The following is a 144,179-nucleotide window of genomic DNA, read 5'->3' on the forward strand; positions in this document are numbered from 1 at the left end:
GATTAAGAATGGGATGTCGTTAAAGTTCATGTGCACGTAAAGGCAGGCATCCCAAAACTTTTGGCAATATAGTGTATGTGCAGGTTGCACATCAATGAAAACAACAATAACACTCATAATGTTTATTATTAAGGGAAAAGTGTTTTTTTTTTCTGAGCTATTTTGTTCTTCCTGGTTAAAAAAGCAAAGTTGTAGTCTTTTTAAAAAAAAGGCATCTGAAATAATAAACTAAGAGCAATGTTGTGAAAAATATCAATTTTCGATACATATCGATACTGAAATGTCTGAAATACTAATACTAATTTTCCACAGAACAGACACACGATACCAGCTGCACTTTCTCGCTCTCTCATCTCTTCGACAGCGAGTTGACACACAAACCTGCCTCCCCTCACTCTCTCGTTTCATTTGTTCCGGAAGAATATTGTTGGTGTTACAGGACTTGAATTTTGGCATGGGATTGTAAAATAATAAAAATATCTATATGGCAGTTTTCCCCCATGGTATTGATGTCAAAATTGTGCTTTGTGCTTGTAACTTTGGAAAACCACTAGCCACAGTGGCTGGTAAGCAAAAAAGTTAGTCAAGCCCTGCTACAGTGCATCTCTTCCTTGTGAATTGCAGTACATTTGCCAGTTCTTTCTGTGAGATGTTACTCCACTCTTATGCTGCTTTCCAGACAGCTCGGAATTTGGATTTTTTCCACCTTGTTTTTGGAAATAATGTCTGGAACGCCACTTAAAGTCGGACATTTGACCTGTGAACTCATGGTACATCGATCAACCCCAACCTCAGCGAGATGAGTCATTTGACGTCACTTCTAAGATGTCTGCAAGTCCTGCTTCCAATCACAGATATATAAAATACATAGACTCCTCGCTGGCCACAGATTGAAGCCTAAATTCAATCTCTTCATCATATAAAGCGATCGAGTCTCTTCAGAAAATTTGGACTAGAACACTCAATTCATATGGATTAGTTTTACAGTCTTTTTATGAACTTTTTGAAGCATCAAAGTTTCAATTGTGTAGCTGTTAATGGAGGGACAGAAATCTGTCAGATTTCATCAAATAAATCTTCCTTTGTGTTCCGAAGATGAATGAAAGTCTTAGGGGTTTGGAATGACATGAGGATGACTAATTAATGACAGTATTTTCATTTTTGGGTGAACTATCTCTTTAATAGCTAGAGATAATGCTTGTTAGCTATGAAAACTGAGACTTTATAAGAAATAATATAAAGTTTGATTTAAAAGAAATTATATAAAGACATGATTTTTCTGAAGTCTGAGCTTATATTGTAGTTTATATTAAAAACTAATCTAAATCACAAGCGAGTCTTCGTGCAATGCAGTGAGTCAGAGGACTGACAGGACAGCTCAGTCCGTCAGAATTACAGATAGAGCTAAACCGACTCATCTCCGCAGGTGTTTTGATTGCATGTCATCTAATGGCTCATTTATTATCATTTTTTATTCATAGATATATTACTACTATATTATAGTCATACTCAATTGTATTTTAGACTATTAATAATAATAAAGGCTAATTACACATTTGTAAATTACTTAAACTGTACACTTGTAAATAACATATCTGTACATTCATTAAAACATTTTTTTTCTCTAGTTTTCTACTACTGTATAATATTGCATCGTTTAAATTTTTGTTTTCTTATATTATTGTTATATTTCATCTCTACAGTGTAACTCCTATGTATGTCTGCACTATGCTTGTACTTTCTTCTGCACTGGAAGGCCCTGTCGCCAAGACAAATTTCTTGTGTGTATAAACATACTTGGCAATAAAACTCTTTCTAAGTCTGATAATAATAATAAGCTATAGAATAAAACTACCATACACTGTATATTTAACTATTACATCTGAACTTATATTACACTTATATTTCATACAATTTGTACTGTACTGTCATTGTACTATAAATGTTTTACCGCTGTAACTTTGTTCCAGTAATGTTTACTGGATCCATTAGGATGATCTTATAATTAGGGGTTGAAGTTGTGATATTAATGTTGCCCACTAGAGAGAGCCACAGGATAAGGATTCTTTTAAGCCCAATCCTTTTCTATCTGTTTGTATCCATTTAAATGGAAATAAATGCATTTAGTTCATTTGTATATCTGTGTAAATCTGTGAAATGCTTATAGATAATTAGATGTTTTTTAGACCCCTATAATTCAAGTTGCCAGACACAATGCTGTCCATTTAAAATGAAGAGACAATTTTATGTCTTTTTTTACTATAATATAACATTTCTATAAAGATATTTATTGTTGTGGTATGAGTAATAAAACAAACATTTATGTGTTAAAATGCAAGCATAAGGTAAAGAGGCAATACATATAGAAATAAATTATTAAAAAAAAAGGTGAAGATAAATGCTTCATAAAAATATGTTTTGAGCTGCAATTTATCTTCACATTCATTTGAAATTGTGAATCCTATGATGCGATTCAAGAGAAAAAGCTAAAATGATGGCACATCCCTCTGATCCTGATATAAATTATATTACTATAATTAAAAATCTTTTTGAAAACGAAACATTTTCTTACAAACTTATGTGATTTCTTTAAATATAATCACATGTGGGTAACAGAGAAATTATAGCTATAATTAGCTTCAAGCTACACAATTAATGAGATTAATACAACACTTTTACTTAAAAGTCACTATCAATCACCACTGAGTGTTTGTAATAACTTCTGGCTGTGATCCAATGTTGATTTTGGTGAAAATGATGAAATGATGAAATGTTGAAATGATGAGGCAGAAATATGTTGTTAGTAAAATTTTAGAAGAATTTTATGGGGAAGATACACAATTACAACTTCTGTGAGGCGTGAAAGAAAAGTAATATAACTAGTAGTGTAACTAATTACTGTTGCCAGAAAGTAATAAGTAATAATATTACTTTTGAAAGGAGTAACTAGTAACAAGTAATAAATTAAATTAAAAGATATTAAATTAGTAACGAGCCCAACACTGACTATAAGTGTAACAGTAGTAAACTTTAAGTGCACAACCTGTTCACAGATATGTTTCTCATTTGTACTGCATCTGTACTACAAGTGAACTCATAAGTATACTAGTAGTTTACTATTTTACAGTTTTTTTCAAATTGCTTTAAAGTGGTACTTAAGGCCCACTCAGTGAAACAATTCACTCACGTACCGAATTTTCAGACCAAGTCTGCAAAACTACAAGCACATTACGTGCTTTACACTTTACACTACAGTTTGCTGTTGTAAAACAAACTTTTTGCAAAACTTTAAACACAGTTCTCTACATTAGACATATCACTCAAAACTAACAGCTCTTGTGTTTCATTTGAGAAACACTGCCATTTAAATACCACACTCATTTCCTGATTAACTACACCCAGTGATCATGTGTGAAAACTCTGATACATAATTTGTTCTCTTAGAAATCAAAACTCAGTGTTTTGAGAAAGAAAGAAATTATTCTTAGCCCCTTGCATTTCTGTTTATAGTGTGTGTGTGTGTGTGTGTGTGTGTGTGTGTGTGTGTGTGTGTGTGTGTGTGTGTGTGTGTTTGAATCACACACACAGCACACATCGTCACCTGTAAATTCCATAATATGTTTGGAGGAAAATTTTGTCAGCAGGAATCACACATACATAGTGCAAACAGTTCAGGGGCTAGTTTCCTTCTACACAGAGACCAACATCTCAGAAGTCTCTGCTGTGCAAGATAACAAACGTGAGTGTCAAACGACTCTTATATTGTTGACATAAGGCCAGTGACTGTGAAAGACACGAATGTGGGACTCGCGGGTTTCTTATCAGTGTTTGAGCACAATCTCATGCCTAACAGAAGCAATGAAGATGAACTCCGATCAGTCTGTCCTCTCCAGATCCTAAACAGAAAAGACACAGAACTGTTCTGGGATCAGCACACAGGGCAGATGGCTGATAGTGTGCAGCGGGATGTGACTGAATGGGAAAACTGCTCTGAGATCAGTCCACAGTGTGAGCGAATGAGGTAAAGCTACACAGTGATGCAGCTACATTCCATGAGAGTTATGATGTGAAACAGCAAAGCGGAGGGAAACAATGATCACATTCATTACATTCATCCGTCATTTTCCTCTCCTTTTATCTCACGCTTTCTCCCTCCCTTTTCAAAAGATTTTACCTGCACCTCAACCAAAAAGTGGCCCTTTGAAGAGGCAGTGTGCTGACATCTGACCTCAGTTTGAGCTGCCAAACGTCCCAGCCTGTAATGTCATGTCGTCTAAACACTTACAGTGGCCCCCCAAAATATTTCGGACTCTTTAGTTGCACTTTAAAATATCTGAATGTCATTGTATTAGATAACAAAATATCTGTCATTTATTTTAAAGAAACATGATGTCAAACAAAAACATTTGACAAAAAGATACTGAGTTTTAAAACAATAGATAAGTGAAGTGAAGACAAAAACACTTTATGTATGTCAGATGTCACTGGAATAAGATCATAGTTAATGAGACAAACTACATTGGTGGTTATTCTGCTAGGACGTCTGTGTGAACATGAGGAGAACTGGCTTCTTACATCCACTAACCCTGTCACCTTGACATCTGGTCATTAAAATCATTGCAAATGCCTTGGAAAAGCAAAACTAGTTCTGATGAAAGCACTAGCAGCATTTGATTTATAAGACAACACTTGGTTTGATATTTTGATGTCATGTAACGTAGGCCTAAAGTACATGAAAATGAGAAGATGAAATCAATGTTGAATTCTGTCATATCATAAAGCAGTGTTCCACAGGTGAAGTATATGTTTCAGATCTTTTATAGAACTTGTTTTCAGATTTTTTATAGAACTTGCTAAAAATTACATTTTCAAAGTGTAACTAGTCATAAAAACAAAAACAAATCTGCATTGTCCTTTCCTGAAGCACAGCACCACCTGGTGGTATCTTAGCACATGTGCATGCAGTTTTGTGGAAGCTAGTTTTTCCCAATATTACACTAATTCTTCAGTCCCGGAACAAATCTGACGACAAAACTACAATCTGTCCAACATATTCACCTATATTTGGATGCAAACTTCCTGCTTGCAATATGCTGAGTGGAAAAAGCCCTTGCCTATCACTCATTATGTGACACCACAGATACGGTATTGATATAAATATGATAGAATATATATATAACATAAATATTGAAAAGTCCCACATGTACTAATATTCTTAGCCATTTTTTCTGAGACATGATCCAAATTTTTCCAAAAATCTCAAATAATTATATTGCTGCCATTTTTGGTTGGGACACAGTATGAGCACATAAGTTATGGGATTAAAGTTATGTTGTCCCACGTCTCAGGAATCAGAAAAGGATAAAAGTACTACAGTATCATAGGCATATAATTCAAGCCTCATCAAGTAGATCTTTGCTCTGTATAGCTGACTTCTTGAAATGGGAGACACTTCATGCATTTGCTTTAGGGAAAACACAAATGTTTCTGTGTATCCTGCAGAAGCTGTGATCTTTTTGGAAGGAGTACACAGGATATTGTCACCTAACCTGTAGGGGAAAGATGAAGAAAATAATAGTTAGAATGTGGTTTCTGTGGTATGCAGCATGAAAGATCTGCCTGTTGTGTCTTGCAAAAGTCAGTTTCTGAAATATGACAGTTTGTCTAATATATGTAATCCTGCCCAGCCTGTATGCGCAGGACTATAATAAAGACATTGCCACAACCTGGTGTCAATTTTTGATAGTAACGTATAGGGAAAATGGAACATTGAAAAGGACTTTAATTTATTAACTCTTCCTTCCTTCTCTTGAATGTTACTGACATCAACCGGAACTCAAACACAACTGCTCAGAGCTGCTGTTACCACAGACACACAGACACACACACATGCAAAATGTACTTATAATCTAAAGTTGTGTCTTGGTTGCTATGAAGGTATTTTAGCAAAGTAGCGTGCCAAGCACATCAGTAACAGATATTTGCTGTGTCCCAATACTATGCCATTAAAAGTGTAGGCCTACTTTTTTATGATTGAAAAGTACATTTGAGTGTGTCCACACTCCATATTTCATTTCATCCACACTATTCATCAATTCTTCCTATCATATTATTGCAGAGTAAAGAAGTAGCGCATGGTGTGTGGACCCTATTGGAATTGCTCCATTTATTATTATTCCTTTTATTCTTCTTCTTCTTCTCCCAAATGAATCGCATTTTTGAGGGCCTAAACGTGCTCGAAAACTCATGAAACTTTGCACACGCATCAGAAGTGGTGAAAATTTACGTCTGTTATGGGTCTCAGAATTAGGCGTGGCAAAATGGCTCGATAGCGCAACCTACAAAATTTCAACGAAGTGCCCCTTGCACCACGTTTCACGTACAGGTATGAAATTTGGTAGACACATGTAACAGCCCAATACCTACAAAAAAGTCTCCTGGTGCAAAATCTGATAACCAACAGGAAGTGAGATATCTTGGATTTTGTCTGCAAAATTTTTGCACTTTTTGCCATTTCCAGACATTGTACTTTAAAGAACTCCTCCTAGAGCTTTAATCAGATCAACGTCATATTTGGTCGGTCTAATCTGAAGGCCTTTGCAACATTAAATTGCGAAGATCTAGAGTTTTCACTGAAGGGCGTGTCCGTGGCGGCCTGACAAATTTTGATGTTTCGCCATGAAACAGGAAGTTGATGTAATTCAGGCATACAATGTCCGATCTGCCCAAAACTTCACATGATTTATTAGAGTTCTGGTCTGAAGACATCTACATGCAAATATTCAGTTACAATCATAGCGCCACCTGCGGGCAACAGGAAATGACATGTTTTACACTCTGATTAACTCCTCATAAAGATTTAACCAGAACATCATCATATATGGTCAGTCTAATCTTAAGGCCTTAGGGATGATAAATTCCAAAGATCTAGAGTTTTCGTTGAAGGGCGTGTCCGTGGCGGCCTGACAAAGTGTGATGTTTCGCCATGAAAGAGGAAGCTGTTGTAACTCAGGCATACAATGTCCGATCTGTCCGAAACTTCACATGTGTGATAAGAGTCCTGGCCTAAAGACATCTATATGCCAATATTCAGTTAGTCATAGCGCCACCTGCTGGCAACAGGAAATGCCATGCTTTACACTGTAATTCACTCACAGAAACACATTTCAGTATGCCACGAAGTGCTAAACATACTAGAAACATGTTAAAGCATGCAACACTTGGCTATTTGTTAATGTATGCGATTAACGCCATGAAACAGGAAGTTGTTGTAACTCAGGCATACAATGTCCGATCTGCTCCAAACTTCACATGTTTGATAATAGTCCTGGCCTGAAGACATCTACTTGGCAATATTCAGTAACAGTTAAAGCACCACCTGTTGGCAGCAGGAAATTAATTTGCCATAATTTTCCTGTATTTACTCGCTTACATGCATGTCGCCCACTGTTCACTGTTTTCCTAAGGCCACTGGGTGGCGGTGAGCCCAGATGCGAGGGCCCTTTCATCGCTGCTTGCAGCTTTAATTAATTATTGTAACTCTTATGTTTTTTATGTTACAACAAGAATTAAGTAGTTTTTCAGTTTTACAATATTCAAGCATTAAAAGTGTTTTGTTTTGTTTTTGTTTCTTGTTTGTTTGTTTGTTTTTTGTTTTTGTTTTTTTGTTCTTAGTTCTTCACAGTAGAACTGATGTGAATTATGGTGCTTTTCATTTGTCCTCTGAAGTGGAAAAATTTCTAGTTCCCAGTAGAACTTTTCACTGGAATGCCCCCTCAAGTTGGAGTTGTGACTAGGAAACTCTCAGGACCCCAACTTCAGAATCCAATATGGCTGCTCAGAGCTCAGCGCATCAGCCATAGTGAAACAGTAGGCTACATTGTAAAAAAGTTAAATTCTATATATTATTTATACTTTGTTTAATTTTTAATTGGTGTGCATGAATGTGAAAGCAACTTGGATTCACGTCCACAGTTATTCAGGAAGTAAAGTAAATAAAAGTAAACAGTTTCATGTGACGCACATGTCGTCCGCTCTGCTGTGCAAAAATTAATAAACAAAATAAATAAATATTGACCCACGTTCTCTTCTCTGTCATGCATGCTGTGTATGTTTGAGACGTAAGATGAACACAAATGCCCGGGTTCTGTAAAATCAAGAGTCTTAAACCAGACCAGTGTATCAGGGGGCACCGGAAGTAATTGCACTCCGATTCGGACCACAGCAAACGTGAAAGCCCCCTAATTCTAATCTCGGATACTATTTAGGGTGGATTGTTTGTGAATTGGGTCCAGTGTTGGGGAAAGTTACTTTTGAAAGTAATGTGTTACAATATTGCATTCCTCAAAGTAACTAATTACATTATTTAGTTTTTGTGGAAAATAATGCATTATGTTACTTTTGCCTCATTTCTGAAGGAAATGCAAATTTCCTTCAGAAATCTGTACAGTAGAGGGCGCAGCTCAAACAAACCTTTAGCTGTGCTGCCATGCTGGATAGCAGAAGAATAAGATGCAGGAGAAGAAAGTTAAACATTCTTTAATCAAAGAAGCTAATCTTAAGCAATTAGTGTGATACATGTGGTTAACAAATATGATAGAGATGTGGGTGTGCCTTCTTTTCACAAGCATCTATTTATTAATGCTTAGCAACATTCTACATTATCTAAAATGTAACAAGTGGATTGATCAGACACATGGTTGTAAAATTTAATCTTCACAACCCCTATACCATGCAGACTCTGTAATGTATGGCTTCCCCACTGAGAACTATCACCCTTCTGCTTTACTCATACACTTCAAAGACACTTAGCACATTGATTGTTCTCAATACAAGAATCAGACATTCAGCCCATAGAAATGGAATCCTTTCCTCTAATTCATTGACAAATTTGCTTAAATGAATGAACATGCATTTCCCCAGTACATTTTGTGTATTATTACTGTGTGTATACTGTTCTTTTGTATATTGTATAGTGTTATGCATGCCTGATGATAGAACTACTAGATAATGTAGCCCATCTAGGTGGTGTCTTATATCAAAATACTCATCATTTAATGACACTTTGGTGCAAAGTGTAGATAGAATGCATTGTATGTTTGTTATATTTATCAGAGTATAAATGGATACAAACTGCCAGCTTACTCCCCTCATGCAAATGAGTTCACTTTCAAACAAAGGAACTCTCCCGTTTGAGAACTGCACCTTTGTCACTGGTCAAGACAAAACTCAAAGTTGTGACCTCTGTGGAACTTAAAAGCCAACACAAAACTTCCCTCCAGGTGCAGCTGGGCGGGCATGCCTCATGCACTTCAAGCCATGTGCAGCTTCCTCGACCACAGAGTCAAATTAACAGCACAAGTTCGTCGTTATTTCTTCATTAAATGGAGAAGATATTGATTACAACTTCAACACCCTCGGACAGAACCATCAAGAATTTCTCCAGAAACTGCAATAGCTAAGGCATTTGCAAGTATCGTACATTTGAACACTAAACAGCGATTAAGTTGTGAACCTCTTTGTTAACAAAGGTGCTTTATAGTGAGAAACTGATGGTTCTTCCAGCTCGTTAAATGACTCTTTTCATAGCTCCACTCCTCTGTTATGCTACGGTTTCATTCACTTCCGCTTTCTCATTTCCTATTTATGCGTGATTTCTGTGTGTGTCTGTTAGTTTAGTTATGTGTTTGTGATTTAGTTCAATAAAACGAGTATAAGGAGATGATTAATTATTCATATTTCCCTTTTGAGCTAATTTGCTACAAAAATCTAGAAACCAGACAGAACACACTAACAACCAAAGATGATCTGATATTTGGTAAGCTTCCAGGGGGTCCTGCGCCAGCCGAGCAACTGCCATTCAATGCTAACGTATAGCTAAGACCTCCTTGGGTCATACAGTATTGCCTCTTTCACTTGTCTGTTCCCCAGGTCCATCTATAGTGTTAACACCATCTGGTGTCATGTTTAAACAGTTTTAGATTAATTACAATCCAAAGGTCAATGCACATATATATAAATTATATATAAATATAACAATGGTTGGACAGTAATGAAGGACATGTAAAAAGCTTTTTTTTTTTTGGTAATCATCAAGGTTTGTGTCTGAACAGAAAATGATTTGCAAAAATAAATATGGAGTACAGAAAGTTTGATAACAGTCTCCCATAATGTAAACTATATGGAAATCCTAACTTGGTTGGTATAAAAAATCTCAAATTATTTAGTATGTACTTTAGTTTAAAGTGTGCATGTGTCTCAATTCTTCATTCCCTGCATCAAGTTTCCTTCGAAAGAAGTTTAAATATACCAATGAAATGAGAACCAAATGATAATAAATCACACCTGGCCAGTAAATCCACATCAGACATCAGAAGCTCCACCTTCTCTGCATGCGTAGCAGGAAGCAACTGTCTTATGTTTCTCTTTTATGTCACACTTATTGCTTTCTCAAATCCTGGACAAAATCATAAGTAAATGAAGAGAAAAACTTTCAAGAAGTATTTGTAAGTGGTTTATTTCTGAAAGGACTCAGAATAGAGCAGACAGCACAGCTTTGGTGATTTTTTTTTAATTTTTTGAAACCAACATTCAGAAAGTGAAAGAAGAGTTTTGATTGTCTGAAGTCTTACAAACAGTCCAAATGGATTCACTATCTGTGGAAGATCTTTCCTGTCCCGTGTGCTTTGAAATCTTCAAGGTTCCTGTTCTTCTGTCGTGTAGTCACAGTGTCTGTAAAGAGTGTCTTCAACAATTCTGGAGAACCAGGAACACTCAGGAGTGTCCTGTCTGCAGGAGAAGATCTTCAAAACAGGAGCCGCCTCATAATCTTGCTTTAAAAAACTTATGTGAGTCATTCATGAAGGAGAGAAGTGAGAGTTCATCTGAGGAAGTCTGCTGTTCTCACAATGAGAAACTCAAACTTTTCTGTCTGAAGGATAAAGAGCCTGTGTGTTTAGTGTGCAGAGATTCACAGAAACATGCTAATCACACATTTCAACCCATCAGCGAACTTGTTCCATCTTACAAGGTAGGACAATTTTTTCTTCTTTCATATGCACAGGGCAACAAATAATATTTATGTATTCTTCTCTGCACTATTGTGCTCGCATGTGTAACATATATGAGCTCACTGATTTTCACATATTTTCAATTGTTAAATTCTATAGGAGGAACTTGAAACAGCACTGAAGTCCTTACGAGAGAAACTTAAACACAAAGAAGAAATGAATGGAGAGTGCAGTAAAACTGTTCAGCACATCAAGGTAAAGATAGTGAACATTTTAAACACACGCACATGCACACACACACACACACATCTTATGAAAAAAAGGTGCGTGGTCTCACTTTATATTAAGTGTCTAACTACTATGTACTAACATTTAAATTAATTTGATACAATGCACTTATTGTGTACAAACACTTAATGCATTATGTTACTTTTGCCTCATTTCTGAAGGAAATGCAAATACACGTTTGTACAGTAGAGGGCGCAGCTCAAACAAACCTTTAGCTGTGCTGCCATGCTGGCTAACACTTGTGTACTTATCCCCCTTAAACCACCCTTAAACGCACCCATAGCACCAAACCTTTTCTAACCTTACCACCTCAATAGCAGCACAAGTGTTTTGCAATACAACATCAAGACAATATATTGTGCTTAACAATTTTTTCATTTAAGTACTTAGTAAAGTAATATGAAGTGTGATCAAATACACTTTAGCATACTTTTATAAGGAGTACTTATTACAGTAATAACTTACTTCAATACTTAAGTGTGAAGTGATGTAATGTTTTGGGCACTTTTTTAAATTGCATATTATTTTTAAATAAAAACATATTGTAGTTTACATTTACATTAAATGCAGATAGCTGAATTTTAGAGTGCTTTTTTGACCCACTTAGGACTTAAGTACATCTTTATATGTCCTTTCATACAGTAATTACTTCTATTGTCTTAAATATGAAATATGGTAAAGCGTACTGGCGAATGTACTGACAAGTATTTATGGTAAACTAACCCTAGTGCAAAATAAATATACTAAAATCTATTTGAAATACATTTATTTTATGCTAAGTGTACTACAATTGCATTTACATTTGCATGTACTTAATATAAATACCCTGATAATTGTACTTTTAGTATACTAAATTTGTATACTTAAAGTCTGCTAAACTGGAACAAGTATTTTTGTGTTGAGGTCCAACTAAAGATATAATTCAGTATATTTGATTATGCTAAAGTGGAACTATTGCAAGTATACTTTAGTACAAGTATATATATATATATATATATCTTGCATTCAAATTATACAGTGATCATACTATCCTTACTAATAGTGATATTAAACACATTTTAGGCTTAATATTTAGAAATATGCATTGTGCCATAAAGAAGAACTGCAAATAAAGATTCATTAAAATACAGTCAGTATGTCTGTAAATAGTCAACATTTGAAGCAGATCAAAACCCTTCATCAAAGTTGTCCTAAAACCTTCTTCTAAACACAGCTTTTTTGACCCACTTCAAATGCTGACTACTGTATATTAATTGGTTTTTAGTTAGTGTGAAATGAATGTAGGCCTATTTTAAATACATTTTGGTAGGGGTTTTTTTCACTAGGGCAGACTCTGCATCCATTACCTCTGACATATTTCCTCACTGTCACGTACTTAACTCGGAAACTCTTAAGGAAATCCAGAGTTACCTAAACTCATATTTATGAGTTGTGCTGACATGACTTGAAAACACTGTAACTGCTGAAGCTAAACCTTGACCCTCATTGGCCTGATCCAACGTCCTACTATTGGTTGAACCACAATAATTGATATGTTTTGAACATGCCATAACTCACCAACAGTCGGTTTTGCTGTACTTTTGCTAAACAACCAGGCGCGCCGTTGGCACGGGGGACAGGGGGGTCAGGACCCCCGCAGTTTTTAAAAGACAGAAATCGACCCCCGCACTTTTGATAAGGGTTGCTTCAGTCAGCCACAAACAGCTACAAACTCTATATCATCTTTTAGCTTAGGATGTTGTCTTTCAAACGCGACCATTTTCACATTTTTGTAAGCTTTCGTTCGTAAATAATCAACTGTTTTGTCGCGGATGTGCAGAACAGGAAATGCTCTCTCGAACCTAGAACCACGCGATCTCCAAACCATCGATCGAAGCGTGCTGACGTTTTCTGAGGACATGTCGATGGTATATAAAATCATGCCCAGAACTCAGCGTTTGCGGGGACATATGTCAATCAAGCCATCCGTCCATTCAGAAACCGAGAAATTTGACACTTCAAGGTCAGGAGGCTGATCTCCCAGATTAGTTTCGGTTGACGTGTACGAGCTGCTTTGACTTAAGTTTTCGCGAGTTTTCGTATGGATTTATAGTTTATGGACTGTTTTGATTAAGATAATTACATCTAGAAAGGAAAAAAGCATCGATGGCATTGATAAAAGATATCTTTGAAATCGAAACTAAAGCGATGATTGCCTCGGCCAGCGGCGCAGTGGGGAGGACGCACGAGAGGAAAGGACCCTGCGTTTGGTACGTATATATACTGTATTAAAGCATTTACAATGCTTATACTAAATTTTGATCAACTTCTTATTTTGAAATGTGAAAGCACAGCAACTGATAAACTATTATTTGACAAAAAGTCAAAACTACATTTAGGATATGGCAAGGCTGCTTGCACACCAGTCTGCAAAAGTATGCAGACTTGAATAAAATTGTCATTTCAATAAATCTACATTTTGATATATGTGAAATGGATATTATTACAGTATTATTGCAGTGCAAAAACGGTGTGTATAAACAGTAGTTTCTTTGTTTCAGTTTCTGATGAAGATTAGTGAGCAGCAGCAGCAGCTGGCACAGCTGGCATCACATCTCCAGGAGGCAGCCAGGTGATGCTGGGGTGATGCTCAACACAGGTGACAAAAAATGATGCACATATAAGGAATTATACCAAACTGGAGGATATAGATCCTGTTCTAGATTGTAATAGTCTTGTCCTGAAAAAAATAAAACTGATCAAAATCACAAAACGGTTCTTTTTTGTTTGTTTGTTTGTTTATTATAGCACAGACTACATATACTATAATATATATCACTTTCAGCAGTGTGGTCCGATATCTGATCTTACTGTCTGGGCTTTTGCTTACAGTTTGGTCCCCCCCACTTTGAAAATGTCTCCTGCGCCCCTGTAAACAACCAAACTCGCTGGAGTGCACAGTATTGGGAATCTGTGTTGCAGATTTTGGTACATTTGTCAGAAGGAAACTTTTTTTTTTTTGAGTCTAGAAAGTCATTGTAGCCAAAGACACAAGTCTCACCATGTATTTCAAATCTGAGAATGATCAAATTATTTTTAGATGATGCTATATAATTTTTTAGATGAGACTTTCTTTTTGTGCAAACCACAGAAAACATGAGGTATGAACTGAAACATCTAGTTTGTTTCTGCTAATTGGCTGTAAGGGCAGAATTTTCGAACCCAACTTTTGCCTACAGCTACAGCAAAAATGATTTAATTTGTTAAATTTTTAAGTACTTCGGTAATTTATTTTTGTTGAATACTATATTGACCTGTTATGATTAAATGTCCAATTCAATGAACAGTATTTGAGTTCTACTTGTTTAGTATAAAAAATAGTATTGGCCTAGATGAAAGTTTACAGGAAATGTGTTTTGAGTTGCAAAAAATAATCATAAGTAAGTTTTATAATTATGACTTTTACCTTTTTTAATAATTTGCTCACACTTTGAATATCAGGTAGGCTATTGTTTAATTTAATTCAATAGCACTTTTCACAATTTTGCATGGTTGCAAACAGATATACATACAGTATACAGATATACAGTAGTTACATAAGTAAATATTTGTAATTATGACAAATAAAGAAAACAACATATAGTCAGTTTGAAATGGTGAAAGAAATTCATGTAGCCTACCTGATCAGAAGTTTTATTACATTTGAGCATTCCTAATGCACTTCAGTGCACCTACTGTAATACACTTTTCCCATTAATTCTACTTCAATGGCCCTTATTTGCACTTTGAAATATGGACTGCAGCCCTTCGGGCTGTCAAAATGTTATGAATTATTAAATTAATTATTAAACTAATCCTGAGCAAAAAAAAAAAAACGCAGAAAGTTAAAATGTCAAAAAAATCCAGAAACGTTTACTGCATGAAAAGTAAATCATTTTAATTTATGCATCACATATAAATCCGCAGCTTAATGCAAGACCGCCAAATCATTTAATTGCGTTTTTGTCAGGAGCAGTTGTGGTGCATTGAGAGTTGAAGCACGCAGAGACAATCAGCAGAGGAATGTTACGGATGATTATATTTCATCTGCACACACGGAAACACAAGCAGTTCTGCACGTTCACATTTTTCCTCCAATGAACGAAACTGTCTGTGTTTTAGTGCGTGCACAAGAATAAAACTAATGTGCCGGTTTATGCAATTGCTTCATGTTGCGTTAATGACAGATAATGTCAGGTAAAAGGGAAGCAAAACATTCTTGATATTTAATGTTGCGTCTAATGGTTTCTTCAACAGCTTAAAGTTTAATGCACATTAGTGTTGTATAGCTACAGGTCGTTTCACGTTTATTTTCACGCACCACTTACTGTGTCTATATTAATAATTTTGTCGGCGATTCACAGTCTTTTAATCCACATAATTTGTGCTGTCATTAATAGTTGACATTAATAATGTCTGCGCGCTTATAGCTGTACTTGTAACAGTATAGAGAGAACACAAAGTAACACCAGTTTAGCGTAATTTATATATGTGTCACGTTTCCGCCCACTGCTGTCTCCTTCCACTCCCCACCAGAGGTCTCTGTTCCTACATTAAGACTTTTTCAGTGCACACACACAGTCACTTCACTCTGGACTACATTTCACACAATCCCTCAGCTAGGAACCAATCATGCACTCACACCTGTTTCCCATCAGTGACCCTTTATAAGCTGCACTCACACACTGGAATAAATACTTTGAATGTTGCGATCCTGTCGGACTTATGATAGCTACCTGAATCGTAACAAAGCACTGTTGGCCAGAGGAGAACTGGCCCCCCGACCAAGCCTGGTTTCTCCCAAGATTTTTTTTCTCCATTTAAACACCTATTTGCCACTTGTCTGCCACCTGATGTCACCTGATGGAGTTTGGGTTCCTTGCCGCTGTCGCCTTTGGCTTGCTTAGTTGGGGACACTTGACATTTGACTTGACATTTGATATTCAACAGTGCTTTGATCTGCCTGCATTGACACTATTCTTTTAAGAGCTGCTGTGCAGCCAAATAATGTACCAGTTATCAATGTAAAGCTGCTTTGACACAATCTACATTGTAAAAAGCGCTATATAAATAAAGGTGACTTGACTTGACTTGACACACACACACTCATGGCTGAGTATTGTTTAGCCTTTGTTTGACCTTGTCTCCTTGTTCCTTGCCTTGCCTTGCCTGACCTCTGCCTTGACCTCTGCCTGTGTTTTTGACCCTGGACTGTTTCTTTGTTTGATGATCGTTTGCTACCAGCCTTGACCATAGCCTGTGTTTTGGATTACTCTATTGCCTTGCCCTCTTGGATCTGTTTGCTGGTGTTTGACCTCTGCCTGTACGATTACGCTCATTTTAATAAAGCCTGCACGTGGATCTCCCACTCCGTTGTCCCGTCCCCTCCGTTACAGAATACTCAGCCACACCAAGGATCCAGCAGCTTTTCTGAGGAACACTGGCCAGGTATGGATACAGCAAGAATTTTGTTAGCCCTTAAACAAGGCCCACGATCACTGGAGAACTATGTTCGCGAATTTTTAGCCATCGCAAACTTTGCTGATCTACCGGACTGTCTCTTGATAGACTTTTTTTGTGATGGCATTAACCAACCTCTACAGACCAAGCTTAGACGAGAGGGTCCGCGTTCATCATTGAGTTGTTTTTTGGATTTTGCCTTATTGACTGTTGGCTCTCTATTCACTGTGGGTGTCGCAGAGGAATGCGACACCTCGTCTACTGATATAATGGCTGCCGCGCTAGAAAACACTCTCAAAATGGCGGCCACAACAACACCAAGTCAAGTCACAGTTGATCTTCCTGAGACAAGTCAAGTCACAGTTGATCTTCGTGAGACAAGTCAAGTCACAGTTGATCTTCGTGAGCCAAATCAAGTCACAGTTGATCTTCCTGAGCCAAGTCAAGTCACAGTTGATTTTCCTGAGCCAAGTCAAGTCACAGCTGACCTCCCAGGGCCTCGTCACGTCTCAGCTGACCTCCCAGAGCCTCGCCACGTCTCAGCAGGCCTCCCAGAGCCTCGCCACGTCTCAGCAGACCTCCCAGAGCCTCGCCACGTCTCAGCAGACCTCCCAGAGCCTCGCCACGTCTCCGCTGATCGCCCAGAGCCTCGCCACGTCTCCGCTGATCGCCCAGAGTCAGGTCACGTCTCCGCTGATCGCCCAGAGTCAGGTCACGTCTCCGCTGATCGCCCAGAGTCACGTCTCCGCCGATCGCCCAGAGTCACGTCACGTCTCCGCTGATCGTCCAGAGTCACGTCACGTCTCCGCTGATCGTCTAGAGTCACGTCGCGTCTCCGCTAACATTCCAGAGTCTCATCCCGTCAGGGCCGCTCCGCCCGTGTCTACGGACAAGATGGCCGCTCAGCCAGTGTCTACGGACAAGATGGCCGCTCCGCCAGTGTCTACGGACAAGATGGTCGCTCCGCCAGTGTCTACGGACAAGATGGCCGCCCCGCCAGTGTCTACGGACAAGATGGCCGCTTCTCCTGAGCCTTCCGACAAGATGGTTGCCACGCCTGAGCCCTCAGCCGAGATGGCTGCCACTCCTGAGCCCTCAGCCGAGATGGCTGCCACGCCTGAGCCCTCAGCCGAGATGGCTGCCACGCCTGAGCATTCAGCCGAGATGGCTGCCACGCCTGAGCCTTCAGCCGAGATGGCTGCCACGCCTGAACCCTCAGCCGAGATGGCTGCCACGCCTGAGCCATCAGCCGAGATGGCTGCCACGCCTGAGCCCTCAGAGACTACAGCGCTGACCATTATGGCCACAGCCATTTGGTGTGTGTGGGCTGCGCACACATCGGCTCCAGCCCATGAATCAGCTCCAGAGCCCGCTTCAGCCCGCTTAGGAGTCCACTCCTAAGCTTAGTCCAATCCTAGAATCCAGCCTCGTGGTCATCCCTGAGTTTCCTGCCTGTCTTGACACAACCACGGAGGTCGTCCCAGAGTTTCCTGTCAGCCTTAACATGACCAAAAAGGACGTTCCAGTCAGCGCCCTGGAGGGCTTTACTAAGCCCCTGTCTCAGCAGATCTTCCAGAGCCTCTTCTCACTAGATCTTCCAGAGCCTCGCCTCGTCAGATCTTCCAGAGACACGTCTTGTCTCGTCAGATCTTCTAGAGTCTCGCCTCTTCAGATCTTCCAGAGCCTCGCCTCGTCTCATCAGATCTTCCTGAGCCTCGTCTCATCAGATCTTCCAGAACCTCGTCTCGTCAGATATCTCAGAACCTCGTCTCGTCTCATCAGATCTTCCAGAGCTTCGTTTCATCTCATCAGATCTTCCAGAGCCTCGTCTCATCTCATCAGATCTTCCAGAGCCTCGTCTCATCTCATCAGATCTTCCAGAGCCTCGTCTCATCTCATCAGATCTTCCAGAGCTTCATCTCGTCTCATCAGATCTCCCAGAGTCTCGTCTCGTCTCATCAGATCTCCCAGAGTCTCGTCTCATCTCATCAGATCTCCCAGAGTCTCGTCTCATCAGATCTTCCAGAGCCTCGCCTCATCTCGTCTCATTAGACCTTCTAGAACCCCTCCACGTCTTGTCTCCCATCCCTGCGTCACATCCTAGGGCAACTGGCATACCGCAACCCTCCTCTGTTCTATCAGGGGAACCCGCCATTAGTCATCAAGGGCTGGCATCCAGCATGGAGGTGGTCTCTGAGTTTCCTGTCTGCCTCAACATGACCGCAGAGGTTGTTCCTGAACTGTCTGCTCCACCGTAAGGGCCTTCAAGCCCATCTGACCTGCAGTGGTGGTCGTCTGCTCCGCCGTGGGGGTTTTCCAGCCTGTCGATCTGGCCGTCTGTCCAGCCTTCTTCGCCCTGGCCGTCTGCCCTGCCTCAGTCTCCAGGCTGCCTTCCTTTCCATGGACCTGGCCCTTCATCCCACCCCCTGTTCCGCCTCCGCTCCACCTCCCTCCAAGATTTAGGAGTGTCTGGAAGCCACTCCTTTTCTGTCACGTTTCCGCCCACTGCTGTCTCCTTCCACTCTCCACCAGAGGTCATTCATTCTTGACTACATTTCCCACAATCCCTCACCCAGGAACCAATCATGCACTCACACCTGTTTCCCATCAGTGACCCTTTATAAGCTGCATTCACACACACACTCATGGCTGAGTATTGTTTAGCCTTTGTTCGACCTTGTCTCCGTGTTCCTTGCCTTGATCTCTGCCTGTGTTTTTGACCCTGGACTGTTTCTTTGTTTGATGATCGTTTGCTACCGGCCTTGACCATAGCCTGTGTTTTGGATTACTCTATTGCCTTGCCCTCTTGGATCTGTTTGCTGGTGTTTGACCTCTGCCTGTATGACTACGCTCATTTTATTAAAGCCTGCACGTGGATCTCCCACTCCATTGTCCCGTCTCCTCCGTTACAATATGTGTGGTGGCGCAACAGGTAAGCCGGGTGCTCTTGTGCGATAGTGGCCCGCGTGACCCGGGTTCGATTCCAGCCCGTACTGGTTCCTGCATTCAATATACATATAAATCTGTTCCCATTGTCTCACTGATGTTCACTGGATAAGTAAGTTAATGGTATACTGGGCTGTCTGTAAAAGGCAGATTTTAAAGCTGTGACTTTATTCATAAAGATTACTTTATTGTAGCCTATTTGAAGCACACTATAATGATGCCATTAGCACACTACAAGTTAACTTGGAATGCCATTGCAGTGTGTTTTTAAAATCACTAAAAGTTTGTTATCAGTATAATATTAATGTATGTTCAACACTCTTACAATATAATTGAATTGCAATTCTTATGTCACCAAAATACATTTGAAGTTTATGCTGAGTGAATTCTGCATTTCAAAACTTAAACACAAGCGTATATTTAAATTGTACTTAAGTATACTTGGAATAGTTCCACTTTAGCACAAACAAGTATATTTAATACAACTTTAGTTGAACTTCAGCACTGCTTTTGGACAACTAAAATGCATTTAGTACAAAATTAGTTGTTCCAATTTAGCAGACTTGCCACAAGTACATTTAGTTATACTAAAGTACATGCTAATAAATTGTGCTTAAGTATACTATTTTTTTCACTAGGGAAAATATACTTCAATATAAGTTCTTTTAACATTAACAATTTGAGAATAAAGTATAACAATAATAATAATTTGAACAGTTTGTTGTGATATGAGCTAAGCGATCGTTAGATATAATCACCATTGCTAGTGCGATTTATTGTAATGCTTTTTTTCTCAGTTGATCAGAACAAAAGTGGCAAATTTGTTACTTACTTGTTCAGATGACATTTTCCGGTGTAAATTCTTATTTTGGTCATACTTCCAAGACTACAATCTGTGATTCTGAAGTACATAATCCACAAGTGCAGTGACTGACAGCCATACATTCTCCTCAAAACGTTAGATTAATCCGCGCTGAGGAGCCGTGCCGATGCACAAGCCACATAAAAATGATAATTACGCAAATAACTGCAATTGCAGGTTTCAAACAGAGATGACGACAAAGAGGCAAAACTTATGGACTGCAGCTTTAAATATACAAATAATTACACATTTGTAATGAAGTTGTAATTTAGTACATTTAAATGTATTAACTTTAAATGTAATATCAAACAACACACTACAGTTAAAATTATAATCAAGTACTTTACATGTGCTGGTCAACACATCAAATTAGGTGTACTTCTTTAAAACACAACAAGATAAATAATAAATTAGATAATTAATGTGGTTCAGATAACATAATATTTTGAGTTTCTGTTGATTAAACCAATTGCCTTCATTGTATTAACTCAAATTTTTAATTAAAATGAACTCAAAATTTTAAGGCAACCAGGTAACTTACTTTTTTAAGTTAAACCAAAAAATATTTTTTACAGTGCAGTAATATACAAAAAAAATATTTTTTTATGGTTTGCAGTACACTAAAATGTTCATTCAGTACAACTAAGCACACTTCTTTTTCAAAAGGGACAGTTAATCGTGGACTTGGATATCATGGAAATGCTGTCATCTGTGTGTGTTAATGCAAAGCAGTTTGAACTGAATGTGATGTGATTTCAGACTCAAGCTGATCAGACAGAACGTCACATTAAACATGAGTTTAAGAAGCTTCATCATTTCCTCAGAGATGAAGAAGAAGCCACAATTACTGCACTAAGAGAGGAAGTGGAGAAGAAGAATAAGATGATGAAAGACAGACTTGAGGAGATGAACAGACACATCTCAGCTCTTTCACACATAATCAAAGACATCGAGGAAAGAATGAAAGCCAGTGATGTCTCGTTTCTAAAGGTGACAGTCAAACGCTGTATTAGGGACTCCTTTGACATCATTCAGCCATACACTTATTGAGATAATAATGTCCACATTGTTTATTTTCTAGAACTTTAATGTCACAAAAGAAAGGTAAGTGAGCTGCTCCTGTCTCTCCTCTCTACACTGTACAAAAAAACAAAAGCACTATTTTAGTTCTGAAGAACCCTTTGGAGAACCTTTAGGAAGCTTTTTCAGGGTGCCTCAAATATATATATATATATATATAAGGCAGCTAGAAGTTCTCCAAAGGTTTCTGCAGTTCTGTGAGCCAGATCTGAACCTGTACTGATATCTGAATGTTATCCAGAGCCCAAAGCACTCAGCCCGATCCAGAGATGCATTGTGGAGCTTTGATTAATGTACCATATTACTTGGGCAATCTGACATTCAGAGTCTGGAAGAAGATGCAAGACATTGTCCAGAACAGTGAGTCACTAAAGTTTTTTTGTTTTTTTTTATCTCATCAGAATTTTTGAATAATATTAAATCAAAATGTAGGATTTGAATCAAAACATAACCAGCTAATACATTTTTTTTAGTTGGTCTTGCTCCAGTATAATTTTTTTTCACTGTAGTAAGTGAGGATCATCCTAATTCTGAAATATTTTATTTGAAATATATATTTAATAAATTAAAGAGATCTCAGTTGTGTAGTATTTCTTTTATGGTTCACTCTTGCTGGTTCTGTTCATATCAGAATAAGAGCAGCTGCTGATTGTTTCCTCTCATCAGCTCCAGTGATTCTGGACCCAAACACTGCAAGTCCACAACTCATCCTGTCTGATGATCTGACCAGCCTGACATTCAACAAGAGCAGGCAACCGTTTCCTGATAATGCAGAGAGATTTGATTTCTTTCGCTGTGTTTTGGGTTCAGAAGTGTTTAAATCAGGAACACACAGCTGGGATGTGGAGGTGGGAAACAATTCAGCTTGGACTGTCGGAATAATCACAGCATCCTACCAAAGAAAAGGAGACAGTTTCTTCAAAGCTGGTGTTTGGTACGTGCAGTACACGGGGAAAGAGTATGTGTCACAGTCTCCTGAGCAACCCGCCACTCGCTTTCCTGTCAAAGAAAAACTCCGGCGTATGAGAGTTCAGCTGGACTGGGACAATGGAACGGTGTCATTCTCTGACCCTGTAACTAAGACACAACTACGTACATTCAGGACTGTCTTTAGAGAGATGTTCTTTCCATTCTTTCAAAGTATTTGTGAATTGTCCCCTCTGAGGATCTTACCAGTTAAAATACAAATCAGTTCTATCTGATTCTGCTTCTAGATATAGGTATTCAAGTGAACTTTAAGGAGTAACTGATATATATTTTGTATTTAGATTTCTATAGGTTAAATATATACAGCATAAGTTAACCCTATGCAGCCTAGAAAATTCTCAGCTCATCAAAAAAGTAATTTAATGTAGCAGTTGATGTATGTGGTTTCACACAGTAAAATGTTCATAAAAGTTAATAAAATCTTGTTATTAACTTGATTTACATTTGATGTTGAGCTTTACTGTGATTGAACTAATTCACTACAATTCTAAGAAAGAAAGAAACACAAATACTACAATTCTGCTATGAATATATGCATATGTCATGTGGTTAGTTCATGTAGTCTGATATATTGAGTGGTGGTACAGGTTCCAGTTAAGTCTGTGTCATGCTGTCATATTGTTTACATGGAATTATCTGAAGAGGCATCAGTGAAATTAAGGTTTTCATTTACATTTATGCATTTGCATAAGAATAAAATAAGAACCTTTACAGACTCAGATAGAAAAGTGTGCAATATTCAATGAAAATTATAAAAATCGGATAAGGGTAAATATAAACGAATTTAAGTCAGTAAGGAAATCGATTTCAGTACATTTGTCCAGTGCCAGTAACTGCTAAGTCAGACTCCTTGCAAAAGCAATATTACCTGGTCTGGTCAACAAGCCCATTCAAGCCTATTCTGACACAACAGAATGGCCTGCTTGAACGTGTTGATATCAACAACAATATGCTAATTGCATAGCAGAAAACTCCAGATACATGTTTCAAATCATCTTTAGAGGTGCTGTATAAAACATGTTACTTCAGGAAATTCACTTAGGCTGCATTACCTAACAAAAATGACATAAAATCTATAATATATACCCAGCAAAAGGTACAGGATACACCCACACTTTGAACATGTATACGGCAAACAAATGTGATTACTATAATAAATTAAAGATTTAGATGTTGATGCTTTACACTCACAAAATAATCAAACCAAATGAAAATTAAGTGAGAGCAATTAAATGTTATTTTAAGTGCATATTGTAAGTATATTGTAATGAGTCAATTGTAAAATACCTGAGATGTTATGCAATGCCAAAAAAGATTGAAATGAAGCAGAAAAGTTTTGTCCCAGTTCTTTAACATTTCTTATTAGCTACTTAAACTGTTAGTACATTAAACAAAATATTATCTCATATCTCATAGTCATCTCAAGTCTCATGTTACCTCTAAATCTGCATTCTTTCATCTACGTCGCATTGCCCAACTCCGTCCCTTCATCAGTACCAAAGACGCTGAAACTGTCATCCATGCATTTGTCTCATCACGCCTTGATTACTGTAATGCCCTTTTCATTGGTCTACCTGTCAGCTCCATTTCCAGATTACAATACATTCAAAACTCTGCTGCTAGAATACTCACCCATACCAAGCGTTCTGCTCACATCACCCCAATTCTATATGATCTCCACTGGCTTCCAGTTGCCTACCGTATTAAATTCAAAATTCTCCTGCTCGCTTTTAAATCTTTGCATGGCTTGGCTCCCCCTTATCTTTGTAATATGCTCGTCCCCTACACCCCGACTCGCTCACTACGTTCCTCTGACGCTGGCCTTCTCGTTGTCCCTCGGCATCGCCTCTCTTCAATGGGGGGCAGATCATTCAGTGTTATTGCGCCCAAACTCTGGAATTCTCTCCCCCGCTCACTCTGTTGTGTTAATAATATCTCTGAATTTAAATCATTACTCAAAACTCACCTGTTTTCTGAATGTTATACCTCTGATTTGATTAATTGATTGCTCTGCATTATTACTAGGCCTAATAGTTCTCTGAATGTTATGTTATGTCTCTTAAGTCCTGTTTTGTATTTTTGTACTTTACTTTATTCTTCTGTATGCTTCCCTGTCCATTGTTTTTCATCATTGTCTACTCGTATTATCTTTTCCTTGATAATTGTACATTGTAAAGCATCCTTGAGCCCTGGAAAGGCGCTATATAAATAAAACGTATTATTATTATTATTATTACGATATAAGTTTGTCTGAAATCTGTCTGTATTTCTATTTCATGTACTGTATATCAATTACATTTTCATAAGGAAACACAGGCGGGATTTTTTGTTAAGAAACGCCGTAAAGCCACTTCAAAACGTCAGAATGAAACTGCGTCTGCGCATCACTATACTTGTGCCTTTAAGGAAACTCGTCACAGTTTCAGAATGACGGAGATCAAGTCCCAGCATGCATCATTCTGCTTCAATAGTAACGTACGGCGGGTATTTCCATGCGACTATGTTCATTCAAAAAGTATGATTTTTTGCATGCTCCGTTAAAGTTTTTGCCTATTTTACTGACTTATATGTTGAATATTTACGTTTTTGTTCTTATCTGAAAATCTCAAACACTGAGTTTAGAGAGAAGCAATAATGAAAGTAACAGTCCCGGTTACAGTGACTGTGCAGCTCGCGCGGCGTGAACTCTGAAATCGAGCGCGTGCTGTAGTATGATACACTGCACATCACTACCGTCACATTTTGTTCAGTGGTTTGAGGGATGTGGCGGGAGGTTGATCTTCTGCATGAAGCTACTGGAGAAACCGGCACACGCAATCTAACTACGAACAGTTTCATAACCATAACTTGAAATATCTTGGTGAATAGTTAATCTGTGATCATGTTGAACGTTCGTTTTCTCGCGGTGCTTTTCATTCTGATATCTGCGTTCATCTGCAGTTTGACAAACGCTGCCAAACTCAATATACCTAAAGTTTTATTACCTCTTGCCAGAAGCACAAAAATCAGTTTTACACTGGAAGCAACTGAAGGATGTTATCGCTGGTAAGTGCATTAAATATATAACTCTATATTTGGAAAGGTGTTAAGAAATACTGATGTAACGTTACTTCTAATGTAACATGGAATACCTAGAATACTTTGCCCGGTTGTAACATCAAACATGTGCGTGACAGGTCAAATGATAAAATACAGTAGACTGCAGTGGTGAAAGCCACCATTATCTTAAGATTTTATAAAAGAGTAACTATATGTGACAATAAGTGCATTGTTACTGTAACAATGAATGCAGAAAGCTCAAACACGTGGTGCTGCTGTTATGAGGGAGGGTGTGATGTGTTTGTTCTGACTTCCATAGTTGCTCAGATCTCTCTTTTTAAATTTGTGTACTTTGTAGATAAATAAAACATTTATTCAAAATATTTTCTTTTCATACGACAAGAGTTGCATTTTATTTTAACATTATTGCACTCCTTTTTTTTTTTTTTTTTTTTTTTTATTGCCCAGCTATCGACCTCACTCATTTGTATCAGTTCTTTATTAATAGTTCATTATTAATATCCGATTATCATTAATATCACATCAAGTTTTACCGGTACAATGTATGCCTTGAATGCACTGTAACATCCTGTCAAAATGCATACATTTCTAGAATCCAGTGTCACATTCTGGAGCATAGTATATGCCAATAGGAAATCGATTGTTCTCTCCACAGGTCGTCCAACAGGCCGGAGGTGGCCAGTATAGAAGCAGTGGATGTGGATGAGCGTCAGTGCTCTCATAGGGCCGTTCTGCAGGCCCGCTCCACTCAGCCGTCCAGACTCACCAGCATCATACTCGCTGAAGACATTTGTGAGTGCCACCCAGTGTTTTTTGTTGTTGTTGGTGTAGCTTTGTAATACCTTGTTAGTTTGTAATCTTATTACTGATACTTACAGAGACAATGTGCTATGCACTCTTATATCAGCTATTAACCCATCTCTCCAACACAATTACAGTGAACTGAGACTGGAGCTTTTGAGCTTCAGAAAGGATGCATATAAGCACCATAAATGCATAAAAGTAGTCCAAATGACCTGAGTGTTATATTACAAGCCATATAAAGTGATAATATAACTTTGTGTGACCCAAATTTAAATAATTATTGATAATCATCCACTGCTATCGGATCATTAGAACTAGATCAGTCTGATTTGTGAGCAGCTCCCTCACAGGTGCGTTTCCCGTGCTTACAGAGGTTCTGCTTGACCCTCTTCATCATTACTGCTCTCTGGGTCTGATTCGGGCTCAAATTAATACGGCAATATTGACGCCATTATTTACATTTCCTCTAGGGGTGGGACTGTTCGCTGTATATGTATTTGTTTGTGCTGTTTCTTGTAGTTAGATTATTTGTTTTTATTTTCTTTCTTTATTTGACAATTGTCCTTTTTTTTTTTTTTTTTTTTTTTACTGAGCATAGCAGGTACCGAACTGTACCGAAACCGTGACCCTAAAACCGTGATACAAACCGAACCGTGAGAAATCTGAAACGTCCCACCCCTAATTTCCACCGAAGCAAAGACTGGACTTTGACCGAAGCACATGCGACGTTTGCCGGTAATGGTAAGGGGCGTGGCATTTCCGGACAACGTGGATCGTGATAACGTATTCTGGACAGCGAATCACAATACACAGGGCCAGCTAACAAATCTGAGTCCATTGCGTATTTCTGAGGGAGGGGCTTCATAGAACCAGGAACTCAACAGAGCGTATTTAGGAGAAGGGAAACAGTGGTGTAGAATAAAGGCAAAATATATGGAAAATACTCCTATCTCAAAAAATATTTTGTCATTTGAGCTTGACGCCTTCACTTTCATTATATTGAGATGTAAAGAAATCACCTTTTGAGTTTCACGGACAAGAGTATGTTGCAATTTTTTTCTTTAAGTTTAGTAAACAGTGAAATTTACATCACGTTATAAAGGACAGCAAGATGGATAATGTGTTTTCAATCTAAGGCATGTTTTGGGTGAAAGGAATATCGGCAACATGCCGATCAGGTTAATCTGAGTGGAAATTACCTGATATCAATATAGTGCCTAAATAAGAGTTTATGTATAAGACAAAATGTTGTTTTAGAGAAACTGTCCATCTGTGGAAAATAGCTGTAGTTTAGTCCTCCTCAGTGTGCTGTGATCTGTGTTCAGTGACAGGACAGGTGCTGCGTTGTGATGCTATAGTGGATGTTATCAGTGAGATCCAGATAGAGTCCACCACGCGAGAGCTTCACCTAGAGGATTCTCCTCTGGAGCTGAAGATCCATGCGCTCGATTCAGAGGGTGAGTGGAGCACCTCTTCACATGACGCACATACACATCTGCTCAGTTTTGTTTTTGTTTAGCTTGTATCGCAAAGCAAAAACAATATTTTGTCTGTTTTATAAGGAAATTGTAACTTAACATCTAAAAGGAAGTAATTTTGTTGCGTTATACCATTCCTGTTTCATTTTCAAATGAAATAGGAATTGTAAAAGGATATCAGAAAATGAATACTTAAATTCAAATCAAGTGTGCATTATAATAATGCTGTATCTGTATCTATAATGCTGTATATTGTTGGAGGAATTAAGATTTTACAGTTCTTTCCACAGGTCAAACCTCAAGCTTTCCAAGCTGTACATTTAAGCATCTAGTTATCATTTGTATTCATCCAGTTTAAGCTAAGGATGTAAACAAGTTGATTACAAAACTAACAAGCCATTCAAGATGTTGTATTTTTTTTTTTCTGCATGTAAATTAAGGTGCAATCTACAGTAGCTGAAACAAGGCAATGAAGTCTAACATCCGAATTATATGAATATTTAAGATTAATTGTGATACACTTATAGTATCAATGTTTTTGACATGATTCTCATTTATTTTGTCCTGATCTCTTCATTAATTTAAAAATGCTTGTAAATGTAACTTATATTATACATATAATGATTTGAATACACAGATTCTATGCTTTAAATTTCTTAAATTAAAATTCATTTTGATGTCATTTTTTGGGCAGGGTGATACACCTGTTTTGGTATCATAATGGAAAAGAGCATCATTGTGAGAATATAAAATATCTGAAAACAACATTTTACATAGTTTGGTATAATATTTTGTTAATATTTCATGGAAATAATTATAACACTAATTCGTCATTGACCTCTATAACAATTACCTCATGCATCGTTGTTAACTACTTGTATGCTGCGAACATAAACTAGTTGAAGCTTCCAGGATGACTCTGACGGTGAAGACGGATTTTACTCATGTCATTCATGTGCAGTCAGGGTAAAAGTATTCCTCATTCTGTCTTCAGGAAACACCTTCAGTACTCTAGCCAGTCTGTTGTTTGAGTGGACTATCGTGAAGGACGCTGAAATGGCAGGTTTCCCTGATTCCTACAACACGCTACAGTAAGAGCACACGCTTCCTGTGACCAAATAATGCTGTCTTTTACTTGGTAGTCCTGTTTTGTCCCATTTCCTCATGTTTGAATATTTAATTTATTTATTTATTTATTTTTCCAGCATAACAAAATAAATATGGATTTCTTTATAAGCACCGAAGAGTGCTTTTTTTTTTTTTTTTTTTAAATCCCTTAGCTGGGGGTAGACTCCGTATTTATATGGACAGTTCAACCAAAAATAAAAATTGTCATTTACTTGTTCTCATGTCATTCCGAAGTTATAAGACAACACAAAAAACAGTTTTTGTCAGCACAATGGAATTCGGTGGAGACAAAACATTAGACAATCATAAGATTGCCATTTATTATACCATTTATTGAAGTGACTGTAGATCTATCCTTCACATCCTCATTTTACATTCACAAAAAATTTTAAATGGCATCTACCATGATTACATTCTGTTCTGACAAGCTTGACTGCACATGTAATTTTGACGTGTCTGTCTCTAGGGTCCTGAGGTTTGCGGAGTCAGCGTACACACCTCCAGTGTATATATCTGAGATGGAGCGAGTGGGACAACAGGGCGATATCATCCTAGTTTCAGGAATCAAAACCGGCCATGCTAAACTCAAAGCCAAATTACAAGAGACAATATATAAGGTCCATGTCACATGTGATTAATTTTACACTTCATATGAATAGATTTTTGGCCATTTTGAAAATAAATATGTTATGGCATAGATAAGAATATGTTAGCAAAAGTTCTGAATGTATTTTTCTGAATGTAGCATACTTTTGGTTGACTGTTCTGTTTTTCAGGATGTTGGTGCTGCTGAGGTCAGATTGCTGATTCTGGAAAACATTCTCTTGAGTCCCGCGTATGATGTTTATCTGCTGGCTGGCACCTCCATCAAATACAAAGTCCAGAAAATCCGTCAAGGAAAAATTACAGGTAAGCTTTTAGTAATTCATTTTAGTAAATTATTCTTATTTTGGCCAAAAATAACAAACTAATCAGGCTGTAATCCATTACCAAAAAGATTTACAAAATAAAATTATTAAAAGGGTCTAAAATAATTTAAATTAAAGCTGCGCTGTGGACATTTGGCCTCTGTATTGCCATCTAAACACTGTAGGAAGGCATCCCTAAAGGAGCTGGATTAAACACCCTTGTTATCAATACATTGATAATCAATGTCGTTTTAACTTAAATATTAGGAAAAAAGCTAATGGACCCAAAATATCCGTATGGGTTGGCCATGTTGGATTTTATACCAATGGACATGCTATGTCTGTAGCTGAATGTGTCCTCCTCAATTTCAGAGCTGTCCATGCCCTGTGATCAGTATGAACTTCAACTTCAGAACAGTGTAGTCACTCCTAATGGAAACCCAGAGGCCCCTGTCGCATACTTGGACCAGAGCAGCTCAACAGTCTTTGCCCTTCAACATGGACACACCAACATTGTGCTGGACCACAAGAGTATCCTTCACATCACTTTTAAACTGGCATTTTCCCAGCTTCAATAAGAGACTGAGGTTCCACTGAACAATACCAAGTCTTTCATGAAGAAAGGGATGCTTCTGGAGCATGTTATTTTTAGAGATGATTGATTGTATTTGCAGCAGTTGATTTGATAACTTTACTTTGAGGTTTCCTTCATTCTGAATATCAAGGTCTTGGGATGCAGGGCGCTTCCCGACTTCCCAACAGCACCATATATGTTGTGGAACCTGGATACTTGGGTTTGTCTCTTCATTAGCTTTGCATGGAGAAAAATGTCAGCATTTTTGGCAACTTGTAATCTTCTTAAGTTGATAAATTGATAAGTTAATTAATAAGACTTTTTAGTATAATTTATTGACTATAAATGATTGAAACCTTTTTTATCATCTTCTCTACTAGCATTCAAGATTCATCCTGAGGATCGCTGGGTCCTTGAGACAGGGAGGAAATATGAGATCTTCATTGAAGTGTTTGATAAGTCAGGCCACAAGATTTATCTTTCGGATGTAAGTTGAGTTTGGACTTTTAAAATGTGTCTTTGGTTTTAATTCTTATCAATGTCATTAAATGCATCTTCTGCTCCTAAAGCCCTGCGTATACTTTGTTTTTGTTTTTTGTGTACGTACGCTAGTGTACACGCACAGTCGAACACACAGCCTTGGGAAGTATACTTCATTTGACTCGTACGCATATACAGGTGTTTGACGTATGCGCAGTTTTCAGCAATCTCTCACCATGAGCTACAACCCATGTAAACATCTATGTATTATTTCATGCTAGATTTGTACAAATGAGGGTACTTTCTAACCTCTTCGCACAATCTTTCGTCTATATAGGCCTCCATTGTCACTGTAGCTTGCATGCGTTCTGGTCTGTTCTGTTTATGTGGTTTTTCTTTGACTACCTTGTGAATCGACACCCTGCGCGTACAAATATGCGCGGTTACAAAAATCTCTGATGCTTCCAGAAGTAAGGCTTTTTCGCTCGCAAACATGTAGTTTGTCATATGGTTTAGATAGTACATTCAAAAACCACTAAGTAATTTATTACATTTAATTAAAAAACAGTGGTTTCCTCGATGGCTACAAATGTGAAGTGGTACTACTGTTATTTTGAACATATGAGATAGAAATAGTTCTTTGTTAACAAATTATTTTTACAATATTTTTTTTTTTTTTTTTTTTTTTTAATTAAAACTCATATTTTCACAGAATATCCGTATAGAAACCACGTTCCCTACAGAGTATTTTGAGCTTCTGGAATCATCTGTTAATGGATCTTACCACCACGTGAAAGCTTTGAAACACGGTCAGACCGTCATTGATGGCACGCTGAAAGCAGTTGTTGATCAAGTAAGTTTTTGTCTCATTACAAGGTGAACATTTGTTTTCTTAAGTATTTAAAATCATATAATTTACCCCAGTTACATGGATCTTCCCAGTGTTCAGTGTTGGTTTGTCGACATTATTCTAGTTTAGTGTAACCTCATTTGTGTCTTCAGGCAGGAAGTGTCCATGCACTCTCTGTTCCTGTGCGTAATGAGCAGGATGTGGAGATCTACGACCCCATAGTTCTCAAACCCGCCATCCTTACATTTCCATGGCAACCGAAAGAGGGAGCGTACCAGTATACCATCGAGGTATCTTTTGTCAAATTTTAACGATTTAGCATTCTTTAGCATTCTAAAGTTTTAATCTAGTCTTCTATGTGTTGTGGAATCTGTACATTAATGTGATGTTGTGTCTGTTTCAGGCAATTGGAGGAAGTGGCAACTTCAGCTGGTCATCCACTAACTCAGCAGTCGCCACAGTTACAGTGAAAGGAGTGATGACCACTGTCAAGGATGTTGGAGTCAGTGTGATCTACGCCCATGACGTGAGAAATCCACTGCACTATGGAGACATGAAGGTGATGACAACGCTCGTGCTTCTACAAATCAATTTTTTTTTTAAATTACTGTTCTAGGTTGATCATTCTTGAATGTTTTTTTATTTTTAAATAACGCATTGCATTTGAGCATAGAAATATTGAGCTCTTCTCTCAGATAATTTGCTTTCTGTTGTTCCTGCAGGTGTATGTGATTGAGCCTGTGGGGATGGAGTTCAGCCCATGTGCAGTGGAGGCCCGTGTGGGCGTAAATCTGGATCTGCCGCTGCGAATCTTTGGTCAGCTGGCCGGAGAGAGAGTGATGCTTAGTGACTGCTCACACTTTGACATGCAGGTGGACATGGAGAGTCATGGCGTCTTTCAGGTGTTGGAGGGTGAGTTAAGTTGATGATAAAAAAATTATTTTGTTTCTTGCATGGAACCAAAGTCCCTTTTAAAGGGTTAGTTCAAAAATGAAAATTGTCATCATTTACTCACCATCAAGTTGTTCTAAACCCATATGAATTTATTTATTCTGCTGAACACAAAAAAAAGATATTTTGAAGAAAATGGGTAGTTAATGATGACAGAATTTTCATTTTTGGGTGAACTATACCTTTAAGGCAAGTCATTTTACTCGGTGGCCATCTTTGAAACGCCTCTGGCAGCTATTTCAGTCATGCAAGTCTCTTTGAATGGGAAAACATCAACTTCTCCAAAGCTGTTCACCAAGCTTACGATTAAATGTCATATTTGAAATCACCAATGAAATCTTGACGACAACTGTCTCATAAATTTAGTTTCTAAATGCTCAAATTGTGACAAAAAACTGTATTTTCCAAGCTGGACCAGCCAATGCGCATGTACAGTCCTAAGAACGCGTCTCAGAACACTGTTTCTGTAGCAACCTGAGCTTCTAACGGCTGCTGCAGTGATGCAATGACTTTACCAGCTGCTGATTGGCTCTTTTATTTAGAAGGCAGGACTTATTCTGCCGTATTGCACGTTGCACTTTCTATCATTCGTTGTAATATGAGTGCACTGTCTTTCTATATTTAAAGTCTTTAATGGAACGCAAAACCAGAAATTTTGATGAGTTTTCATACAGCATATAGTTAATATATTTCCATATAATTAAATCTATTAAATAAATATATGCACTGCAAGTTTTTAAGTTTTTTTTTTTTTGTTTTGTTTTTTTAAACTAGTTGTTTTTACTTAAAAATGAAGACATATGGGTTATGCATAATTATGGGAACATTTTTTACAGCAGGTGATTTTGAAGTCCTGCATTAATGGTCTTCAAATGTGAATGTGAAAATTACAAACACTGTTTTGTAGTGTTGTCAAAAGTACCGGTACTTAAAATTTGAAAATGTGACGATACCAGCATTTCTGTAGTACCGGGAGTACCGAGCATCCGGGTATATTCGGTACCCACTGATAGGGCTGTGCCTGTATTTTACGTGAGTATGACACGAGTGAAGCACAAAGCTTTGTTTATATAAGAAATAGGCAAATAGGTTAGCAATTAAATGTGACATCGCAGCCATGGAAACATTTTGGTTCATGCTGAATGAGAGAGGTACGTCATACATTTAAGCTTTGTCAGCTTTGTATTCTGTTTTACGAATCGCGATCTGGTCACCCGATTAGCAGAGAATTTAACAATATTCCATAAGTAATTCCACTGAACATGGAATCTCTGTTTCTTTTCCCAAATCTTCACTCACGCAGGGGATTATAAACGTTTCTTCCTTTGGTTCGCTTTTAATTAGGCCTATTATATTCGCATTCTTTACTGTGGTAAAATAAAAAAACACCGTAGGATAGAAACCTTTTTGCTTGCACGTCAATTTCTATTTAACACAGTTTGTGCTTGTTATTAGACTTTATAAGGCACGTCAAGTTTATTTGTATAGCGCGTTTCACACACCAGTGATTTTTAGTTTTGCTTTCTCTGGCAGCGCAAAATCAAACATAGCCTGAATGTTTGAAGATAAAACAAGCTCTTCAGACCTTTTACAACAAGTGTCAGTTGCTTGTAACATCAGGAGATAACATGAAGATATTATTAAAGAGAAATGGTCTCTTTCCTGCTCGTGTCCCACATCCCTCTCAAAGCGCAGAGCTGTAGGCTATATGACGCATCTTTGTGTGGAAATAAAAAAAGAATGTTTTTTAGAAAAATACTTCACTTTCTTATTTTTTAGGTTACTGATATTTATTTCATAGTTTTACAGGCTGTAATGTGTCGTTTCACTGAAGGAATGGCTAAAATGAACACACACAAATGGATGTTTGAGCATTTGTTTAGGCCTATTTATTTTTTTATATTTCAGAATTTATTTCATTGAGGTATATATACACACAAAAAAAACATACACACACACACACACGCTCCAAATATTTATATGTATGATTAACGTCATATTTAATGTTTTTAAAAATAGGCTAGTTAAATAAAATTGTACAGTTCTCGGTACCAGTTTTACTGGTATTGGTACCGACTACTGGAATTTTGGTACCGTGACAACACTACTGTTTTGATACTTAGTTTGTGTTATTTAAGGGATAGAAATATGATTTCGTTGTATTAATATTAGCAGATTTAACAGAAGCAAAATGTTATGTAATTAATTCAAGTCTGTGTACAGTTCTACTCTTGCAGTATTTTGAGTGTGTGTGTGTGTTTTCAGGTAGACTTCCTCCGGGTCAGGGCCACTGCAGCGGGGTTCGCGTTAAGGCCTTGACCCCCGGTTACACCAACCTGTTGGTTAGCTATACCCATAGCAATGTTCACCTCAGTGCGAAGATCACCATTGCTGCCTACCCGCCTCTCAATGTAAGATGTTTTAAAGTAATATTTTAAAGATGGAGCAGCCATGTTGCCATGATCACTGATCTGTAGATGACCATGCTTCATTGTCTTTGGCAGCCGGTTGACCCTGTATCTGTGGCTGTGGTGACGTTGGGCTCCTCTAAAGACATGATGTTTGAAGGAGGCCCCAGGCCCTGGGTGCTAGAACCATCCAAGTTCTTCAGAAACCTGACCGCTGAGGACCATAGCAGCGTTACGCTGTCTCTGCATGGACCCGCCTCACGATCCTACTCCAGACATTTGGTCAGAGCCACATGCAGAGCTCTGGGAGAACAGGTAGAGATGCCTATGATGTAATATCCTTTAGGCTACGTTCACACAGCAGCAGAATATGGTTGTCAGTCCTGTATTTGAGTCCTTAATACGGTTACGTTCACACACAGTACGGTTATTTACGGGAGTCTATATTTCTATATTATATATTCTATAACCGAACTCACACCCTTAAATTTTCAAACTGATGATGGTTAATGAAGATTTGACGGATGATCTCATGGCTCAATTGAACTCTGTTGTGTCAAAAGTGATAAGACTTTCAGTTTTATGGATGTCACCATCTTTGAAATGACTTTGGTCACTTTCGCTATGGTTACTAGTAAGAGAATACGGGCTTGACTCTTGCTGCGCATTCGTACAGACAGTATTTGAGACACTGCTGTAAGTTGTCAAAATATGTTTGAAATGTTCAAATAATTGTGTCTTCGCAGGTCTTAGCAGTGACTGTTGGAAACCAGCCCACCATGACGAACCCCTTCCCTGCTGTGGAACCAGCTGTTGTGAAATTTGTGTGTGCACCTCCGTCACGTCTCACACTGACCCCTATTTACGTGAACCCACAGCTGGACGTGTCCTGCCCTCTGCTGCAGCAGAACAAACAAGTGGTGAGCAGTCAAACTCTCACTATCTGTAGTCTTAACATGACAGGAAGTTCAGTAGCATTTGTACTTGTTCTGTAGGTGCCCGTTTCAAATTATCACAACCCAGAGCTGGATGTGGCGGCTTTTGACCAGCAGGGCAGGAAGTTTGATAACTTCAGCTCTTTGAATATGATCTGGGAATCATCCAAAGTTTCCCTTGCGAGCATCGAACCGACCATGCCCATGAAACTACACATACACGAGGATGAAAGCAAGCAGAAAAAACTTCATGGTACCTTATAATGAATACTCAGACCACTGATAATTATGAAATACAAATATGTATTAGGGATGGACGGTATGACAAAAATCCTAACACTGAGTAATTTTATATTGCATTTTTAGCATATATCACAATTTATCAATTTAAACATTAAACCATAAGCATAAGATTACAGCTGAAACGAATAGTTGACAATATTAACAAAAAATTGCCAGAAAGCCGAAAATGTTGACGATAATATCAGAAGTATCAGAGAATGAGAATAAGCGTTATTGCATAGATAAAGTATCGGTTTTGACATGCCTATAAAGTACATAACCATTATGAATTTAGTGGTACTGAATTCTAGTTTTCTACATACTGTACTTAATCTACTGGTTCACACATTTCTGCTGTCACACAATCATATACCGTCATACCGCTCAGCCCTAATATTTGTGATATGTATATGTATATGTATATGTGTGAGTGATGTTTTCCGCAGGTCTTCAGACAGTTCTTGTCCATCATGAATCGGGCGTTGCAACCATCACTGTGACCGCAGTCGGCTATCAGACGTCTCATCTAGAAGCAGCAGCGGTTTTGAGTGGAGTGAGTTCCTCTAGTATTTTGATATGAGTTTGTTTTTTTTTTGTTTTTTAAAACCCCAACCAAATCCACAGTAAATCGACTCCATTTACTTCAAATCAAAACATGGTCAGGAATAGAACTTTTTCTTTTTTTTGACACAAAGCCTTCGATGCCAGTTCAGACAACACATTTTTGTGGAATGACTCATTTTTAAAAAGTTGAACTTTTTACTTGAGCGCCAGGTTTTTAGAGCACTGTGTCATGCAGTAGATGTGAGCTCAGCTGTCAAACACATCCATCTGGCTAATGTAACAAGAGAAAAGGTGACAAATTCTTTAATTGAATGAATTTAACTAATTATTATGGTCAGGTTCAGGCTAATAAGCGCCCATTGTCATCTCTTGAATTAGTGCAAAAAGCTGCTCGGACAGCAGAGTTCAAGATAAAAAATAACTAAAACAATGATGCTTGCTTATTATAATTGCTTATATTGTATTAATATTACATCAGTGAAATTACAAAGCTGGTACAGAGGTGTATTATTACAATGTAAAGTTACTATGGCTTTTGTTTTTAAGTGAGCTACATGTAGGATAAAAGTATGTGACTGTGAGGTCTTTCTGCGACAGCTTCAGCTCTCTGACAAATGGTGTAATACGTCATTGTCTGAAATTCTCACTTCAAAAAATTAAGTGGATATAGTTCACTTCTGGTGGATATAGTGCACCAAACTGCCATGTGCTTTCCAAGGATTAGAGAGTGAGTGAGCGAGCATGTGAGTGATTTCGGACACAGCAACAGAGTCAACAATGAGAGTCCGTTCCTGTACTAGAGTCGACCCTGAAACTAGGGCTGTTCAGAGCTGTGTGGGGGCAGGAGGGTTCAGTGGATCTCTGGTTTAGATTGAGCAATCAACATCCTGAGGATCAGAGAGAGGCTGAATCGCCATTTCTGGAGAACATGAGCCGTTTCGTTTCCTCAGTAGGAAATGACTGACTCTCTCTAACCACACACATCACCCCACAACATCACTTCAGTTACTGTTGCCAACAACAAACCTAACCAGCACAGGAAGCTGAAATGGCAAAAGGCTAGCTCTGTTTTAACACCTAGCCAGCAGTGACTGCCAGATACTTTCTAACTGAAAAGGAGCTTCAGGTTCATTTGAAAGACTCTTCTTGGGCAGCAACTCCTTTAATAGTCACACATTAGCGGCACACATATAGGGCCAGATTTACTAACTGCTTGCACCAGCACAAACCCTCTTTTGGCATTAAAAAACTGTTAGGATTACTAAAGACACGCAGTGAAAAATTTGTGCTGAAAAGGTGTGGATAGTTATTTTTGCAGGTGACCTTATTGCATATGCATTTGTATGAGTTTCCTAAGCAAGTTTAAACAATTTAAACAAGTCTTTAAATACCTGTTGAACATGTAATTCCACAAACCTCCCAAACTTTGGCAAATCCAGCTGAAGAGCTCATTGTAACCCATATACAAATGCATGTACTCTGTCTGTGCGAATGATTCAACCTGTGTAAATTAGCTTCACTGGACACGCATTTCCTTTTTTTTTTTTTTTTTAATGCCATCATAAGATTACAGAATCAAGTAGTTGCTTTCTAAATTATAAATCAGGGTTTTTTTTTCCCTCAAATTGATACATTTTCAAATAAATATTATGTAGTAAATATTAAGTAAAATAAATCTAAATATAATTGCAATAATTATGCTTGTGTTATTTACTATTGTTAAATTAAATAGTCTGATGTCATATGCATTGGCTTTTTGTTGGGCTGCCCTACTCTCTAAGATATCGGCATCAGCCAGCAAAGAATCCATATCGGTGGACCACTGCCAATTTACTCATACATATTGGTTCATTATTGAACTTCACTCTAAACCGGAGCTCTGATTCATGTGTGTTTTGTTTACATGTGTGCGTTAGTTTGATCCTTTGAGTGCTGTCTCGGCCATGCTTGACCTTCTGTTAGTAGAGGACGTGAGGGTGACCCCTGACACCATCACCATATACAACCATCCTGATGTGGCGGTAAGGACACACACACACACACACACACACACACACACACACACACACACACACTCACACTCACTCTCTGCTTTGCCTGAAAGAGCTTGTACAGTGTGCCTGACATCCACTTTTCTGCAGGCGGATCTGACTCTGCAACAGGGCTCCGGTTATTTCTATGTCAATGCAAGCATCGGGGGAATCGCAGAGGTCACATTTCAAGAGTCCCAGGGAATTGCTCAGGTAATGTTTTAAAGGCCTGTTCCAGGTTCAATAGAAGATAAGCTCTGTCAGTGGGTATTGGTGGTATTTTGTTTTGTTTTGATACAAATTACCTTATTTAATAAGAAAAACAGGAATTCATATTTGATCCCATGGGTTTAAAGTTGTCATATACCTGTAACTATTCTATTCCCATTAAACAAGTGTATTCTTTATAAGTGTTATTGACAGTGTCTTAACCAGGAAAGCCTATACTGAACATCTCCGCTCTAGACAACAGTAGGGATGTGACGGTGAGGAAATTTTCCCACTGGTTAATTGACATGAGACAACACCGGTAATACTGGTATCACCGGGTGGGTGGGGACGTTGACGTTCAGATTTTAATTATAGTGTCTGTTCTCTAACTGAATTAAATTATTTTTGTTACTAAAACAATGGTGGGGGGTGGGCAAGTAATGTAATCAGTATTTGGCTAAACACCATGTAACACTGGTAACGGCCGACTATCGCAGCAAGCCTAGACAACAGCAAAGGTTATTTATTCAGTAGACTCAGAGTCTTTGGTGTGAGTGGAAAAAAAATGTACGGTTTTATTCTCCCCAAGAAGTCCTGTGTAGCATTATGGGGTACAAGCCTGGTATGGGAACATTTTGGATTAAATTTCAGATTGTGAGTTTTGTGAAAATCGCAGTTAAAATCGTGGAAGTGTATAAAATGGCAGACAGTAGCCACTGAAAAAGTTAAGATTGATCAGTAACATTTTTAAGGTGATTTTAAGGTGATCCTAGGGGTTAGTTTATATGATTCGATTTTTCTTTATGTAAACAATGGCTTTCTGGTATCCTCCCCTTGTGAAAAATAACGGAAGGATACCAGAAACATCAACAGAACATTAGGATTCACACATCATGCACCTGCAATGCAGAGAAAAACAGAATAATATACAAGGAATAAAATAATAGGACTACACGAAGTATATATTTCAATGAAATTATTAACAGATTAACAAAACAAAAGAGAAAAACTGTGCATCAAGTAGGGCTAGTACAGGCTACGCTCATTTGACACGTTGTATTCGTTTTCTTTATTATATTAAAATATTTATCTTTATTTTATTAAAGGGGACCTATTATGCAAAATTCATTTTTGCATGGTGTTTGGCTATAAATGTGTGTTGGCAGTGTGTGTACACAACCACCCTATAAAGATAAAAATCCAACCACTTTTTTTTTTTTTTTTTTTTTTTATCCCCATAAATCATAAGCAGTGTCTCTGAACAAGCCGTTTCCAGATCCCTGGCAGTGTGATGTCACATTAGCCACAGGCCCCGCCCACGAATGTTGACAGACACTGCCGTTTTAACAGAGAACCGCCCTGTGCGCGTTCACAGCTAGTTGTACAGTCCACCATTGCTGCACTGACAAGAATGTCTCCCAAGCATTTTAGGTGTTCTGTACCTTGATGGATTAATCCATATACAGTAGCTCTCTCCATTTACTCCCTAAATCTGAGCCGCTGAAGACAAGGTAGATTAATTTGGTTTTCGAAGAAAATGCTCCCTCAACTCTACCGAAATTCGTTTGTCTGCACGAATCATTTCACACCGGACTTCTTTGTGATCGAATGTCAATACAAAGGGACAATACAAAACAGAGGTTGTGCTAAAAAAATTGTTACTCAAGGATAGATCAGTACTGTTCGTGATCCAGCTTACAGCCTCCAGAGTGATACTGGATACGGCAATAATGAAGGTGAGAGCACTTTATTACAGTTCATCGGAGTTGATTTACGGATATAAAGTTTACCAGTTTATTAAGCACCACCCGAAAAGGCATAAGGTCTTTATATATTTGTTTACTGTTAGTTGTAACGAGTGTTTCTGTGTACTTCGCTGTGTATGTTGATGATAATGCAAAGGGGAGAGAGAGAGAGGGAGAGAGAGAGTGAGTTAATGGATAATACTTGCATTGTGTTTTATTAAGCTCTTACAGTGATTTTCTAGAGTGAAAACGGACACTTCATCTTTTGTGTGAAGTACAATAAACATCATAAAACTCATTGGTAAAGTAGAACGGGGTCCGGTACAACAGGCTTGTAGTAATATATTGTCAAGTCAAGTCACCTTTATTTATATAGCGCTTTTTACAATGTAGATTGTGTCAAAGCAGCTTTACATTGATAACTGGTACATTATTTGGCTGCACAGCAGCTCTTAAAAGAATAGTGTCAATGCAGGCAGATCAAAGCACTGTTGAATATCAAATGTCAAGTCAAATGTCAAGTGTCCCCAACTAAGCAAGCCAAAGGCGACAGCGGCAAGGAACCCAAACTCCATCAGGTGACATCAGGTGGCAGACAAGTGGCAAATAGGTGTTTAAATGGAGAAAAAAACCTTGGGAGAAACCAGGCTTAGTCGGGGGGCCAGTTCTCCTCTGGCCAACAGTGCTTTGTTACGATTCAGGTAGCTATCATAAGTCCGACAGGATCGCAACATTCAAAGTATTTATTCAGTTCCATCCAATTGAGGATCGTATTCATCACGGCTGTTGAAGAACTGTGTCGTGGCTGTTGTCGATGAGGCCCTCACAGTGGATGATCTAGTTGACTCAATCTCTGCTGATACTTCAGGGCTGCGTTGTGGTCGTGTCAAGGCGCAAGTCCTTGGTCTCACCTGGATACGGCCTGGATCCGGTTGACTACGGTGAACTTCGGGATAACCAGAAAAACTAATATTAGCGTAGATGCCATTCTTCTTCTGATGTAACGAGTACATCAGGTGTTATAGGAAGTGTTCCTGGTTCCGGCTGACCTAATTTATGCAGCCTAATAATCCTTTAACAGATTTGAAAATATAAATTGGTAATGTGTTATGTGTGTGCCAGGTTAAAGAAATGCGTTTTTAGTCTAGATTTAAACTGACAGAGTGTGTCTGCTTCCCGAACAATGCTAGGAAGATTGTTCCAGAGTTTAGGTGCCAGATAGGAGAAGGATCTACCGCCTGCGGTTGATTTTGATATTCTAGGTATTATCAGCTGGCCTGAATTCTGAGATCGCAATAGACGTGAAGGACTATAATGAATTAGGAGCTCGCTCAGGTACTGGGGAGCTAGTGGATAAAAACAAGACAATATAAGTTATAACCGTAATTAAACTAAACTATACCTGTTCTATCTCTATGCAGCATATATTCGCAGTTTCTGACATTATAGTGCGTCCTGACTGAATCCTGACACCAGAGAACAAGCTCTTGAAGCTCCACCCTCTTAGGCCAAGAGCAGCAGCTCATTTGCATTTAAAGGGCACACACTGAGACGGTGCGTTTTTGCTCAACTCCAAAAAGTGGCAATTTTAACATGCTATAAAAATTATCTGTGGGGTATTTTGAACTAAAACTTCACATACACACTCTGGGGACATCAGAGACTTATTTTACATCTTGTAAAATGGGGCATAATAGGTCCCCTTTAAATCCAATTGATCGCACGGGCACCTCACTCACACACAGACGCAACATATCAGCAAACTAAATGCAGAAAGTTAACACTGCTCAGTTTAATGGTCCACTATTAGGAGTACATCTGCAACCAAACACATTTTTGCGCATGCGAAGGATGATGCTTTACGTGGATATTGAAACGAGTGAAATACAAAGCCTTAGTTCACATAATGAACAGTAGTTCAGCAACCAATAAATGTTACATCGCGAAAATGGAAACGTTTGGATTCTTCCTGAATAAGAGGTAGGCTATGTGAGCCCAGTTCAGTTTTGCTTTAAATAAATTTATTTCTGCTTTATAATAAATGCCACTATAGCCTAATTTGTGTTTCAATTTATAATTTAATATATAATTTTATAGCTATTTATTTTTCATTCTTGTTCTGTTCTGAATAAAATAAATAAGGATTTTCTGTGGAGTGAAGAGGGGTACTAAAATAACCAAGTTTATTATGTTAATAATGTTTGTAAGTTTTTCTTTTTATTTACCGGTATTTTCTTTTTAAATTAATTTTGTTTGCAATTACGAGGTTGAGGGGTGTTATTAGAGTAAGATAAATTTCTTTTTCTTGTGATTACTTCCTATTCATGGCCGGGTTACGTTTCTCTGTGTCGTAAACTATAGGGCGAGGCTTCTAAAATTTGGGGCGTGACAATTAAATGATTATAATTTTTAGCCACCACATTTATCAATGTACGATCAGTCATACGATAGGATTGCCAGCATATAAATGTTTGATGAATCACACGTGAGCCCTGTCGTAAGATGATTTCTGCGTTCAGATCTGCGCCCGTTTCTACGTTAGATTGATAAATGAGGACCAATGTCCTGGGATGCATGTTCATTTATAGATCAGTTCTTCTATAAATGAATGCAGGAAAGTTTGTTTTAGGGGCTATTGGTTTTTACCTATGGCCTCTGCTTTTCCAAGTGGCTACATGGTTGAGCAATAAACCACCTTATCAGTTGGTATACACGGTTCCTGAGGCCCTTGATCAAGTTGGTCTTTTGGGGGATAGGTCCACAGACCCCAGGTTGAGTTTTAAAGATCATTTGTTAAATTTGACTATGAACAATGACTTTTCTCAGTCATTAGAGTTGATTTATGATTCATACAGGCCAGCTGCACATCCGCGTACACAGCACATGAACACCAAATTCAGTTCTCTTTCTCTTCTTTTTTTTATGAGCTTGAACGGACACGTGCATGCAAAATTAAGTCAAAATGTCCGTCTCATTGAGTATCCTCGTAAACACCGTCAGTTATGTGTTATAAACAATTGAGAAAGAAAACAGATGTATCATTATATTGGATCCGTGCTTTCATCTTAAAGTGACAGCAGTGAGCAGCCTAATGTACCTGCAGCTGTTTGTGTCACCAATGTTAATCAAAAATTGAAAGAGGAAGAGTAAATCACTTTTGTAGCTTTAACAAAGATATATTTTATTGATTGATTAATTATATTAATTATATTTAATTTATACAGTGAGGACTATGCAGTGTCATTTTAAGTCGTCATCTTCATTTATATAGTAATTTTCACAATACATATTGTTTCAAAGCAGCTTCACAGTGACAATAGTAAAGTTCTTATTGAGCTAAAGTTGGTTTTTGATTGAATCACTTCCATTGTAAAAATTTGTTAATTATTACTTTAGGGGCCACTTAAATGACACCTTTCCTACTGAAAACCGAATACCTTTAATGCATTCTTGCCGTTCATTCACATGTTTAGTCTATAGGTTTGCATGTTTGAGTGTGTATGTGCGCAGAAGCTTGGTCTTTTTTTTAAAAAAAAAAAAGAAAAAAAAAAGTGATATTTGCCAAATTACTTTATTGGTCCACATAATACAGAAAAATTTGTTGTGTCCGCTGATCTATGCTAACTGGAATAATTTGATAACGTTTTGTCTATACATAGGAAAAGAAAAGGGAAGGGAAGGGGGCCTTCGCAGGGGATAGTTTAGTTGAAACATCAGGGCTGCGTTATCATCATGTCTAGATGCAGGTCCTTCATCCCATCTGGATACGGCCTGGATCTGGCAGGCTGCGGCAAACCTCGGGATAAACAGAGAGAGACTAATATTAGATATTTTATATCTAATATTAGTCTTATGATGTAGCGAGTACATCAGGTGTTATGGGAAGTGTTCCCGGTACACTACAATTTACAGCCTAACAATTTACATGATTTGAATTATAGAAGTAGATAATGGTTTATGTGTATGCAAGTTTAAACAGATGTGTTTTTAGTCTAGATTTACACTGACAGAGTGTGTCTGCTTCCCGAACAATGATAGGAAGACTGTTCCAAAGTTTAGGTGCTAAATAAGAAAAGGATCTGCCGCCTGCAGTTGATTTTGATATTCTAGGTATTGTCAAATGTCCAGATTTCTGAGATCACAATATACGTGAAGGACTATAATGCATTAAGAGCTTGCTCAGGTACTGGGGAGCTAAGTAATTAGCAAGATTTTAAAATCTATACGATGTTTAATAGGGAGCCAATGCAGTGTTGACAGAACCGGGCTAATATGGTCATACTTCCTGGTTCTAGTAAGAACTCTAGCTGCTGCGTTTTGAACCAGCTGTAGTTTGTTTAACAAGCGAGCGGAACAACCACCCAGTAGAGCGTTACAGTAATCTATCCTTGAGGTCATGAACGCATGAACTAACTGTTCCGCATTTGTCATTGAGAGCATATGTCGTAGTTTAGATATATTTTTAAGATGGAAGAATGCAGTTTTACAGATGCTAGAAACATGGCTTTCAAATGAAAGATTGGTATCAAAGAGCACACCCAGGTTCCTAACTGACGACGAAGACTTAACAGAGCAGCCATCAAGTGTTAGACAGTATTCTAGGTTATTACGTGAAGAAGTTTTTGGTCAAAATATTAGAATCTCTGTTTTTTCTGAATTTAGTAGTAAGAAATTACTGGTCATCCAATTTATGTCAGCTATGCATTCCTTTAATTTTGTGAATTGGTAAGTTTCATCAGGGCGCGAAGAAATATAGAGTATTATCAGTGTAACAGTGAAAACTAATGCCATGCTTCCTAATGATATCTCCCAAGGGTAGCATGTACGGAGTAAAAAGCAATGGTCCTAGTACTGAGGCTTGCGGTACTCCATATTGAACTTGTGATCGATGTGACATCTCTTGGTTTACTACTACAAACTGATAACGGGTCAGATAAGATTTGAACCATGCCAATGCAATTCCACTAATGCCAACATAATTTTCAAATCACTTGTGATCGATAGTGTCAAAAGCAGCACTGAGATCTAGTAACTCTAATAGAGAGATACAACCACGATCGGATGATAAGAGCAAATCATTTGTAACTCTAATGAGAGCAGTCTCAGTATTATGGTACGGTCTAAATCCTGACTGGAAATCCTCACAGATACCATTTCTTTCTAAAAAGGAACATAGTTGTGACGAAACTGTTTTTTTCTAGTATTTTTTACAGAAAAGGTAGATTCAAGATCGGCCTGTAATTGACTAATTCTCTAGGATCAAGTTGTGTTTTTTTTTTTTTTAATAAGAGGTTTAATAATAGCCATCTTAAAAGTTTTCGGTACGTATCCTAGTGATAAAGATGAATTGATGATACTAAGAAGAGGATCTATGACCTCTGGAAGCATCTCTTTCAATAGTTTAGTCGGCATAGGGTCTAACATACATGTTGTTGATTTTGATGATTTAATAAGTTTAGAGAATTCCTCCTCTCCTGTAGCAACGAATGAATGGAATTTTTCCTCAGGGACACTACAATGCACTGTCTGACGCGATACTGTAGTAGACGGTTGCATGGTTATAATTTTCTCTCTAATATTGTCAGTCTTACAAGTAAAGAAGTTCATAAAGTCATTACTGCTGTGCTGTTTGGAAACATCAGAGGTTGAAGCTCTATTTCTCATTAATTTAGCCACTGCATCAAATAAATACCTAGGGTTGTGTTTGTTTTCTTCTAATAGATTTGAAAAATAAGTAGATCTAGCATTTTTAAGGCCTTTTTACAATTGATTATGTCTGTATCTGAATACAGATAGATTTACCTGATAAACATACAGCACTGCTTATATCATTTGTATCGGTGTTCTATTGTATTTATCTATGCTTGTAATTTATGTTCTATGCAGATTCACTCCCCTACAAAATCACCACAATCATCCTAGAATGGTTAATTCTTTACAAATAGAGCTATTCAAATCATGTTGTTAAATTGTTTTCATATCACAATATATATCGCAAAAAAACAATCTCGCAATGTCTGTTTTTTCTAATATCATGCAGCCCTAGTTCAAGGCTGACAATTGCTGTCTGATTTTTGGGTTTGAAAATGCTTTGAAAAAAAAAAATATATTTCATTGATATTGCTTTCAATGACATTAGTGGACTTCTGTTAGTGAGCTCTACAGCTGACTGCACAATATAAATTGGTAATAACTTGTTCATTCTGCACACTGTAAAATCAATTTAATTTAATTTGAATCTAATCTCATTTCATTATAACTCAGGTGGTCCCAGCTCAAGCGGGGGTCTTGCAGGTGATGGTTCATGACCTTTGTTTGACCTTTCCTTCCCCCGCTATGGCTACAGTTCACATATCTGATATTCTGGAGGTTTATGTCCGTGTGGTCGACAAGGTTGGTGACATCCACTCAAAAAAAAAAAAAAAAAGAGAGAAATTTGAATGTGTTAAAATAAATTAAGGAATTTCACAAACAAATCTGTTTTGAAATTATAAACGCCTCATTTCATGCATGTGCACTTTATAATCTTTTATAAAGTGGTTTTGAAATCGGAGGTGAAATTCAGATGAAACAATCATTTCAGGTTGAGATCGGCAAGTCAGTCAAAGCATACGTTCGGGTTTTGGATGGCAACAAGAAGCCTTTCCTGTCCAGATATTTCTCTGTCATGAACCTGAAGCTGAGGGCAGCGTCATCCATTATATCTCTGCAGTGAGTGACTGATTCTATATCATCTTTACTTGATGTTCTGGCATCTGTGAAAGCTAATAAACTTCTGTTGTTTGTCAGATCTCTGCCCGATTCATCAGAAGAAGATACAGACACATTTCTGGTCAAAGGTCTGGTGATCGGACAAACCAGTGTGTCTGCTGACGTCATTGACAAAAATGGCAGAAAAATCACCTCTGCTCCCCAGCAAATTGAAGTAAGCCTCTTCTGTACTGTCATTTACAGCATTTACATTTTTTTTTGAATGGATTGCTTCAAACATAGCATGTATGCATTATTTGTAGTTATACTACAGGGCTGCTTAGTTAATGAATGTTCTTAGGTGTGCAATTATTTTCCAGTAAATGCAGGGCTAAAGTAGTTCCAGGCAGTTTTTGACCACATTACAGCTTCATATTACTTCGCCAAATGATTTAATTTACAGTCAAAGTTAGGACACCCTATTGAATTCCATGGTTTTCCGTATTAGGTCATAATAAAAAATCATCTGGTCCTTGGCAGGTCTTAAAATTTGGAAAATAAAACCATCACACTGTATCATTATTTATTTAACAAAAATAAAGCCAAACTAAGGACACCCTATGATTCAATTGCTTATAGATCCAATTTTAGCAGCAATAACTTGAAGTAATCATTTTCTGTATGACTTTATCAGTCTCTCACATCATACTGGAAGAATTTTGGCCCGTTCTTCTTTACAATGTTGCTTCAGTTTATTGAGGTTTTGGGCATTTGTCTATGCACAGCCCTCATCACAGCTTTTTAGTCGGGATGAGGTCTGGACTTGACTGGGCCACTGCAACGCCTTTATTTATTTATTTATTTATTTATTTATTTATTTATTTATTTTCAGCCATTCTGTTGTAGATTTGATGGTGATCTTCAGATCATTGTCCAGTTGCATGACCCAATTTTGGATGGCCTCACATTTGACTGTTGAATACTTTAGTATACAGAGGAGTTCATGGTCGACTCAATGACTGTGAAATGCCCAGGACCTGTGGCTACAAAACAAGCCCAAAATCATCACCCTCCACCAGCATGCTTTCCTTTTGGTATGAGGTGTTTGTGCTGATATTCTGTTTAGTTTTCACCAAAGTTTATGGCCAAACATCTCCACTTTGGTCTTGTCTGTCCAAAGGACATTGTTTCAGAAGTCTTGTGATTTGTTCAGATGCAACTTTGCAACCCTTCCAAACATGCCATACTTGTCCTGTCTTTTTCTAATTGTACTGTCATGAACTTTATCATTTGACATGTTAACTAAGGCCTGTAGAGTCTGAGGTGTAGTTCTTGGGTTGTCTGCAATTTCTCTGAGCATTACACGGTCTGAATTTGGGGTGAATTTGCTGGGACATCCACTCCTGGAAGGATTGGTGTCTGTTTTGAATGTCTTTCACTTGTGAATAATCTTCCTCACTGTAGAATGATGGACATCAAATTGTTTGGAAATGGCTGTATAACCCTTCCCAGATTGATGGCAGCAACAATTGCTTCTCTAAGACCATTGCTAATGTCTTTCCAACTTGGCATTGTTAACACACACCTGAAGGCTCCAGACCAGCAAACTGCCAAAACTTCTGCTTTTATAGAGTTGGTCACACTTGCTGATGACCAATTAATCAAAGGCATTTTTTAGCAGTGTTAATGACTGCTTCTTACCCTCTTAATTCCAAAGGAAACCGTAAGGGTATCCTTAGTTTGTCACCCATGGCTTTTCCATTTTTGCCTAGTTTTTGTTACATATTTAATGACACTGATATTTCAGGTGATGTTGTTCATCTGAGGTTTTATTTTCCAAATTAAGACCTGCCAAGGACCAGATGATTTTTGATTATGTCCTGATATGGAAAACCATGGAATTCAATAGGGTGTCCTAACTTTTTCACATGCCTACAATAGCAAAAGAACCAAAACTGACAGATAAACAGACCAAGCAAATAAATATAAAAACAATAGAATAAAAATGACAATCTATTTCCATTTTCCCCACAAAATCACTTCAATTAAAAATGGTTAGTATAAAATATAGGGCTATCAAGCAATTAATATTTTGAATCTAATTAATTACATGATGTGGCGATTAATCTAATTAATCGCAATTTAATTTTTTAATTAAATCACACATCAATTTTGGCTGAGAAATTACCCCCAAAAGATAATTTGAAGTCTTTATTGTAAAGCATCAAATAGACATTACAAAAAGTAGCTTCAGAAAAAAAAATATTTAATTTGATTCAACATAGAAATTTTTACTCATGGACTTTTGGACCATAAGGGTGAGTAAATGATGACTGAATTTTGGGTGAACTATATCTTTATTTTTTTTTAAATAATATGGAAATATGAAATTATTTTTTTTTTAAAATAAAATTAGACTCTAAATAAGAAACTAAAACTGCCAGTAGGTGGCGGTAAATGTCTTGATGATTAAGTCGTTCATTCATTCATTCGATTCATTCAAACGGCTGAATTTGTTCAGGAGTAAAATAAATGGTTCTCTTCAGGCATCTTGAACTTGAAGCGGCGCTACACAGACTGATGACATGTATGACATCAAAGTAGTAAAGTATCGCGAGAGCGAATAGAGAGTAGACAGCTCTGTATGCTTTTCGCTCTCAATGTACTTTGATATCATACAACCAGTCTGATATCAGTCTGTGTAGTGCCGCTTCAAGTTCAACAAGTCTCTTATGAATGGTTCGCTGAATCATTGATTTTTACTCGGTTTGTTCAGAACGCAATATTAACTTATTTACTGAACTGTTGTATAAAATCAGTACTGCATTTGCACCTGTTATATAGGGGACAAAATAAATATTATATAAATGGGACACAAACAGCACTCATGTAATATTGCACTCATTATCGTGTGATATTGCTTAACTCATATGATCTAAATATGAGACGACAACTCAAATAGGGGCATTTTTGCCCCCATACAGTGCATCCGGAAAGTATTCACAGCGCTTCACTTTTTCCACATTTTATGTTACAGCCTTATTCCAAAAGGGATTAAATTAATTTTTTTCCTCAAAATTCTACAAACAATACCCCATAATTACAACGTGAAATAAGTTTGTTTGAAACCTTTGCAAATTTATTAAAAATAAAAAACAAAAAAATTACATGTACATAAGTATTCACAGCCTTTGCCATGACACTCAAAATTGAGCTCAGGTGCATCCAGTTTCCACTGATCATTCCTTGAGATGTTTCTACAGCTTGATTGGAGTCCCCCTGTGGTAAATTCAGTTGACTGGACATAATTTGGAAAGGCACACACCTGTCTATATAAGGTCCCACAGTTAACAGTGCATGTCAGAGCACAAACCAAGCCATGAAGTCCAAGGAATTGTCTGTAGACCTCCGAGACAGGAGTGTATCAAGGCACAGATCTGGGGAAGGGTACAGAAAAATTTCTGCAGCATTGAGGGTCCCAATGAGCACAGTGGCCTTTCGTAAATGGAAGAAGTTTGGAACCAACAGGACTCTTTCTAGAGTGGGCCACCCGGCTAAACTGAGTGATTGGGGGAGAAGGGCCATAGTCAGGGAGGTGACCAAGAAACCCGATGGTCACTCTGACTGAGCTCCAGCGTTTCTCTGTGGAGAGAGGAGAACCTTCCAGAGAAACAACCATCTCTGCAGCACTCCACCAATCAGATCTGTATGGTTGAGTGGCCAGACGGAAGCCACTCCTCAGTAAAAGGCACATAACAACCCGCCTAGAGTTTGCCAAAAGGCACCTGAAGGACTCTCAGACCATGAGATCAACAAAGATTGAACTCTTTGGCCTGAATAGCAAGCATCATGTCTGAAGGAAACCAGGCACCTCTCACCTCCCCAATACCATCCCTACAGTGAAGCATGGTGGTGGCAGCATCATGCTGTGAGATGTTTTTCAGTGGTGGGAACTGGGAGAATAGTCAGGATCGAGGGAAAGATGAATGCAGCAATGTACAGAGACATCCTTGATGAAAACCTGCTCCAGAGCACTCTGGACCTCAGACTGGGGCGAAGGTTCATCTTCTAACAGGACAACGACCCTAGGCACACAGCCAAGATAAGAAAGGTGTGGCTACGGGACAACTCTGTGAATGTCCTTGAGTGGCCCAGTCAGAGCCCAGACTTGAACCCAATTAAACATCTCTGGAGAGATATAAAAATGGCTGTGCACCGATGCTCCCCATCCAACCTGATGGAGCTTGAGAGGTCCTGCAAAGAAGAATGAGAGAATCTGGCCAAAAATAGGTGTGCCAAGCTTGTAGCATCATACTCAAAAAGACTTGAAGCTGTAACTGGTGCCAAAGGTGCTTCAACAAAATATTGAGCTGTATTGAGGCTGTGAATACTTACGTACATGTGATTTTGTTTTTTGTTTTTGTTTTTTGTTTTTTATAAATAAATTTGCAAAGATTTCAAAAAACTTCTTTCACTTTGTCATTATGGGGTATTGTTTATAGAATTTTGAGGAAAAAAATTAATTTAATCCCTTTTGGAATAAGGCTGTAACATAACAAAATGTGGAAAAAGTGAAGAATTTCTGACTGCATTGTATAGGCTCCATCACGCAGTGAGTTGTTGTCCTGCATCGTATTTGTCATCAATCAACTGTATGAAATGTCAGATGAACTACATAGTTTGGGGGCGAGGCAAGTGCGTTCATTGCGTTAATTTTAATGCTTTATTTTTTACCATAATTAATTTATCTAATTGACACGTTAAATAGACAGCCCTTATAACATATAAAAATAATATGATTAAATAATAATGGATGATAAATGGTAAAAACGATTGAATAATTGATTATAAATTATTGAATAAATGATTGATTGTAAATAATAGCAAAGAAGTTAATGTGTTTTTATGATCTGTAGGTCTTTCCCCCCTTCAGACTGCTGCCCAGGAAAGTCACTCTAATAGTTGGAGCAATGATGCAGGTATGTAAATCTTTTTCTCAAATATTTTTTTATTCCAGTACATTTCACTTTCCACTTGTCTAATGCACTCAGATCTGATGAGTAAAAGAGCCGTTGAACGAACAAAACGCAAGCTAATGCTGCAGTCTAGAGCTGCAAAACATAAGTGCATTAACTGCGTTTACATGGACACCTTTTTTTAGTTCAACATTAAATCATTCTGGTTAAAAGTCTAATTTGCGTGTGAAATTTGTTTACGCTTTCACGAACAAATCATTATTCACCAGTAACTTTTGTACTGTATATTGTATATTTGATGCAAATTACTAACCTTAAGCATGTAGTCACTAATTTAGAATATACTGCAAATTCATTATGACCAAATTGTGCATACGCATGTTTTCTCACATAAAAATTTCCAGGAGAAGTTCTCCTGTATATAAAAATGAACAGTCCATGTAATAATTAATGAATGAGACCCAGTGACTGTCTTGTCCTGGATGAATGGATAAAATGATGGTCAAAAATACAACTGGCAAACATCTCAGGCTATGACACAGATGTCTGCTTCCAGGATGACAACTGTCAGGACAACTTGCCATACTCATTTTCCTCAGCATTACTAAAACCACTGCACTCAAGCGCATTATTAACCTGGAAGCCAGCATGATTTGCGATGTTTGCCAATGGTCCTCCAATCTTTTTTTCTTCTCATATGTTATAGAACAACAAGAGCTACATCTGTGCATAAAACGTCATGACGCCATTACTGTGTCAGTAATGAACATGCACAGAACATCCCCATTTCAGAGAGTAAAAGAAATTATACCACCACTTTCAATCCGAACTAAATTTAGTTTTTGCTCATTTTTGGACTGGGTTAATATCCCAAATTATTAGGACCCAAGTAAATGCACTGTCAGCTAGGGCTGTGCAATTAAGCGCAATTGATTATCAATTTCGATTTGACTATTAATTTCGGCTTCCAACAATTATGAAAACAAGATAATCAAGGTAAAATGATTATTGTGCCACTGCCTCATTCTGTCCAGCGCACATTCTCTACCTTCACAACGATGCGCTTTCATTCCTCCCTGAAAGCCCAAACTTCACATCCAAATCAACTGAATAAATGAGTGTTATAAAATGCAGTGTACTATTGCTAAACTGCGGAACGTGTTTTTTTACACGTTCCGCACATTAAGCCGCAAAAGAGACACTGTTCCCATGTGGCTTTCTGTGCACAGGCTCTGAGTCGGAGCCGAACGTGGATAAGCACATGGGCTTCGGATAGGCGGCTAAACGTGTACACACAAAAATGTCAGAATGCCTTTTTGGAGAGTATTTACGTAGAGACAGTGGGTTATGTCTTAAGTAAACATTATATTGGGTATATTAGTATATTGGGTCCCTGCATTAGCTCTTAAAGTGACAGCATTTAATATACCTGCTGCAATCTGTCATTAATGATAGATTACCCCAGTAAGGGCCATCCTACCACTCTTTTAATATTGGACATTTTGTGCTATAACAACTACACTGTGTTCCAAATTATTATGCAAGTGACATATCAGTAGGATTTCAGTACAATAAACATTCAGATTTTAGTTTTTCTAAGAAGGTGTTTGTTTGTTTATTTATCCATGTCTTTTTAGATAACTGGTATCAATCTCGGACAAAATAATTTGCCAGGTCTACTTAGGTAAATGGAAACTCTACTTAGAGGTTGTTCCACATTATTAAGTAAGTCCCAGTTCTCATGCAATATGGGGAGGAAGAAAGATCTTTCCGAAGATGAAAAGCATGAAATGGTGCAATGTTGTGCAAAAGGCATGAAAACAACTAATATTGTGTGAAAACTGAATGCAGGTTATTGAAGTATCATAAGATTTGTGAGTGATTTAGAGCACAGCAGAACTTGGTTATTAAGGAAAGTTTCTGTCAAACAAGTTAATTGTATTAAAAGGGCAGCTATAAAAAAGCTAGTGTTGAGCAGCAAACAGGTATTTGAAGCTGCTGGTGTCTCTGGAGTTTTGAGAAACTCTCCATGCAGGCTGGCAGTTATGTGTAAAATTGCATTTTAGCTACCACTGACCAAACCTCACAAAGAGAAACATTTACAGTGTGTTTTCAAACAGTTTTATTGCTGTGGTGTTTTTTTTTGTTTGTTTTTTTTTTTCAGCATGGGATAGTGCATTGTATTTCAGAAGGCACTATCCTTCTTTTTATACCATAGCTGAAAATGGCCAGTTATGAACTCCACATATTTTGATGAAGTCATTTTGACACCCTCAGAGTGTCAAACCATCCAGAAATCCATCCATTTAGACCATCCATTGTAGTACGGCATTCGTCAGTGAATAAAACTATTTAAAAATGAGCCTTTATGTATTTCTAAACCCACTGTAAATGTTTCTCTTTGTGAGGTTTGGTTAGTGGTGGCTGAAATGCATCTTTACGCACAACTGCCAGCCTGCATGGAGAGGTTCTCAAGACTCCAGAGACACCAGCTTCAAATACCTGTTTGCTGCTCAACACTGGCTTTTTTTATAGCTGCCCTTTTAATACAATACATTTTTTTGACAGGAACTTTCCTTAAAGGGAACCCCTGGTGTTAAGACTTGTATGGCTTAATATAACGTAAATGATGTCTCTTACTGAAATGTGTCATAGAAAACCCATGAAAGATTTACGTTATTTAAAAAATCCATGACCTGTTTGGACAATGGGCAGCGCCATTTTGTTTGTTTTGTTTGTCTATGTCGATGACGTCAAAAAGTTGCACTCACTGAGCTACTGACACTGTCCTATTGCTATTTTTAACGCAACGCAACACAACTCAACTCTGAATATAATATACGATGCCACATTGTGCAGTTTTGGGTTGTAATTTTCAGTCGATGAGCCACAAGAGAAGCGATGTAAGTCTTTACTGCTTTACTAGCGAAAAGAGGAGAAAAGAATAGGAAGTTGTGCAGAATGTGGACGAATAAAACTTCCTAACTGCGTCTTTGTTCTCTTCACTTTAGCCCTGATGACTGAGGCTTTTTATCTGTATGTTTTGGTGCAAAGGTAATCTAGTAATGCATACAGGTCTTAATATCCGCGGGATTCCTTTTAAAACACGATCAGCCTCTTCAATTTGAGCCAGAGTGCAAAATTAGTGAGGATGAAAACATTGAAGACGTGCAATGTCTCTGTGGCTATTCAAACTACTGTTGTATGATTGACGTGTTAAAATCGTCTGATCACCTGAATGCATTACACACAGTTAAACATGCTGAGAAGATGCTGCTGTTTTATGCGATCACAGATATCTTGTGCATTACAGCACACACAAGCTTTGAGGCAGTCTGTCTCAGTCGAGATGTGTTATAGGCTTACCTTCATCAGTCTCCACGATAGGCGCAGCATTTGGTTAAAGCATACACTTATATCCATCGGCAACTGTAAGCTCTTTCAGCTGTGGTCTTTTAAAAGCCTCAAAGGCACCAGGGCTTGTGAAGAGAACAAAAACGCGGATCTTTAGGAAGTTTTATTCGTCCACATTCTTCACAACTTCCCATTCTTTTCTCCTCTTATCGCTAGGAAAGCAGTAAAGACTTACATCGCTTTTCTTGTGGCTCATCGAATGAAAATTACAACCAAAAGCTGCACAATGTGGCATCTTATATTCCGAGTTGTGTTGCGTTAAAAATAGCAGTGAGCAATGAGTGCAACCATTTGATGTCACCGACATAGAATGCAAACAAAATGGCGCCGCCCATTGTCCAAATATGTCATGGATTTTTTAAATAACGTAAATCTTTCATGGGTTTTCTACTACATATTTTAGTAAGAGACATCATTTACTTTATATTAAGCCATACAAGTCTTAACACCAGGGGTTCCCTTTAATAAGCCTTTATCTGACCAAGTTCTGCTGTGCTCTAAATCACTCACAAATCTTATGATAATTCGATAATCTCCATTCAGTTTTCACACAATATTAGTTGTTTTCATGCCTTTTGCATATCTTTAGAAAGATCCTTCTTCCTCCCTATATTGGATGAAAACTGTGACTTGCTTACTAATGTGGAACAACCTCTAAGTAGGGTTTCCATTTACCTAAGTAGACCTGGAGAATTATTATTTTGTCTGAGATTGATACCAGTTATCTAAAAAGACATGGATAAATAAACAAACAAACACTTTCTTAGAAAAACTAAAATCTGAATGTTTATTGTACTGAAATCCTACTGATATGTCACTTGCATAATAATTTGGAACACAGCGTAAATTGGCAAATGTTTCTGTTTATTTCCTATAACACATTGGCTGAAAGATCATCATTCTGCACGTGCTAAACTTATGTCTAAATATGTTACCGTTTAAAAGTAAATCCACATAGTTCTTAAGGGGGCATCTTCCACCATCCTATCCCTAATCAAACAACAAATGACAAAGGAAAAATACTTGTGATCTTGACTGATCTTGACTTAAGTAGCTTTAATGATTAATCTACATTTAATGTGTGCAGTAAGATTATGCAGTGTTATTTTACATTTGATTATTCCATTTTTTTTTTTTTGTTGTTGTAGGCCGTTACTTACCTGAATACCACTGTTGGTGCATCTTCCTGAAAAATTTAAAACAGTTTATTTAATTTGTATTTTTTGTTTGTAATTAGTTTCTTTGTTCTTATTGTACTGCTGACTGTTTACTTGTCTTTTTACTGCATTAAAGCTAGTATTCAAGCATCAATAATTTTGAAATTTCACTGATATTTAAAATGACTCATACCGTGAAATAAGACTGATTATATCACAGACCAATAATCGTGTTAAATAATCGTGATTTCAGTATTGACCAAAATAATCATTATGATTTTTGCCATAATCGAGCAGCCCTACTGTCAGTTATTTCACAGTATTGTAGTCACAATAATTAATTGGTTATTAGAATTTACAGTGGGTACGGAAAGTATTCAGACCCCCTTAAATTTTTCACTCTTTGTTATATTGCAGCCATTTGCTAAAATCATTTAAGTTCATTTTTTTTTTCCTCATTAATGTACACACAGCACCCCATATTGACAGAAAAACACAGAATTGTTGACATTTGTTAAAATGTCAACTTTTATTAAAAAAGAAAAATGTCAAGATTTATTAAAAAAGAAACTGAAATATCACATGGTCCTAAGTATTCAGACCCTTTGCTGTGACACTCATATATTTAACTCAGGTGCTGTCCATTTCTTCTGATCGTCCTTGAGATGGTTCTACACCTTCATTTGAGTCCAGCTGTGTTTGATTATACTGATTGGACTTGATTAGGAAAGCCACACACCTGATTATATAAGACCTTACAGCTCACAGTGCATGTCAGAGCAAATGAGAATCATGAGGTCAAAGGAACTGCCTGAAGAGCTCAGAGACAGAATTGTGGCAAGGCACAGATCTGGCCAAGGTTACAAAAAATTTCTGCTGCACTTAAGGATCCTAAGATCACAGTGGCCTCCATAATCCTTAAATGGAAGACGTTTGGGACGACCAGAACCCTTCCTAGAGCTGGCCGCCCGGCCAAACTGAGCTATCGGGGGAGAAGAGCCTTGGTGAGAGAGGTAAACAAGAACCCAAAGATTACTGTGGCTGAGCTCCAGAGGTGCAGTCGGGAGATGGGAGAAAGTTGTAGAAAGTCAACCATCACTGCAGCCCTCCACCAGTCAGGGCTTTATGGCAGAGTGGCCCGACGGAAGCCTCTCCTCCTTGCAAGACACATGAAAAACACCTGAAGGACTCCAAGATGGTGAGAAATAAGATTCTCTGGTCTGATGAGACCAAGATAGAACTTTTTGGCCTTAATTCTAAGTGGTATGTGTGGAGAAAACCAGGCACTGCTCATCACCTGTCCAATACAGTCCCAACAGTGAAGCATGGTGGTGGCAGCATCATGCTGTGGGGGTGTTTTTCAGCTGCAGAGACAGGACGACTGGTTGCAATCGAGGGAAAGATGAATGCGGCCAAGTACAGGGATATCCTGGACGAAAACCTTCTCCAGAGTGCTCAGGACCTCAGACTGGGCCGAAGGTTTACCTTCCAACAAGACAGTGACAATAAGCACACAGCTAAAATAACGAAGGAGTGGCTTCACAACAACTCCGTGACTGTTCTTGAATGGCCCAGCCAGAGCCCTGACTTAAACCCAATTGAGCATCTCTGGAGAGACCTGAAAATGGCTGTCCACCAACGTTTACCATCCAACCTGACAGAACTGGAGAGGATCTGCAAGGAGGAATGGCAGAGGATCCCCAAATCCAGGTGTGAAAAACTTGTTGCATCTTTCCCAAAAAGACTCATGGCTGTATTAGATCAAAAGGGTGCTTCTACTAAATACTGAGCAAAGGGTCTGAATACTTGGGACCATGTGATATTTCAGTTCCCTTTCGAAAGGGAACTCAACTCTGCGTTAACCGCTATGGGGAACCGTCACTCGTGACAGGTGTCCAAAATGCCAAAGAATCACATCACTCCAATACTATTGGCTGGCGACAGCCTATGACGTAAACATGGCGCGAACCCGGAAGTATAAAGGGGGCGCCCGAGGAAGCAGTCAACATCTTCTCGTCTTTCGGGACTGTATTGTCTTTGCCATTGATCTCATCTTCGGTAAGGAATTACTTTCTATCATGACTGACAAATGTTTCAGGAAGTGTGCTGATCCTTGTCCCAGGTTTCTAACACCGGAGGACTCACACGACCTGTGCGTTTTTTGTTTGGGCGAGGAGCACGCGCGGACAGTGCTCGAGGGTGCTGTCTGCGTTAATTGTGAGCGCCTTCCTATGAGGACGCTCCGTTCTCGTCTGGCCCTCTTCTCGAGGGAAGAGGCGTCGGCACCTTTGCCCGGTGGTTCCGGCCCTGCTCGTGCTGAGGCTGAGCGGTGGCTGAAATGATGGGGCTCACAGGTGGAGCTCGCTGAGAAATTTGAGAAGGGCGTAAACTTTTCTCAAACCGAAGCGGCTGACGAGGACGCGCTCCTGGATGACAATGACGTCTTGTCTTTTTGTCGTCTTCGGATCCAGGAGCGAGTGCTCTTCTGGCTGCAAGCCCCAGAGAGCAGGAGATGGCCGTGGAGGGAGAAAGCTCCCTCCAGGCCGCCCTGCCCGGCGTATATGGAGTTATTGGAGGTTATGGAGCGCGCCTCAGGCAGGCTGCAGCTGCCTTGGGAGCGTGTTAGGAGGGAGCCTGTTCGCGGCAGGCTTGACGAACGGTACCTTTCAGACCATAACCCAGTAACTCCAGTGAGGCTTCCATTCCTCCCCGATCTGCATTCTGAGATCGAGAAGGCATGGAAGAACCTATACTCGGCCCGAATTCATCGATATCAGCGGGCTAGTTTCGCTGATGTTGAGGGATTGGGCCAGCATGGGTATGTGTCGATGCCACCTGTTGATGAGACGTTTGCGAACTATCTCGCTACAGGGAGCGCGCCGACACTGAGAGCTCCGGTCCTGCCATCCAAAGCGCTGAAAATTACATCACATTTGAATGGCAGGGCTTACGCCTGCTGCGGGTCAGGCTGGTGCGGCATTGCACACGATGGCAGTGTTGCAAGCCTACCAGGCTGACCTGCTTAAGGATCTGGACCAGGGGCAGGGTCTGTCCCCTGAGGCGGTGGCAGAGCTGCGCCGCACCACAGATCTTGCTCTGAGGGCCACCAAGCAGACGGCCACCTCGATCGGCAGGTCGATGGTGGCCACAGAGCGACATCTGTGGTTGAACTGTGCGGACATCGGGGAGAAAGAGAAGAACTTTCTCCTCAATGCCCCGGTATCGCCTACTGAGCTTTTCGGTACCTCCGTCGAGGCGGTGGTCGAAAAATTCAGGGAGGCGAGGGCGCGCTCTGCAGCATTTAGATCTTGTATCCCACTCAGATCCAGCTCTGGGCCCAAACAGCCGGGAGGTCCGGGCCCGTCTCGAGTCGAGGCTCAGAGACAGGCCCAGAAATCCAGTGTCGCCACTCGTGCGCCGCCTCCTCCTCGGAGTAAGTCGCAGAGACGGCGGGATGCTAGGAGGAAGAAGCAGGACCTGAGGGAGGTGATCGATCAGAGGCGCCAGCAGTACCGCTGATCGATCTCCTCTCTCTCGCGGGGCATTTATTTTGTTTGCCCTAGCTCTCTCTTCTTCCTCCACCTCCCGGGAGCATTTCAGACATCTATGTGCTCAGGCTTTTGACAGTCAGGCTGACGGTTGGACCCATGATGAATATTCTTCTGAAGGCCCGCCTTCTGGCTTGATAGTGAAAAGTACTTTTAGGCTTAAAAGAACTTTAGATTTTATCCTTCTTCATTCTAAGAAAGGAAGGGAAATCTTCGTTCTACGAGCCGCAGGAGGTAAGATGGGTCTAATTTTTATGTTTTTAAAAGTTTAGACCTTATTTTCCTGTATAGTTTCCTGAGCATATTCAGTAATTGTGAAGGGGTTATTTTGGGCAAAATAACTGAATCAATAGGCTGGCTAGTTTCTTGCAGGCCTTGTTTTTGGCCGCTAGGTTTAGCTCCCTGTGTTAAGTGCAGCTTTTCAGCTATATCATAGTCTTGTTTGAGTTTGCACTTTATTATTTCAGTTATTTGTATGCAGGTCGGCCTGTTTCGGCCACCTGACTCTGTTGGCTTGTAGTGCTTCATTTTTCCCTTCATGTTTGAAGGTTGCAAAGTGAAGCCCAAGCCTGCTAGGCCTTAGCTTGTAGCTAGGCTAGAGCTAGGTTAGGTGTTTGTTTGTTACATCACCCCCATTTTGTTACCCCCTTTTTCAGGGTGTATAATTCCTAGTTCTGGCCGCCTCCCGAGGGAGTTGTTGGCCATATCCCCTTTTTCCCCTTCATTATATGTAGGTGCTATGGCTAGGGTTAACAGCTAAGGTTATAGGCTGTTGTTAGCCTTCCTGGTTTGTTCCCCCAGGTGGTAGCTATGCAGTGTTGCTAGGCCCCACTTTCAGAACCTGTCATGCTTATGTTTCCGCATGAGCCCCTTGATATTATTCAAGTTGAGTGTACGATGCTAAATGATTTTAGCTCTCGTTCTCAAGGGTTCATCACAGATCTTAGTTCTGTTGTCAAGGCTGTGAAACATTTATCCTGTTGGATGGCATGTTTTACAAAGCTTGTTTGCTTTGGTTCTTAGCCGCAGCCCTACATATCTTCGATTATGAGAGCTTACTTAGTGCTGCCACAGGTTATCACCTGTCTCTGGATTGTAGGCTTGGGTTAGCCTCTATCTAAGTGCGTGGTGTTTTTTTTTTTTTTTGTACTCCCCGGTTAGGGTTTGTGCTTCACTGAGTGCATCACCTGTTGGATTGCACACTCAGGTTGAGTGTAGATGGCCTTATTCTGCTTAGAATAGATTTGGTCTTTGTTCACTCCCGGTTGATTCTGACCACAGCAACTGTTTTACATTTACTTTTAGATTGTTGGCTCTTTTGTTAGTAGCCTCTCTTCCAGGTACAGCTTGTCTTGGGCTCTGTTGGTTCACGATCATGAGTTTGCTCACATATCTTAGCACTGCCTCAGGCTTATGCACATGTCGTTTGAGGTAGTAGGCCTTGTGGGCCTCCCTTAGACCATGGTAGCATATGTTTTTTGTACCATGTACATTTGCCCGTTGGATTGTGCAGGCTTAGCTCAGATTGTGTAGCTAGTTACCCACAACTAACTTGTTGGGTCTAGAGCTGGTCCCCTTGGAGCTTGGTCCCTATTATGACCACTGGCTGGTGCCACATGGTGTTAAAAGACCCTTTCAGGTCTCCTTTTTAATTCTCATGTTGGCACGACTGAGTTGGTTATGTTGCACTCATTCCATGGTTGAGTCTTTATTTTTCTGACTTACACCGCCATCGGCCACGCCCACCTCTGTAAGAGTAGGCCCTAGGTAAGGCCTCTCTTAAGTGTTGTGTGTGCGTACTCTTCCAAATGTTGTTTTTTTACGAGTACTTGGCCTGCTGGCTGGTTTAGTCATTTAGTTGCCAATGGCTGGTGCCATATGTTCATAGGTTGTAGGCCCCAGTAGGGCCTCCCTTTAGTTTGCATGTTGGCTCAGTTTGCTTTGGTTTCTATTTGACTCATCACCATGGATGGGTCTTGATCGCCACTAGCTTACGCCACGTGTTTCGAGTCGTAGGCCTTTATAGGCCTCCTATGTATCATGTTGGAGCTCAGCTTTGTACTACTCTCGCTTAGCGAGTAAAAGGTGCTTTTACTGAGTACTTTTTCTGAGTGGCTTGTCTCTCAGGGTAAGTTCTTTTGTTAAAACCAGCTATTTGTGTGGTTTTATGCATTTACTTCCTTGAGCTTGGTCTCCTTTAGCTCTAGTTGAGCTAAGTAGTTACCGTTTTTGTTTACTTGGTTCTATTTTTGCTCCTAGAACTTTAGTGGCCGCTAGCTGACACCGCGTGTGACGGGTAGGCCCTCGGGGCCTCCTTGACTAACATGCTGGCTTACACCTTTTTTGTGTTTTAATAGTTTTTACTGAAAACAGTAAAAGGGCATTTAGGTCGCTGGCTGGCCAGGGCTCCGGCTGACTCATTAACCTCCTTCGTAGTCGGTTTGTCTTGCCTGGAGCTTGATAACACTGCCACGAGCTGATGCCACGTGCCTGCTGAGGTTATAGGCCCTTGGGGCCTTCTTTAGCGCTTGATGGCGTACACTGTACTCCTCTTGCTTAAAGAGTAAAAGGTTCTTTACTGAGTACACTGCTCGCTGGATTGTGTTGGGATAGACTGTTTGTGGGCACCCACAGTAGCCTTATTGTATGGTTGGTCGTGCGCTACGGCACATTTGTTCTAGGCGAGTGGCTTCTTGCCACCCTGAAATACCACCATCCATTTTTATGTCTCTGGTGTGATTCTAGTTCTTTTTCAGAACTTCATTTATGTTGTAGGCTCTTTCCAGCCTCCATAATTATGTGCCTACAGTATGGTCTATCTGTTAGGTTGAGCTTCGTACTTCCCTTTGGGTTGACTTTGTAATTGTGCTTAGCTCCCTAAGCTGGTCAGTGGTTGTAGACTTCTGTGAAGTCTCCCGCTGAGACCAGCCCCCTAGGCTGGTTTGTGCTCCCCTGTTCCAGGGTTTTTTCTAGCGCACAGCCTCCTCAGGTGCGTTTGTCAGACACTGAGTAGATCCCAGGATGAGCGGGTTTTTACTCCCCTCAATACGAGGGTTTATAGCACTCAGCTGAGTTCTGCTCTCCGGGATGCCCATCTCTGCGCGTGGGTTTGAGTTGCTCACTGCTCTTTCGCAGTCGCTCTTACTTGCTCTCTTCTCTGAAGAATGCGCTATGGAGATTCTGTGTGACAGACAGGGCTGGCCCAGACTAATTCTGGCCTGCGCCATGTTGGTACGGCCTCCCTGGTGGCGTTGAGGGTGACTCTGTTCCCCTCTAGTGACTGGCCGGGGTTCCCTTTGGTTTCCTGGCCACATTCCCTTTAAGGGACCACTTTCCACGGAATGCTGGTCCCAGATGCCCTAGGCAGCCTTGGAAGGCTTTCTACGGAGGGCCTCTTTTAGGCTCAGCTTGGGCTGTTGGCCGTAGGGAATGCTGTCACTGACAGCCTTGCGTGACCCGAGGGGGAGTTGCTCCCGGCGTTTCTCTGGAAACTGCTGTGCGTTTGTCTAGTCATATTGGCATGCACTCTCCTTAGCATGGCGGCGTGGGTATATCGTTCCCCATAGCAGTTAATGCAGAGTTGAGTTCCCTTTCGAAAGGGAACGTCTCAGGTTACGTATGTAACCATGGTTCCCTGAGAACAGGGAACAAGACTCTGCGTTCCCATGCCATGCTTCGGGCTGCCTGCTGGACAGTCCCTCAAGACGAGTAGGTGTTGACTGCTTCCTCGGGCGCCCCCTTTATACTTCCGGGTTCGCGCCATGTTTACGTCATAGGCTGTCGCCGGCCAATAGGATTGGAGTGATGTGATTCTTTGGCATTTCGGACACCTGTCACGAGTGACGGTTCCCCATAGCGGTTAACGCAGAGTTAAGTTCCCTTTCGAAAGGGAACTGCAATATCACATGGTTCTAAGTATTCAGACCCTTTGCTCAGTATTTAGTAGAAGCACCCTTTTGATCTAATACAGCCATGAGTCTTTTTGGGAAAGATGCAACAAGTTTTTCACACCTGGATTTGGGGATCCTCTGCCATTCCTCCTTGCAGATCCTCTCCAGTTCTGTCAGGTTGGATGGTAAACGTTGGTGGACAGCCATTTTCAGGTCTCTCCAGAGATGCTCAATTGGGTTTAAGTCAGGGCTCTGGCTGGGCCATTCAAGAACAGTCACGGAGTTGTTGTGAAGCCACTCCTTCGTTATTTTAGCTGCTTCCTCGGGCGCCCCCTTTATACTTCCGGGTTCACGTCATGTTTACGTCATAGGCTGTCGCCGGCCAATAGGATTGGAGTGATGTGATTCTTTGTCATTTCGGACACCTGTCACGAGTGACAGTTCCCCATAGCGGTTAACGCAGAGTCTCGTTCCCTGTTCTCAGGGAACCATGGTTACATACGTAACCTGAGACGTTTTTCTTTTTTAATAAATCTGCAAAAATGTCAACAATTCTGTGTTTTTCTGTCAATATGGGGTGCTGTGTGTACATTAATGAGGAAAAAAATGAACTTAAATGATTTTAGCAAATGGCTGCAATATAACAAAGAGTGAAAAATTTAAGGGGGTCTGAATACTTTCCGTACCCACTGTACATGACATTTCAGCTTTTCCATTCACTTTGAGGTTTTTTTTTTCTTTTTCTTTTTTTATGCAAAATTGTGACATTATTTACATGTGACATACACAATAGACAAGGCAAACAGACATATACAACATGAGTCTAATCTGACAATTCTTGTGTGTATGTATGTGTGTGTGTGCATTTGTTTGTGTGTGTTTATGTTAGGAACATCTAGAAATGTATAACAGACATAACAATAGTAAAAACAAATGATGACATTAATAATAAAATTTATAATAACAATAATAATGCAAATAATATAAGCAAATTTCATCAAGAATAAGGGGGAGGATGGAGGAAGATTCCTCTGCCTCTGATTCTGTTGTTTTTGTTTGTTTGTTTTTTGTTTTTTTTCCCCTTGTGTTTATTTTTAAAACTCATAGTAGATATGTGTGTCAACTAGTGTGTTTTCTTTATGAGGCGTTTCTTTAACACTTTTCATGTGCCGCCTGATTGATCTTCTGATGTCTGGATGAATTGCACCTGTTCATTTGTAGATCACATCAGAGGGAGGACCGCAGCCCCAGTCAAACATCCTCTTCTCTCTCTCCCATGACCACATTGCCTCTGTCAACAGTATCGGTCACGTTCAGGGCCTGTCGGTGGGCAACATGACCGTAACTGGCGTGGTTCAGGCCGTCGACACGGAAACAGGCAAACTAGTGGTGGTGTCAAAGGTGATGCTCTACAAACAGATGTGGCCATATTGATCTGTGTGGTAAATAAGTTAAGGGGATAGTTCACCCAAAAATGAAAATTGTCATCAGATACTCTCCCTCATGTCATTCCAAACCCAAAAGACTTTCATTCATCTCTGATTGAAACACCAATGAAGATTCATTGTAATCTGAGAAATTTCTGTCCCTCCATTGAAAGTCCATTGTAAAAACAAAAAACGAGCTGTTTAATCCAAGTCTTCTGAAGAGACACAATTATTTTACATGATGAACAGAGTTTTGGACTTTTTTTGGACAGACTTTCTTTTTTTCTTTTTTTTTTCTTTTTTTTTGTTGAGTTTTTAAAAATAATCTGCATAAACAGAAGTGAATAAGTGGATCATTAAAGGGTGAACAGACTTTCAAAGGAAGGGCAGAAATCTCTCAGATTTCATTAAAAATATCTTAATTTGTGTTTTGAAGAGGAACAAAAGTTTGGAATTTCATGAGAGAGTAACTGATGACAGAATTTTCTGTTTGGGTGAGCTAACCTTTTAAATATTATTGACAGGATCAAGTGGATGTTGAGGTTGTGCAGCTGAAGGCCATTAGAATCAGAGCTCCCATCACCAGAATGAAGACGGGAACTTTGGTAAACACATTATAATTTGCTCATAAGTTTTTGTCTAAAGAGTATTTTGGCTTGTTACAAAGTTTTGGTTTCTTGCTGTAGATGCCGGTGTATGTGATGGGCCTGAGCAGCAGTCAGACGCCCTTCTCTTTCGGGAACGCTCTTCCTGGACTGACATTTCACTGGTCTGCGACTAAGAGAGACATTCTGGACGTTCACACACGCCACGCAGAGGTCAGAATAAAACTCTTTCTCTGCTGCACAGTGCTTGTTTTCACTCTTTGTATGTTGATTTTAAAGTGCCCCTATTATGCTTTTTCGAATATTACCTTTCACGCAGTGTAATATAGCTGTCTGTCAATTAGGGCCCTATGAAATCCGTTTTATTTCTTCCCAAATTCAGTTTTTTCCGTTTTAATTTTTCTGTTTGTTTTGTTCCAGTGTGTTTTTCCATTAAATTTTAGTAATTTACCAACAATTTATTAAAAGTTTAACAAAAAAATTACATTTTTTTTTATAGGGCCCTATGATATATGTTTTATTCTTTCCCCTCAAATTCTGTTTTATTTTTTACCAAATTCTGTTTTAACTTTTCTGGATTAATGGTTTAATTACATTTTAATAATCAAAAAGCATGTCTAATTAATTGAATTCTTAAATTCTATTCTATTAATTAAAAAATGTATTTTTATGATTTTTTTTTTTTTAAATTAATTTTTTATTTTAATTTTTCCGGCAATCAAATGAACGCATACCATTTAATTTCTTTTAATCATGAAATTAAACTTTTTTTTGTCAAACAGTGTGTTGCACAACAGAGCTTTACTGTTAAAATTAAAACTTGGAAGAAAAATTTAGATTATTCCTTAAATATAGTTTTAATAATTTCTTATTAAATTAATTTATCTAAATTCTACTGTACGAAACTAATATGTTTCTGTCAAGTTAAATCGAACTTTTATTTTGACGGGTTGCCGAGATCTTTGAGTTTCTGTTTATGACGATAGTTTTCTCAAACAAAGCGGTTAAATGCTGATGAAGTGACATTTTTAGAGCAGCTCTGGAGATGAATTTCGTGCATTCATTTCCTTGAATAGTGAGGCGACAGAGGATGAAAACGGTGTTCGTGGGTGCGCGTGTGTGTGTGTGTGTGTCTGTGTGAGGTAAATGAAACCTCATTCATTTCAGGTGCACACAGACATGCAGGATTCATATTTCAATAGTCTTTTTGCCCTTTAATATTCACGGACACTAGTCTATATCGCGATTTGAGTGTACTGACCTGCTTTTTATTCATTCATCAATTTTTCTAATTCCGTGACATTCCGCGTTATGAACTAAATTCCGTTTTTATGACTGGATTCTGCGATTCCATCTGCTTTTTTTGCATCGTGGGACATTGTGGAAATTAGAATAATAGTAACAAAATGTATTAGCCTTTTTACCCATTATTATCAATCTAAATAGATCTACTGCAAAATATTGTTAAAACTCAAACGTGAGATTTTACTGGGACGTCACATATAAGGCCTTCCTGCGTGAGGCGCGCCACTTCCGATTCGCGCTGTTTTGTAGTTTATTATGTTTATTAATTCTGAACGTGTCATGTGTCCATATTGCACCAAATACGACGCTGCACTCCATTGGGTCTGCAGCAACACATCTGCCACGTGTGAAGTCGATTGGATGAACGGTTCTCAACATAATCAAAATGCAAACAGACAGAGACAAAGAGATTCCTGCCTTTATTAGTAAGAAGAAAATGTTCAGCCACCTCCCTCCGAAGCTTTGAATATTCGGTGTTGATTACTACCGAAACTTCGAAGCTCAAAAAATGGTATTCGGACCAGCCCGACTTAATAACCTGTGGGCCACTTTTACCTAAAACTGTGTCCATTAAAGGGGACCTATTATGCCCCCTTTTACAAGATGTAAAATAAGTCCCTGATGTCCCCAGAGTGTGTATGTGAAGTTTTAGCTCAAAATACCCCTCAGATAATTTTTTATAGCATGTTAAAATTGCAACTTTTTGGGGGTGAGCAAAAACAGAGCTGGGGGGGGGAGTCTCCGCGACTCTGAAAGTCTCCCTGTGGTTCAACAACAGACACACATTAGGCCCATAGTGTGGTCTAAACCAATCAGAGACAGTGAAGGGCGGACCCCCCCTCTGATTGGCCGTGATCCAGATATTCCTGTATGTGTGTGTGTTGCGCCTGAGAATAAACAGGGAGAAATAATCACGAGATGATGAGATGTTTCCTCAGTGATGCCTCGTATCTTTTTATGTTAAACACACTTAAATTCACAACAGGTTGGTCACAGTAATACATCTACTTCCTTTGTGTTGCAAATAATTAACTTATAACCATACGCAAAGTTTCCTTAAACATTTCTCATTCTTTTTCTCACTATCAGTGAATAAAACATGAATGCTGTAATGAAGGGTCGACAGAGTGGGGATCCATTTGCAGCTTTTATTAAGATAATCACCCAGGCAGACAGGGACAAGGACAGAGACATAAACAGGGACAGGCAATGGTCGAGGCAGGCGGCAGACAAACGGAGTCGGGTCACAGGCAAAGATAAGGGCAGGCGGCGAGCAAACACAGTCCAGTAAACAGGCACAGATCAGGGCAGGCGGCAGAGAATCAGTGAATAAACAGTCCAACGGCAACAGAGATACAGTCCACAAGAAAACACTCAGTAGTGATCACCGGGGCAAATCAAGACTTCGCAATGGGTTTGTGTGTGTGTGTGACTTAAATAGTGTGAGTGTGATGAGGTGCAGGTGTGTGCGCAATCAGTCCCAGGAATGAGGGCCTATGGGAAACGTAGTCCGAATGTAAACCAGTCAATACTCAGGTGACGGCTCCCTCCGGTGGTGCGGAGGAGGAGGAGGCGCGGGACAGAGTCGGCTCCCTCCGACTCTCCTCTCGGACCACCAGAGGGTTTCAGCAACGACACATGGAAAGTGGGAGAAACACGGTAATTAACAGGTAGATCCAAACGAAATTACACAGGTGTAATTTGCTTGAATTTGAAAAGGCCCTACAAACCTGGGACTGAGCTTTTTGCATGGAAGTCTTAGACGCAGGTCCCTAGTTGACAGCCAGACCCACTGTCCCACGGTGTATTCAGGATTGGGGCGACGATGTCGATTGGCCTGTAACTCTTGCCTTCTTACAGCGCGTTGTAGGTGATGATGGGCCAGATCCCAGGTCTCCTCGCTTCGTTGCATCCACTCGGTTACTGAGGGCAGGTTGGATGGTTCCCCGGACCAGGGGAAGAGTGGAGGTTGAAAACCCAGGACGCATTGGAAGGGCGTGACCCCAGTGGCAGGTTTTTGTAGGGAATTTTGGGCATATTCGGCCCACAACAGATAGCGGCTCCACTCCGACTGGTTTTGATGACAGAACGTGCGTAAGAATCTGGTGAGTTCTTGGTTCAGACGTTCGGTTTGTCCATTGGACTCAGGATGGTACCCGGAGGTGAGACTGATGTTGATGTTTAATTGTTTGAAGAAAGCTGTCCATACCCGGGATGTGAACTGTGGGCCCCTGTCAGACCCAATGTCTTCCGGGAGACATTGTGTCTGAAACACATAGTTGCATAGGATCTCTGCTGTTTCAAACGCGGTGGGTAGCTTGGGAAGTGGTATGAGACGGCATGCCTTGGAGAAACGGTCAATTACTGTGAAGATAGTGGTGTGACCACGGGATTCAGGGAAGTCAGTGACAAAGTCAATGGCTATATGGGACCAGGGACGTTGAGGAATGGGCAGCGGTTGTAATAGACCCGCTGGGGCTTGGTATGATACTTTAGAGGTTTGACAGGCTGAGCAATGGTTGATGAGTTGAGTGGTGTCTGGTACCATGGTGTCCCACCAGAACCGGTTTTGTAGTAGGTGTAGTGTGGCTGTGATGCCAGGGTGGCCAGAGCTGGGGAAATCGTGAACTTGGTGTAACAATTTGTCGCGGAGGTGTGCAGGTACAAAAGTGCGGTCTGGTGGGGGTGCTGTTAGTTCATTTGCTTGAGTGATTTCGGTCATGACGTCCCACTGAACCGGAGCGAGCAGCAGTTTGACTGGAATAATATTTTCTTTGTTCACCGACCGTTCCACCTCCTCTGTCTGACGAGATAGGGCGTCTGCCTTGACATTTTTTGAACCGGGTCTGTAGGTTACCGTGAATTGGAAACGGGTGAAGAACATGGCCCACATAGCTTGTCGGGGATTCAGACGTTTAGCAGACCGGAGGTATTCCAGGTTCTTGTGGTCTGTGAGTATGGTGAACGGGTGTTGTGCTCCCTCCAGCCAGTGGCGCCACTCCTCCAACGCCACCTTCATAGCCAGGAGCTCCCGATTGCCTACATCGTAGTTGCGCTCAGCCGCCGACAACTTCCTGGAGTAGAATGCACAAGGGAACATTTTTGCTGGATTACCTTGGCGCTGTGAGAGTATGGCCCCGATGCCTGTACTGGAGGCGTCGACCTCGACTATGAAGGGGAGTTCTGGGTTTGGGTGGCGGAGAATGAGTGCTGTGGTGAATCGTTCCTTCAGTTCTTGAAAGGCGTGCACTGCCTCGTGGGACCAGGAGAGGCGTTTGGATTGTCGTTTAGTCATGGAAGTTAACGGGGCAGCAATGCCACTGAAGTTTCGTGTGAGCCGCCTGTAGAAGTTGGCGAACCCCAGAAACCGTTGTAGTTCTTTCAGCGTGCATGGTTGAGGCCATTCAAGCACCGCCCTTACTTTACTGTCGTCCACTGCCACTCCCTCCTGACTGACGACGTAGCCCAGGAATGAGGTGGAAGTGCGATGAAATTCACATTTCTCAGCTTTAGCATACAGTTTGTGTTGAATGAGCCGCTGCAGTACGGACCGAACATGTTGGACATGTTCCTCGAGGGTTTTGGAGTAGATGAGGATGTCGTCAATGTAGACTATGACCCAGCGATTGAGCATGTCCCGAAAGATGTCGTTGATGAAGGATTGAAAGGCGGAGGGACTGTTGGCCAGTCCGAACGGCATAACAAGGGTCTCATAGTGGCCGGTAGCAGTGGAGAATGCCGTCTTCCATTCATCCCCCTCTCTGATACGAATCAAATTGTATGCACACCGGAGATCCAGCTTTGTAAAGTACTTGGCTTGTCTTAACTGCTCTAGGGCTGCGGGGACTAATAGCAGAGGGTAGCGGAATTTTACTGTAATGTCATTCAGACCACGATAGTCTATGCAGGGCCAAAGACTGCCGTCCTTCTTCTTGATGAAGAAGAAACCGGATGCCGCCGGGGATGTAGAAGGTCGAATAAATCCTTTGGCCAGCTCCTCCTCGATGAATGCTTTCATAGCTGCTGATTCAGGCTGTGACGGGAAATATTCTGCCCTTGGGGGGGGGTGGTACCAGGTAGAAGATCTATAGCACAGTCACTGGAGCGGTGAGGTGGTAATTCAGTTGACCTGCTTTTGCTAAAAGCGATCGCCAGATCAGCATACTCAGCAGGTATGTCGGGCTCATCGATGTTGGACTCGTGGACAGTGACGGTCTGCACTGGTATGGGAGTAATCCTTTTCAGACAGCGATCGTGACAAGTGGCATCCCACTGAACGATTTAACCCTCCTTCCAGGAAATAAGCGGGTTGTGGGTTCTGAGCCACGGGAGACCAAGGATGACAGGATTGCTGCGTGAGTGGATAACGTAGAATTGAATGAGCTCGTGATGAAGGGCTCCCACTTGTAGAACAAGTTCAGCGGTGATGTGCGCCACTCTTCCACCACCGATGGGTCTCCCATCTAGCGCCTCCACTGTCAATGGAGAGTTACAGTCTGTTAATGTAATATTGTGTTCACTGATGAATGTATCTGACATGAAGTTGCCCGCTGCCCCAGAGTCCAGAAGTGCGTGCGTGGTTATGCGTTGATCATTCAAAGTTACTTGTATGGGAATTTTGAGGCAGTTAGAGGAATAAGCGGTGGAAAGTGGAGAACTCACCGCTTTCGGGTTAGATGGATTGGGTCGAATGGGGCAGTTGATCTTGATGTGGCCAGCTTGACCGCAGTAAAGGCACAAATGAAGTTGTCGTCTCCTCTCTCTTTCCTCTGGATGAAGCGGGGTGTATCCGAGCTGCATGGGTTCTGATGAAGGAGTGGTCAGAGTGGATAGACGAACGGGGCGTCGTGAACGGAGGAGATCCCAATCCAGCGCTCGACCAGTCAACAGGGAGCATACGAAGGAGATCCGACTGGACTCGGTGGAATAGAGAGATGGCTGCTGGTTGACGAAGAGAGAACATTGGAGAAGAAATCCCTTACATTTTGCGGGGTTGCCGTCAAACTTCTCCGGGAGTGCGAGGCGTGGATTCACGGCGGGAGCAGCAGTGAAGGCTTGACTGGCGGAGGCCGCAGGCGGTGGCGTGACAGCCTCGGTGGCGTTGAATCGAAGGCTCTGCAGGGTTTTCACCAGCTCCTTGGTAAGGGAAGTCAATCGATTCAGTTGGTGTTGATGAACCGTGAGCTGGTTGGCTTGGGCGGACAGCTAGGTGGAGATTTGCACGATTGCTGCTGGATCGCTGTTTGGCGAAATCTTCTGTAATGAAGGGTCGACAGAGTGGGGATCCATTTGCAGCTTTTATTAAGATAATCACCCAGGCAGACAGGGGACAAGGGCAGAGACATAAACAGGGACAGGCAATGGTCGAGGCAGGCGGCAGACAAACGGAGTCGGGTCACAGGCAAAGATCAGGGCAGGCGGAGAGCAAACACAGTCCAGTAAACGGGCACAGATCAGGGCAGGCGGCAGAGAGTCACAGTGAATAAACAGTCCAACGGCAACAGAGATAGTCCACAAGAAAACGCTCAGTAGTGATCACCGGGGCAAATCAAGACTTCGCACTGGGTGTGTGTGTGTGTGTGACTTAAATAGTGTGAGTGTGATGAGGTGCAGGTGTGTGCGCAATCAGTCCCAGGAATGAGGGCCTATGGGAAACGTAGTCCGAATGTAAACCAGTCAATACTCAGGTGACGGCTCCCTCCGGTGGTGCGGAGGAGGAGGCGCGGGAGCCACATTCGTGACAAATGCAGTCGAGTATACTCATACGAAAACTCGTAAACAGTTACAAAAATAAACGGTACGAAACATAATACAATCTATAGATACGCCTTTTAGTTTTTCCACAGGGCGAAAATCATTTTAACGTTACACAGCCATGCTTTAGACTCGGCTACCATGTGCTCCGCTCGTGTGCACGCACTAACAAACTTAATGAAACTTTCACTCTTTTTCAGCTATTACGTACACATGTCCTCAACATTCAAACTCGTTTTCGACCTGCATTATAATCACTTTAGTGATCCGATACCTGAGAATAAACAGGGAGAAATAATCACGAGATGATGAGACGTTTCCTCAGTGATGGCATTTACTCGTATGAGCAGCTCTCGCAATCTCATCTGAGAATGTTCGCCTGTATGGAGAAACTCTCACGATTTTATAAAAAAAAAAAAAGTGAACTTGTAAAACTGCGGTGTTAAATGCAATGCGGACAAAAATTTGGGTGCACCTAACTTTTGTGCTGGTGCACCTAAGAAAAAAAGTTAGGCGCACCAGTGCAAAAAGTTAGTCTAGAGCCCTGCACTATATTGTCAGAAACTGCAAATATATGCTGCATGGAGATAGAACAGGTATAGTTTAGTTTAATTACAGTTATAACTTATATTGTCTTCTTGTTTTTATTCACTATATTAGTACAAGCCTGTTTACCAATGAGTTTTATAATGTTTATTGTACTTCACACAAAATATGAAGCATCTGTTTTCACTCTAGAAAATCACTGTAAGAGCTTAATAAAACACAGTGCAAGTATGCATTAAAATATTATCCATAAACTCTCTCTCTCTCTTGCATTATCATCAACATACATAGCGAAGTACACAGAAACAGTTGTTACAACTAACAGTAAACAAATATATATAAAGACCTTATGCCTTTTCGGGTGGTGCTTAATAAACTGGTAAACTTTATATCTGTAAATCAACTCTGATGAACCGTAATAAAGTGCTCTCACCTTCATTACTGTCGTATTCAGTATCACTCTGGAGACGGTAAGCTTGATCACGAACAGTTTGTACTGATCTATCCTTGAGTAACAAATTTTTAGCACAACCTCTGTTTTGTATTGACATTCGTTCACAAAGCAGTCCGGTGTGAAATGATTCGCGCAGACATAAATGAATTTCGGTAGAGTTGAGGGAGCATTTTCTTCGAAAACAAAATTAATCCACCTCGTCTTCAGCGGCTCAGATTTCGGGAGTAAATTGAGAGAGCTATGTGGATTAATCCATCCAGCTACAGAGCACCTAAAATGCTTGGGAGACATTCTCGTCAATGCAGCAATGGCGGACTGTGTACAACTCGCTGTGAACTCACTCAGGGCGGTTCTATGTTAAAACAGCAGTGTCTGTCAGCATTCGTGGGCAGGGCCTGTGGCTAATGTGTCGTCACATTGCCAGGAACCTGCAAACGGCTTGTTCTGAGACTGCTTATGATTAGTGGGGATTAAAAAAAAAAAAGGAGTGGTTGGATTTTTATCATTATAGAGTGGTTGTGTACACACAATGCCAACACACATTTATGTCCAAAAAGTGTCCAAAAGTGAATTTCGCATAATAGGTCCCCTTTAACTGTGTCTGTCTGTTCTGACTAATTTGAGTAATGATAAAGGATGGAGCAAGATTTGTTTTACAAACTGTTACATCAGTCATTCACGTTAGTGCTTGGCTAACATATGTGCTGTTTTTGATACTGTTAATAATAGAGTTCCCACATGTGCACCGCAATGAATAAGTTGTTTGCAATCACGTGGTTCTGGTGTCGCGCGAAATTCCGGTGGAGGGCAAGCAGTGAAAATTAGAATGGAAAAGATGGAGAAAAGTCCATACTGTGCTGGTTTAGAAAGGTATAAACAGAAAGACACAACATATGTTGGACGTGATCCTTATGTTATGAAGAGGAGCGACTTTTCTACTGAATTGAAAGACTTTCCTGCCATCGAGGCGGTAGATATAGAGAATGTGAAGCTGCTGTCATGCCGTGTTCAGTTCTAGTCTGGGTTTGTTTATATTGCGTTGCCTTTCTGCTAGTGACGTTAAGGGCAGTATTTTAATTTTCTGTCGTGATTTTGAAAAATGTTGCCATTTTAGGTCATTTATGCTGAATCGAGAATTGCAATAGGAACTCGCATCATCGTTCAGGGAAAAAGACTGGACGGTGTAATACAATTTTAGCCTTGGTTAAGGAGGTGAGGGAAGACGACGTTTAGCAAATGTAATGTCACTAAATAAACCCACTGTCTTTCACTCAAAATAATCACATACTTAGCTGAGTTTTGTATCTGGTTTTTGTGTAATAATTAACATTTACATTTGCAAGTATGATCACTCGCTTGTGAATGATTATAACTTGCACACAGCCACTTCAAAACTGTTCATGAGCTTCTATGGGTTTGATTTTGATTGTCATTTTCAATTCAATTCAATTCACATTTATTTGTATAGCGCTTTTCACAATACATATCGTTTCAAAGCAGCTTTACAGAGAATGCATGTCAACATTACAATTTGGAGACTGCAGTTAGCTAATAATGTAATAATTTAGGCGATTAATATACAATCACTGTTAGCAATTTAATTGAAGGTAGAAGCAAAGAGCTCCTGGAAAAATGAATTACATATTAACAATAATTAGGATATATAGAAATTTGCGAATGTGCGTGTTGATCCAGATGTTGCATCTTCTGAAGTCATCGCAGGAGTTGGCGCCGTCTCTTCCAAAGTTTTAGTCATCTGAGGTCTTAAGAGGCTGGATCCAAACTGAAACTGATGTATTCTCTAGTCACCTCGGGACGGCCGTCCCGAGGTAAAACAGAAAAGCAAATGGAGATTAATTAGCATAGCCGCTGTTCATAACATTAAGCAAAGATAGTCATGTGCAATTGATCTGATATGAGATGGATTATGTGAATGCTTGGCTAAAGAGATGTGTCTTTAATCTAGATTTAAACTGGGTGAGTGAGTCTGAGCCCCGAACATTATCAGGAAGGCTATTCCAGAGTTTAGGAGCCAAATGTGAAAACGCTCTCCCACCTTTAGAGGACTTAGCTATCCTAGGTACAACCAGAAGTCCAGAGTTTTGTGATCTTAAAGAGCGTGAAGGATTGTAGGGCGATAAAAGATCGGTTAAGTACACAGGAGCTAAACCATTTAGAGCCTTATAGGTCATTAGCAGTACTTTATAATCGATACGGAACTTAATAGAACTTAAAATCATTTGTTGAAATAAATACAAAAATACAGTGTGTCATGTCTGTCCGCTGAATGTGACCCTCCGATTCTCTGTGGCCATATGGGAAAGTGAATATTAAGACAACTAGGGTTGTCGCGATAACCGCAATATCGTAATATTGACAGGCCAACCGCAGAGGACTGCAAAAACCGCAGCAACCGCGATATTTGTCCTTCTCGTTTTACACTTCATGCATGTGTACTAAATATTAAATAAGTTAATAATGATAGCTTAATGTGTACCATGGTGATTTGTACAGAGGCTCCGTAGATTTGCACTAAACAAGCCTATTAGAATGTGAGAGAGATTGACTGAGCGCGTGCGGTTACCTGCGTCTGTCCTTCAGGCCGAGACATTCGTGAAAAAAGGTTGTGTCCAAAGATAGCAAAATCTCTGCCTTTGCATCGATGTATTACTAGTCAGCTGAGCCTTATAAAGTGGCAATTAAACTTAAAATTATTTCAACAGCTTGTTTCTTTATATCTCTCTTTGAATGAATCAGCGTTTTTGAACGTGCAGTTGAATGAATGCTTTAAAGACTCAAAGACAGTCCCTTGCCGCCACCTTTTGGCGCAACATGTAACAGCACTGACTGACAGCCCATCTAGAACGCGCAGAGATGAGTAGTTCTGCTTATGCTCGTGAAATATCAGCAGAAAGTCTCTTGTTTAGTCAGATTCGAGAACTAACTATTTTACATATAACAATAGGCCTACGATCTTATTGTCAGGTTTATGTTTTGTATGTAAGACACTTATTTTGACATTCTGTTCTGTTTACTTCACTTCCTGTTTCACGCTCTATTTAGTTTCGATATTGAATATGACCTCGTTACACATATTATATATATATATATATGGCGGTAATACCGCATATCACGCTATTGAGCCACTCAAAAATACCGCAAGGGAAATTCCTTAACCGCAACAGCCCTAAAGACAACTTTAAAACTAAAGACATTTACACGCTTTCAACAAATAAATGGATCAACTTCTGTCAGCTTGTTGAACACATTTATTTTATTTGGACATTTTCTACCATATGATGGCTGAAGCAGCAACACCTGACACTGTTCTCACGGTAACCAGATCAACATTGTGAACAGAGTTCTACAAAACTGAAGTGAAAACACCAAAATTATCATTCAATAGGATAAAATAGACTCTCTTCCCTGCAAACGATAGCATAAAGAAATGTGAATATTTAACCAAGTCAAAAACAGAAGGTAGGCAGGTATCCATATTCATTTCAGTATCAGCAGATGCAAAACGCTATAAAAGGCGACAACTTTTAAAGTTAAAAATTGAAATGACTTATACCGTTTTTTTTATAACTTATGTAAATGATATAAACACCTTCTGGGTTCTCTATTTTAATGATTTGAGAAACCATAAACGACACAAAACATACGAATTTTGAGTTTTTGATAGGATTCCTATATAGAAAAATCACTCCCTGCCCTCCAGACTCATTCGCGCTGCTGCAATGACGTCATGTGCAAAAAACCTATTATACACATTGGTTTATTGATAGACATACACTTGTTAATGCTGATGTAGAGGAATTACAGTTGCAACATCTCATGTATGTCAAACTGAGTAGCATATCACTGAGGAACGTCCTGCTGAAGTCGTCCTTATGATGGAGGTTTGGGTTGAATAACTAGTTCTTCCAATGTTTCATCATCAGACTTGAGCTCGGATTGATATGGTAAAATCGATGCCATTAGTTACTGTCTTTACACTGTGCATAATCGCTGAGCTTTAGGAAGCCTCCAGAGCTGAAGTTCAGTTATGGTAGCAGGCGTTTTGTTTCTGCACGTGCTGTAAGCGGTAGACCAATCACAACAGACTGGGCCGTCTGGCCAATCAGAACATAGAAGCTGGTGGAAAGGAGGGGTTTAGAGAGACTGAATCTTTAGGTGAGTTACTTGAGAATCATTGAAAAATGTGGTGATGTGTGATGTATATTATGAGAAAGTGAAAGTGTTTTTTGACCCCCAAAACAAAATTAGGAACATTTAAAAAGGCATAATAGGGGCACTTTAAGGCGTCCACCAAAACGTTTTTAGTCAGCTGAAAACACCTAGCTGTTTGAAAGCGCTTTGGCAGCACAGCGTTTTTTTTTTTTTTTTTTTTTCCCCAGTTGAGATGCTTTGTTGCTATGATACGGAATATCCGCAGCACTGTTACTTGTAACTGATTTCGCAGATAATTTGTTCCAGACTAAAAATGTCAACACAATGTAGAGTGCTTGCTATGTATGTTCAGCAATATTACAGCAATATTAATTTCTCATCCATTTTGTTCCGTTCTGTTTGAAGTCATTGTACAACAAGAACGTTGTGACAGTTGGTCGGTGTTGTATTTGTCCCGCCCCTTCTCCACTCTGATTGGATGGCTGGCTAAAAAGTGACAGTAGCTATGTTTCCATCCACTTATTTTTATGCGCATTTTGGGATATCGCATCAAACTGCTGGATGGAAACGGCGAGATTTTTTATGCACATTTTTAGAATGCGGATAAAAAAAACTTGTGCCCTCAGTTTGAGTCTGATAAATGTTCTATCTGATAAGAAAACATCACAATGGGAAGGCATAATTGTACTAACCAGTGGAAAAATCGTGTTGCAAAGCAGTTGAAATGCTGTTTTGGTCATTCAGAAGTCTGTCCTCAATGTGGTTCAGTATAATTCCTCCCAGAACTGTCTTGAACATGACTGCATTCCCGAACAGCAGCATCCGCCTCTGAAAGCAAGATAATACGTTTATTGCGTTTTGTCTGCATGCTCTGAGATGCAAATAATTTATTATATACTAAAATTATTATATACAGTGGCTTCTCCTACATTTCTTAGTGATATTTAGCACCAGTTTATCAGGAAGTGATGATTTTGTTCTCTTTGACTGGATAGAAACAGTGTTTTATGCGATATTGCAATTTTGAGCATAAGTTAAATTTGCAACTTTGGATGGAAATAGCTAGTGATGAATGCAGCGTTTTGCTCAAAGTTTAACATTCTTCAACCCAAGGTGACCGGTAAAAAATGTTGAACACTCGGTGCTTGAGCGTGAAAAAGACGCTCAATGCCTCATTACGCTTCTGGCTAGGGCTGAACCATTTTGGAAAATAATCTAATTGCGATTATTTTATAGTGATTTCACATTAGGGCACCACAAATGTAGTTATTTATGGTCTTAAATAATAATTTTAATATTCTGTATTAATATTAATATTGAGTCAGATGATTCCTTCCAATATTTCGGGGCACCAGTCAGGATTCTCACCTTGACAATAAAGAACAATCATGAAAGACTGTTAACTGAATTCAAATTTTATAAATTGGAGGAAGTTTATCATCTGACCAATCTGAAGGATTTAGTGAGATTCGGGCGAGCTTGTAGAGCCTCTGATTATCAACACAAAAATTACACAGTTTGCAATAAAATTAATTTATTAACAAAAAGATATACAAGAGTAAAATATCACACTCACTAAATACTACGAAGGAAAATTACTAAGGAAAAATGACTAAACTACTAAGAAAATTGAATCAGTAATCAAACAGAAACTACAAACTACAACACAAATGGATGTTAACAAAACTGAATGCCAAGTAGATGAGCAACGGATTGGACGAAGCAATGAATGGGTAATTAGCAGTCTATGAGGGAGTCAATTGTGGTCTTTCTGGATGCTGGTATTAAAAATAGTAAATGCCTATTTACTATGAATACAGATAACGTGTCTAATGTATCTATCTGTGTACGCTGACCCTAGATAAACAGTCTCTACACAAATAGCAATCTCATTTAGCAACAACCTAATGCCAAGGCCTTTAGGAAAAGGTTTGGTTAGCTTATATTTACGTTTCACTTGGTCGGGTGATCAGTCCGGGAATGGGAAACATTGTCCACTGGTATCCTTCTGTGTGCAGTGGGAGACTGGATTGCTTTCCAACAGCTGCAGAGCTGCACTGAGTGCTGGAGGTCTTTGTGTAATCCAGAGAACTGTAGGTCAGATGGTGGTTGGTCCGTAGGATCTTCTGTAGGTTGGAGGTACTTGGGTTATGCAGGTCGGGAGTCAAAGTCCTCTGCAGAAGCACTTGGGCTGTTTGAAGATCCGTGCAGTGAAAGGTTTACTCGCAAGAGTCTCACCTTGGTCGTACTGTTGTTCTTTCCTTGTCAGGTCAGAAACTCAGAAAAAGGGTTTGTTCAATTGGGGAAGCTTTTATTCCTTCCTGTTGGGGAGGGGATTACAAATCCCCACCTTTCCTGATGTGGTGATGTGATTGGGTCACAGCATTCCAGGTGTCCGTCCCTTAACACGCCCAACTTTCATCCTGTGAAACTTGTACTGTCCCAAAATACACAGTTAAATAAAACAATGTCTTTAGGACCTTGGAAATGCTTTATTTCTTTTTCAAACCTTTCTCAAAGTCCTTGTGGCAGTGTTCTGAGTCCAAACTTGATGTGAATTGGTTGAGGTATCACACTTCAGTTTCAGTGGGTGCAGTTGCATTGGCTTTTTTTCCAGGTGTGGTTTCCACTGTGTGTGCACAGTTTCCTGGATGAGTAAAAGGATGTATAGGACATGTTCCTTACAGTATTCCTGTCTATTTTTGGTGACTTCAAGCCAATATGTTTAGAAAATGTCTTTCTTTCTGAGCATTTCTTTGTTCTTGCTGTGCTCTAGCCAGAACCAGTTTGGCAGCCCTAAGAGTCCATGGTCATTCACACCTTGAACTCAGGCATAGACTGCTGAGGTGAACAAAGGCAGCTCGTGACGAGATTAGCCTATCATCAATGGGCCGTTGATGTCATCTTTCCTGTCCTCCACCTTTGGCAGTTCTGATTACAAAAGTCATTTAGTTGAGGGCGTTGAGGGTCCTATCAGACTCTCTTGTATTAATCAAAGTGGACAAAAGAATGTCTGTTGTGAAGCTCTGGTGCCATCACGTCTGTTGTTCACTACAATTTTTACCAATATTGCGATTTAATATGTGATTATTTTCTAAGCTCTTTATCTTCTGTATTATTCAACAAAGACAAGCAATAAATCATTTGTAGGAGTGGGAATCTTTAGGCACCTCACGATTCGATTCCGATTTTGGAAGTCACAGTCCGATTCCAAAACGATTCTTGATCTTTTTGTCTTATTGATTAGTCTTATTAATAAAACATTTCTATTATTTAATTATATATGTAATTATAAGTACTTTTTAAAATAATACACACTAAAAAATTTAATCAAAACCATTGCATATTAAGAATTTTAAATAAACTAATATCAGACAGGGCTTAGATTAAGCCAGGATTTGACCTTAGTTTAATTAGGACATCTAAGTAGCTTTTATAAACGTGCCTTAGAAAACAACATTACTGGTGTGCATCTTGAGACAAAACAATGGTACTGATATATTTTAAGTAATGTCAGTACAAGTTACTTTCAGTTAAAACAGCTCAAACATGCATTTTAGTCCGGGACTAGCTTAAGCCTTGTCTGTGAAACCAGGGGGACAAGCTAGTAAATAATAAAGAAGGAAAGAAAGAAAGAAGAAAAAACATTATAATCAATAAACAAAGAGTGCTTTTAGTATTTAAGAATATCTGAACATTTTCCTTTCAAGAGCTGTGAGTGATTTTCTCTTTCTCAGTGTTACTGTTGTTATTATTATTATTATTATTATTATTATTATGACATCATAGAGAGCGGGAGATCTAATAAGCTGCATTCACACTAATGCACAGAACTCTTTGGAAATATAAGATGTGGTTTGGCCTGTCTGTTTGATCACTTAAGACATAACTGACTGTTTACATTAATTTCGCGTCATTAAAGCATTTTGAAATGAAAGTACATTTAACCACTTAAACGGAGTCGTGCACAGCCGCATGCGTGAGCAGCACTCTTCAGAAAGCGCGCATCAGCATTTGAAATTGACATAACGACATAACTGAGGCATCGCATCGTTCATAGAGCATTTGTAAGGAAAATACCGGCAGGCGAGACGACACACTGCAAGCGTAAGCAAAGCACGCATTTCTCACAGCGCACCCTATGCAATGAAGCCCGCGAATGTAATTTGTTTCAACCTTTCTGAACTTTATTAAAGATTAATTTAAGGATGGTTTGAGTGGTGTGTGTGTGAGAGAGAGAGAGAGAGAGAGAGAGAGAGAGAGAGAGAGAAATTGGAAGCAAGCAGAATAAGTTTCTAAAGCACACGCAGCGCCATCGCGCATTGGTGGTTAAAAACTAAGCTCAGAATCGTTAGAGAAAGAATCTTTTCTCCCATCTCATGTATAGTATGACCAACACAATATTAGATGGATTAAGCATAAACTGTGCTTTCCTCTAGGCCAGGCATATGCGTAGCGCCCCAAGTTGATGCTTCCTCTGCAGACCGCGTGTCACGTGACGAGCGTATAATCGCAGCCTTTGCGGTTAAAAAGTTGCGTGTCATATCGCGATATTATCGCAAATGCGATTAATCATTCAGCCCTACTCCTGGCCTTTAAAAAAAAGTGGGGCTCCCATTAAAAACAATTGGAAAAGTACGCTAGCCGCTGGGAAAAACGCTTTGGTGGGGACATGGCCTAACTTCATCAGAGTTAGGGCTGGTATCTCAGTATTTTTACTTTGGTTTTGATTTGGTATCTAAGTACTGAAGATATTTGTTATACATCTCAATTTGCATTTGCTCTCGATACATTAAAAAGAGTGAAAAGAAAGGAAAGGAAAAAGACATGATCTGGATAGAACAGCTGTTCTTACAAATGTACATACAAATTGTTTACTACAAAATCAACACGAGTTAAAAAATGAATAATCTAGACATTTTTTTAAAAAATGAACACGAAAGGAACATTTATAATTAAATGTACTTAAAGGTACATATATATAATATATATATATATATATATATATATATATATATTAAAAAAAAAAAAATTAAAATGTGAAAATTTTACAAACATTTGTGGTTGTTGCAACAATAAAGGCGAGTTCTTTAAAGAACAAAGTAACACATGAAGTTCAATGAAACACATCACGCATTACCTGGAACAAGTGGCAGGTCTATTAGTTTGCAGTTACTCATTTCTGTGGTGAACCCTCACCCCAGTGTCTGGCAGAATTTGTGCTTCAGTTTAAGCAGTGTTTGTGTGATCTCTCCTGCAGGCGTCTGTACAGCTCAGTGCTGAGCACAACTTTGCCATGAGTGTGTTTGGCAGGAGTAAAGGCCGCACTGGATTGAGGGTGGTGATGAAGGCCAGTGTTCCTTTGGCTGGACATCTGGAGGACAATGCCCTTGAACTCCATGATGAGATACAGATTCAGGTAGACTGAAACTCATTCTGTCATTCATTTGCTAAACAGAGAGCAAAGACTGACTCTACCATACATCGAATTTCAGGTCTATGAGAAACTGCAGCTGTTGAACCCAGAAGTTCAAGCGGAGGAGATACTGATGTCCCCAAACTCCCTGCTGACGCTCCAAACTAACAGGTACTTCAGTTCAGATGAACACACACAGCTACAGCTGACATGGGCTGTGTCTGGACTGGATAACATCACACATCTGTTGTTTTGTCATGAATGTGAGCTGCACTGCTCTACAAAAACAAAATACAGTAAAGGTGTTTTGTTATGACTCTAGTTATGACCAGCATACCAGTAATAACCTAGTGTGAAATACAATACAGGCCACAATTTGTTTAATTCATTATGGATTCGCAGTTAAATAGTGTTTAAGTAAATTAACGTGTGTGTTTAAAGACAGTTATAAAAAAAAAAAAGTAAATTATACAGTGTTTCCCTGGACAACAGTCATTATTTAGAAATATTTGCCCTAAATATATTAGAATTAAATATATTAATTAGAATTAAATAGATTTGAGTATTCCAGATCCATTAAATAATGAGTAACTTGTTAGACAAAATTGTATCAGTTTGTATTATTATACTGTATACACCGATCAGGTATAACATTATGACCACCTTCCTAATATCGTGTTGGTCCTCCTTTTGTTGCCAAAACAGCCCAGACCCGTGGACTCCACTGGACCCCTGTAGCGAATTAACTCAAATAATAATTATGATAATAATAATAATAATTAATAATTATTTATAACTCATTATGATTATTAATTATGAATATGTAAATCCATTAATCAGATTAACTGGATGTAGCTACATTAAGATTAATATTACAATCAATTAACCTGTTCGTCCAGTGAACACTCAGTGTTGATTGTTTATTAATTCTAAGAAATGTTCATTTCCAGGTTATGAAAAATAACATTCTTATTGTACCGTGCTACTCAGAGCATGTAGTCAGGATCTAAATCACTTAAGAGGCAATTTATTAGCAGACGGAGTCAGAACCAAACATGTATTGTGCACAATCTTTATTAACTAACTCACAAACACATAACTAAACTAACAGACACATAACATACACGCAGGTCACACACATACGTAGGTAAGAATGAGCAATGATAGAGTTGAACCGGAAGTGGAACTGTTGATAGAGCTATAGGAAAAAGTCATAGGCAATCTGGAAAAGAATCATCAATTTCCTCAGTAATAAAACACCTTTGCTGACAAAGGTAAGTTTTACAATTCAATACTAAATCGCTGTTTAGTGTTCAAATGTACGATACGTACAAGATGCCTTTAGGCTGAGGAGCATCGGATCTGCAGGCTGGGCTGTAATCTTGATGGTTCGGTCCGAAGTTGTTGCCACTATCTTCTGCGTTAGATGAAGTACTATGAAACAACTTATAGATGAGCACATGGCCGGGTTGTAGGCCGAGGCCTGCAGGCCTAGGCCTACAAGCCTGCAGCGAGAAGGGGGTTTCTTCAGTTGTCCAAGAAGCAAGGAAAGAGAGGGAGTGGCATTGTTCACTGGCTTTTAACCTCTGGTCAAAGTCACACCTCTTAGTTGTTGACTGGACCAATGAAGATGTTGTATTTCTGGGCGATAACATGCCTCCTGTCAGGGCTTTTACGATCGAGCAAGATTAACTGGCTGAGTTTTTGAAGAAGAACTATTAAAGATTCTTTTAATACTGATGTGTTGCACAGGTATGGACATACACAAGCATTTAAATCTTCTCGATACGAACCCATAGACACTAAACATGGCATAATTCAAGTTACCTTAAATGTATCCTAAAACATGCAAATACAATGAGTGCAATACAACAACAGCAATAATGGATACCATTTCCTAGGGATGTGCATGTTCATTTATAGAACGGTCTGTCTATAAATTAATGCAGGAAAGTCTGTGTTCCGTGGGGAAAATGCAGGAAAGATGCACGTTTCTGTGTCTCTTCTCTGCTCTTCCATGTGGCAACCACATTCTTTAGCGCAATAAAACTTGTAACAGAGAACTTCTCGGGGGATGGGGGACAGGCCCCAGAGTGCTTTAAACAATTATTGGTTACCTATAACAAATAATTGTGTCTGATTTGTCTCAGTCGTTACACCCCTGAAGGTGTGCTGTGGTATCTGGCACCAAGATGTTAGCAGCAGATCCTTTAAGTCCTGTAAGTTGCAAGATGGGTCCTCCATGGATCGGACTTGTTTGTTTAGCACATCCCACAGATGCTCAATTGGATTGAGATCTGGGGAATTTGGAGGCCAAGTCCACACCTCAAACTCATTGTTGTGCTCCTCAAACCATTCCTGAACCATTTTTACTTTGTGGCAGGGTGCATTATCCTGCTGAAAGAGGCCACAGCTACCAGGGAATACCATTTCCATGAAAGGGTGTACATAGTCTACAACAATGCTTAGGTAGGTGGTACGTGTCAAAGTAACATCCACATGGATGCAGGACCCAAGGTTTCCTAGCAGAACATTGCCCAAAGCATCACAATGCCTCCGCCGGCTTACCTTCTTCCTATAGTGCATCCTGGTGCCATGTGTTCCACAGGTAAGCGAGGCACACACACCCAGCCATCCACATGATGTAAAAGAAAATGTGATTCATCAGACCAGGCCACCATTATTCCGTGGTCCAGTTCTGATGCTCACGTGCCCACTGTTGGCACTTTCGGCGGTGAACAGGAGTCAGCATGGGCACCCTGACTGTCCTGCGGCTATGCAGCCCCATACGCAACAAACTGCAGTGCACTGTGTATTCTGACACCTTTCTATCAGAACCAGCATTAACTTCTTGAGCAATTTGAGCTACAGTAGCTCGTCTGTTGGATCAGAACACACAGGCCATCCTTCGCTCCCTACGTGCATCAGTGAGCCTTGGCAGTCCATGATCCTGTTGCCGGTTCACCACTGGTTCTTCCTTGGAACACTTTTGATATTTGGCCCTTGTCAAACTCGCTCAAATCCTTACGCTTGCCCATTTTTCCTGCTTCTAGCACATCAACTTTGAGGACAAAATGTTCACTTGCTGCCTAATATATCCCACCCACTAACAGGTGCCGTGATGAAGAGATAATCAGTGTTATTCACTTCACCTGTCAGTGGTCATAATGTTATGCCTGATCGGTGTATATATATTGTTTTTTTTCGTATTTCTTTGCATGTCACCGAGCAACACGCATTATTAACCGTATAGTGTGTGTTATTTCCTGTAGAGATGGGCAGGGGTCCCTGTCATACCGTGTGCTGGATTGTCCGGACAGAGCTTCTCTCATTCAAGTGGATGATAAAGGTCATCTGACATCTGGATCTCTGACAGGAACAGCATCCCTACAGATTAGCTCGCAGGAAACATTCGGCGTCAATCAAACCATCATCATCGCTGTGAAGGTAACACCGACATATAAAGATAGGATGCTATGCAAGTACAATACAGTCTTCAAACAGATGATCTTTTTAGCAAATTGTAAGTTCATTTTACAGAACCTAATAAACTTACTTAATAGAGAACAAAATAGAGGATAAGTAACTTGAATTGCAGATTAATAATATTGCTTATTAAACGTCTCGTGATTAATTTTTAGTGACTAATGACTGGCTGACTGTACATTATCACGGATTTATATTTTGTAATTCACAGTTGTTCTTAACTGTAAGTGAATGTTTTAGTAATTATTCAGAATCAGCAGTGTTTGTGTTTTGTTGTTTTAAGGTGGTGACCGTATCATACCTACGTCTGAGCACCAGTCCAGTGATGTACACGTCGAACAGAGAGGCTGTGTCCGCCATCCCGTTGGGAGCCGTTTTGACCTTCACCGTTCATTTCCACGACAGCACAGGAGAAACCTTACACAGCCACAACTCAGTGCTTAGCTTCTCCACCAACAGGTGCTGCAAAATCAGTAAATGAAACTGTCTACATGACATGCAACACTTACACGGTCCCTACACTTCAAGCCAGCATCATTACAAAATGACAATGTTCCTATTATAGTCAACAAATCTACACCGCTCCTATTATAGTCAATAAAAATCAGTGCTGCCTCCAAGGGGAGGCCATGGCCACCCCTAAAAGAAAAAAAAACTTTGCCCACCCTGCTGGCCCACTTGTTACACATTATTTTAATGTCTACACACACATTATTAACATGGACTAAATATTTTGCATCAAAAAACATTTGTTGCACAAGCAAGCATAAATGCAACGTATTTCACCATGTTTTATTTCTCTTGTATAAGAGTTTAATATTGGGACTGTTCTCCCCAGGTCATCGCAAACTCTGTGTAACACGAAATAGGAAATCTGATATTTTATGAAGTGTGTTTCTTCCATATATAATCTGGATTATTTTCAAATGAATTAAAATGCTCAAACTTTTGCACACGCATCAGAAGTGGTGAAAATTTACTTCTGATATAGGTTTCAGAATTAAGTGTGGCAAAAGTTTCGCCATGAAACAGGAAGCTGTTGTAACTCAGGCATACAATGTTCAACCTGCCCCAAACTTCACACGTTTGATAGGAGTCCTGGCCTGAAGACATCTACATGCCAATATTCAGTTAGTCATAGCGCCACCTATTGACAACAGGAAATGGCATGCTTTGCACTGTAATTCACTTCCACAAACACATTTAAAAATGCCATGAAGTACCAAACATGCTAGAAACATGTTAAATCATACAACACTTGGCTAAGTGCTAAAGTATGCGATTAACTCCACGAAACAGGAAGTTGTTGTAACTCAGGCATACAATGTCCGATCTGCTCCAAACTTCACATTTGGTAATAGTCCTGGCCTGAATACATCTACATGGCAATATTCAGTTATAGTCAAAGCGCCACCTGTTGGCAGCAGTAAGTGTGGCACGTTGAAATGACTTTGCCATGTTTCTCCTATATTTACTCCCTTACATGCATGTCGCCCACTGTTCACTGTTTTCCTAAAGCCTTAATGGAATGGCGGCCCGGGAGCCCTTTCAACGCTGCTTGCAGCTTTAATGTTTATTTTTGCAGTTCATGCTATAACAAGGTTTTTTTGATAACCTAATTAATGTACTTTATGTGAGAACATCTAAATTAACTAATTTCATGCGTGTCAAAAATGTAATTTAATCTTATCAATTGACAAAGTGCATCAAAGGAAGTCATTTTTATGGGTTAGATCAAGTACAAATAGGTCCTTGAAAAAAGTTGCAGGTTACCACTTTTTCAGTGGATTCAGTGGATTTTGAATTTCCTGAAGGTTCCATAAAGTGATGATGCTTGCTGTGTAGACATTTTGCTTGAATTTAATAGTAATCTAAACATGTATTATATGGCCTATGGTAAATGTGGAAGAAGCAACACAGAGGAGATCTGGAGGCCTAATGGTTTTTCACAAATTAATGAATGTTTATTTCCAAAAGCGTAGGCATCAGAATATTATAATATACTACTATATTAAAGGTGGTAATTGCAGACAATTAAAATATCAAATTTATGCAAGAATATTACGAAAAATCAGTGGGTATGCTTTTTGTTTTGTTTTTGTTTTTGTTTTTTTTGTTTTTGTTTTTTTTTTTTGATCAGTGTGTATTCATGATTTTAACTATCTATATTATGTGTGCAGGGATGATTTGGTGCAGGTCGGTAAGGGTTCAAGTAACGGCACGCTGATGGTGCGAACAGTCAATGTGGGTCTGACTCTACTAGGAGTTTGGGACTCGGAGCAGACCGGACTAGCTGATTTCATTGCACTACCTGTCCAAAATGCCATTCATCCAGCAGAAGCCCAGCGGCTGGTCGTGGGTGATGTTGTGTGTTTTTCTGCACAGATTATTAATCAGGAGGGTAAGAGCGGACACAGACAATTTACAGTCAATTTCACAATCTCTTTCTGTAAGTATGAGTGTCATGTTGTCATTGTCAGGTGCTTCAGGTGTGTGGAGCTCATCATCCAGTGCTGTGCTGGAGGTTGAACCCAGGACTGGAGCCGCAGTGGCCAGAGACAAGGGCACAGTCACTGTCTACTATGACATACCAGGCCAACTCCGCACTTACAGAGAGGTGAGCGCCTGTATGCTAGTCCAAACTCATCACAATGAGTTCCTTCAGTTTAGAGATATTTCAAATAAGATATTTAGGAAAAATCATGAAAAGATAGTGGTCTAAATGCGTGATCCCTAATTAAACTGAAGACGCACATTATTGTATTTGTATTGTAACATTGTGTTTTCTTTAGGTTTTTATTGAAGGTGCAACTCGGACATCTGTCATGACTCCCTCAGTGAAGAAAGACAGAGACTCTAAAGTTTTGATGTCAACCAGGGACACAGGAAGCAACCTCATTGGTACAGATCACTCCTTTAATTGCTGTAGTCCTCACACTGACTTCCTGCTTATTGAGGATCATGCTTATGTGCTGTGTTTGTGTCCTGCCTTAATGCATTAACCCTCTGAGGTGTATGATCAGTGTGATTAGAACGCTAAGTGCGTGATGCAATTCAAATCTGTTTTCATGCTTTGGCCAGAGAGAGACTCTCTCCGTGCTCATCATATAACACAACTGATCAGTGTTTGTTGCGATTCTCATTAGCTACAGAAATCTATATCATTTAAAAAACAGAAATATTACATCAGCTTAGTGCAGAATCAGGCAAGCTGATACATTGATTATTGCAACATTATCTAAATAATATTAAAAGTTTAGCTTGGGTTTCTAAAAGACATCAAGCCAGTTTCACTTCTCCTTTTCATCTCACAAGTTAAGGGATAGTTTTGGCTGATTTTGTGAGAGTGAAGTTTGGATCTGTATTTGTGTGAGAATGAAGAGTGTCAAAGATTACTAATTTAAACGTGTTTTTGATGTTTTGAGCATTGTAGTCATTCCAGCCAATCACATATATATCTGTTGAAGGTGTGAGATCAAAGGTGTTTTGTGTTTGTTTAGCTAAGCTCATTTAGCTTAATATTAGTTCGAAAATAACTGTCACGTTAAACTCACACAGAGGGACCAGACGGAATGTTTTCAGTTAAAGGGGTAATTAAATTAATTATATAATGGCCCCAAAAGCACTGGTGTCATTCATTACTCAGGTAGAAGTATAGATACTAGGGTTTAAAAGGACTTCTGTAGAAGTTGAAGTATCAACTCAAGCTTTTTACTCAAGTAAAAATGTAAAAGTACTGGTTTCAAAACTACTTAAAGTATAAAAGTAAAAGTAATGTAAGGAAAATGCCATTAAGGACAAAAGCTTAGGCCGCGCCACAGGGGCCTATTGTGCACTACCCCACCTCCTCAAAAAAAACTTTTTTCTTAAGGCCATAATGACTATAATGTTATATTAAAATGTTAATGTTGAAAAATTTGGGATGCACTACGCTATCTGTTTCTACCAACCTCCTCGCTGGTGCTTGGTTGGGACATTTCGCTCGAGTTCTCTTCTTGAGTCTCTGCCACGGACATCTTCGTACTTGGCTACATACGTCTGCTATGTCCAGTGTTGGGGGTAATGAGTTACAAAGTTAGTATAGCCTACTTATCACAACATTGTCAATTGCGTTGTCAATCGCAAACGCTAATTTATTCAAAAGTCTCTCTACCGAACTACCTACTGTAGCTTAATTAATGTGTCTGTGAGGACGAAGAGAAAGCACCCATTTGATAAATGAGCCAGTAGTGGAGAAATAATTAAGAAATAATCTTTTTTTGAGTAACGACCCCAACACTGACTATGTCCTCCTTGATGGAGTGTGACGTAATTTGTGTCGTGCAGGTGTGATGGATCGCGTACAAACCAATAGTGTGTCGAAATGGTATATGTTTATACTTCTCATCCAACCACAATCAAATTCACTCTATCCGGATGGCGCGATTTATCTGGATAGGGTTTTTTTTTGTTTTGTTTTGTTTTGTTTTTTTGTTTTTTGTTTTTTTTGAACGATGACAAGCCGAAATGAAATAGGAGTAACGAGGCTATTTTTAAAATGCAAGGAGTAGAAAGTACAGATAATTGCGTGAAAATGTAAGGAGTAGAAGTAAAAAGTCAGCTGAAAAATAATTACTCCAGTAAAGTATAGATACCCAAAATTTCTACTTAAGGTAACGAAGTATTTGTACTTCGTTACTTGACACCTCTGTGTGTAATGCAGCCAATAAAATGAAATCCAGAAAAATTAAAACGGAAAACAGAATTTGGAGAAAAAATAAAACACAATGATAAAAACAAAATGGATTTCAATGGGACTAGCAACACTAAAGTCATGGGTTTGATTCCTAAGAATCACAAATGCTGAATTATTGTATACTATAGCCTTATTCGGACAGTAATTTTTCTCACATGGTTGTCTGTAAAAATAAATTTGCATGGCACCTCAGTGATAAAACTAATGCGTTTAGATGGCGTTCAGATTTAATGTATATAATTATAATACTAAAATTGTATTACTCTAACGCCCCATTTCAAATGTTTACATGTTTTCCTCTCTTCTTTCACTGAGGTGGAGCGATAATGAAATATTGTTCTTGTAAATACTTCCCATACATATTTAAAATGCATGCAAATTAGAGTGAAGCGCAAGTAATCGTACGGTGTTCCTCAATGGGCAAAAAGAATTTCAACTGTGAATTTTGAGTTGACTGTTGTGAGTTTGAGAGTTGTGGATTCGGACAGCAGTTAAATTACCACACAACCTTGGCGTTTGTCAAAAAAAAAAAAAAAGGCAATTCGGCCTGGGGTTTTTACATGGGTGGTGGGAGAAAAACACTGACATTCTGGATTTGGACAGCAATAAAATCACTCACTGACTAGCCCCTGTAAATGTTGAAAATACCTTTATGAGAAACAATTACTGTCCGAATAGGGCTTATGAATGCACTGGAAGTGTCTGCCAAATGAACATGGAAATGTATATGTTTCTTTAACAGGTCTTGTGTTCTCTTTATTTGATCACAATACTTTTCCACACAACATCATAACACTGATTGTATTCTTGTGTCCACAGGAAGCTGCTCCTCATCCCAATCAGACAGTATCGCTCTGCTCTACCCGGAGTCCTCCATCAGCTGTCACCTCCGCTTCACTAGCAGCGCTGTGGATTTCTCGGCTCATGACGTCTACCACACTCGCACAGCTTTTGATGCAGGCACAGGTCTCTCAGATGAAGCTACGCAGCCACTGGACTTCAGGCATTTAAATTAATAAATAAATGTTTTAAACCTGTCATCTTTATCTCCTGTGAACGTCAGGTTTCTACAGCTGTGCGTTGAGCTTTAAGCCCATGAGTGACCAGCAGGTGAAGGTGTTGAGCATGTCTATGACTGACGTGGAGGTCACGGCCGGTGTGCAGGGCGATCACTTCACCGGACAGCAGATCGGCGCTAGGCTGCCTGTCAATCCAGGGATCTACGCTGATCAGACGGACATCATCCTGAGTAATCAGCACACATCTGCTGATCTGACCATCTATGGGACACCAGGCGCTCTGCAGAAGCTAGACGTAATGTTTGCACCTTTGTCTCTATCTGCTATTTGTGTCTGAAAGGTGAAATGACAGTTATTTTGCTGATGTGTCTGAGATTGCTCAAATAAGCATTAGTGTATTCACCAAACGTGTGCATGTGGATCTGATCTGATGTTTAGGCGAAGAGCAGTTCTCCTGCAGTTGTGATCGAGCAGAAGGAGGTTTCCCAGAGCTTTCCAAGCTATATCAGATACACGGTTAGTGTCGTGAACCCGCAGGGAGCTCTGACGACATCTGTGTCTATAAGCAGCGTATCCAGTGATCAGGTGCTGCTCATCCCAGTGTCTGTCATGCATCTAGCAGCCAGCGGCAATTCTGTGCAAGGTTTGTTCCTCTACATCAGTCTGAAAGCATAGTAGGAAATTTTTTTATGGTTAAGACTTCATTAACAAGTAATATATTCTTTTTATATCTTATATATTTATTTATGCAATTGAATGCCCAAAAGCAGCTGTTTCAGAAGATATAATTATGCAGTAGCCATGTAGTTACTATGTAGTTAAAGGGGTCATGACATGAGAAATCTAATTATCCTTGATCCTTTAACATATGCAAGGTCTTTGTACCATTAAAACACTCTGCAAGATTCTTAGCTTAAAACATCCTACTCAGATAACAGCATTTATTAAACCAAGCTCCAAAAATGGCTTGTTAGATTGTTGTGGGATTTGTGATGTCACATAAGCAAAGACATTTGCATATGACTGTCTCTAGGGCAAGACATTGATGAATAGTTATAGATCGGGGTGTCAAATTCATTTTGGGTTGAGAGCCGGATTGGAAAAAAATAACCATGTGTGGGCCTAATTAATTAATTAATTAGGGCTGTGACGGTATGGGGTTTTTTCTTACCGCGGTGATGAAGCAACGAATCCCGCGGTTTGGCGGTTAACCGCAGTCCATGGATATAAACGCACTCGCCAAATGCAACTTGTTGAAACTTTGAATAATTCCGTCCTCGTGTAGTTTTTTTTTTCTCATTAAATCCAAAGGTGTTCATCAGTGATTGTATATATCAAGAGCAAGGACATGTTTGTGTGAATTTTGTTTTGTGCTTTTACCAGAATGAAGCACTCAGATCATCTGTGTAAAGACTGCGCATTGTGCACGAGCGCCAAGAGAACTGATAACAGCGGCAACGAGCAAAAACGTCTCAAGTTATGTATGTAGCCATGGTTCCCTGAGAACAGGGAATGAGACACTGTGTTTAACACGCTTTGGGGAACACCTCCTCGTGAACTGGTGTCTGAAAACAATTATCCAATCACGACAATCCTATTGGCCGGCGACAGCCTATGACATCATCATTGCGTGACCCGGAAGTATATAAGGAGCGCCTAGAGAAGCAGTCAGTACCTTATTGTCTAAAGGGACTGTTCAGCAGGCAGCCCCGATGCATGGAAGGTAACGCAGTGTCTTGTTCCCTGTTCTCTTTCAAAAGGGAACTCAACACTGCGTTTGACACACTTTGGGGAATGATATACCAACGCCGCCATGCTTGAAGGGAGTGCATGCCAAAAAATGGATAGACAAACGTCAGAACTAGCAGTTTCAACTGAAATGCCAGAACCACTCCCCCTACAGTTCATACATAGGCTGTCAGTGACAGCATTCACTATGGCCAACAGCCCAAGCTATAAGCCTCAAAGAGGCCTTCCACAGAAACTTCTGGAACCAAGCTTCTTTTCAAAGAAAAGAGGGTACCTTTAAGGGAATGTAGCCAGGGGCCCCGAGGGAACCCTAGCCAGTCACTTGTCAGGGGAACGTACTCAACCCTGATTGCCACCAGGGAGGCCGACCTGGTCTAACAGAAACCTAGTCTTGGCCAACAACCTGATCACAGAGTCTCAATTCACATTTTTCAGAGAAGATATCCAGTGAGAGGGACTGCAAAGAGGCAGTAACCAACTCAGACTAGATCGTAGAGACAGGCATCCTGGAGAGCAGGACTCAGCTTAGCCCTTTTTACCCTTACCAGTGAGGGGAGTAAAACTCTGCTCAATCCTAGGATCTACTCTTCGCTTGATTATTTGCACTGAGGAGGCTGTGCACTCTAAAGGGACCCAAACAAGGGGAGTCTAACCAGCCTAGGGGCTGGTCTTCAACAGGGAGGCCTCAGAGAGGCCTTGAACCACTGACCAGATGTGGGGGGATTCGCTTACAGGGCTGCCTGTGAAGGCCACACACCTAAAGCAACTCAATTGCTGATAATGCAAGAGCCCACAAAACATGGGAACTCGTTCTGATTGAAACCGAGTTTAACTAGCAGATAAGACTGTAGAGTGCCCACATAACAGTCTACCTCAACACATTCCAACAAGATGTACTCAGTAAAAACACTTTTTACAAACTTACGCCATCATGCTCTGAAGGAAGCCCAAACAGGGCCTGCAACTCCAGGAAGACACGTGGCGTCAGCTAGTGGCAGTGTCTAAGCTCTAAGGGAGCCATATATGAGAACCAAACTATCCAGTGAGGTTAGCTATTTAACTCAACCTGAGCTTAATTTTATCCACACATTCCAACAGGCAATGTACTCCGTAAAAACACCATTAACCCTTAAAGTAAGGGGAGTACAGAGAATATTAAGCTACCATGTTCTGAGGGCGGCCAAAAAACAGGCCTACTGCTTCAAACGATCATGGGCATAAACCTGTGGCAGTGCTAGTTTCCAAGTGAGCAAACTATAACTAAAACATCTACCAACAAGACTTGTAATACAACAAGCTATTGTGCTCTGAAGGAGGCCCAAACGGAGCCTTCTACTTCAAACAACACGAGTGTCAGCTTGTGGCAGTGTTCGAGCTCTAAGGGAGCCATATATGAAAACCAAACTATGTAGTGAGGTTAACTTTGTTAACTCAACCTGAGGTTATACATTCCAACAGGTAATATACTCAGTAAAAACACTTTTTACCCTTTCAGCAAGGGGAGTACAAACTACGTCACCATAATCTTAAGGAGGCCAAAGTCAGGCCTACTACTCCAGAACACACGGGTGCTAGCCTGTGGCAGTATTAGAGTTTACTGAGCTCACATAGTGTAGGGCAGGAATCAGAACTAAAGTAATAAAGTACAATAACCTTGAATAACAAGGGAGTACTATTAATCCAACCCTGAAAAATACAGGGTGGGTACTTCACATCAGAAATTCTCACCAAAAACAGATACAATCTGTACCGAACCCTAGGGAACAGGAGCTTAAATAAAAAGCTACAACCATATCACTCAAGCTTGAACATAGTTCAAGGGAAAAACCGAAGTCAAAGTACCACTAAGATAGTTCTGGGGGAGCGGGGCCACAGCAACAAAGTTTCTATTCACATAGTGAAAAGGGGCCTACGCCGCCTGAGACAATGGCACCAGGGAGACTTAGCAATAGTCTGCTACCTTAGTTGCTATCTATTTTGCACCTACACCAAAGGGACAATGGGCCTTGGCCTGACAACTCTGATAAGAGGAGGCCAGAACTAGGAAAAACTACACTCACATAACAGGGGTAGTATAAAAAGGGTGTAAAAATGATTCTAGCAGACCGCCTAAACCCTAGTTCTAGCCTAGGCCAGCTATAGCTGTGGGCCTATAAGGCCAACACATAAGCATAGATCTGCCTGGGGCTAAGAAACAATAGCCTCTACCAACAACTCTCAACTGAGAGGAGGCAAACTCTGAGAATACTATATTTCTACAATAAAGCTCAGAGGAGCAGAGCTCAAACCAAGCGCACAATGTCAGGCGGCCTGTAAGGCCGACGCTGAACATAGATCTATCTGAAGTTAGTGAAAGCTAATCTCAAAACTCTAGCATTTACCAGAGGAGAAAGCTAATTTACCATAAGGTGGCTAACAGTGCGGCTTAGTTAAAGCCTACATCTGAATACATATGAATGGTAGCTTCATTGTCTTCAGTGAATTCTGCAAAGAATGAAGCCAACACATCTATAAAGGGGACAAACAAAGTACTACCCTTAATAATATCGTTCCAGCCAACCTAATGGAACTTCAGGGCCCTTAAACTGCATCCTATACAGGAAACCAATGTTTTTATAAATGTAAAAAGACCTACCAAGCCAATTTCAGCAGGTCCAACTGATATGCTTACAAACAGACATTGTGTGTAAAGCAACACCAGCCTGACCTGCTGCCGCGTATAGAGCGTTGGAGCCTGCCTATTTCACGAGATAGTTGCACCCATTTCGTCAGTAGGAAGCATCGACGCATACCCATACTCACTCCATCAACACCAGCGAATTAACCTGCTGATGTTGATGAATGCGAGCTGAATACAGGTTCATCCATGCCTTCTCGATCTCAGTATGAAGATCAAGAAAGAATGGAAAGCTTACGCTGGCTGGAGGATTATGGCAAAAAAGGAACCGTTCGTCGAACAAGCCGCGAGCGGTTTCTTTCTTAACCTGCTCCACTGGCAGTTGCAGTCTGCTTGAGGCGCGTTCCATAATCTCAAACAGCTGTATATATGTGGGAGCAGGGTGGCTTTGAGGATTCAGGAGGCTCAACATCTTCATCTTTATCCTCATCAGCCATCTCCTGCTCTCTTGTTTGGCTTGGAACAAGAAGAGCAATTGCTGCTGAATCTAATGATGTCAAAGACAACACATCATCATAATCCCGCAGCTCTCTCCCGTCAGCCGTCGAAGGTCGTGGGGAATTTCACCCCTTTCAACTCTTCAACAAGCTCCAGCTGAGAACCCCATGATCTAGTCTCTACTCTGCCTCAGCAAGAGTAAGACCTGAACCATTAGGTGGAGCTGCCGGTCCTTCTCCTCTCGAGGAAAAGACCAGAAGAGAGTGGAGCATTTTACAAGTAAAACACACTCACAATAAAAAGACAGATCCCACAAGAACTGCCTGTACATGATCTTTTGTTCTCATAAAAGACAACATTAAAAGTTGTGTGTGATCAGATGTCAACACTATGGGACACAGATGCACACATTTCCTGAAACGTTTGTCAGACATAATTTGTCTTACCTTAATACCGGTTTGATATCGCTTGCTTTCATTTCATTTCATTTATTATACAGGAGAGGTTTAAAAGTAATATTAAGGTACAATTTAAACGGGCCTGACTCAATTTTAATAACTGGTTTCCAGCAGGTTCCTGTTCTGCAGAACATAAACATAAAACACAATTTACAACACAAGGTCAAAAAACATTAGCACAGGCTAAACAAATGCAAACAACTAAAAACAACAATACAAACGTTGCAAACAGAAGTAGGGCAATAAATAAACGATCAGTGACTACAAGTGTAGAAGAAACAGTTTGTATGCCTTTTTGAAACATGTAATAGATGGTATTTTTCTTAAGTGACGTGGAATATCATTCCAAATTTTGGTGTATGTGTAAAAAAAGGATTTCTGACCATAGTTGTTTTTATATGGAGGGACTGGTATAAGTGCCTGTGAAACTGACCTAGTGAGGCGTACTGGTCTCATATTGTATAACAGATGAAGTGCAGCAAGTGTTGGTGAAGTGGCATTTTGAATTTGAAAATAAAATGTAATAGCGTGACTATTTATATAGTGCTGGAAAGTCAGAGCGTTTGAGCAATAAAGATTACTGTGGATCTTAAGAGCTTGACTGTATAATCGTGCTATTGGTTCAGTAATTTCCTTAGTGGTAAGAGACCAGATTGGAAGACAATAAGACATTGTTGAAAACACAATTGCATGTAGATAAGTTTCAGAAACAGAAAAGGAAAGATATGATCTAATCTTGTTATACACATAAAGTTTCTGATTCAGTTTTTTTGTTAAATTAGAAATGTGATCCCGGTATGTAAGATGTGTATCAAGTAACACACCAAGATATTTATAAGTCTTTGTAGTGACAAGATCTTGATTTGCAAAAGTAATAGAATCAGCATAAGACTTTTTCTAGTTGAATGAAAGTACATACATTCAGTTTTTTTTTACATTGATGGTCAGGTGGTTCTTTTTCAACCAGTCATGTAAACCCTGAAGATCAAATGTTAATTTAGAATTTATGACATCAAAAAAAAAAAATCACAGTATCATCAGCATACAGTAAGCATTCTAAGTGTTTACACACTTGAGGAAGATCATTAATGTATTTAATGCAATAATATAAAGAAAAAGTAAATTCCAAGAATACTGCCTTGAGGAACACCCATATCACAGACTAAAGATTGAGATGTTACATGATTAATTTTAACAGCTTGCGACCTATTTGTCAAAAAAGAATAAAGCATTTCTATCACAGATGAGGACAAATTAAATGAATAAAGTTTAAGCAAGATCTGATGGTTCACTGTGTCGAAGGCTTTACGAAAGTCAATAAAAACAGCTCCAGTGATGTGACCTTTATTAAGAGCATTACGTATTTGTTCAGTAAAGAATAGTAATGCCGACATGGTAGATCGCTTAGTACGGAAACTGTGTTGACAGTCGCTGAGCCAGTTATTAATTTCTAGATAAGAAATTAACTGGTTAAGCAAGGTTTTTTCAAGCAACTTCGACATTGCTGGGAGTATTGCTATAGGTCTATAATTTGAAACAAGAGGAGGATCATCAGATTTAAAAATTGGAGTGATTTGTGCTCTTTTCTAATCAGTAGGAAAGATCGAAAACCTGATGTAAAGATTAATTAAATGCTGAAAAAGAGGTATAAGGCTATCAGCATGAGTCTTCAAAAATAAAGTATTTAAACCATAAATATCAAAGGCATGAGAATTTTTTAATGAGTCAATATTTTTATTACCTCGTTCTGTGAGATCTCAGAAAATGAGAACTGATCAGGTGTTAGAGAGAGAACAGGTGAGAAGAAAGTTGTTGTAAAATTGGTTGCCAATTCTTTAACAGATGATACAAAATAATCATTAAAAGCACTTGCAATCTTTTCTGAATCTGAGATAAGAGTACACTGTAGGGAAAGTTTGAATATTGACATTTTTTCTTCTCATTTTCGCCGGTGATGACTTTAAGGGTCTGCCATAACGTCTTTGGGTTAATAGCGGATAGTGTAATCTGTTGTTGGAAATAGACCACCTTAGCCTTACGCAGTTCAGCTGTACATTTATTTCTAATTTGTATGAAATTATTTTTACTCTCCGATGTTCAACTTAACCTATATATTTTAAGGAGAGAGGCCTTCTGTTTAAGGAGTTGCAATATGTCAGAATTTATCCATGGTAGTTTACGCTGCCTAGGTCGAACCTTGCTGGTAGTGGTATACTTATTCTGTATTTTCTGAAGTTTAGTGTGAAATTGCGTTAGAATTTAATCTGGATTTTCCATTGACATCTCATTGCTCCAATCAGTAACACTAAATTCCACATTAAATTGCGGTAATGGTACAGAGTGAGGAGCATGAGTTTTTGAGGATTTTAAGATTGTCCTAACTGCATAAATGAGAAAATGATCTGAAATAACCGAATCTATAACACCAGACATTGCATATTTTGAAGGTTGATTTGTAAAGATGAGATCTAGAATTGAGCTACGTGTTTTGCAAATTCTTGTTGGTTCCTTGATTAATTGATAAAGTCCGTTCATTGCAATGGCTTTCAAAGATTTTGATGAACCGTCATTCCAGTCAAGGTTGATATCACCCAGAATTACAAGCTCTTTTGTTGTAACAGATTTAATTATGTTAGAAAGCTGAGATAAATAAGCACTAACAGTGACATTAGGGGGCTTGTAAGTCACAATAATAGTAATTGCATGTTGGGGGGTAAAATGTACTACCAGTTTAAAAGTTTCAGTCTCAACTTTTAATATTTGGTGTGCATAATTCTGACTCGCATAGAAGACCACTCCACCACCAGTCTTAATAGTACGGTCTTTACGATACAATTTATAATTTTCTATGGAAAGGAAAGAATCAGGAATACTAGGAGTTAACCATGATTCTGAGATTGCCATTACATGTGCCTTCGATTGCTCAGGCATGATTTTAAATTCGTCTATTTTAGGAACAAGGCTTCGAATATTTAAGTGGCAGATTTTAAAGCCTCTAGTGCTACCAAGTTGACTTAGGTTATTTGGGCTTTTTCTTGGGTGAAAATTTTTTCTTTGTGCTTTAATTGTTTTGACTATCGGACAAGCAAGAGATTGGGGAACAAGAGTCGGAGCTGGAATTCTGAAACAGGGTAAATAGTTTCGAGTTATTGGTAAAAACATACACGGAGGTTGCAGTACAGCAGTATAAAGTCTGTTGCAGTTTGCATGTGCATTTAGTCCCCATAAATGCAATATACCTAAACTTATCAAGAAAATATTTGAGTCAGGTCCGGGATTGAGCTCAACATTTCAAATAAATAAAAGGATAGTTATTAAAAGTCTTGATGTGTTTAAAACATATTTAAACTTATTTTTATCAGAGTCATTTGATTTAACATCAGTTACCCACCGATGAAAAATAATAGTTCGAGTGGAGAAAAAAAAAAAAAAACAATGGCTGATGGAAATTTGGTCTGCCAGAATGTTCGAGTGCAAACCCCCAACAAGGACAATGTAAACAGCCGATTGACGTGCATGCGCCGGTGTACGGTGTGGAAAACTCCGCCGACGGCTGGGTAGGTGGAAGTCGAATGCACTCGTGCAGAGCAGCCGCTCCGGAGGACCGACGACCACAAACAGGAGCAGGGACTCCGACAGCATGCAGGCCCACCATGAAAGCAAAAAGCGCGCAGAAGAAACCAACCGAGACGGTAGGCGATGATCCAGACTTTGATAGAGTTTGCGCTGACATGCTTGAAGATATTGAGGATCTTGGACTAGTCCTTTGTTTGTTTGTTGCTCATATAAGACGGCTATGGCAGACAGCCACAAGACACAATTGGAGCCAGTAAAATATCCATATTGCAGCAATCTTGACAAATTTCAGACCTGCAGATGCCTGAGTTGTCGCGTATTTAATATTTGTTTGCTGTAACGGGTCACAGCCCTCTGCGACTGATGCCGTCGCTGCCGCCATCTTGAACACTGGCTCTTTCAAACAAAACAGTCCCTGAAGACGGAAAGATACTGACTGCTTCTCTAGGCGCTCCTTATATACTTCCGGGTCGCGCAATGATGACGTCATAGGCTGTCGCCGTCCAATAGGATTTTTTTTTTTTTTTTTTTTTTTTTTTAATACATCCGTGCCCCGAGATCAAGACACATCCCACCCGCAAATTACGCCTATACAATAAGTAGTAGTTTTTGTTATGTAATTTTTACAATTTTCCAAAAGATTGGAAAAATATTGAAATATTACTTACGTTGATCAGAAGAGAGAAATATGTCAAATTTGCCGTCACTCCCTCAGCCGTTGTATTAGAAACACCCTCGCAGCATTAACATTTGCAACATGAGTCAGGAGAAATTGTGCATCTCTTTAGTTTCATACAGATTACATTACAGGAGAATATTTGTTTTAAATGTGAATTGTTTTATTTAAAAGTAGACATTTCAAGCTTTCTTTAGACGTATGTTTCATGTTTGTGATAATTATTCGCTGAGTTTGTTCATTTTTTAGACGTTTCAGAAAGATTCAAAGACAGATGAAAGCGCAATGTTTTTTTATTTTTTTTATTTTACAAAAGCAGAAGGTTTTGTTTTTATTGTGAGTGTACACAAATAAAAGTAGACCATTTGTAGTTGCACTAATCTGTATCGCCAAAAATGACGGAGTAGGCCTATTTTAAGTTGTTTCAGCTGTCATGAGGAAAAATCCATCAGAACGTGCCGGCGCATTCATCAGCCAGAGGGTCAAAGAAAACGTAGCCTATTTAGTTTCATATTTATGTTTAAATATTAGACTATAGCCTAACATTAGTTTTTAAATTTCATTTATGAAAAGTGAACAGCATGACTAAGATAGGCTAATAAGATGCTCAATATGTCGGGAGACATGCAGTGGGTCAGACATGATTTTGACCACTTCATTAAGTTTTGTTTTGTAGTAAGCCTTTCTTTAAAGTGAAGTTCATTTTGTATAAATTGTATCTTAATTTTAATCAATGTTTTATCAACCAATTGCCTGGATTTAATAAATAGGAAGAAAACCAAGAACGTTGGGTCTGAACGTCAATTATTTGATAAGATATTGTTGGTCTAACAATATATTTTAGTTGAACATTATTTGTAGAAATCACAAGTGCTGGAACCTAGCAGTTAATTAATAATAATCAGACACACGCACAAAATAAATCCCCCATATGTTTGGACTGTCGCTCCCCCTTGCGCGAAGCTGTTTATTTCTCCAGAAGCACTTGAACATAGGACAGAAGACAGTGAATTATGATAAACAATGATTATTGTGTTTATAGTTCATATCACACACACCATATGCACTCTTGTATATTTCACCAGCAAAAATAAATATATAAATAAATAAAATACAAAAAAAAAGTGTGGTGATGACGGTGATTACCTCAACACCGCGGTAGGCATCTCATTACCGCTGTGATGCAGTAATGCAGTTATTATTAGATTTTCAAAATAATGCTTTATTTAATTTTTTTTTTTTTTTTTTTTTATTAGTGATACACCTATTTTGATTTTTCATGGCCAATTCCAATTTTTTTTAGAAGGAAAATCGGCCAATTCTGATAATAGTTGCAGTTTTTGTTTTGTTTTTTTGTTTTTTTTTTAAGCAAATTTATTTGTTGTTTATTTGTTAAAAAAAATGTGTAGCTCTTTGATATTAGAGGCAAACACTGCATTTTTATCACAATCCCAACAAAGATGTTATGCGCATGAGCAGTTGTTTTTAATTTAAATTATTGAATAATTTCAAGATTAACAGCAAAAACAGCATGGTCTGACTTTAGCTTTGTGAAATTATGCTACATAAGACGCCTGCACAAAACAAAATCAGTAGAGGAACTGAATGAAAATGCAGATCCACTCTCTGACAGTAGGTGGCGCTTATGGAACAGCAGTGATATAGCGTTTCCATGGTTACCACTATACACAAAGCAGCGCTGACAAATAGGCTACTACTTTATACGGAAATAAGAGGAAAAGCCATCAGAACTTTTCTGAAGACAGTTCCCTTCAGAGATACATTCATATCAACCCCAATTTATATTTATATTATTCTTCCTATTTTTCGCGAACACTGAGCTTGTGCATGGTAGAGTATTTTCTCTGCTGGCGCGTTTGTTCTCCTTTTTGTGTCCGTGTTCAGCGTGTGCCTGTATTAACGTCCTGTTTCCAGTCTTCGTAAATATTTCCACACAAATGAAATTTTGGGAAGTTATTACAAAGCACTTTGTTTGCAAGCCCAGAATAAAGATTGACCAAAATAAAACTAAAAAAACGTTTGGATTTATGACCAGTGGACTAGTGCATCTCTATTTTTTATTATTTTTTTAATTTTTTTTTCATATAGTTCAAATCATCCCTCGGGCCGGATTGGACACCTTTGTGGGCCGTATTCGGCCCACAGGCCTTATGTTTGACACCCCTGTTATAGATCATCGCACTATAGGCCCCATCCACTAGAATTCAGTAGCATAATGGCTGTCACCGGTTTACACCAGACGCAAGCTTCTCTATACAGCCTTCAGAAGGACCCCGTTGTCAGGAACAAATGAATTGTTTATTTTTTACTGGCATCCCAAAGCGTTTGAGGATTATATGTTTGTTTCAAAGCACTTAATTGCATTATTAAATGAGGCTTAATGTAATGCATTGTTCACAAAGAAAATTGTGAAAAATGAAACCGCCAACTGTATTGGATCTGACATCACAAAGTGTAAGTAAGCAGTTTGATAATGCTTTGCCTGTAAATCATGGTTTTATATGGATAATGTTTTTAAAACACTGTGCAATAGCGAGATAACGTTGGATAGTTTCCCCATGCAGTGACATTAGCCAGTCATAACAGTGGCCAAGCCTTAAGGGAGACGGCCCCTAAAATGCATTGTTCAGACAGGATCAGAATGAGGGTTGAAAATGATCATTTTTACAAAAATATGACACTTTGTTTGTTTTGAATTTTTTGCTCAAATACATGCTTCTTCACCTTTTCTTGCAGCACATATGCTAGATGGAGCAGATGGGCCCAATATTCTTCAGCAGTTTATTGACTCCTATCAAGTGATGTTCTTCACTTTATTCGCTCTCTTGGCTGCTACTGCTGTTGTCATCATCGGTAAATGCTTTAATATCCTGCAACACTTTATATCATGAATAATGGGTTTTAGGACAGTGATTATTTCTTCTTTTTAATATCTTTTTATATTTCTTTTTATAACAATTTTTTTGTCTTTTTCTATAGTGTGCCATGTGCTGTTTTCTCCAAGAGATCCTGTTAATCATCCTGCATTCATCCAGAAGACTCCACCTCCAACAGGTACATGAATCTGGAAAATACTCCTGCAAGAATGTAACCAAATATAAACCAAATAAATGCTGCTTCATTAACACCTGGGCCCGTATGTATAAAACTTCTCAGAAATGCTCTTAAGAATAGTCTTAAGTTTTGACTTAAGTGTCAAAAAATTCTTAGTAAAGAGTAGGACTTATCTAAGACTAGGAGACTTATATAAAGAAGCTAAAAGCAACTTTTAATAAAGTATAAGACTGATTCTTAAGTGTTGACTTAAGTGTTGTGAACTAAGGACTACAATGATGTCAACTCAAAATGGCCGCCCTCAACCTCTGAATCAGCTAATAGAGAGCCTGCAAGGGTGAAGTCACAGCAGCACAACACCAATCATTTAATGTTATTAAATTTTTTTTTTTAAAAATCATTTAAAAAGACACTGAAACATTTTAATATTTTAATTTATTTTTAAAAACAGTTTTGCATTGTGCAAAATAATCACAAATTAGTATTGATGGTGTGGAATCTTTTTATGTCTCCTCATTTGCAATTGGAGCGATGATGTGAACACGAGTTCCATCAATGGCTCCAACAACTCCAGGGAAGCCCACTATCAACATAAAAGTGGCTTGCTTTTGCCGCATGGTTTGATGGTCAGTTGGAAAGTCAATGAACTGCCATAGAGTAGGGGCCAAATGTGATGTCCAGCCATATGAAAATTGACATCTTTTAACCTTAATTCAAATATTTAAAAAAAAATGTGTTAAAAGATGTAAGCATATCGTGTAGCTGTGCTTGGAAATCAGTTGTTTCATGTGTGATAATGAAATGAAATTTCAAATTATTTAAAATTATTTTTGGCCAGGCTGTCATGCAAAGAAATTATGAACACATGCAAAAACAAAAGAGAACCAATGAAATATTAAAAACTGATTATGTTGTAGTCAGTGTGTGCTTTTTTTGTTTTTCTGTAACCTGTAGCTGTAGTTTTCCTTTTTTTTTTTTTTTTTTTGCCCAAAATTTTGACAGATAAATACATTTGCTTAGTTTAGTGTTTTATTCTTCCCTCATATTTTATAACATTTAAATAATATAAACATACAAATAAAAATATTTTCCTCATATTTTGATGGTTTAAGCAAAATTGTAGGGTCATTTTTAAAAAAATAAAAATAAAAATAAAAAACCTTTGCACGTCAGTTTTGGCCACTATGTTTGGTGTGGTAAGTTTAGCAATAGTATGCTTTTTAAGAGCCTGCTTACTGTAACTGATGGGTTCAAGTCATCTCCTGTGCACTACTGCATTCTTATAGTCACCAAAAAAGGTCATTATCATTTCATTTCTACAGTCATAGCATTGATTTGTAGAGTAGGATAAGTTTTTTTTTTTTTTTTTTTTTTTTTTTTTTTTTTTTTAAGAAAAAGTTTTTTCAAAGTCATTAAAAATGTATTAAAATGCATTTAACATATTAATTATTGTTTAAGTAATATTTATTAAATGTATTACATTTAAAGTTTTTACATTTTCTTATTAGGTCAGTTGCAAAAAGAATTGACAATCAAGTTTATATCATTTTATCAACTCCATGTCATCATATAACTCCAATACATCATATCTTTATTGGAGAGCGTTTCTCCTCTTCTTTGCTGCCATCTTGTTACTTAATACTTATTCTTAAGTCTAGGAATGAGAGTAAAATTACATCATTCTTAGAATTTTGACACACTTAAGACTCAAATTTTACTCTGAGCGGCTTTATACATACGGGCCCTGACCTCTTTTTTTTGCAGTGCAAAATGTGTAATACAATTCTTTGTGTGCTAAAGGAAGTAAAGGGATGTGTATTATTTCAGTTAAAGCAGTCATATAATTTATTATAAATGGACCCTTTTTCCACCCTCTCCTTAGATGTCTTAAAGGGGTCATGAAAAGCAGTTTCAGACTTTTATATTATGTTTCTCGAAGTTAATTTATAGCATTTGCAAAATATTTTTGCACCAAAAAAGGAAAATGGATTACTTCTCTGCATCCATCCACCAGGCTTCTTACAAAGCCTCTGCGTTAGCCTTCAGAGCTTTTTACAGCTCCCTACTCTCGGTTTACCAGCCGCAGGAGCAACAGTGGAGGCCGATCAAGCCCTCTTCTCCAGTCGCCCTGATGTAGCAGCACTATGATGACAAAAAGAGTACGAGGTGTTTAAGTTATGTGTTCCCCGAAAGTCTGTGCCACACGAGGTTCCCCCCTTAACGCCCATCTAACCCGCCCGCCATGGGTCGAATTTCCAGGGTCTAAACAGAGCTAAACCTTGCGGCAAGTCACCCATGCAAGACTGTAACCTACCTCCTACAAAACTTTTGGGGAAAACATCCTTTGCCGTGGCCGTGGCCAAGAAACCCCCTAATTTCACTTCCTCCAATCCGCTGGATGCCTGTTCTACTCTTCTAATTCTACCGTTCAAAAAAAGGAGGGTATTTGTTTGTCAGCCTCCCCTTGCTAGTGGGTGCCCACCTGAAGTTCAAAGAGGCTTCACTTTTCCTAGAGTGCCCCCTTCCTACACGTTTTGGGGGATTTGCCTGTTCTAAAGAGAAAAACAGTGAGAAGGTGTGCACAAGCAGTGTTACCACACAGCTCCCTACATCTCACAAATTCAATAGGGCATCGGCCCCAGTGTTCCCCAACACAAAAAAAATCTAACGAATCGAATATGTTAGTTAAAAAGAGAGAACATCTCTCAGCAATCCCGCGTCACCCAACGCAACACAAGTTGTCCACTAAATGCGCCATTGTATCACAAATGAATGAACCGGCTGCATCAGCAGTTCTGAGCTATTCTCTGGTTTCTGTGGGAAGTCTTGCGAAAATCATGTCTGTGTCAGCCCCCGAATGGGTGATTCGTGCTGTAATGAAGGGCTTCAGAAGACTTCAGTTTGGCCGAAAACCCCAGCGTTTCAGCTGACTTATCTCTTCTCACACAGAGGACAGATCCGCTCATATCGAATTCTCCCTTCTCGAGAAGGGGGCAGTAAAGTGCCAACAGAGGTTTTATTCCTGTTATTTCCTGGTTCCAAAAAATGATGACTCCCTTCATCCCATTTGGATCTGTTGAACAAACATTTCAGGAAACACAACTTCAGAAAGTTAACACACAGCTTTCTCTCACACTCAATACATCAGAACAATGGTTCACATCAGTTGATCTGAAGGATGCTTTCTTCCACATAAGAATCTATCCTTAACACAGGAAATTCCTTCGTTTCGCCTACCAAGGCATATGTTACGAATTCACAGTTCTTCCTTTCGCGCTTCTTCTGAGTCCAAGAGTGTTCTGTATGTTCGGAGGCGGGCTTAGCCCGTGCTGAGAATAGCAGGTTCTAGATCCTGACATATATACACGATTGGCTGATTATAGCTGATTCAAAAGAGAAAGTTGTGCAAGACCCTAACGGAGACTGGCACCTCAGGTTGACTGTGGGAGAGATTCAGCTAGGCGCCTTGCACGAAAACGCCGATTTTTCTATGTTCTTCTGGCTACGGGACGAGGACATGTCCCTCAGCATGAACGCACTAGTCCATCCTTGGCCCAACATGCTGCTTTAAGCTTTCCCTCCCCTTTGCCTGATAATTCCTACTCTACTCAGAGCTTGACTCTCATTCTCATAGCGCCCAGGAAGTCAACACTTTGGGGCTCCCTCCATGTGTCATTATTCAGAATGCTAGGGCCTCTTTCACACGGTCCCTGTATGACTGTAAGTGGCATGTGTTTTAGGAATGTTGTGATGGGAGCCAGCTTTTTGCAAGACCTTATGGATGGTAGTAAGTCTTTGTCCACTACTAAGGTTTATTTGTCGTCTGTTGTTGCATGTCATGTTGGGTTTGATGGCACAACAGTGGGGCAACACCCTCTCATTCATAGATTCATGAAGGGGGCTCGCCGTTCCCTTCCTGTGTCTAGAAAATCTGTGCCGGAATGGGACCTCTCCATGGTGCTGGAGGCTCTGTCACAATAGCCTTTTGAACCCCTGGGAAACATTTCCCTTAAGCTTCTGTCTTTTAAGACAGCCCTGCTCCTGGATCTGGCCTCAGTCAAATGTGTCAGTGATTTGCATTCCTTGTGCAAATTATTTCTCAGTGGCGATAAGGTTTTCTTAGGCCTAACCCAGCCCTTATGCCTAAATGCTTCCCAGGTTTTATGTGTGATGTGATTGATCCTCCTTTCACCCACCCCTTTTCTCCTCCCAGAGGTTGAATGCTCTGTGTCCTGTGTGTGGACAGAGCCAGTTCTTTCAGAAGGAGTGGCCTTCAGGGGGCCTCACTCTGGGCTGGCTGCCTCTTGGGCTCTAAGTAGGGGAGTTTCAATGCAGGACATTTGTTCTGCTGTAAGCTGGGATTCCCCACACACACACGTTTGTCAGATACTACTGGCTTGATGTTGCTAGAACAACGTTAGCTCATTCTGTCCTGGGGGTGGGTGCATCATAACCCCGTCCCCCTAATAACATGCACTTTGTTCATGTTATTAAGCATGTATGACACCCCAGTATGTTACCAGGATTGTTTTTTTGTGACGTGTCAGGCACCGCCTTTCCAGGTGACTGTCCTCTGGCTTTAAGGGCTTTGCTGTGAGTGAATGGGCTACTGGGGAGCTGTCCATATCTCCCATGGGTGGATCTCAAACATGAGATGATGAAAGAGAACAATAGGTTACTGTTTGTAAACCCAGTTCTCTGAAACATCGAGTGGAGAGATCCTCCAAGCTTGACGCTTGCTGCACAAGAAGCAAATATGAAAAGGTAGAATGCAGGTGCTTTATGCACTCTGGTAAGGGGTGGTTCCTTAGTGGTCATTGGGCACGCGCTTCTGTCTGTCAAAGCCAGACTTGGTTCAATTGGGTGCTTGAGGTCCGTTACGGATGCTCTTCCTATAGGTGGATCTCTCCATCTACTCAATGTTTTAGAGAAACAAAGTTATGAACAGTAACCTATTGTTTCTTTATATCCACTGACAGAGCAACGCCTGAGTTTGACTATCTTACTCAACATCTTTATCCGACAGCAGAATCTATCATTCTTGTGATTAATGAACAGAGTTGTTCAGAGCACACTTACACACAGACAGAAATGGCAAATGATCTGATAGACTTTACCACATTTTGCTTGTATTATTATTTCTTCTGTTGTTTAGGAATATTTGTAACCTCCTGTAGATTTTAATTACTGACTTAGAATTGTAAATGCTGCTGTTTTTTCAGGTGTCGCTAAGCTGACTGAGAGCCCCTTTAATAACAGAGTGTCTTCAGACATGAAGGGAAGCCCAAGATTACGTTTGTATTCACCAGCCTACAACTCCTGATAAATCTTCTCCACTTGAAGACCGCAGAAAGTGCCTTACCATTGGATACAGGAGTATAAACGTGCTGGAAAATATTTGTGCAAGAGTATTGCTTACATGCTTAAAATAATAGCTTTTTCATTTAAGTCCAAGTTTGTTGAAATGCTGCATATCTGATTGAATATGTCAGGGCTGCATAGTTTTGTCTGCTTTTATTTGATTATTTAAATGTTTGATGTGTGCTTTCATTTATAATTATTGCTATTATTATTTTTAGTAGCCTTTTTCCAATAGTTTTCATAGTTTTCGAATTTTAATGAGTTGTGATGTTAAATGTGTGTCTTTTTTTTTTTTCTTTGAAGCTCAGGACAACCTTTGAAAACTAATGTGAGACTGCAGCTTGATTATGTAGCATGTTATTGTGTGAATAGTGCAACCACTGATTCCGTCCAAAGTGCTCTTACAAGTGTTTGATCTGCAAAAATATAAATGGCCAGTTTAATTTCATAAACAATATTATATTGATTTTTAAATATTTTGAAGAATTCTTGAGTTGAGTGCAGCTTCTTTCAGTTATTGATGTGAATGTTAAAAATGTTTAAGGGCTTAGTTCAGTTCAATTGCTTTAGCAGATGTAAAGTGGTTGTGAAAGGACAGGCTATTAATCTATAAATTAGCATTCTCTTGAACCTACAGCAGCATTTGACATGGTAATTTGCTGTTCAAAAGTCCTACAATAGATACTGATAATTCTGTTACTGTGAGTTTGAGTCATATTCAAGATTGTGACCATTTTGACCGCTTCCTCTGCATTGTGAACCTGTTTAAGTGAGACAGAAATCCTGTTTTAATAAAGAATGTGTTTTCTTCTAGTATCTGCCTTTAAGCAAGAGCCATAATGTGACTCATAGAACTGCTGCACTGAATAAATTGAGGAATTGTGATATGTCATAATCTATGAGTTTAATCTGTATATGTAACCACTTCTGAGCCTTTGTCATTGTTTGCTCTTCTGTCCATCATACCTCCCTTAAAAAAATAATAGCTTGTGCTTTGAAAACAGTCTGTATTTACATTGTGCTTTTTTCTGCATGAGATCTATAAACATTAAATAATGCTCTTTTTAAGTATCACCTGACTGCATTTTTGGGGGGGGGGGGGTTGGGGTGGGGGGGTGCCTTGGCGTGACGATGTCTGAAGTAAGAATAGAAACACGACGATGGCATTGGCCTGCGACAGCCCATGACGTCACTCTAGTGCGACCGTGAGGCAATCAAGGCGGCTAAGAAAACCGAACTTGAAAAGCAGCCCAGATAGGGCTCAAACGAGTGGCAGCCTCAGCAGAAGGACTCTCTATAGTGAGAGGGGGCCAAGCATGCTCAACAAATAGGCCACTCATCAAGACAGCTAAGAAGACCAACCTTGAAAAGCAGCCTAGACAGGGCTCAAATGATTTGTGGCCTCAGCAGAAGGACTCTCTATAGCGAGAGGAGGCCAAACTCAATCAATTTTAAAACGGTTAAACAGGCGGCCTTGCAGAAGGCCAAAAACTTGATATCGCTGTCTAAATTGAACCCATGTGAGCAAAGGCCACTGCAGAAGAACTCTCAGTAGTGAGAGGATGCCAAATATGCTCAACAGATAGACCACTCATCAAGGCGGCTAAAGAAGGGCGCACTTGAAAGCAGCCTAATTAGGGCTCGAATGAGTGGAGGCCCCAGCAGAAAGACTCTCTGTTGCGAGAGGATGCCAAATATGCTCAACAGATAGACCATTTACCAAGGCGGCTTACAGAAGGCCAGATAATGACACTGTCTAAATGAATCCAGATTAGTGGATGTTCTGTTAAACTGCAATCAAACAGACACCTGGTGTACTGTTTAATTTAGAGTTCAGGTGACAGAACTGAAAGACAGATACCAAGATAGCCTAGAGAGGGCCAACACTTGATGTTCTAGTCTAAAGGGAGCTCAGATGAGTTTGTTTTCTTTTTAAATTAAACTCGCTTCCAGAGCTAAATGAAAGAAGGCCTCAGCCAACTCCATTTTACAGACAGATCACCAAGGCGGCCACAAGGGGGCCGAATACCTGATGTCACTGTCTCACTGAGACTCCAGAGAGTGGGGGCCTCAGCCGAACAGGCTCAGAAATGAAACAGCTCACCAAGACGACTCAAAAGGGTCGAACTAAATGAGACCATAAAGCTAGAGCTCAGCTTTATATAACACAGTAGAATCGCCTGGCATGCTATCACAAACAGGTATTTACCGAACCATCAGAATAACAGAACATGTTAGAAAATGTGAAACCATTAAAACATCATGGGTTCAGTTCAGGGCCCTGGTGTGAAGCATGGCACAAACCATATTATTTCCCTCTAGTGTGGGGCGGATTTCTGTTACCCGAACACTTGGCTTCAATAACCTCTCTCGAAAAAAATATATTTTTCCTCGAGTCCCGCCACTTTTGGGCCTTACTCCTGGTATCAGGAGGAGTAGCCGAGAGGTGACACTCTGTTTCTGGGCCTGTCTGTGGCGTGCAGACCCAGACGGCCCAGGACCCGCCGAGGTTTTTTCTTGCAAATTTCTTGAAAGCTGCAGAACGCACCCTCGCCTCTCTAAACCTATCGACCACCACCTTGACAGATGTGCCAAACGGCACATCAAGAAGAAAGCATTTTTCTTTCTTCCCAGTGTCGGCCAGATTGATCCACAGATGTCTCTCCGTGGCCACTATAGTGCGACCAATCGCTGCAGCAGTTTGCTTGGTGGCCCGGAGAGCCAGATCTGTGGTGCAGCACAGCTCTGCAACGGCCTGTCCGTTATCCAGGTCCTTAACCCTTTAGTTGGCAAGACCATAAAGAGACATTAGAAAGTTAATTTATTGCTATTTTCCATCTTATTAGGACACAAATAATACAACTTTAAAAGTCATATTTTGAAAAAAATGATCATTTTGATTTTAATGTTTGTATCCCCCAGGATACGTTGCCACTTTGGGAGTATAAATTCATTGAAAACTGAATTCTTGTTTGGTAATGCCTTTTACAACATTTTAAACTATTTTAAAATATTTTATTCTCTAACAACATACAATAAACATCGTTTGTAACACATTCTGATAAACAATAAGTGATAAACAATATTTATGAATTCATTTATAATGAAAACTCATACAAGTTAATTCAGCACAGTTAAATTTCATACTAGCCCTAAAAAGGGCAAGACCATAAAGAGAAATCAGAAAATTAATTTATTTTCCATCTAATTAGGACATAAATAATACAATTTCATGATTTTTTTTTTTTTAAACATGACTTTTATTTTTTATTGTAATGTTTGTATCTCCAGGATAGTTGCCTCTTTGAGTATATAAATTAATTGAAAAAAGAATGCTTGTTTGGCAAGCTACATTTTTAAAACATTTATTTTCTCATAACTTAAACTAAACATTCTTTGTAAAATTCTGTTGAACAATAAGTATGATGCCAATTTATGAATATATTAGCCTACTGTATCATGTTTAATACGCAAAATTCTAGGGCCTATAAATTATCAATATGACCAAAACTTTGCTGAAAAAACCTGTTGTACATAATCTACTTCATTCCTTCTGTCCTCTGATTGACAGTTCATACTTTTTTTTAATCAAGTCTTTTTTGCTTATAAATGTGTAATGATTTTTATAAAGTAAATGTAAGATAAACATTTACTGGACTGAAGCAACTCGATTATTCATATTCATACACCATTTTTTTAATGTAATAAATTAAAACTTCTTTTTACATTTTTTCATGTTAATGTAAATGTCGAATATGACAGGCTTTTGGGGAACATTTATTTTTCCATCTCCCAATTATCATTGAATTGCATATAAAATCATTTAAGTTCATTTTTTTTCCTCATTAATGTACACACAGCACCCCATATTGACAGAAAAACACAGAATTGTTGACATTTTTGCAGATTTATTAAAAAAGAAAAACTGAAATATCACATGGTCCTAAGTATTCAGACCCTTTGCTGTGACACTCATATATTTAACTCAGGTGCTGTCCATTTCTTCTGATCATCCTTGAGATGGTTCTACACCTTCATTTGAGTCCAGCTGTGTTTGATTATACTGATTTGTAAGGAACCCTGCATCGGCCCAAAAACGGAATCCGACGGCCTGGGCGAAGGTTAACGCGTGTATGTCTTTTCAGCGCTTCTGTGAAGTTCACTTAATTTCACTCGTTTAATCTTACTCCAATTTCAAATGTTACTCATTCTTAGGTTGAGTTTCCAATTAGAAATGAACCATTGGTTATGCATTAATTTAGATTTTTGATTATTCTGATTATCTTATATTTTAAATTATTCGTTCACTGCAGTCCCGGTATCGCTTCAGAAAAGTCACTTCGGCCGACTTGAGTGCTCTTCCCGGACACAAACTCTTCAGTTCTGACCTTAAACATTGGATGCAGGGTAAATAACTACCTTTAAGTCGGTCGCGCTCTAATTACTCGTAACAAAAAGCATAGTTTTTATATATTTACGAAAACTGCAACTTATTTAAGGCAGCGATAGTCAGAAATCGAAATGGACTTAATTGATGTGCCCTATGCTCCATCTATTAAACCTTCCGCATGATCTTTCCTGAACACAGATTTGCGGTAATACCTTCGCTTTAATCTACTAGAAATAATGAATTAAGAATAATACAGAATAAACCAAATATAATATTTTATTTGTCAAGTAAAAATGTATCATGCCAATTACATTACAGTTAGACAATTAGAAGCCAGTTCAGAAATAATGAATGCATAACATCAATTACCCAAAGAAATGTATATACATACAGTGATGTGTGAATGTCTTCAGACATTCACCCATCTCTGCACAGGGGCTTCTGGCTACAGATGATCCCACATGACTGCTTTGCACTTTACCTTATATACAGACCAGAACAAAAGGGTTGTAAATATTTATTACACCAACACCTGTTTTGGGGGAGAGGAGTGGGTTTTTCAACACCCAAAAGGAGAACAGAATTATCCTTAGTTTTCAATCTTCTTCATAATACCAGTGACTGCTGTGAAATTGAGACCGTTTTACCAATCGCACCGAGACATTTAAAATGATACCAAACATGAAAGGAATAAACAATAGATACACCAGATACATTATACTTCTTGGAGAACTTTCAGTGACTTGAGTCAGGGGGAAAGGAAGGAGGGTGTGTGTGTGTTGGGGGGAGGGCTATTGCATCCTGTAGATGTGTGAGGGCAAGGCGTTGTCCTATGCTATTCTTTGAGATCTTCTCTCCAGATGAGTTTTATTGCTTTATTGCAGGGTGCTTGATCTCAGTTTTTGTCTTAGCAGGAAAATCAAGTCTTACAGATTGGACTTGATTAGGAAAGCCACACACCTGTCTATATAAGACCTTACAGCTCACAGTGCATGTCAGAGTAAATGAGAATCATGAGGTCAAAGGAACTGCCTGAAGAGCTCAGAGACAGAATTGTGGAAAGGCACAGATCTGGCCAAGGTTACAAAATAATTTCTGCTGCACTTAAGGTACCTAAGAGCACAGTGGCCTACATAATCCTTAAATGGAAGACATTTGGGACGACCAGAACCCTTCCTAGAGCTGGCCGTCTGGCCAAACTGAGCTATCGGGGAAGAAGAGCCTTGGTGAGAGAGGTAAACAAGAACCCAAAGATCACTGTGGCTGAGCTCCAGAGATGCAGTCGGGAGATGGGAGAAAGTTGTAGAAAGTCAACCATCACTGCAGCCCTCCACCAGTCGGGGCTTTATGGCAGAGTGGCCCGACGGAAGCCTCTCCTCAGTGCAAGACACATGAAAGCCCGCATGGAGGACTCCAAGATGGTGAGAAATAAGATTCTCTGGTCTGATGAGACCAAGATAGAACTTTTTGGCCTTAATTCTAAGTGGTATGTGTGAGAAAACCAGGCACTGCTCATCACCTGTCCAATACAGTCCCAACAGTGAAGCATGGTGGTGGCAGCATCATGCTGTGGGGGTGTTTTTCAGCTGCAGGGACAGGACGACTGGTTGCAATCGAGGGAAAGATGAACGCGGCCAAGTACAGGGATATCCTGGATGAAAACCTTCTCCAGAGTGCTCAGGACCTCAGACTGGGCCGAAGGTTTACCTTCCAACAAGACAATGACCCTAAGCACACAGCTAAAATAACGAAGGAGTGGCTTCACAACAACTCCGTGACTGTTCTTGAATGGCCCAGCCAGAGCCCTGACTTAAACCCAATTGAGCATCTCTGGAGAGACCTAAAAATGGCTGTCCACCAACGTTTACCATCCAACCTGACAGAACTGGAGAGGATCTGCAAGGAGGAATGGCAGAGGATCCCCAAATCCAGGTGTGAAAAACTTGTTGCATCTTTCCCAAAAAGACTCATGGCTGTATTAGATCAAAAGGGTGCTTCTACTAAATACTGAGCAAAGGGTCTGAATACTTAGAACCATGTGATATTTTAGTTTTTCTTTTTTAATGAATCTGCAAAAATGTCAACAATTTTGTGTTTTTCTGTCAATATGGGGTGCTGTGTGTACATTAATGAGGGAAAAAAATGAACTTAAATGATTTTAGCAAATGGCTGCAATATAACAAAGAGTGAAAATTTTAAGGGGGTCTGAATACTTTCCGTACCCACTGTATAAACTGCTTCCGGTCTCACTCTCTTCACGAAGTCTTGTTTTGCTTCGGCCTACATTTCTTAGTGTTTTCACTGTGGATTATTTATACCCGTGTTTGATTCTCTGCTGCCTGCCTTGATCCCTGCCTGTTACTTGATTCCGTTTGTCTGCTGCCTTCCCTGATTGCTGCCTGTCCCTGTTTCTGCCATTGTCTTCTCCTTTCACTGTGCTGTATTTTACTGTTGCAATAAAGACTGCAAATGGATCCTCACTCCACAGACCCATCATTACACATAGACACACTCACACACAAGTCTGATTCACTATCTTTGTTGGGACTCTCCATAGACATAATGTTTATACTGTACAAACTGTATATTCTTTCCCTTTACACCAGGCATAGAAAAACAAACAAACACATATGCAAATCAATGATAACTGAGAAATGGACAAATAAATGTTCCCCAAAAGCCTGTTGTGTCATATTTGACATTTACATTAACATGAAAAAATATAAAAAGATTTTTTATTTTTTTTATTTTTAACATTAAAAAATGATGCATGAATAATCAAGTAAACCCAAGTTGCTTCAGTCCAGTAAATGTTTATCTTACATTTACTTCATAAAAATAATTAAAGATTTATGAGTAAGAAAAGACTTTACTTGGAAAAAAAGTATGAACTGTCAATCAGAAGGCAGAAGGAATGAAGTAGACTGTACAACAGATTTTTCAGCAAAGTTTTGGTCATATTGATAAATTATAGGCCCTAGAAATGTGCATATTAAATATGATACAGTAGGCTAATATATTCATAAATAGGCATTATATTTATTGTTCAACAGAATTTTACAAAGAATGTTTGCTTAGTTATGAGAGAATAAAAGCATTCTTTTTTCAATTGATTTATACCCCCAAACTGGCGACGTATCCTGAGGGATACAAACATTTACAGGCAGATTATGAAAAAAAATAATTTAATAACTCAAATAATTTTTTATTTAAAAAAACATGACTTTTATTTTTTTTTAATTTAATGTTTATATATGTGCTATACATCATCTATTAATGTTAATGTTAATACTAATGGTAATCATTATAAATCATTTATTAATTTTAATTTTTAATTAATTTTTTATCATTGATTTTAATGTTTTATATATATTATACATGAATTATTACACATTATTTATGAATATTAATTAATGTTAATATTAATGTGAATTTTTATACATCATTTATTTATTAATTTTATTACATTTTTGTTTGATTGTAATGTCTTATATATATTATATGTTTATTGTTCTACATTATTTATTAATGGTAATATTAATCTTAATAGTAATTAATATAGATCATTAATTTTACTTTTATTAATTTTAAATTTTTGATTTTTGTTTTTATATATACAGTAATTATTAAACATTTTTTATTAATGTTATATATATATATATATATATATATATATATATATATATATATATATATATATATATATATATATATATATATATAATCAAAAATAAAAATTGTAAAAAGTACCTTTATAGGTTTGCTCATTCTGTCAACTGATATTTATTCAGGGCCACCCTGGCTATTACTGTACTCATTGTTGTATCATTTTACTGTACAATTTGGGAGAAAATTAAAGTCAAACTCACCTCCAATATCAAAGTGCATTCAAGCACTTGCACCATGGCCCATATTCAAACACTCATAAAAATCTTTCCTTTATAGGTTTGCTCATTCTGTCAACTGATATTTATTCAGGGCCACCCTGGCTATTACTGTACTCATTGTCATATCATTTTACTGTACAGTTTGGGAGAAAATTAAAGTCAAACTCACCTCCAATATCAAAGTGCATTCAAGCACTTGCACATGGCCCATATTCAAACACTCATAAAAATCTTTCCTTTATAGGTTTGCTCATTCTGTCAACTGATTTTCATTCAGGGCCATCTTGGCTATTACTGTACTCATTGTCATATCATTTTACTGTACAGTTTGGGAGACAATTAAAGTCAAACTCACCTCCAATATCAAAGTGCATTCAAGCACTTGCACCATGGCCCATTTTCAAACACTCATAAAAATATTTCCTTTATAGGTTTGCTCATTCTGTCAACTGATATTTATTTAGGGTCACCCTGGCTATTACTGTACTAATTTTCAAAAAAAATTTACTGTGTATTTTGCGAGAATAATAAAGGCAAACTCACCCCAAAAAGTGCATTCTTAAACAGTATTTATTTATTAAAAATCAAATAATTTGCATGTTTTTATGTATGGACAAAAAAAATTCTTGATTTCCTTTTTGTTAGAACATAAATAGCGATCTGTATTTCACTCTTTACACTGTACTTTACACTTTTGTGTTTAAATAAAACAAACAAAAACGAGAAAAATAAATGTAAAATAAAAATAAATGAAATGGAAGTTTAAAATACAGCAGTGACTTTAATTTAAAAGTACAAATAAATTAAAATATTCCTAAAATAAAATAAAAAAAATAATAAAGATTTCTTCTTATTGCACTCTTTCAGGGTTCCATCCAATGTGGCATTTCTTAAAATTTGTTTTAAGAAATGCAACCTCTTATAATGTCCATCAGTGGCATGTGGCACATTGCCAGACCTGATCATTACCAATTACAGTTCTTGGTATATGTACGTATGTAGGGTGATACCACTGCTGGCATTTGGAGCACTGTACCATGAGCTCTTTGTAATGAGCTGTTCGGCAAACACAGTAAACTGGTACTTCAGTTTTGGTCACGTTTGCCTCAGCTTCACCCTCTCGAGTCTTCATGGTAAATGTGATGCTCTGTTTTGTTAATGATGAATACAGCTGTGCCCTAAGCCTGCCTTCATTAAACATGCACAGCTCTGGTGGATGACCCTTGCATAGAAAATGTGCAAATGCTATTGAAAACAGGCCACAGTTGCTCAGATTTGACTGCTGCTGCACAGCTGGCTGCAGGACATCAAAATGGTCTGACTGTGGCCTTACCATCCACGACAGTGTTTAAAGGGTTCTTGGGTCCAGAGGGGCACTTTTACTGTCATACACAGAGAGCTGATTTTCATCACAAAATACATTGCTAACTGTGATTTTTTTTTTTTTTTTTTTCAATTTTTTTTTTGTGGAGTTCCCACAATCCCTCCATTTGCAATGGCACTAAAGGGCAGAACTGACTGAAACCCATCACTGTGCTCATTTTCCTTTGCCATGATGTAGCCGGCCAGGTCGATGACATCACAGGTCAACCAGAAATCCTGGTGTTGCAGCATGTTTACTTTTGGTGGCCTGGATAGTCTTCTTGGAGCAGTTATTTCTGAAGGATTTAACTGGTTCCAGATTGGCCCCTCAATTTTTGACTGCCTTCTCCTGATGTTCTTCACTGGACCTTTCTGTAAATATAGAAGATACAATTTATTACTTAGATTTTTATGCCACTTACAATTCAAAATTGATGCTATGTAAATATAAAATGTTTTAACTATTTAATGTTGTGTGTGATCTTAGTCTCTTAAGTGTCTTTTTAACATGGCACAGCAGTGTCAGTGCTAAGTTTGGATCAGGACCTTCTAGAAAACCACAAGATAAATGTGAGGGCCCATGACATTAAAAGCAGTCATAATCATGTAATAATAAACCATGTAATACATTTATGCCATAATTATTCAAATTATTTCACCTTTCTCTGTTTTTCAGTCTGCTCAGGTGTTTTGGGCTCCACATACATTTGATCAGCATTATCACCTTGACTCTCTGTCTGTGATGTGAAATGGTGAGATTAATGAACATAGCAAATATGCTTCCCTATCACCAATTTTACACTAAACAATCACAATTCGTATTTTTTTTTTTTCTTAACAAGCTGTGAAAGTTGTTTTAAGAGATTAGATTGTTAGACATGACAGTTCAAATGCATTCTTAAAAATTTATCTACACAACTTGCTGACAATGTCTTGAAAGGCTATACTGCTATCATAGTTACACCATTCATTACAGTCTTTTAGTTCAGATATGAAAGATATTTAGAAAAAATACCTGATTTTGGAGTACAACTTCTTGTTTTTCCTCATGTACTTTTGGAAGTGCCATCGAAGACTCCTGACAAACACACACACACACACACACACACACAAACTTGTAACAGTTTGTTATTATTAATATTAATATTATTATTATTATTATACTCTCTAATTAAGAGTACCTTGCTTCTCACATCTTTGAATGGCAGACCCTTCACTAGTGGAGAAACATATACTCCTTTACGTTTTTGACTTTTCTTTTTCCACTGTTCCATTTCCACTCGAAAGGACTGGAAGAGATGTAGTATATGCACATATAACACACATTTTTTTCTATTTTCAGGAAATTTATACTCAAGCATTTATGGGACATTATATTGACAATGTTTTGTAAAAGGTACAAATACCAAAAATATTTCCTTACTTTCTTTCTTGATCTTTCTGTGTCTTCATATTCACGGAGCTGTGCATCATGCATCCTTTTATATATCTGCACAAAGTCATCCAGGCGTGTGAGTCTCCTTCTCTGGAACCTAATTTTTTTGAGGTCCCACTGACTTTTTTCCATAATGGCCTGTGTTCGATTGTCCAGAGTAAAGTTCTGAATTAAAAAAAAAAAAAAAAAAAAAAGTTATTTAAGGCAACATATTAATGCACAAATTCACCTTTTTATCAATGTAACATTTTTACCTGTTTATTGGACTGACTGATTTCTTTATGAATCTTGCTGAAATTCTGGTATGCTGAGCCTGTACCATGATGGCCAATATCGCCTAAAGCATTACGTGAGTAAAATGAGATTATAATAGTGTGCTATATATATATATATATATATATATATAATTTTTAAATTATCATCAATAATAAGTTTAGAAAAGACTCATAAAACCTACCTAGCATCAGACCAGACCACAGAGTTGCATGTGGGAGGAAGTACTTGGCCAATCTTGCAGTGAATGTTGGTGCATGATAATTGTTTTCTTCGCCATCAAGGTCAAGAGGTGCTCTCTCTATTACCTGCTGGAAATGGCTCTCGAGAGGTGTGGTTTCCACATCATTCTTGAAAGAAATGTTTTCCATTTTATCCAATTAAATTACTAATGTTTATGTACTAGCACACTACGTTGTGTAGTTTGACATAGTATTTGTTTCAAACATAAATAAAAATGTGTCTTTGATTTTGTAAGACATTAAAGATTTATGCACATATACTAAATGTAGGTAATTATACTAATGTAAATAAAGAGAAAGAATTAATAATTCAGCATCAAATTGTGGATCAGCTACTCCCTAGAAGCATTAAGCAAAAGGTAGGGAGCGTCCTGAATAAAATATTTGGTAACACTTTACAATAAGGTTAATTTATTAACATTAGTTAATGTATTAAGGAACATGAACTAACCATGAGTAATACATTTATTGCTGTATTTACTAATCTTCGTTAACATTAGTTAATGAAAATAAAGTTGTATAGTTTGTTGTTAGTTCACAGTGCATTAACTAATTTTAACAGTGCTCCAACAATGTTTTAATAATGTATTAGTAAATGTTGAAATTAACATTAACAAAGATTTATAAATGCTGTAGAAGTGCAGTTCATTATTAGTTCATGTTAACTAATGTAGTTAATGAACCTTAACTGTCATGTCTTCATGTATATGATGGAAGACACACATGGTTGTAAATGCAATGTCCTCAAAAAAATCCACAGCAGGTCAAGGCAGAGATTACAGACCATACTGCGTGGCTGTGTGCTGTCAACATTCTACATGAATACAAGTCACACTGTGTTGATTACCTTGTAGTCTTCAGCAACAATGTTTTGTTCCTCAACTTCCAGTGTTCCCACTTGTTGCATAAGCACTAGTAAGTTGTTGTAATGCTTTGCCACATTGTCGCCACTGCAGGGACTACAAAACACGACTGTGGCACTGAGAAGCACCTCATCCATCTGCTTCAGATTTGTCGAACATGCAAGTAGCCCAAATGTGTGCATTCCAAGCTTGTAATGTTTTTGAATACTAAAATTACAACAAGAAAAAGCAAAATTAGTTGACCAATGACCAATTACAGTCTTTTAGTTCAGATATGAAAGATATTTAGAAAAAATACCTGATTTTGGAGCACAACTTCTTGTTTTTCCTCATGTACTTTTGGAGGTGCCATCGAAGACTCCTGACAAACACACACACAAACACACAATTTTGATTTATATGATTTAGCACCTCATCCATCTGCTTCAGATTTGTCGAACATGCAAGTAGCCCAAATGTGTGCATTCCAAGCTTGTAATGTTTTTGAATACTAAAATTACAACAAGAAAAAGCAAAATTAGTTGATTTATAAGCATATCTATAATGTGTCTAATAATTGTATTTTCATACTTTATTAATGATCAATTTATCATTTCTAAATAAAGTATTACATTATTTACAAACCAGTTATTTAGGAGTTGTCAGTGGTTCATAAGATCATTTATAAAGTGTAAGTAAATGATTAATAAACTATTTAAACATACATTTATACATCTTATTATTTAGACATATAGTAATAATTACTTAGTGTGTTAATAAATGCTTTATTAATACATATTCCTACTGTAATTCATGATTAATTCAGGTAGTTATAAAACATTTAGTAGTTGTCAAGTTAACTATTTTTGTGAGCTCATCTAAAGTGAGCACTATTCGTGCCTCGTAAAGCTTTACAAAGAAGATTTAAAGGCTCAGTGATCTTCTGCACTGCTGTTCTCTAATGTTTTAAAGTTAGTACTGAGGTAGTTTTGACACTGTGAAATATTTTATTACATTATTAATGTTTTATAAAAACATTATTTGTTGTATTTTGGCACTCCTGTAAGCCAGTGTTGGCACTGGTAAAATTTTATTCAGCAATGTTTACACTTTACAGAAATGTATTTTTATATCAGATTGCAAAAGCTTAGTTTCATTTTACTGCACAGTTATGTTTTCTGGAGGAGTACAGGGATTTTTACTTTCTGTGAAATTGCAGAGGTTTACTTTTAATTTTATATCAAGTTACCCATCGTAAAGTTTATTTTTTTTCCTTGAAATAAATATTTCTATGTTCTGTATCCTTTAAATCTCCTTTATAAAAGCTTTACGAGGCATGAATAGTCCTCACTTTAGATGAGCTCACAAAAATAGTTAACTGACAACTACTAAATGTTTTATAACTACCCGAATTAATCATGAATTACAGTAGGAATATGTATTAATAAAGCATTTATTAACACACTGAGTAACTATTACTATATGTCTAAATGATAAGATGCATAAATGTACATTTAAATTGTTTATTAATCATTTACTTACACTTTATAAATGATCTTATGAACCACTGACAACTCCTAAATAACTGGTTTGTAAATAATGTAATACTTAATTTAGAAATAATAAATTGATCATTAATAAAGTATGAAAATACATTTATTAAACACATTATAGATATGCTTATAAATCAAGAACAAAGCATTTATAGGTGTATTTATAAACTGCTTACTGATGTCTATTAATGCTTTATAAATGATGAACTAACTATTTACTAATGCTTAACTAATGCTTCATAGCGTGAGTTATTCTAAAGTGTTACCCCAGAGTTTCTCCAACGGATTTACATGAATCTGCACGCACTGGCCTCCTTTTTAGTTCAGCAGTACTGTGGCACACATCTCCTCCTGTGAATTGCACAGCTGCCTTCAGAGTGACCTCATCTGTGACTTCCACAGTAACATTAATGGGGCAGTCTTCAAACCGGCAGTAGCCCATACATTTGAATAGGAGTGTGTTTTTTAGTGACTGCAGGGTTTTGACATTGTGGCGTTTGAAACTAAAACTGCATTGGGTGAATTGACCTTATTCCCATGGAAATTACGTTTGTCCACTGTAATCCTTGAAAACATCTTCCTTTCTGATGCTTCCTCAGGTCTTGCCATTCTTTTTTGTCAATAAAAAAGAAACATGGCTCCTGTGGCAAACTACATCTAAAGAACGGATCTTCTGTGTCACTGCTCTCTGTAGAAATGTTAGTTGATTCAGCCAAGTCAGAATCCTTGTCATTTTCCTGTAACCCAAAAATAATTCCAATGATATTTTTGGATTGAAATAGATATACAGTACTATTTAACCGATAAATTGTATTATTTTTTTTATAATTTTTTTTTTTTTTCTGTAATGGTGAACCTGTAACAGAAATCTATGTTGTATGTGTGATAGTATCACATTTCTCAAAGAGAGCACACCTTTTAAGGCAAAGGTGGCAGCAAATAATTAGTGTTTTTTCTTGATTCATTTTTTTTAAATTCTGACTGTTATTTTCCCTTTAAATACTTTTGTAAATTGTCGTGTGATCTCTAAACTTGCTTTTTCATATCAAACTGCTATTTGTTTGGATGTGATAGGATATTGAAATAATTAAAGAAGTGCATTTCTTTTAATATTCTGCCAGTATGCTTTCCCTATTGCTGAAGCAGAAACCGAGCTGTTTGGTAAAAATATACAAATTTCCTACCTTTTCACCTGAAGATTCAGACTCCTTTTCTTCACGAGGACTGTCATCCTTTAAAGAGGCTGTCAAAATTTCACAGGAGCCCTGAAAATACACATTATCATCAACACAAAGTAAACCCTTAATAATAATTAAACATAGAACAGGTAAATTATATCTTTTACTTCATAATATATAGAATTACCCTCTGATCAGGAAATGCTGATTTGCATTCAAGCTGCTGAGTCTCAGGCTTTACCAGATGACTTGTGATTGCAGCATCACTGTCAGGCAACACATCCTGGAGGTGAGAGTGTAAAAACATTTTAAATAAATACAAATGTAACCTACAAAGAGAATGCTATTTAAAGAAAAAAAAGTAAGAAGTTTACCTTTTCAAAAGAAGATGACCATTCATCGTCTTGCTCCAAAAGTGAAGACCATCATTGTAACTATCAGTGCAAAACCATTCGAAGCTAAATTGATTCTATATAACTCAAAACATCTGAGGTGGCTCCACTGAGACAGTGTCAGCAAAAAAAGTAATAATTAGATTTTATTAATTATAAGAATTGAAAATATAGCCTACTCTATTAATAAATAATGAACAGTAATATGCAGTTATTGTCTTTCAAATATTATTCAATGAGAAGACTTGATCTGAAATCTGTAAGTTAACATGTGGGTCTTATTTTACACAACACACCAAAACTGAATAGCTGTACAGTGCATCCTTTAAAAATAATTTGTATTTTTCACATCATAGACAATATGGCACAGTCACCATAGCAAAACCTTCTGAATGAACTGACAGACAAATTACCAAGGAGGAACTGTGCTCTCCACCAGGTTTCTCCTCAACATCACCATCATATCTCACTTTGCCACTCTTGATCCCTGAAGTTTCCTGATAAAAAAATAAATAAAAAAAAGTTAAAAATAACTTCATGGTAACCTATCAACATTATCATGAGTAACATATTGTTCTTTTACATTTTAGAAGGTATATTCTTAAACACTTTAAAGTACATTAAAGTGTTTAGAAACTATTTAATTCTTGACTTTGTCATTATTACAGAAGCAGAAACAGAGCTGTTTTGTTGAAATACATATAATTTTACTACCTTTTCACCTGAAGATTCAGACTCTTTTTCAGCACGAGGACTGACATCCTTTAAAGATGCTGTCAAAATCTCCCAGGAGCCCTGAAAATAGACATGATCAGCAAAACAATGTAAACCCTTAAAAATACTAAAATGGCATTTGAATTTTGTTTTTTGTTTTTTTTTAACAGAAGATAAAATACCTTCCAAAGATGAGCAAATTTTTAGCCGATTCGCAAAGGTATTTGGCACATCCAAGTCTTTGCACACATCTCCCCATAGATCAGCTTCACTATAAACACTACAGTCCTTTATATTGGCCCCAGGTCTAGCAAATTTTAAAATGCTGTGTAATATTTGGTCCAGGCTTTTGGAAACTCTCCTCAACTTTGAAATGACATATATAAAAGAACAAAAACATTTTAGGAAGCCCACAAATCTAAGACATTATGGTATATCAATTAAAAGTGTAATACTTGCCTTTCCAAAGGTGCTGAAGGTGCAGGTTCTGAAATAAAAACACACACATACAAATGTTTAAACAAATCATGCAATCCATGGTGTAAGCCCATATGCCATGGCTCATTTATAATTGATCATATTTGGCCCCCTAATATCAGAGTATTAGGGGGACAAATAAATGTAACCTGGAGCTAAAAAGGATGTCCTTCTACCTTTTCTGTCCAAAAATATTATATAAGTGATTGTTTATATCATTTAATTTGAATTATATTATATACATTATATACATGATTGCAATAAACATGATTTGTTTTATGTTTATATGTTTTATAGTTTTATGAGATTCTTACATATTTTTTCTACCTTTAAATGTATTAGTTTTAACAATAATTGTAATGTAAAATTACTCTTCACTTTCTTCCTCTAAAATACTTTTCTTTTTTTTTTTTTTTTAAGTATTTGATTTCAAGTTTCTAAAAATGATCTTAAAGCTTCACCCATTCACCCATTAATTGTGTATGTCAATGAGTGTGTTCCTATGGAGGAGCACATGTCACAAAAATAGTTAAAAAGCATTCCATTAATTAAGAAATAATTGTACATTGAAAACAGGCATTAATACATTTGTTTACAATATATTTGATTTAATATTAGTCTTTATATATGTTAATATTAGAAAGGAATTTACAACAACATAAAACACTCAATGAGAAGATTATCGATATAAATATAAATATAAATGAATTCATAAATAAATAGTGGAATTTAAAAATGTAAAAAATGCAATTTAAAAAGAGAAATAAATAACTGGATTCACAAACAGAATTACGAATACAAGTTTTAATCAGGCATTTAAAAGGGTAATTATGTTTCCCATTTGCATTTCCATTTCCCTGCTTCTTTTCCTATTAGCTCTTCGATTTGCCTAGTCATTTAGCTTCTCCTTTTAGCCTCTTTCTTTAGCATTTCCATGCACTTTGGTAAACGAAGTCAAACAATGAATAATAGTTATGTTGGGATGGACCTAACAAGTTCCATTTTGAGCTTGTGAATTGATGTATAAATATGTCATTTATCATTTATTAATATCAAATAATTACTATATTTTTTTGCCAATCAAACAATCAAACAATGACTTACTTTTTCATTTAGTCTGTTTCCAAAATAAATTAATTAGCAATCAAAATTATGAATGCCTATTTTATTGTAAAAATCGTTACAATTAGTTCTTCAGTAATTAAATGCTTTATATTTGTGCACTCACGCGTGTGTTCATATGTGCGTCATATATGTTCTCCATTATAAACAGGCTACAGAATCTTATCTCTTTGGAAGCCAAACAGTTGTACAAATGTTAGATTAAATCTATCACCAACACCTACGGTAATATTAAGATAAATCCCTGACCTATAACGTAGTATTTTTTTTTTTAGTCAAATATAGTATAATTATTATTGATTCAATAGCAACTGACATTGTAAAAAGTTTATGATATATATATATATATATATATACAGTAGGCTATATATCTTGCTTCATGATAGCCTATGTTTATAGGCCTTATAATACATGGCTAATTGATTACCTGTGCCTTGGATTGCTCATCCTTTTTGCTGAATGTGTGCATACTTTACAGAAGTTTTATGTGAAGAATTGACTCAATCCACAAGCAGTCTAACTACGCAACTGACAGAAATGTGTGTTAAAGTACTTTTAAAACAATCGTTATAGCCTATTGATCAATGCACTAACGGGTCCCAGGTCGTCACAGAAAAAAAGTGATTGACAGCATGTGAAAGCCAATCAATGTCTTGGAAAGGTGACTATCTGGCATACAAAGTAAAAGCTGCTTAAAAGCATAACATGCACAACAAACAGGCCAGTAAACTACATAAAATAAATGACCGCAGTTCAGTTATGCTAAACATAACAGAAACATATTTATACTGTAATTTATAGTAGTATGTCAAAAAAATTTAAGAAAGCTAATAAAGTCAGGAAAGTTATATCTGATGATGTTTAAAATAAAACAATTGACCTAAACTAATTTGACTCTTGCACCCTGTAAATTAGCCTAAATGGGAATGTATACCTTCTCTTTTTAGTTCAAAAAGACATTAAAAATATTATATTGCTATTATTATTATTTCAGTGTGAATAGCAGAAAACAGTCATGTTCATGTTTTGATTGAAAAACATATATATATTTTTTTTTTTTTTTCGAGTTTTCCTGTCCTTGTTTTTGTATTTGTATTTTTATTGAGCCAAAAGCTTGTAACCAATGATGATCCTCTTTGCTTTGCAGAACTCCTTGGTGTCATTCTGCAACAGCCTCTGCTAAGCACAGCTTACTCCTATAATATTTTAATGATAATAATAATGCATTTTAGTAATAGGCACCTTTCAAGACTTAAACAAGATATCTTACAACAGTAGACTGGTTAACAGAAGACTGTAGTACAAACGAGAGTTTTATAAAGACTGAATTACAGAAAGATGGTGATACATAATACCTGGTGATAGGTATTATGCAACACAACTTCTGGTCCAGGCCCTGGTCATTTCTAGGCTTGATTACTGCAATGCTCTTCTGGCTGGACTGCCATCATGCACAATCAGGCCTCTACAAATGATTCAGAACGCTGCAGCACGTCTCGTCTTCAACGAGCCCAAAAGAGCCCATGTCACGCCTCTCTTAATCTCTCTTCACTGGCTACCAATTGCTGCTCGCATCAAATTCTTAATAATAATTAATAAAAAAAAAATAAAATAAAATAAAAAATTATAATTTATACCTATCCTTTCACTTCCTCTAATCCCTCTCTATTGTAGCTTATGATACTCTGAGCATTACCTAAGACTTGTATTGTGAGCACTTTTTGTGTCTATTTGCCTCGTCATGACGACTCGCTTGTTGTATTCCTCACTTGTAAGTCGCTTTGGATAAAAGCGTCTGCCAAATGAGTAAATGTAAATGTAACCTGTATTATGACATTTCACAACAGATACAAATGCAAATATGTCATTTTTAAGCAATAAAACAAAAACATAATATGAGATTAAAGCTGCAAGCAGCGATGAAAGGGCCCTCGCACCCGGGCTCACCGCCACCCGTTGGCCTTAGGAAAACAGTGAACAATGGGTTAACATGCATGTAAGCGATTAAATACAAGGGAAATATGGCAAAGTCATTTCAAAGTGCCACACTTCCTGCTGCCAATAGGTGGCGCTTTGACTGTAACTGAATATTGAAATGTAGATGTCTTCAGGCCAGGACTATTATCAAACATGTGAAGTTTGGAGCAGATCAGACATTGTATGCCTGAGTTACAACAACTTCCTGTTTCATGGCGTTAATCGCATACATTAACAAATAGTGTTGCAAGTGTTGCATGATTTAACATATTTCTAGTATGTTTGGCACTTTGTGGCATATTGAAATGTGTTTCTGTGAGTGAATTACAGTGTAAAGCATGCCATTTCCTGTTGCAGGTGGCGCTATGACTAACTGAATATTGGCATATAGATGTCTTTAGGCCAGGACTCTTATCACACATGTGAAGTTTCGGACAGATCGGACACTGTATGCCTGAGTTACAACAGCTTCCTCTTTCATGGTAAAACATCAGACTTTGTCATGCCGCCACGGACACGCCCTTCAACGAAAACTCTAGATCTTTGCAATTTATCATCCCTAAGGCCTTAAGATTAGACTGACCATATATGATGATGTTCTGGTTAAATCTTTATGAGGAGTTAATCACAGTGTAAAACATGTCATTTCCTGTTGCCCGCAGGTGGCGCTATGATTGTAACTAAATATTTGCATGTAGATGTCTTCAGACCAGGACTCTAATAAATCATGTGAAGTTTTGGGCAGATCGGACATTGTATGCCCGATCAACTTCCTGTTTCATGGTGAAACATCAAAATTTGTCAGGCCGTTAATGTATGCAGAAGTTATAACTCTTTCTGTTTCCCTTTTCTCGCCATAAATTTGTTCCCTCGCCACGGCCAAACCGTTTCAGATATCCAACATCCATTTGCAATTTAACAACCTCAATGTCTTAGCACCAGGTTAAAAAAGTTTGGTGTAGATTGTATAAACCCTGTAGGAGAAGTAGTATAAAATTCATAGCTTTTTTTTTTTTTTTTTCAAAAAATCCACATTCAAACCAAAATAGCTGACTTCCTGTTGGTCGGAGCTAATGAATGTAAATTAGAAAATTGTCCAGCTTGATGAGATCAATATGTGTACCAAGGTTGGTGACTGTAGGAAGAACTAACCCCCCCACTTTTGTCAAAAGGTGGCGCTACAGAGGCCCTTCTCCCTGCCCGTTTATACGTTTGTGCCCATGTCTACTGGACGACACTGCTGGTGTGTGTGTTGATTTTCATGCAATTTGAAGCATGTTAAGAGTCTCAAAAGCATCCAAAATAAATATTACATTTTGATGCGTTGCCATGGCAACAGTGTTTAAAATATCAAAAATCCTGTCACATGTCTACATCTGCTGTGTATTGACATTACACTGATGAAGTTTGAAGCAAATCGGGTAAAAATAACAGAGTGAACTCCGTTGCATTTTGAAAGTGACACACTTCTTGCTGCCAGTTGGTGGCGCTATAACTTTGATTCACAATAGTCATATCCATGTGATCGGATTCCTACAACGAACACACAGCTGAAGTTTCATAAAAATCAATCAATGTATGCAGACGTTATAACACACTTCCTGATTCCCTTTTCTCGCCATAAATTTGTTGCCTTGCAATGGCCAAACCATCCGAGATATCAAAAATCCACTGGCAATTTTACATCCTCAATGTCTTGACTTCATGCTGACCGAGTTTGGTGGTGATCGGATTAATCGCCTAGGAGGAGTATATCAAATTCCAGAGCATGAGTTTTTCAAACAACCCGTAATAGTCGACTTCCTGTTGGGGTGGTGTATAATTTAGAGAACGAAAGTTGTTAGGCCTGATGAGGTCTATATGTGTGCCGAGTTTCATACAAATACGTGCAAGCGTGTTTGATATATGGACTAAGTTTTCGGACTTTGTTCAAGGGGGCGCTGTCGAGCCCCCCTGCCACGCCCGGGTACCAGCCTCTGCGGCGTCCTAATGGCCGCAGATTCCAATGTGTGTGCCAATTTTCAAGAGTTTTTGAGCATGTTAAGGCCCCCAAAAAGCCCCGGATGACGGAAAAAAAAAATAATAATAATAATAATCCTTAGAAAAACAATAGGGCCCTGCGCCTTAGTGGCTTGGGCCCTAATAATAGTCCTTAGAAAAACAATAGGGCCCTGTGCCTTAGTGGCTTGGGCCCTAATTAAAGCTGCAAGCAGTGATGAAAGGGCCCTCACACCTGGGCTCACCGCCACCCATTGGCCTTAGGAAAACAGTGAAAAGTGGGCGACATGTATGTAATTGAGTAAATACAGGAGAATTATGGTAAAATCATTTAAAAGTGCCACACTCAGATCAGATAAATATAGCTGCATGCAAGCGAGTAAATACAGAAGAATTACGACAAAGTCATTTCAAAGTGCCACACTTCCTGCTGCCAATAGGTAGCACTTTGACTGTAACTGAATATTGCCATGTAGATGTCTTCAGGCCAGGACTATTATTAAACAGATTGGACATTGTATGCCTGAGTTACAACAACTTCCTGTTTCGTGGCGTTAATCGCATACATTAGCACTTAGCTAAGTGTTGCATGATTTAACGTCTTTCTAGCATGCCATTTCCTGTTGCCAGCAGGTGGCGCTACGACTAACTGAATATTGTCATATAGATGTCTTTAGGCCAGGACTTTTATCACACATGTGAAGTTTGAGGCACATCAGACATAGTATGCCTGAGTTACAACAGCTTCCTCTTTCATGGCGAAACATCAGACTTTGTCAGGCTGCCATGGACACGCCCTTCAACGAAAACTCAAGATCTTTGATATTTATCATCACTAAGGTCTTAAGATTAGACTGACAACATATGATGTTGATCTGGTTAAAACTCTATGAGGAGTTAATCACAGTATAAAACATGTCATTTCCTGTTGCCCACAGGTGGCGCTATGGCTGTAACTGTATATTGTCATGAAGATGTCTTCAGGTCACTACTCTAATAAAATATGTGAAGTTTGGGGCAGATCCGACATTGTATACCCGAGTTACAAGAACTTGCTGTTTCATGGTGAAACATCAAACTTTGTCAGGCCGCCACGGACACGCCCTTCAGTGAAAAATCTAGATCTTCGCAATTTAACGTCGCAAAGGCCTTTAGATTAGACTGACCAAATATGTATACCAAATTTCAAAATCTACGTGAAATGTAGCGCGAGGGGCACTTCATTAGGTGGCGCTATCGAGCCATTTTGCCCCGCCCAATTCTGAAACCCATAACAGACGTACATTTTCACCACTTCTGATGCGTGTGCAAAGTTTCATGAGTTTTCGAGCAAGTTCAGGCCCTCAAAAATGCGATTCACTTTGGAGAAGAATAATAATAAACGGAGCAATTCCAATAGGGTCCTACACCATGCTCGGGCCCTAAAAAAAATAAAAATAATAATCCTTAGGAGAACAATAGGCCCCTGCACCTTAGTGGCTTGGGCCCTAATAATAATAATCCTTAGGACAACAATAGGCCCCTGCGCCTTAATGGCTTGGGCCCTAATAATAATCCTAAAGAAAACAATAGGGCCTTCAGCCCTTTGGGCTTTGGCCCTAATAATAATAATCCTTAGGGGATCAAGAGGGCCCTGCGCCATTAGTGGCTTGGGCCATATTAAACGGAGCAATTCCAATAGGGTCCTCACTCCGTCGGTGCTCAGGCACTAAATATGATTGTATTAGGTTTGTGCAGTAGAGTGCAGCAGAGAGTCAATAAATGTCCGCAGGAGCTGAAGCCACAGAACACAGTTGTGCAGTCTGATGGGTTATACAACAGCATGCTGAAAGTGCTGTTGTTCTTCAAGATGCACATAGTTGTTTCCTGAAATAACAAAAGCTAAAAAAATTATAAAAGTGTAATCATATTCAAACAGGACATGACACTGCATCACTTTTATTTTTCTTTGTGTCTTTCCTTATGTGATCTGTCACTTGTTGTATCTAAATTTTAATTTAAATAGATAAAGTTAATACCAGAATACTATATAATTGTAATGATTCAGTCAATGATGAGGAGAAGTGAGGAATTCCAGCTGAGCAGATTTATTTAAAAGACTGAAGATTAAGGTCAACTTAATAAAACATCTTTGCAGGTATAATCACCATAAATAAACACAACCGACAACCAAAGACTAAACTGTTAGGCTATAAAAACATAGACATAAGAAACTTAGCTGAAGGTGAGGAATTAGTACCCATGGACACAAATAAGGAGTTCTCAAATGAATTATGAACATAATCAGTTCTCAGGGTTAAAAACGTTTTTACTACATTAAATGGCAATAAGACGTAAAATGCAAGAAGACTATTTGTGCATGATGTATTTCCCTGTATTTTTGTCCAATACTGCACTTAAAATGACTTTGAATTTCATATGTTTATAAGCATAGTATGTTTGCACAAGAATGCCTTAAAATTTAAAACTTTTAGTGTTTAACGATGGTACATATTGAAATGGAAATTGATACAGTAATAGCCAGGGTCACTCTTGAAAACACTTTGATATTATGGGTGAGTTTGACTTTAATTTTCTCCCAAACTGTACAGTAAAATGATATGACAATGAGTACAGTAATAGCCAGGGTGACCCTGAATAAATATCAGTTGACAGACTGAGCAAACCTATAAAGGAAAGATTTTTATGAGTGTTTGAAAATGGGCCATGGTGCAAGTGCTTGAATGCACTTTGATATTTGAGGTGAGTTTGACTTTAATTTTCTCGCAAAATACACAGTAAAAAAAATTCAAAAATTAGTACAGTAAAAGCCAGGGTGACTCTGAATAAATATCAGTTGACAGAATGAGCAAACTTATAAAGGTACTTTTTAAAATTTTTATTTTTGATTATATATATATATATATATATATACAGTGGGTACGGAAAGTATACAGACCTCCTTAAATTTTTCGCTCTTTGTTATATTGCAGCCATTTGCTAAAATCATTTAAGTTCATTTTTTTTCCTCATTAATGTACACACAGCACCCCATATTGACAGAAAACACAGAATTGTTGACATTTTTGCAGATTTATTAAAAAAGAAAAACTGAAATATCACATGGTCCAAAGTATTCAGACCCTTTGCTGTGACACTCATATATTTAACTCAGGTGCTGTCCATTTCTTCTGATCATCCTTGAGATGGTTCTACACCTTCATTTGAGTCCAGCTGTGTTTGATTATACTGATTGGACTTGATTAGGAAAGCCACACACCTGTCTATATAAGACTTTTCAGCTCACAGTGCATGTCAGAGCAAATGAGAATCATGAAGTCAAAGGAACTGCCTGAAAAGCTCAGAGACAGAATTGTGGCAAGGCACAGATCTGGCCAAGGTTACAAAAAAATTTCTGCTGCACTTAAGGTTCCTAAGAGCACAGTGGCCTCCATAATCCTTAAATGGAAGACGTTTGGGACGACCAGAACCCTTCCTAGAGCTGGCCGTCCGGCCAAACTGAGCTATCGGGGGAGAAGAGCCTTGGTGAGAGAGGTAAAGAAGAACCCAAAGATCACTGTGGCTGAGCTCCAGAGATGCAGTCGGGAGATGGGAGAAAGTTGTAGAAAGTCAACCATCACTGCAGCCCTCCACCAGTCAGGGCTTTATGGCAGAGTGGCCCGACAGAAGCCTCTCTTCAGTGCAAGACACATGAAAGCCTGCATGGAGTTTGCTAAAGATGGTGAGAAATAAGATTCTCTGGTCTGATGAGACCAAGATAGAACTTTTTGGCCTTAATTCTAAGCGGTATGTGTGGAGAAAACCAGGCACTGCTCATCACCTGTCCAATACAGTCCCAACAGTGAAGCATGGTGGTGGCAGCATCATGCTGTGGGGGTGTTTTTCAGCTGCAGGGACAGGACGACTGGTTGCAATCGAGGGAAAAATGAATGCGGCCAAGTACAGGGATATCCTGGATGAAAACCTTCTCCAGAGTGCTCAGGACCTCAGACTGGGCCGAAGGTTTACCTTCCAACAAGACAAAGACCCTAAGCACACAGCTAAAATAATAAAGGAGTGGCTTCACAACAACTCCGTGACTGTTCTTGAATGGCCCAGCCAGAGCCTTGACTTAAACCCAATTGAGCCAGGGGGCGTCCCTTTAGAGGGGGGGTAGTGTCAGGGTTCTGTCACTTCTGTCTAGTTTACTTCTTGGTTTTGTGACAGAGCTCTGACATTGTCTTTGTGTAGCACGCGGTTTGTTTCCACCTGCCGCGTGCTTTCATGTTGTGTTTTTGTCTTGTGCTGTGTAGCACACAGTCTGTTTCACGGGCTGTGTGCTCTTATGTTGTCTTGTTTTGTGTGAACACGTGGCTTATGGGTTCTCTCATTAGCTGCGTGTTCATGTCTCGTTTAGTGCTTTTGTTTTTTGTTATTCTTATAGCTGTCATGTTTGTAACTGTTGCTTTCTACTTATTTATGGTTTATTGGCATTGTTATTTACTGTTATTTATTATTTTAATATTGTTCTTGTTGCCATTTCTTCTTGATGTATGGTATATGGTATGTATGATTTGAAAGGCGCCTAAAATAAAATGTATTATTATTATTTATTTCTGTGATCAAAGCTGAATTTTCAGCATCATTACTCCAGTCTTCAGTGTCACATGATCCTTCAGAAATCATTCTAATATGCTGATTTGATGCTCAAGAAACATTTCTGATTATTATCTGTGTTGAATTGTAATATGTGTATTATCTATATATTTACATAGAAAACAGCTATTTTAAAATGTAATACTATTTTATAATATTACTGTTTTTACTGCGTTTTTTGATTAATTAAATCAAGCTTTGGTGAGCAAAAGAGACATATTTCAGTTGTACAATTAGCAGCAGTGTATCTGATTTCTTATTAAAAGCAAATTGATTTCAAGTTAAAAGCAAGAGATGAGATAAAAAATAAATAAAATCTATCAATTAGACAAAGGTTAGGTAAAAATTGGTATTACACCCAACATTTCTGTCCCCCTCGCTTCTGAAATGATGGCTACGCCCCTGAGACAAAGACAACTAAACGAGCCCTAAAGCTGGATCCCCTGTGAAGACCTCATCAACTAGACAGTCCTCAGCACAGATTCTCAGCATAGACCATAAGAACCAGACAAGTCCTCTGCACAGACCCTATAGACAGCTTTGACTCCTCCAACCATACTCTGGGATCATGTATCCCGATCTTCAAGCAGAAGGAACTGGATGTAATATTCTGAATGATGTCAATCCACATTCTGACTTGTAATGCTGCCTGAATCATAACCACACCATGTTGGTTCGTTTGGCCAGAGGAAAGCAACCCCACCCAATGGGTGTTTACTATTGTCTTTTTTAGAGCTGCTTTACAGTAGAATTGAACTGTGATCATTGATCATTATTTTCTTGTTTATCCCTATAAAGCTGCTTTGAAACAATGTATTGTATAAAGTGCTATATAAATAAAGGTGACTTGACTGACTTCAATCTTTGATTTTGACTTTATCTTGATCTTTATGAAACTATAATGAATTTCAGTGCGTTTTTTTACTACAAGTCAACCTATCGACATATTTACATAGATTTTAAACTGAGACCAAGGATTTGTTATCATGTGCTTCCCTCTGGTGGACAATATTAGTATTACAGCCATCTCTCACTCTAGCCCAGTGGTTCCCAAACCATGTGTGAGAGAAGAATGTTTGCTCATTTTTTACCAAACAGAAAAGCAAGAATGAATGTGTTGGATCTCAGCTCACTTAAATTAATTAAAATTAATTAATTAGAAAATGCTGAAATGCTGGCATCACAGTTCTCTACTGGAATATTAATGGCCTGAAAGCTAAACTTTACAAGAGTAAAACTCGACTACTAGAAATCTTTGGAAAATATGATGTGCTTCTGCAAGAGACTCATGTTGGTGAAATGAATAATGAAGATAACTGTTAAGGTATATTTAAAGTTGTCAGTTTTTAAAGGCATTTTAGTAGATAAACAATTAATTTATATTAATGCCTTATTTTGAAACTTGTGTATGCATATGCTAGATCTTATACATTCACATTATCATTGAAAAGTGTCTGCTAATGAATAAACTGAAATGTTTTCAGTACTCTTATAGGTCAATGTTGGTTTACTATCATTTTCATGTTGCAAACAACAATAAATAACAATTTACTCAACAATATATTTCTATTCAGCACAGTTTTTTTTTTAATTGCTAACAAGAATCAATACTGAAGCCACATTTTCAAACTCTGTACACATTCAGCAAGACAGAACGTGGAAGAAAGCATCCTTCAGACGTTAGTCCATAATTGACATTTTGAACATATCTCTGGCCAACGTCAGCCATACTCTAGTCCATATTTAACCTTCTGAACATATTTCTGGTCCAAGACTCCTCGATCTTGAACATTCTCTACATACAAATTGACTCCTGATGTTACACAAGCCAGACTATAGTCTATATTTGACTCAGTGTACATATTTCTGGCCAAAGTGTCCTCAATTTTCAACTTTCTATATATACTCATTGACTTCTACTGATGTTAAATCAGAAATAGAGTAGTCCATATTTGACCAACTGAACATATTTCAGTCCTCGATCATGAACTTTCTATATATACTCATTGACTTCTACTGATGTTAAATCAGCAATAGAGTAGTCCATATTTGACAAACTGAGCATATTTCTGGCCAAAGAACACTTGATCTTAAACTTTCTATACATTGTCATTGACTACTTCTGATGTTAAATCAGCCATACAGTAGTCCATATTTGACCAACTTAAAATATTTCTGGCCAAAGAGTCCCTGAACTTTAACTTATTATGTATACTTATAGACTTCTTCTGATGTTAAATCAGCCAGACAGTAGTCCATATTTGACAAACTGAACATATTTCTGGTCCAAGAGTCCTAGGTCATGATCTTTCTATACATTGTCTTTGACACCTTCTGATGTTAAATCAGCCATACAGTAGTCCTTAATTGACATTTTGAACATATCACTGGGCAGTGTCATTAATCTTGAACATTCTATACATACTAATTAAGTCCTGGTGTTACATCAGCCTTACAGTAGTCCATATTTGACCTTCTGAACATATTTCTGGCCCAAGAGTCCTCGATCATGATCTTTCTATACATTATCATTGACTCCTTCTGATCAGCCAGACAGTAGTCCATATTTGACAATCTGAGCATATTTCTGGCCAAAGAATACTCAATCTATACATACTAATTGACTCCTTCTGATGTTTCATCAGCCAGACATTAGTTAATAATTGATATTTTAAAAACATCTCTGGCCAAAGTTTCCTCAATCTTGAACATTCTATACATACTAATTGACTCCTTCTGATATTACATAAGCCAGACTGTAGTCTATATTTGACTCAATTTACATATTTCTAGCCAGTGTCCTCAACTTTCTATTCATACTCATTGACTACTTGTGATGTTAAGTCAGCAATATAGTAGTATATATTTGACCTACTGAAAATATTTCTAGGACAAGAGTACTCGATCTTCAACATTTTATATAGAATTTGATTCCTTCTGATGTTACATAAGCCAGTCTGTAGTCTATATTTGACTCAATTTTCAACTTTCTATATATACTCATTGACTTCTACTGATGTTAAATCAGCAATAGAGTAGTCCATATTTGACCTTCTGAACATATTTCTGAAGAGTCCTTTATCTTGAAAATTCCATACAAACAAATTGACTCCTTCTAATGTTACATAAGCCAGACTGTAGTCTATATTTGACTCAATTTACATATTTCCAGTATGAAGTGTACATTCATTTTGAACTTTATATACATACTTGTTGACTCCTTCTGATGTTAAATCAGCAATTTAGTAGTCTATATTTGACCTATTGAACATATTTCTGGCCCAAGAGTTCTCGATCATGAATTTTCTATATATACTCAATGACTTCATTAGTCCATAATTGACATTTTGAACATATCTCTGGCCAAAGTGTCCTTGATCTTGAACATTTTATGCATATTAATTGACTCCTTTTGATATTTCATCAGCCAGACATTAGTCCATAATTGATATTTTGAACATGTCTCTAGCCAAAGTGTCCTCGATCTTGAACATTCTATGCATACTAACTCCTGATGATAGGTCAGTCACACAGTAGTCCATATTTGACCTACTGAACAGATTTCTGGCCAAAGAGTCCTCGGTCTTGAACATTCTATACATACTAATTGACTCGTTCTGATATAAGCCTGATATAAGCTGATATAAGTCCATAATTGACATTTTTAACATGTGTCTGGACAAAGTGTCCCCAATCTTGAAATTTCTATATATACTAATTGACTCCTTCTGATATAAGCCAGACATTAGTCCATAATTGACATTTTGAACATGTCTATGGCCAAAGTGTCCTTGATCTTGAACATTCTATAAATACTAATTGACTCCTGGTGTTACGCCAGCCATACAGTAGTTCATATTTGACCTTCTGAACGTATTTCTGGCCAAAGAGTCCTCGATCATGATCTTTCTATACATTGTTATTGACTCCTTCTGATGTTTCATCAGCCAGACATTACTACATAATTGACATTTTAAAAATATCTCTGGCCAAAGTGTCCTCGATCTTGAACATTCTATAAATACTAATTAACTCCTGGTGTTACGCCAGCCATACAGTAGTTCATATTTGACCTTCTGAACGTATTTCTGGCCAAAGAGTCCTCGATCATGATCTTTCTATACATTGTTATTGACTCCTTCTGATGTTTCATCAGCCAGACATTACTACATAATTGACATTTTAAAAATATCTCTGGCCAAAGTGTCCTCGATCTTGAACATTCTATACATACTAACTGACTCCTGATGTTAAATCAGCCAGACAGTAGTCCATATTTGACCTACTAAATAGATTTCTGGCAAAAGAATACTTGATCTTGAACATTCTATTCATACAAATTGACTCCTTCTGAGCCAATTCTAAGCCAGACATTAGTAGTCCATATTTGACCTACTGAATATATTTCTGGCCCAAGAGTCTTCGATCATGAGCTTTCTATATAGATATATACTATAATTTAATTAAAATGATTAATTTTTCTAGAATGTTATATCTTTTTTCTATGTCCTTTCTCCAACTGTCTTCAAATGATCTTAAAGTAATAAATTAACTTATATCCAGATTTTTATGGGCAGGCAGGAAGCCTAAGGTTAAGTTAGAAGTTTTACAGCAACCAATAGGTAAGGGTGGATGGGCATTGCCTAATTTTAAGTTCTATGCCTGGGCAATACAAGCAAGAATAATTATGGGCTGGATTTATAAACCTCCGGATGCCTCTTGGGTTCAAATAGAAATGGACTTATGCGGAACCTCAGAGCTAGTTAATTTTTTAGAAAGATCCCAATTCCTCCTGAATCGAAGAATTTTTCTCTTATATTTTCAACTTTGCAAGCTTGGTCTGCAATTAAAAGATTTTTTTATTATAAACAACCATTATCTATTCTTTCCTTATTGGTAGATAATTCTGGCCTGTGTCCTAAAATGGGATCATATTTTTTCTCATGGCAACAAGCTGGTATAAATCATATATATGATCTATATGATCTATAAAGGTGAATTTATGCCATTTGATAAGGTTAAATCTTATTCCATATTACGCAAAAAGATTTTTATAAATATTTACAAGTTAGACACTATGTTAACTCTAGAAATGGTGGACTTTCCATTGGAAATCATGATCACTTTTTGGAGAAATTTTTGCTTGGTAGCTCAGACACCCGAAAGTTCATATCTAAATTTTACTCAATGTTATATGAACATAGGCAGAATAAGTTTACTGATCTTCAAAAATTTTGGAGTAAGAATACTGGGTTTGATATTGATGCTGTCTCATGAGAAAACATCATTAAACTCCCCGTCACTATTTCTGTCTGCAACAAATTCAGAGAAATGCAGTATAATATAGTACGTTGGGCCTATGTGTCATCATAATTGTATGAAGTGCAAAGATTCTCTTGGTACTCTTTTCCAATGTTTATGGGAATGTAATAAGATAGAACATTTTTGGTCTTTAATTTGCAAGGCCCTCTCAGACATTTGTAAACAGTTCAAGCCTCACCTTCTATGTGTTTACTTGGTATTTTGCCTCCTCCTTTTAAGGAACACAAAGATGTTGTTCGTCCTTTGCCGATGCTAGCAAGGAAGGCCGTTATGAATAAATGGGTTTGAGATAACCCTCCACTATATAGTGATTGGCTATCTATGATAAAGGATCTTATATCTTTGGAAAAACTTAGGTTCCATTTTATGGGTAAACATGTGTCATTTAATAAAATATGGAAAGAACCATTGAAGTCTCTTGGGATTAGTGAAGATCCCAGCACATACCTATAAGTGGACAATTGTTGTATAAATTGATATCCCCCTGTTTATTTGGCTGTTTATATATATATGTTGACGTACTCTGGATATTTGTTGTTGTTTTTTTATTGTTTTCCTCTATTGTGTTATGAAGAACATACTGTATGTATATATTTTCCTTTTTTATTTTTTTATTTATTTTCCTTTTTTTCCCCTCATTCTTATTATTTGGTTTAATTTTGGTTTGTTTATGGTTTGTGTGTAACGCTAGTTCTTTTTGATTCATGTGGACAATAGT

General features: G+C 38.5%; 2 protein-coding genes across 2 annotated transcripts; both read left to right on the forward strand.

The window, feature by feature from the left end:
- Positions 1–10,404: 10,404 nt before the first annotated feature.
- LOC127505172 (E3 ubiquitin-protein ligase TRIM35-like) lies at positions 10,405–23,087 on the forward strand. The gene is made up of 6 exons (XM_051880554.1): positions 10,405–11,029; positions 11,169–11,264; positions 21,343–21,573; positions 21,665–21,687; positions 21,905–22,023; positions 22,330–23,087. Exons 1-6 carry the CDS (start codon positions 10,643–10,645, stop codon positions 22,863–22,865), a joined length of 1,392 nt encoding a protein of 463 aa, XP_051736514.1. The 5' UTR covers positions 10,405–10,642; the 3' UTR covers positions 22,866–23,087.
- A 1,991-nt stretch (positions 23,088–25,078) lies between these two features.
- On the forward strand, positions 25,079–112,733 carry nup210 (nucleoporin 210). Its single transcript, XM_051880497.1, has 40 exons — positions 25,079–25,695; positions 26,366–26,502; positions 27,840–27,971; positions 28,987–29,083; positions 29,587–29,737; positions 29,897–30,029; positions 30,401–30,559; positions 30,754–30,822; positions 30,983–31,089; positions 31,795–31,935; positions 32,085–32,222; positions 32,336–32,491; positions 32,655–32,844; positions 35,149–35,294; positions 35,388–35,606; positions 36,038–36,211; positions 36,287–36,479; positions 36,955–37,061; positions 38,989–39,093; positions 39,214–39,315; positions 47,322–47,450; positions 47,641–47,768; positions 47,847–47,982; positions 52,664–52,726; positions 65,954–66,133; positions 66,684–66,764; positions 66,846–66,977; positions 84,257–84,415; positions 84,492–84,583; positions 87,685–87,859; positions 88,182–88,357; positions 90,079–90,299; positions 90,379–90,515; positions 90,691–90,799; positions 93,453–93,599; positions 93,697–93,947; positions 94,091–94,295; positions 105,984–106,100; positions 106,227–106,301; positions 111,524–112,733. The coding sequence occupies exons 1-40, from the start codon at positions 25,532–25,534 to the stop codon at positions 111,622–111,624; spliced, it is 5,634 nt and encodes a 1,877-aa protein (XP_051736457.1). The 5' UTR covers positions 25,079–25,531; the 3' UTR covers positions 111,625–112,733.
- Positions 112,734–144,179: the final 31,446 nt, after the last annotated feature.

Source organism: Ctenopharyngodon idella, chromosome 22 (genome assembly GCF_019924925.1).
Source record: "Ctenopharyngodon idella isolate HZGC_01 chromosome 22, HZGC01, whole genome shotgun sequence".
Taxonomy (NCBI): domain Eukaryota; kingdom Metazoa; phylum Chordata; class Actinopteri; order Cypriniformes; family Xenocyprididae; genus Ctenopharyngodon; species Ctenopharyngodon idella.

Excerpts from the sequence above, each read along its gene's own strand:
- LOC127505172 (XM_051880554.1), top strand. The coding sequence starts at position 10,643 with ATGGATTCACTATCTGTGGAAGATCTTTCCTGTCCCGTGTGCTTTGAA. Across the intron at positions 11,030-11,168 it reads AACTTGTTCCATCTTACAAG|GAGGAACTTGAAACAGCACT; the intron begins GTAGGACAATTT and ends TAAATTCTATAG. Across the intron at positions 21,574-21,664 it reads GTGATGTCTCGTTTCTAAAG|AACTTTAATGTCACAAAAGA; the intron begins GTGACAGTCAAA and ends TTTATTTTCTAG.
- nup210 (XM_051880497.1), top strand. The coding sequence starts at position 25,532 with ATGTTGAACGTTCGTTTTCTCGCGGTGCTTTTCATTCTGATATCTGCG. Across the intron at positions 35,295-35,387 it reads CTGCCTACCCGCCTCTCAAT|CCGGTTGACCCTGTATCTGT; the intron begins GTAAGATGTTTT and ends TGTCTTTGGCAG. Across the intron at positions 88,358-90,078 it reads CTTAGCTTCTCCACCAACAG|GGATGATTTGGTGCAGGTCG; the intron begins GTGCTGCAAAAT and ends TTATGTGTGCAG.